The 144,179-nt window shown below is 43.2% G+C and overlaps 4 protein-coding genes across 4 annotated transcripts; 2 read left to right on the top strand and 2 right to left on the bottom strand.

Annotated features, from left to right (window-relative positions):
* Positions 1-26,715: 26,715 nt before the first annotated feature.
* Positions 26,716-58,064, bottom strand: LOC139159094 (vomeronasal type-2 receptor 26-like). Its single transcript, XM_070736456.1, has 6 exons — positions 57,964-58,064; positions 42,274-42,565; positions 41,193-41,999; positions 37,559-37,789; positions 28,955-29,081; positions 26,716-27,641 (listed from the first exon to the last, which is right to left on the bottom strand). Exons 1-6 carry the CDS (start codon positions 58,062-58,064, stop codon positions 26,716-26,718), a joined length of 2,484 nt encoding a protein of 827 aa, XP_070592557.1.
* A 14,741-nt stretch (positions 58,065-72,805) lies between these two features.
* LOC139159093 (vomeronasal type-2 receptor 26-like) lies at positions 72,806-99,579 on the top strand. Its single transcript, XM_070736455.1, has 9 exons — positions 72,806-73,019; positions 74,401-74,488; positions 74,695-74,856; positions 78,492-78,783; positions 82,497-82,724; positions 83,088-83,222; positions 88,384-88,614; positions 92,104-92,230; positions 98,654-99,579. Exons 1-9 carry the CDS (start codon positions 72,806-72,808, stop codon positions 99,577-99,579), a joined length of 2,403 nt encoding a protein of 800 aa, XP_070592556.1.
* A 7,550-nt stretch (positions 99,580-107,129) lies between these two features.
* Positions 107,130-124,327, bottom strand: LOC139159092 (vomeronasal type-2 receptor 26-like). Its single transcript, XM_070736454.1, has 6 exons — positions 124,086-124,327; positions 122,777-123,068; positions 116,704-117,426; positions 110,253-110,477; positions 108,281-108,409; positions 107,130-107,522 (listed from the first exon to the last, which is right to left on the bottom strand). Exons 1-6 carry the CDS (start codon positions 124,325-124,327, stop codon positions 107,130-107,132), a joined length of 2,004 nt encoding a protein of 667 aa, XP_070592555.1.
* Positions 124,328-128,765: 4,438 nt separating this feature from the next.
* Positions 128,766-143,830, top strand: LOC139159091 (zinc finger protein 436-like). The gene is made up of 6 exons (XM_070736453.1): positions 128,766-128,864; positions 132,862-132,959; positions 134,336-134,456; positions 135,899-135,955; positions 139,009-139,135; positions 142,297-143,830. Exons 1-6 carry the CDS (start codon positions 128,766-128,768, stop codon positions 143,541-143,543), a joined length of 1,749 nt encoding a protein of 582 aa, XP_070592554.1. The 3' UTR covers positions 143,544-143,830.
* The last annotated feature ends 349 nt before the right edge of the window (positions 143,831-144,179 follow it).

Genomic DNA, 144,179 nt, shown 5'->3' with positions numbered 1-144,179 from the left:
ATTTATAGCAGCAGCCCTAATTACTGGAGCCCCACCCAAACACAGGTGGCCGTTCTTATCTCCTGTAATATGTCCTTACTTGGTCTCTTCTACGCATAATTCTGTGCTTGCGTGGGTCCAAAACGTCTTCATGTGAATCAATGGAAGATAAGGGAGATTGACTGCCTGGGCTGTGTGCCAAGCCCTCCTCTGCCGAGTCACTCCCACCTTCATCTTCGTCCGAAGAAACTAAACTCTGAACATGCCTGTGACATGTTGAAGTTTCCCCTGCATCCACCTCCACATTCCCTGGGGCAGGAGCTGGGCCAGAGCCAACCACAACACTTTCTCTCTCTGAAAATTCCTTCAAATTTATTTATTTATTTATCTATCTATCTATCTATCTATCTATCTATCTATCTATCTATTTATTAGATTTGTATGCCGCCCCTCTCCGTAGACTCGGGGCGGCTCACAACAATAACAAAGACAACGTAAGAACAAATCTAATAATTTAAACACCACTAAAAACCCCATTATTAAAAGCAAGCATACACACAAACATATCATGTATAAACTGTATAGGCCCGGGGGAGATGTCTCAGTTCCCCCATGCCTGATGGCAGAGATGGGTCTTAAGAACTTTACGAAAGGCAAGGAGGGTGGGGGCAGTTCTGATCTCCGGGAGGAGCTGGTTCCAGAGGGTCGGGGCCGCCACAGAGAAGGCTCTTCTCCTGGGTCCTGCCAAATGACATTGTTTAATCGATGGGACCCAGAGAAGGCCAACTCTGTGGGACCAAACCGGTCACTGGGATTCGTGCGGCAGAAGGCGGTCCTGGAGATATTCTGGTCCGATGCCATGAAGGGCTTTATAGGTCATAATCAACACTTTGAATTGTGACCGGAAATTGATCGGCAACCAAATCTTAGCATCACGATCAGCTGTCTGCATACTTCCTTTCTCTAAGTCCCACACTCTTCTCTACAAAACCATTTCCTCTGGACATCCCCTCTCAACATGATTTTAGCACAATTTTGCTGAAGTAGAACTTTACAGAAGTACACTTTGATTTTTCAAAAAAATGTCATAAAAATGGCTGCACTTACACTCACATTTACATGTATACTAATGGTATACTAATGGTATACTAATAACCAAAGATTTAAGTGCCAAAGCCCACTGCAACAATATAGCCAAGAAGGCTTCAAGAGTTGTAAACCTAATCCTACGTAGCTTCTGCTCTGGCAATCTCACACTACTTACCAGAGCTTACAAAACCTTTGCCAGACCCATCCTCGACTACAGCTCATCTGTTTGGAACCCATATCGCATCTCAGACATTAACACCCTTGAAAATGTCCAAAGATACTTCACCAGAAGAGCCCTTCACTCCTCCACTCGAAATAGAATACCCTACGAGACTAGACTTTCAATCCTGGGCCTAGAAAGCTTAGAACTAAGACGCCTTAAACAAGATCTAAGTATTGCCCACAAGATCTTATGCTGCAACGTCCTGCCTGTCGGCGACTACTTCAGCTTCAACCACAACAACCACAACAACAGAAGAGCACACAACCGATTTAAACTTAATATTAACCGCTCCAAACTTGACTGTAAAAAATATGACTTCAGTAACTGAGTTGTCGAAGCATGGAACTCATTACCGGACTCCATAGTGTCATCTCCAAACCCCCAACACTTTACCCTTAGATTATCTACGGTTGACCTATCCAGATTCCTAAAAGGTCAGTAAGGGGCAAGTACAAGTGCACTAGAGTGCCTTCCGTCCCCTGTCCTATTGCTCTCCTATATCTCCTATACCTTTCTTCTATTCCTATATCTCTTCTTCTATTCTTTCATTGATATGTTCTATTACTATACCTTCTTTTATATTATTTCTTGGTCAATGTTGTGGTTAGCTCTGGCCCAGCTCCTGCCCCAAGGACTGTGGGTGTGGGGGAGACATCCACATGCTGCAGGCCTGTTTTGCCCCCAGTGGAATCTGAAGATGAAGGCTCCTCTGACCAAGAAGACATGAGTGACAGGGAGGAGGAGAGTGTGGCAGACAGCTCAGAAGGAGATCAATTATCTACCTCCTCCTTGGATTCAGAACAAGAGTTAATGATATAGCCATGCATGCGGAGAGCGATGCAACTGAGAGATTATTATCAGAGAAAATGAGGCCACCTGTGGTTGGTTGGGGCTATGGTAATTAGTGAGGCTGCTATAAATAGCAGCCTGTGGGTTTGGCCATTGTGGAGGATTATCTGATCGTTTGTTGTGTTTCATGACTGCTTTACTGCCTTTGACTTTTTGTGTGCTGATTTTTCCCTCCTTTGAAACTAAGCCAGGGCAAAGTGTGTTTCACTTTGTGAAAGAAGAAGGACTGTGAATTGCCTCCCAGCTGCAAGCTAAGTATCACAGAACTGATAAGGGACTTTTATAAATTACCAGTTTGTTTGGAGAGGAGTGCTCTTTGCTATATCAAAAGAGGGCTTAGTTTAAGTGAATTTTCATTATAAAGAACATTGTTTTGAATTTTCAAATGTGTGTGTGTCTGAAATTTGTACCTGTGAATTTTTGGGAGGATTCTACCAGAGAGCCCGACAGAACAGAGAGAGACCAAGAAGTAAGGTATGTGCAGTGCGCATAGGAATCTGTTCATAGTTTTTTTTTATAGTCTGGCCCTCCAACAGTCTGAGGGACAGTGAACTGGCCCCCTGTGTAAAAAGTTTGGGGACCCCTGCCTTAAAAGGTGAAAACCCATTTTCGGGAAAGCGGAGGAATTCGGGCCTTAGCAGGAGACAGAACCCGACAGAACATATGAGTATCTCCTCTATAACCTTCATTATGTATTTTACTATTTGTATATAGATATATACCCACTAAAATCCTCATTGTGTATTGGAGAAAATAAATAAATAAATAAATAAATAAAATGTATTTTTACAAAAATAAAATTCCCTCTTCTCACAAGAAAAGCTCCTCTTTCCATGATGGTAAAAAGAGTTAATGAGACATTTGTAATTTTTATGAGATTTGTAGATTTCTTGTACTTCCAACTAAAGGTATTTGTGAGTTAGAAAACAATAGAAGAAATGTTCAAAAGGGAATAGACCACAGACTGAAGGAGAAATCAAGTTTCCCACTTTTTAAAATTCTCAGATGTTTCTATTTTAGTTCCATTCCTTTCTGGAGAAGAATGAGTTTTGCAACCTTTCCCAGAGGAAACTATACTTGGACAAAAATGGAGATGTAGCTGCAGATCTGAATATTATGAGTGGCATGGTTCTCTCCCAGATGGATGTCACTGTGGAACAATTGGGGACTTTTGAAAGACAGAGACTTATTTTCAACCAAGATCAACTGTCACAGCCAAGATTGCTCAACAAGGTAGGGGAAAATATTGATCACTTTTTTCTTTTTTCCCCCAAAGTCTGGTTGTTATGAGAACATAATACTTATTTCCAGGTTGAATATCTCCTTGGTCAGCTTCCACCCATTGTTCTTCGTCCGGCCCTCTGGTGCTCTGGAGAATAGAGTGACCCCCTCCTCTCTATGGCAACCCTTCAAGTACCTGTAGACTGCTATCATGTCCGCTCTGGCCCTCCTTTTCTCTAGACTATCCATGCCCAGTTCCTGCAGTCTCTCTTCATATGTCTTGGTTTCAAGTCCCCTAATCATTTTGGTTGCTCTTTTCTGCACCTTCTCCAGCATTTCAATGTCTCTTTAGAGCGCTGTGTTCAGTTCTGGAGACCTCACCTACAAAAAGATATTGACAAAATTGAACGGGTCCAAAGATGGGCTACAAGAATGTTGGAAGGTCTTAAACATAAAACATATCAGGAAAGACTTAATGAACTCAATCTGTATAGTCTGGAGGACAGAAGGAAAAAGGGGGACATAACCAAAACATTTAAATATGTTAAAGGGTTAAATAAGATTCAGGAGGGAAGTGTTTTTAATAGGAAAGTGAACACAAGAACAAGGGGACACAATCTGAAGTTAGTTGGGGGAAAGATTAAAAGCAACAAGAGAAAATATTATTTCACTGAAAGAGTAGTAGATCCTTGGAACAAACTTCCAGCAGACGTGGTTGTTAAATCCACAGCAACTGAATTTAAACATGCCTGGGATAAACATAGATCCATCCTAAGATAAAATACAGAAAATAGTATAAGGGCAGACTAGATGGACCATGAGGTCTTTTTCTGCTGTCAATCTTCTATGTTTCTATGCCTGGTTAACCGTTTTTGAAGGACATGTTTTCATGACCTCACCTTGATCTCACCTTACTACAATTCTAGAAACCATACAAATAACCTTTAGACTTATTTCAGCCAGTTGGCAGCCATATAAATTAAACAAATACATATAACAATAAACAAATTACTTGTCCTTTAATATTGGTAGCCTATATTTATAAGGAATGCTCCCTTTGTATCTTAACTGGGACACTATTTTGGACTTGTTTCAAGGGAGATTAGCTTTGCAATATTTTGTGTAGTTCTTTAAAAATGTCTACGGATATTCTCAGTTATCCAGATCATGATTGTCCCAAAGATGCTTATTTTAAGGAGGCAACTGGACTTTTTTGTTTTTTTCTTTGAAGACATTTCACTTCTCATCCAAGAAACTGCATGGTGGGGACTAGGAATATAATGTTGGGATTTGCTCGCATCCTCCACAAATAGTCAAGGACTCTGAGAACACAGAGACTGTGGAGGCACAGTATAGGCGTCCTCTGTACCTGGCACCTGAGATTGACAGTGAAGACAATGAGGGGTCAGGGTCAGGACAACAACCAGGGCCTGCTGCACTTCCTGGGATGAGTGAATCAGCACTTCCTCTGAGGAATGACTTTGCATTTCCTGTTCTGAGTGACTCAGGAGAAGAGGAGAGTCCTCTTTTGGGAAGCCAGAGTGCGCAGGGCATCTAGGAGACATGAGCGGTTGGTTAAGAGGACATTTACTCATGAGTAGCACTGCTGGCTATTGGGTCACACCCTCACCCTATTTAAGGTTGAGGCATGCCCTGCCTCATTGCAGAGAACAAGGTAGTTCATCGTGGAAAGATCTTGTATCTGATATTGGATTCAGCTTGTGTTTTAAAAGAACATATTCTTGTCTTTGCTAATGAGCTTTAGTTTTTCAGTTAGCTTTTGACTTTGACACTTCTGAAATCTTGCTTCACCTAGCAATTTTAGCTATGTTTATCATCTGTCTGGGACTCTTGACAACTGACAAACTTTGCTAGAATTGAATTTTCTTTCTAAAAAGACTCTTAAAAGATTGAGACTATTGTACATATTGAATCTTTTTATTTGTTATTTCTGGTGTGCATCTGATTACTGGGGCTCAGTGCTAGATAGAAGAGATAACCCTAAAGAACCAAAGAAGTTTGCATGAGAAACAAAATGTCTTCAAAGAAAAAAAACCCAAGAAAGTTCAGTTGCCTCCTGAAAAAGCACCTTTCGGATTCTTAAAAAAAAAATCTTTGCAGATCCCACTAGTCCAAACTTTCCTTCTTTATCCTAATTTTATTCTCTTTTAATAAATATAATAGAGTAAAAATTAATAAATGTTTTAGAATAAATTTTATAGTAAATTTTAATTGTAAAATTAATAGAAATAGATCATCATATTTTTAAAATGATGGATACATGAAAAATGGAGGATGTATGTTAATAGGATTGTGTACAACCCTATTGTCATTTAATGTACAAATATTTTCTCAATTCTATTCCTGAAGCCTTTATTGCAATGTGATATGTCAGAAGTAAATGGGAGAAACTAAATGAAGAATCTGTCAGTAATTCTATCTCCTTCAATAATTTTAATAGTTAGAATAATATTTTATAGAGAGTATACATAAATGAAGCCCAAAGTCTATTTGACTGATGTTTATGCCAACCTCCATTTTTCATGGATGGTTGCTGCTGACCTACAATATTTTCTCTGGAATTCCTTTTTCTTCTTTTTAGTCTCTCCCTCAATCCCAATGTGTGAACAATTGTCATCCTGGATTTTACAAGCGGACTTGGGAAGGAGAGCCAGTTTGCTGCTATGACTGCATTCCTTGTTTGGAGAGGACCATCTCCACTCAGGAAGGTGGGTGTCACCAAAGAAAAGGACAGATCTTGTGGAAGTTGATTTATCAAAAGTTTTTTCAGAGGCAAGGATATTTTGATCAATGTGTCTGGTAAAAGAGACCCATTGAAGCTTCACTGTTTTGCTGTTTATTTTCAACCTACCCAATTACTATTATAACAGGAGAAATTAAGAAAAAAATCTGGAAGGGAGAGGTAGGAAGAGATACAATAGTAAGCCATGGGGAATTGGATAAGATTACTTCTGGTATAGAAAATCTCTCTCCTACTTATCAGTTTGGAAGTGTCTTTCCATATTAATCTTCCTTAGGAGCATTTGAATTCTTGGAAACTTGAGGAATACTTTCAGATTAATGGCTCTTGCTCATGTATACCAAATTAACCTTATAAAACAAAAGGAACATAACAGAATAACAGACTTGGAAGAGACCTTGAAAGTCTTCTGATCAAATTCCATATTCAAGCAGGAAATCCAAAACCATTTCAGACAGATGACTGTCCAATCTCTTCTTATAATCTTCCAGTGCTAGAGCACTCATAACCTCTGAAGGCAAGTCTTCCACTGATTAATTGCTCCAACAATTGGGAATCCACCCATTCGCTTAGTCTCAAAGCTCAGCACCAAGCTTGGCTCTCCCCCTCGGTCTCAGCTTTTTCTGCCCCTAAGTCACAGCAGCCCTCCTCACCTGGATTGCCGTTGCCCCCTGGATCCAGCCTTGCATCTTAATTTGGCTCACTCAGCACTTCTCTTATTCCCAGCACTCACTCGCCTCGCCTCGTTCTTCTCCTCATTGTTTGCTAGCACTCGGGTGCCATTTTTAGCACCCTCCACAATCCGCACCCCAATATCCACACTCTCAGAAATAGCAGTAGCTCACTGGGCTCCTAAATTCCACAAAAATGAGCAGATGGTAACTGGAGTACTAGGTCTTCTAGACAATTCAACCTAAACCAAATTTAACTTTGTTAAATTTGCTGGGTTTTGATGTTATACTATAGTAACCAGGCTCGAAGCTCTCTTCATCCACCTCTGCTGATCATGACCCAGAATTGGAAAACTGAGAAAACTGTTCATATGATGAAAAGTTAAGGGAACTAGATATGTCTAGCTTAATAAAGAGAAGGATTAAGGGTGACATGGTAACTGTCTTCTCTGCACAGTTACGCTATGTTGGAGACTCAAAAGAGAAATAAGGCTGGTGAAATATCTTTGGACGTTTTCAAGGGTGTTAATGTCTGAGATGTCGGCTGCTGCAATAATTGGGCTGCTGCAATAAAAAAATCTGCCAGCCTTATTTCTCTTTTGAGTCTCCAACATAGCGTAACTGTGCAGAGTCTTTTGTCTCACAAAAATGGGTGCTCACAGGCAAGAAGATTTCTAACACCCTGGTTACAAAGCCCAACAAATGCTCTTCCACTGGGGAGAGTCTGGTGGCTGTTATAACATTACGACCTAAAATATTTTTGTTGCAATAGGATATGAGGTTGGGAAGAACTGAATGCAGCAACAGAGTCGGGGTGGCGCAGCAGGTAGAGTGCTGTACTGCAGGCCACTGAAGCTGACTGTAGATCTGAAGGTCAGCGGTTCAAATCTCATCACTGGCTCAAGGTTGACTCAGCCTTCCATCCTTCCGAGGTGGGTAAAATGTTGCTTTGCTGGTTGATCCAGTTGGCTTATACCACTGTTTTCAAAAAAATCCGTTGCTTGATCCAGGTTTTCCAACTTGTATCTTCTAGAACGCCAAGTCAATGATAGTCCTTGTGGAATGAGCCAACGGAAGGTTATATTTTCTTTGATCAAAATTCTAGTTAGAAAGTGATAATCTCTTCTACTTTCTCTGACACTTCTTGGGACTTGTTTTAGTATTTTTATTTCAAATCCTTTATGTTGCAGTTTTGAGGTTCTTGGCCAGTGCAGTATGTCATCTCGCAGGGTCTTTCTTACAAACTTGATATGGATCTCTCTCGGGAGATTGTGGCGACGAATGTAGCTATTTGAAATTCTAAAAACTTCATCGATTTCTCTCAATATTTCCGTGGGGTCCACCTGGAGTATTCCTCCAATAGTTTCAGCCATAGTCATCTTTAAATCTTCATCTTTTTCTTCTATTATATTCTGAAATTGTAGTCCATACAAAGCACGTTGCATCTCCAAGTGAGTGATTGATTCGTCATGTCTTCTGTATCATGAGTCAGCTCTACCTTCAAGGTAGTCCATTCTCTTCTCAATTTTGTCAGTCTTTTCTTCAACTGTTTTAACGCGGTCTTCACTTTCTTATAGGGTTTGTTGAATCTCCTTCATCTGTGCCTTCATTTCTCCCATGTCTGCTTTTAGTTCAGCCATCTCTGTTTTAAATTCCGCCAGCTCTGATTTTATGGCTTCTCTTTGTTGTGTTGCATCGCCTTTTATAGCTTCTCATTGTTGAGTTGCATCTTCTTGAGATTTAAGCATAAAGTCCTTCATTGCATTTAAGGTTTCTTGTATTGTTGTCAGAGTAGGCTGCAGTGATTTGTCTTTGTCCTGCTCCTTAGTAGGCATAGTTACAGATAAAACCTGGTGTGTCGGGGAAGAATGGGGTGATCCTTGTGGTGATGAAGTTGTGGCAGCTACTTGTTTTTTAACTGTTTTAACATAGGTTGAAGTGCTTGACATTTTCAAATTTAAAATTACTGTTAATTTATATGTAGTAAAAAGAAGAGAATCACTATAAGTTCCAAACCTGTTCAATTTACTTTACTAACAATTTCCCTTAAAATGTAACAATGTATTATTGCCTAATAAGAACAACGAATATATCAGTCAAATTACTAGCAAAATTCACAATGTATTATCTTTTAACTTTAATTAGCAAGACCAGAAGAAAAGAAGAAAAATATAACACTTTTAGAGGAAAAGAAAAGGAGGAAAAATCCAATACAAAAGAGGAAAGTACCTGTTGGAAAATAAGAAAGAGAGAGAATGGCAATATGTCTAAGAATGAATAAGAGAAGGAAAGTGTGAGAAGAAAGAAAAAAAATTTTAAAAAAAGAAAGAAAGGACTGTCTTAAGAGAGAAAAAGGCAAAAAGGGTTTTTTAATTTCACTAAGGTAGAGCAGGGAACCAAGGTTTGTTAACAGTGCATATGTTTTAAGTCAATTTGCTTTTTAGAACAACAATACGGAAAGAAAAGAAAAAAGGATTAATTTAAAACACAGAATATAAATATTATATACTTATAGTCTTCTTATAAATCAAGTAGTCTTTGTTAATGAAGAATGTTGTAAATCCAATAGTATCAGGAAATAGGCTTCTATATCGTTATTTTCTGTGTAATCCCAATTTTCCAATTAAAAGCAAAGTCAAATTTGAGGTTTTCTTTTGTTTTAAAATGGAGTCAGTTGGTGTTTCACAGTCCAAGACAAATGCAGGCAAAGTCTCCGCTATTTAAGGCTTAAGATGGAGTCAATTTATGCTTCACAGTCCAAGACAGATGCAAGGAAATCTCCGCAAATAATCCAAAGACAAACAGCAAGTAATCCAAAGGTAATAATCCAAAAGCGAACAGTCCAAAAAAAGAAGGCTAAATGAGTTCTTTTAGCTTTAATATATCAATTCATTTTATTTTCCATTTGTTTTCAAGTTGTTAATTTATTTCATTTTATTGTTGTAAGAAAAGGACAGAGAAAAAAAAATGCAGCAAAAGTGTTCTTTATCCCTCCGCTGTCAAAATTAGAGCCCGGGATACAGTGTTTGTGACAGTTTAAAAGTTCCAAATTCTGTTCAACTTTGCGAATTAAATCTTTTCTGAAATCATGTCAAATTTGAGTTATATTGTTAGTTCTTCAATATTTTTAATAGTTCAAAAATTCAAAGTTCAAGTTCAAAGTGAGAAACGAAAGTGAGAAGAAATTAAATCCGGCTGTTACTTGCGGTTGGATACAATTTTTCCAATAACTTTCACCTTCGCCTTGTTAAAGAAAAAACTTTCACTTGTAACTTTTACTATGATCCAGTCTTCCGTTTTTACACATGAAACAATAAAATTTTACCTTGAATTTTCTTGTCTATTGTATTCTTTTTCGGTCCAATAGGCTGCAGAAATCTTTACTTTCTTTTAGCTTTTCCTTGCTTCCCGCTAGGTTTGGAGAGATCGCACTGGCCGTATCCTCTTATGAAAGAGGATCGGTTCTCCCTTCTCTGAAGCTGCAGGGCAAACCTCTGTCTCTGGAGCTTCGGCGGCGGCTCCTTGGACAGAGGGGAACCCCCTGTTCTAGGATCGGGCCATCCGGACCTGATCCGATCGCAAACCGCGACCTTCAGAGGGGTAGAAGGAGCCTCGGGGCAGAGCCCTGCCTGAGAGACTCCGCTGCAGTCTCAATCCAGACCGGTATGTTTGGTTTTTAATTAGGGTTTTTAGTTATTTTAAATATTAGATTTGTATTTTACATTGTTCTTTGTCATTGCTGTGAGCCACCCTGAGTCTACAGAGAGGGGCGGCATACAAATTTAATAAATAAATAAACAAATTTAATAGATAGATAGATAGATAGATAGATAGATAGATAGATAGATAGATAGATAGATAGATAGATAGATAAATGTTTGCTGGCAAGGACCAAGGACTAAATGTTCCTGGTGGACTTATCAGGAAAGGCATGGCACTTTTGTCAATATCCTTTTGTACTTTTCTGCACCAGACAGATTCAGGCTTAGTGTGAATTTTCTGAAAGCTTTGCAAGCTTTGCAAGTTGATGCTTAGCTTTTGTCCCCATCCCCATTTATACCTGTGGCATTTTGTAGAGGCTCGACAGGGTGGAAATCCACTCAGAAATGTCAGACTCAGCCCCTTCAATCATAGCCAGCAGCCTCTTCTCTCTTCCACATCTGTAATTTGGAACATTTGCCTGTCCAGTGGAGAGCAAATCCGCCAGGGCATCGGTGGTCATTCTTGCATCATAATAGTTCTCATAGATGTCATAACCCATGGTCACATTAGGCAAAACATGGGGATTCTGGTTGATCTCAGAAACGGCAAAAAGAAAGGAGAGAAGATATCAGTATATCTGCTCGCCTTTGCTACACAAAACAGCAAAACAACAACTCACCTTTAATATTAATTCAGCAGTTTAGCAGATATTGCATGTAAGCAGATGTTAGAACTAAATAACTTTGGAGATCCATTTTAACTCTATGCTCACAATAATGACTACTATTGGTAGTAATAATAATAATTAAAAAACGCTCTCAGGTTTATTTTTATTTTATTTCTTTTATTTGTCAAAAGCATGCACAAGATAGCAGGTTATGGTATAAACATAAACATAAGCAAAGTAGGTACAGGTAAGACGCTTTAAACAAGATCTAAGTATTGCCCACAAGATCATATCCTGCAACGTCCTGCCTGTCGGTGACTACTTCAGCTTCAACCACAACAACACAAGAGCACACAACAGATTTAAACTTAATATTAACCGCTCCAAACTTGACTGTAAAAAATATGACTTCAGTAACCGAGTTGTCGAAGCGTGGAACTCATTACCAGACTCCATAGTGGCAGCCGCAAACCCCCAACACTTTACCCTTAGATTATCTACGGTTGACCTATCCAGATTCCTAAGAGGTCAGTAAGGGGCGAGTACAAGTGCACTAGAGTGCCTTCCATCCCCTGTCCTATTGCTCTCCTATATCTCCTATACCTTCCTTCTATTCCTATATCTCTTCTTCTGTTCTTTCATTGATATGTTCTATTACTATACCTTCTTTTCTATTATTTCTTAGATATATTTTACTATGAGTATCTCCTCTATAACCTTCATCATGTATTTTACTATATGTATATAGATATATATCCACTAAAACCCTCATTGTGTATTGGACAAAATAAATAAATAAAAATAAATAAATAAAAAGTTAGGACAATAGGACAGTAAGACAGGGATAGCTCTGTCTTTACTACTGCAACTACTACTACTACTATTACTAATAATAATAATAATAATAATAATAATAATAATAATAATAATAATAATAATAATAATAATACATTCTCAAGTTTATTTTTCCAAAAGCAACAGAGGCAGAAAAATAAATTTAAAAAATATTCTAAAGATTGTTCATGCTGGAGAGGATCATTGGGTGTCTTGCATGTAAGGATCTTGCAGGTAAGCAGGATTTTGGATTAGAGATCAATTGTAACTCTATCCTCACCATAGTGACTACTATTGGTAATAATAATAATAATAATAATAATAATAATAATAATAATAATAATAATAATATGGTCTCCAGTTTATTTTTCCTAAAGCAGAAAAATAGATGAAAAACATCCCTGAAGATTGTTCATGGTGGAGAGGATCATTGAGTTCCGTGAAAGCTGATTCTATGCAAACTAATAGTACAAAAACAGCACCACAGATCTACTTACTAAGCTGGTTGATTAAAGGGAGGCATAAGGAAGATTGGTGGGAGACTGTAACCTGGTCTTAGAGACACAATCCCACCAAGAAAGAGATCTCCTGGATGATAATAATTGTACACTGTATCCCGATCCTTGCTGAAGTCGAGGGGGCATTTTCTCCCATTGGCTTTGGTGGGTAGCCGCCACAGAAGCAACAGCCAGAAGAACAGCTTTGGTCTGATGGCAAAATCTGGTAACATTTCAGGAAATAGAGCTCTCTCCAAAAAGACAGAGTTCAACCCCAGCTTTACAGGCAAGTCATGATCTTACATCTCAATGTCCTCTCTAAATCTCTAATGTCAGAATACATTGGGTCCAGAGGAAGCATTTATTTCAACATCAGGCAAGATTCAAGACAAGGTTGCATTCAGTGATGACAGTTGGGCAAAATCCCATGAGATTGATAGAAAGAGTATGATTTTCACAATAATTAGGCCTCTAGGAGCAGGTGCAAGTTTGGAAGACAGCTGATCTGGAAGTCAGACATGAGTTACTAGTGTTTTGTGAACTTTATTTGAATTTTAACAACTTCTAGGTCGGGGATTTTTATTTATTTATTCATTCATTCATTCATTCATTCATTCATTCATTCATTCATTCATTTATTCATTTGTCCAATACACAAATGCATAGGAAGAAAAATAGACATGTAGTAATATATATAAGGGCAAAAGTGAACTTAGAGGAGAGGATATATGAAAGGAAGAGAATATATAAGATAGGTGAAAGAAAGGAAAGACAATTGGACAGGGGACGAAAGGCACACCAGTGCACTTATCTACGCCTCTTACTGGCCTCTTAGGAACCTGGAGAGGTCAATCGTGGAGAGTCTAAGGGAGAAGTGTTGGGGGTTAGGGGATGACACAATTGAGTCTGGTAATGAGTTCCACGCTTCAATAACTCGATTGATGTTTACAGTCAAGTTTGGCGCGGTTCGTATTAAGTTTGAATCTGTTGCGTGCTCTTGTGTTATTGCAGTTGAAGCTGAAGTAGTCATTGACCGGTAGGACGTGGCAGCATATGATCTTGTGGGCAATACTCAAATCGTGTTTTAGGCGCCGTAGTTCTAGGCTTTCAAGGCCCAGGATTGTTAGCCTATTCTCGTAGGATATTCTGTTTCAATCTGCAACCTGCGGCTCTGGAGCCACATGCAGCTCTTTTGGACCTCTTCTGTGGCTCCCTGTCAGGTGATCCCATCACTGACAGCCCCCACCCCTCACCCTCTCCTCCCAGTCACTCCTTGCCTAGCCTTACTCTTTACTTACTTACTTACTTACTTATTTACTTACTTACTTACTTACTTACTTACTTACTTACTTACTTACTTACCTACCTACCTACCTACCTACTGTTCTGGATTCCGGTAGAACTTCGGTTAAATTGGAAATAACGCTTACTGAATGCAGGAATTCATAAACAAAAAACCTCCATTTTTATTCTCCTCTCCTTCATATTCCAAAATGTAACACAGACATTCACATACTTCTCTCTTTTATCTTTAGCAATTTGAGCACACAAACATTCCTCCATGCCTCCTCCCTTATCTTAAGATTTATGTCTATACAGCGTAGTTCAAAAGCACCAGGATTAGCTGTGAAATAACAAAGAATAAGCTAACTCACTCCGGAGCCAAAGAGACACACGTCCCATGCTGGTGCCTTAACATGATGAATACATCACTCCAGTAATTAACCCGTTCCTCCCCTTAATATCTTTTCCCTAACACTTGCTCCCTGCGCCTTTGAACTCTTCTGAAGTGAGGGTTTAACCAGCGATTGTCTGTCTCTTCTTCACTGGAGTCTAGATTCAGAGCAACATCCTGTGGCTGGTCTCCCACCTGTTCTGATGCCTGTAACTCAGGGCCTGCCACTAATTCATAAACACTATCTGTATCAGAGTCATCAACCTCTTCAGCATCCTCCAACTGACCAGGAGTATGTAAAACACTTACCTACTGACTCCTAATGACCAGCTGGGTAGGCATGGCTAGAGGAATCATGTGACTGGGTGAGAGTGAGTGATGTCAAGTTGCAGCAGCCGAAATATCACATTAATGTCCTTGTGGCAGTGAGATTTGGGTAAAAATTGCCATTTCTTTGCTTCTGTGGCAATGTAGCGTGCCTACGTGCTCCGTTGCCACTGCTGGAACGGTCCATCCCTGCTTGTGGCACACCGCTTATAACCAGGCTCTGCTCAGTACACCTGCCATTAACAACAACCCTCTGATATCTATGTTTCAGCCAGCTGCAAATCCACTGAACTATCCAGGGATTAAGTCCAATCTTCACTAACTTATCTATCAGCTCTTTATGTGGAACCGTATCAAAGGCTTTGCTGAAGTCCTTTTTTGCCACCACCACCCCAGCCTCCAGGAGCACACTGCCAGCCTCCAAAGCCCTCTGCACACCGTATTTTTGTGGAAAATGGCCCATTTTTACAAAAATGTTGTTAGTATACTGAACATAACATACTTGAGTGTTGCCATACAGTAGCTAATAATGACAGTTTGTATAAATATAAAGACTGTACTTTTAAGGAATTACTACTGTTTGGCCATAAGAGGGCGCCAACACCATTCTCTTTGGGGGGAGTTACTTTCTTAGAGATATACAGTAATCCCTCGCTACGACACGGTTCATCTTTCGTGGATTCGCTACTTCATGCGTTTTCAAAGGGGGCTTAAATCCATTAAATCCATTGAAAATTCATAAAATTCTTCTACAGTTTTTCTTTTAAAGAAACTGGTAGGATATCACATGTAGTTCCAGCTGAGAAACATTATAGAACGACTGCTTAATGCAAAGGGTGGGTTTTAAAGTTCCAAATACTTGTTAAACACATAAAAAAATATATTTTCTCTACTTCACGTAAATCCATTTTTCGCAGGTGGTCTTGGAACGCATCCCCAGCAAAAAATGAGGTGTTAGATCCTTGCTGGAAGAAGGATTGCACTCTTAGGGTGAGTAAATGGTTCTTTTATTAACAATGGATGCGGTTACAGAACTCCGATAAAAGACAATATGGCCGAACCCGGCAGCTATATATATGCCGGGCTGCCAACCAATCACAACATAGCATTTTCCCGCCCAAGGACTATGGGGCGGGTACAATGCCTAGCTGTCCTCTGGACACAACACCCCTTCCCACCTGGTTGGTGCACACAAAATCCTCTAAATAAGCGGGACGCTTGTGTGTCCTTGCTGAGTGGCGGGGTTCGGCCCCTGATGGGGCAAGGATGATTCTGTCTCTATAGACAATGGTTGTGGTTGATCTTCTGTGTGTATTTCTTGGTGTAAAGGTTGCGGTATTGGTCTTTGATATTGATTGTCCGGGGAGGAAGTGATCTCTGTATAATCGGATGGTGTGGTACAGGTTTGCGGAATGGATGGTGCTTGTGACGCCGGCGTGGAAGTTTCTAAGGTTCGGCGGCGTAATTGGTCTATGTGCCGACGCCAGGTCCTTCCGTCACTTAGGTGGACCACTATAAGGCGACACTCAATCACGCCCTAAGCTCCAACCCCTATCCGGTACCGGTGGTACAGCACTTTCTTCATTCCCTCGGCCAGGGGTCAATTTTTGCAAAGTTGGATATGGCGCAAGCGTACCAACAACTCCTGGTGGACGATGCCACTATGGAGGCTCAAACTCTGGTCACCCACCGCGGCGCTTTCCGTTGTCGCCGCCTCCAGTTTGGCGTAAGTGTGGCTCCTGGCCTGTTTCAGAACATCATCGAGAGGCTATTATACGGACTACCTGGCGTAACACCATACTTTGATGATATTTTTATATCAGCCACCTCACAACAACAATTACTCACATGTGTCAGGGGTGTCCTATCCCATTTTCAAAAGGCAGGCCTTCGCTTAAAACGTAGCAAGTGCCACATAGGAGTCCCCCGTGTTGATTTTCTAGGTTACACCATAGATGCTGCCGGCATCCCCCCCACACAGGCTAAGATATCAGCTATCAAACAGGCACCTGCACCTGTGAACAAGTCTGAATTACAGGCTTTTTAAGGCCTCCTCAATTTTTACAACACCTTTTTGCCACACAAAGCAACCATAGCTGAACCCCTGCATAGACTATTGGGAAACGACAGACCATGGGTTTGGGGAGACGTAGAACAGGCTTCATTTAAGGCAGTCAAGGACTTGCTGTCATCTGATGCAGTCCTTATCCAATATAATGATCAATGGCCATTGGTATTGGCTGCAGACGCTTCCCCTTATGGCATAGGTGCCGTTCTCAGCCACCAATTACCTAATGGTTCCCAAGCCCCTATAGCATATTTCTCACGAACATTGTCCAACACCGAGAGAAACTATAGTCAGACGGACAAGGAGGCCTTAGCCCTTGTCGCGTCAGTAAAGAAGTTTCATGACTATTTGTATGGCAGACCTTTTGTTCTGCAAACTGACCACAAACCCCTATTGGGCATAATAGCAGGCACTAAAGAGTCTCCTCAATTCACATCCCCCAGAATGACCAGGTGGTCAGAATTTTTAGCGGCCTATACATACCAGTTGCAATATCGTCCGGGAAAAGACATGGCACACGCAGATGCCCTTAGCCGCTGTCCCCTACCAGTGCCAGTTATAGACCCCTCACCTACATCGCAGGTCCTCCTTGTAGAGGAACTTCATAACTCATTGTCTGCATCTGACATAGCTACCCACTCCTCTGATAACACCATTTCTCAAGTCATAGACTGGGTTAAATGCGGATGGCCCACAGGAGTTTTGCCCAGCGGGTTTGCTCCATTTAAAACCCGACAGAGTGAGTTATCTACGCATAGAGGGTGTTTGCTGTGGGAATCACGAGTCATCGTTCCTCCTTCTCTACAGGATGTAGTGTTGCGCCTCCTCCATGAATGCCACCCAGGGATTGTTCGAATGAAGGCCTTGGCTCGCAGCTAAGTCTGGTGGCCGGGTTTAGACCAAGCCATCCAGACCTGGGTAGATCGCTGCCCGGAGTGTCAGAACTCCAGGCCCATGCCACCAGAAGCTCCTCCAAGACAGTGGGAAATACCTAGAGGGCCATGGTCCAGAATCCACCTCGACCTGGCCGGCCCTTTCCATGGTCATCAGTTTATGGTACTAGTAGACGCTTATTCATGCTGGGTAGAAGTAGACATATTACAATCCACGACATCAGAGAGCGTAATTAATGTGTTATCTCATCATTTTTCTACACACGGGTTACCCAACCAGTTGGTAACCGACAATAGACCCCAGTTCACATCCTCACAATTCCAGGTATTTTTAGCCACATTAGGAATCAGACAAACATTAACAGCTCCCTGGCACCCTAGTAGCAACGGCAGGGTAGAACGGACCGTGAGATCTACTAAAGAGGCCCTCGGCAGTCTTAAAGGTTTGGATTGGAGGAACAAAGTTAATCTTTATTTAATAACTCAGCATTCAACTCCCTGCCCCACCACAGACAGGAGCCCAGCAGAGGCACTTATGGGTCGACGCCTGCGTACTAAACTAGATAGGATTCACCCCACATATACACCTAATACAGACAGGGAGACACCAATTGTCACTAGAGCATTTGTCCAGAGAGATCTGGTGTATGCACGAAATTATGGGGGAGGAAAACGCCGTTGGGAGCCAGGTTGGGTTTCTGAAGTAACAGGAGAGACCCGTCGGGTTTGACAGGAATTACCAGCGGTGTTTCCCATTTGGAATAATCAGTGGCCTCTAGAACCCCCTGCTGGATGAGTTTGTCCAACTTTGCATCTACTTTTTTTCTGAGTGCAAAAGGAACTCATCTGGGTTTTAGCCTAATGGGGGCCACTTTGGGGTCTAGGTTAAGGGATATTGGTGTTCCCACATAACAACCCAAAGTGTTGCTAAATACATCAGAAAACTCATCAAATATACAAGAATATACATCAGGGGTCACTGAGTGAATTCCCGAGACAGACAACCCTAGTTTGGTAAACCAGTCCCGCCCCAGAAGAGATGGTAGGAGATTAGCTACAATTATTAATGGGAGGATTCCAGAGGATGCCCCTTTTTTGACATGAAATTTCCCCTCCCCCTTGGTTGGAATTAGGTTTCCCTGATAGTCCCTCAGTTTTACACTTGTTGGACCCAATTTGGCTTGGGACGGGTCTGCAACAAGGTGTGAAAATGTGTCCCAGGAAACTAAACTTCTGGCAGACCCGGTGTCTACCTCCATTTCTAGGGGTGACCCCTCAATAGTTACAACCAAAGAAATTTTTTTGGTTCCACCTCCAGCTGCTAAAAATACTTCTTCTTCCCCATCAAATAGCTCTCGATCAGGTTTTGTGGCGAAGCAGTCGCCACGGCGTTCTGGCAGGCGTTGGTTTGTGTTGCGTGACGGTGTGGCATGGTTGGCGGGATGGTTGGGAGTCGAACGGCAGACTCTTGCTAGGTGACCCGCTCTTCCGCAGCTGTAACAGGTTGCCGTGCGAAATTGGCAGGATGAGCGAGGGTGTGGATCTCCGCAACTGGGGCACGGTGGGTAGGATGGTTGTGGTGTCGGTGTGGTCCTCTGGTTGGTTCCATGGGTTGGTATGCGACAGCGGTTAGTGGTGGTACGAAGTCGAGCGACTGTTTCACCTTGGATGGTGTTGTCCGTAGGAGAGCAGGTTGTCGCGTGAATGCTCGGTTGTGGAGGAGGTTTCACTGTTTCTGGAATATGGCATTGGATGTCAGTGGACGAGTGAAAGGACGTCTCCGCAGCACAGGCGTCATCAATGGCTATGGCTAGGGTGAGCTTTGAATGGGCTAGGAGGCGGCACTGAAGTTGAAGGTCTCGCACCCCGCAAACCAGCTGTTCCAACAGGGAACCTTCCAGATTTTCGAAATCACAGTCCTGTGCTGCATCCCGGAGGGCAGCCACTTATTGAGTGATTGACTCCCCCTCTGCCTGGATGCGATGGCGGAAATGAAAACGGCATGAAATGAAAGATGGAGCAGGAGCATAATGTTTTTTAAGTTTGTCCATCAACTCATCCCAAGGAACCTCATAGACCATCTGCGGTGCTACAAGTGCGCGTGCCATGCGGAACATGGGTTTGCCACAGGCATTCAAAAATCATGCCGTACGGCGAGCTTCTGACAGTTCGGTAAGATCTTGCGCTTTGAGGTAGCATTCAAAACGGTCGAGGAAACTTTCCCAGGTGTCGTTACCGGGGTCAAATGAATCGAAGGAAGCAGGAAATGCGCCGTGGCTCGCCATAGTGGTGATGAAGGTCTTTGGTCAGTACACTTAAGGCCTGATGGTTGTTTGGCTGCCAGAGGTTCCTGTGGTTGTCCAGCAGGTGGAAACTCGGTAGTGGTGGTGGTGTTATTTATTTATTATTATTATTTTATTTTTATTTTTATTTTTATACTGGGCCGCCACCTGGCGGCGCTGCGGCAGCATGGGCGGCTGGCTTCGGTGGCCGCTAAGCCAGGTGGCAGCAGTAGATTGAGGGGACTTCCCTCGGCGGCAACGTAAGCGGCCCAAGGGATATCTTCAGGCCGCCAGCAGCACGGGCGGCAAGAGGTACTGTGGAGCCCGGCGCAGCGGCAGGCGGCAACGTGGGCGGCCCGGCCCGGCAGAGGCTTCTTCGGCCGCCAAGCAGCTGAGCTCGGCGGCAGCAACACCGGGAGTTAGAACGAGGAGCCCGCGGCGCGACGGCAACGTGGGCGGCCCGAGGGGTGGTCCCACGGAGGAGTTCTTCGGCCGCCGAACAGCTGAGCTCGGCGGCAGCACAGCAGCAGCATGGCCCGAGGAGCGGCGGCAATGTGGGCGGCCCGACAGAGTTCTTTGGCCGCCCAGCAGCTGAGCTAGGCGGCAGCGGGGCAGCAGCACGGGCAGCAAGTGAGGCCTCCTTCAGTCGCCGAGGAGCCTGGTGGTGCGGCGGTAGCGTGGGCAACCCAATTCGGCCGCCGAACAGCTGGGCTCGGCAGCAGCACGGCAGTAGCACGGGTGGCAAAACTCGAGGGGCTTCCCTCGGCGGAACAATGAGGAGTCCGGCGGTGGAGTGGCAATGTGGATGGCTCAACTCCGGTGGCCACCGAGCAGCTGAGAGGCTCGGGGGCGAAGACAAGGGGGATCCCCTAGGCTACCGAGCAGTTGATGAGCTCGGGGGTAGCGCGGCAACACGTGGCGTTGGAAAGGATCGGGGGGTTCCCTCGGTTCTGCCTGGCTTGGTGTGGTGCCCTGGAAAACGGCTGAGGGGAATTCCCTGATTACCTCATCTCTGGAGCCCGTTTCCTCGTCGTCAAATGTTAGATCCTTACTGGAAGAAGGATTGCACTCTTAGGGTGAGTAAACGGTTCTTTTATTAACAATGGATGCGGTTACAGAACTCCGATAAAAGACAACATGGCCGTGCCCGGCAGCTATATATATGCCGGGCTGCCAACCAGTCACAACATAGCATTTTCCCACCCAAGGACTATGGGGCGGGTACAATGCCTAGCTGTCCTCTGGACACAACATGAGGGATCACTGTATTTGCCCTGAGCTGTATTCTTGCTGCGTAGGTGGTTTGTAAATTATTAGTAGTAGTATTTTGTTGATTCTGTATATTTGTAAATAATAATATTGTTGTGAATACATTGATACCAAATAGAAGTCTTCTTAATTACAAAAAAGGAAAACTATTATAGATTAGATCATTTCAGAGAAATATACACATTCATAGCAAAACTCTATCATGTTATAATCCAATCTAATAAATTAAACTCTTTAACTGTTTATTTTTAGATCGTTAGGTTTTTTTTTTTATTCCACCAAATATAGACCATCTGCCAAATTTTATAAAATTCTGATTCTTCTTGATTATTCAAGAAAATTGTTATAGTAATTCAGAGACCACATTCTCTCTCTCTCTCTCTCTCCCTCTCTCTCTCTCTCTCTCTCTCTCTCTCTTGACATCCTCAGACAAGATTGTCCTTGACATTTTCTATTTGGAGGAGCTATTCTCTTCCTTTGAGGGTCAGGAACAGTGGGCGAAATGAGGAAACAGTATAGCGTAGACTTCTTCAGCTTCCAATAGCTCCTTACCAGGGGTTGTTATAAGCAGAGATTTTGTTGTCTACCTTGAATAACTGAAATATATTTTCTATAGAATAGAATGGAATAGAATAAAATAGAATAGAATAGAATAGAATAGAATAACAGAGTTGGAAGGGACCTTGGAGGTCTTCTAGTCCAATCCCCTGCTTAGGTGGGAAACCTTACACCACTTCAGACAAATGGTTACCCAACATCTCCTCCAGTGTTGGAGCATTCACAATTTCTGGAGGCAAGTTGTTCCACTGATTAATTGTTCTAACTGTCAGGAAATTTCTCCTGTGTTCTAAGTTACTTCTCTCCTTGATTTGTTTCTACCCATTGCTTCTTGTTACCCTCAGTGCTTTGGAGAATAGTTTGACTCCCTCTTCTTTGTGGCAACTCCTGAGATATTGGAACACTGCTATCATGTCTCCCGTAGTCCTTCTTTTCATTAAATTAGCCATGCCCAATTCCTGCAACCATTCTTCATATGTTTTAGCCTCCAGTCTCCTAATCATCTTTGTTGATCTTGTCTGCACTCTTTCTAGAGTCTTAACATCCTTTTTACATTGTGGAGACCAAAATTGAATGCAGAATTCTAAGTGCGGCCTTACCAAGGCATTATAAAGTATTGTTTGTTTGTTTGTTTCTTTATTCATTTATTTATTCATTCATTCATTCATTCATTTATTTATTTATTTATTGGATTTATATGTCGCCCCTCTCCGTGGACTCGGGGCGGCTAACAACAGTGATAAAAACAATATATAGCAATCCAATAATGAAACAACTAAAAACCCTTATTTATAAAACCAAACATACATACAAACATACCATGCATACACTGTAGAGGCCTAGGGGGAAAGAACATCTCAGTTCCCCCTTGCCTGATGGCAGAGGTGGGTTTTAAGGAGCTTACGAAAGGTGAGGAGGGTGGGGGCAATTCTGATCTCTGGAGGGAGTTGGTTCCAGAGGGCCGGGGCCGCCACAGAGAAGGCTCTTCCCCTGGGTCCCGCCAAACGACATTGTTTAGTTGATGGGACCCGGAGAAGGCCCACTCTGTGGGACCTAATCGGTTGCTGGGATTCGTGCGGCAGAAGGCGGTCCCGGAGATAATCTGGTCCGGTGCCAGGAAGGGCTTCATAGGTCATAACCAACACTTTGAATTGTGACCAGAAATTGATCGGCAACCAATGCAGACTGCGGAGTGTTGGTGTGACATGGGCATATTTGGGAAAGCCCATGATTGCTCTCGCAGCTGCATTCTGCACGATCTGGAGTTTCCGAACACATTTCAAAGGTAGCCCCATGTAGAGAGTGTTATAGTAGTCGAGCCTCGAGGTGATGAGGGCATGAGTGACTCTGGGCAGTGACTCCCGGTCCAGATAGGGCCGCAACTGGTGCACCACTTCACATGATCTTGATTCTATATACCTCTGTTAATGCAGCCTAGAACTGTGTTGGCTTTTTTGGCAGCTGCTGCAAACTGCTGGCTCATATTTAAATGGTTGTTAATAGGTCTCCAAGGTCCCTCTCACAGTTACTACTGTTGAGCATGGTACCACGTGTACATTTTGTTTTTCTTACCTAAATGTAGAACCTTACTTTTTTTACCATTGAAATTCATTTTGTTATATAGCGCTTGTTCTGCCGGCGTGTCCCAACCGCCTGTAATTACAGGGTAATTAGTCCAAAAAGACACGCACCACATGATAGAAGGAAAACCAAAAGTCTTTAGCAACAGAAAAGCCAAAAAAACTCCCTTTTTAAATGTCAAAGGGATTTTCTGGTACGCACAAGGCACAGGTTAAATGCAATCCAATTTCTCACCCAATAACTGGGAAATTGAGTCCAATTCTAAAGTCCAGAAAGGCCACACACAGTCTTGAACAGGGAAACAGCAAAACCACGATCTTGATGAAACTATGAATCAGATAAACTTCCACGAGGCTAAACCAGCACGTTGTTCTTTTTATCTGTAGCACTAATTACAGCAGCCCCACCCAACCACAGGTGGCCTCACTTATCTCCTGTAATAATCCTTCAGTTGTTCTCTCCCATGCATCACTCTATGCATGCATGGGTCCATCATACGTTCTTGTTCAGAATCCAGGGATGATAAGGATGATTGATCTTCTCCTGGACTGTCTACCAAACTCCCCCATTCCCTGCCACTCACGCTTCCTTCATCAGAGGAGACTTCATCGGGAGATTCTATCGGGAGCAAATCAGGCCTGTGGCATGTGGATGTTTCCCCCACATCCACATCCAAATTCCTTGGGGCAGGAGCTGCACCAGAGCCAACCACAACAACGCTCAATGTTCAAAACTGTCAAGATCCTTCTGTATCTTGAGCCTATCTTCTGGAGAGTTGGCTATTCATTGATTCATTGGTATCATTTCCCAGTTGCTCTTTTTCCCTTACAAATCCATCTTTTTGGAAATCCATCATTCTTGATCAGGAACTCCAGAAAAATGTAGTCAGTCTGACTGGTTCTATATGAAGAGTGGGATGTCAACTTCCAGGAGTATTATTCAGCATCACATTTCACCTTTTAATACTAAACTAAAACTCCATAACATAAAAATATTGAATATATCCACAGTTTTGATAATTCTTTGAAAAAAACCCTCAGCTGCCTTTCTTCATTTTCTCTGAAGCTTGCTAGCTAATGCCACAACTAGGGAGGTAGGGGCATTTGGGAGAGGAACAGTGCTGGAGGTGTGAAAGAATGTGGGAATTCAGAGAGTATGGACACTAACAGGAACCAGAGGTCATCTTCCTGCCTTCAAGAACACCAGCCCTGGGAAATGAATTTACAGCAGTGCCTGAGGCACAGGGTTCCCAAAACATAGGAACAGAACCTGATTGGACTACTCTCACAGGGAGAGGGTTTTGGACATTGCAGTGTAGCAAACTGGGAGAAAAAAGGTGGGAAAAACATGGAGGCTGATTGGAAAGATGGTTAATTGATGAAGCAGAACTGCCAGCCAGGTGTGATTTTGGGCAGCTGACAAAATGGAGTTGAGAGTGGGTGGGATTTTGTACCTTTTTTGGGCTTTGTAGTGGCGTTTCCTGTACCTATGCAAGAGCATGTCCTTTAATATTGTATTGGCTGTTGTCAGATTCCTATGGGGTTATGTAGGGGTCATAGCTAGCTCAATAGGCAAAAGAGAAAATGCATATCCTAGGTGTTCGTCTGAGCTAGTTTTGTCAGCCTTTTGTTGCTTATGTAAGTTTCTGTCTTGACCCTTGATTACCAAATTTGCATTTCTAAAAGTTTATTTTTATTTATTTATTTATTTTTATTTCTTCATTTGTCCAATACACAATACATATGGAAGAGAATAGACATGAAGTAATATATATAAAGGTAATATGTAAAAATAGAGAAGATATACGAAAGGAAGAAAATATATATGATATATGAGATAAAGGAAAGACAATTGGACAGGGGACGAAAGGCAGGCTAGTGCACTTATGTACACCCCTTACTGACCTCTTAGGAACCTGGAGAGGTCAATCGTGGAGAGTCTAAGGGAGAAATGTTGGGGGTTAGGGGTTGACACTATTGAGTCCGGTAATGAGTTCCACGCTTCAATAACTCGATTGGTAAAGTCATATTTTTTACAGTCAAGTTTGGAGCGGTTAATATTAAGTTTGAATCTGTTGCGTGCTCTTGTGTTGTTGCTGTTGAAGCTGAAGTAGTCATTGACCGGTAGGACGTTGCAGCATATGATCTTGTGGGCAATACTTAAATCGTGTTTTAGGCGCCGTAGTTCTAAGCTTTCAAGGCCCAGGATAGTTAGTCTATTTTTGTAGGGTATTCTGTTTCGAGTGGAGGAGTGAAGGGCTCTTCTGGTGAAATATCTTTGAACGTTTTCAAGGGTGTTGATGTCCGAGATGTGGTATGGGTTCCAGACAGATGAGTTGTATTCGAGGATGGGTCTGGCAAAAGTTTTGTAAGCTCTTGTGAATAGCGTGAGATTGCCGGAGCAGAAGCTACGTAGGATCAGGTTAACAACTCTAGAAACTTCTGCTTAGGGGGGGGGGTATTGGTGCTTGTTTCTGTCTTTAAGAGCATATTTCTCCTTTAGTGAAATAGAAATTCTGCCTTTTGAATATTTTCCAAAATAATTCATTCTCCCGTGTGTGTGTCCCATATTTATTTTTTATTTTTTCATTCTCCCGGGGGCATGGGCTCACACCCTTATATGATTTCTGCATAGGTTTTTCTTCAGAGATTGCCTTGCTCCTGCTGCACTCAGCACCTCTAGTAAAAATACCTTTTCTCTAACATCTATGGAGTCAAGGCCCATTCAAGGCTGCGTCCAATCTGACAAACCCAGTGAATCAGGAATTTTCTCAATGAATTAATTTTGCTAGAGTATTTCCTTTGAGTGTTATTTGAAATTTCAACATTTCCTTACTGTCTTCAAGGTTTTTATTCAAAGAGTTCTCAAGAGGACTGTCAGAAAATACTGCTCTCCCCATCAAACACTTCCCCTAAAGAGGTTAAAACACATATCATTATATACACGTTCCCCAGTAATGGAAGGTATACAGCACCATAGTTCCCTCTCAGCTGAGCAGTGAGCAATCGCTCACTTAAAAATCATCATCAACTCAGAGTTTTCCAAACCTGCCCAGAAGCCGAGAGGGAAAGAGTGAGAGGGAAGGAGAGAGAGAGGAAGAGAGGAAGAGAGAGAAACAGATAGAAAAAAGAGAGGAAGGAAGAGAGAAAGAAAAAGAATGGGAGTAAGGAAGAGAGAAAGAAAATCAAAATCTAGTTTGAAACTAGCTCAACTATTTAAGTGGCATTTTAATACTGATAGAGTTGTCCTATTATGAGCTCATTGTTATAGACACACAGTACAGTATTTTATTTTGAAATTCTCTGAGGCAAAACAGGGTGGGTTTTTTATTTGTTGTTTATTTTTTTGTTTGTTTGTTTGTTTACTTACTTACTTATTTATTTATTTATTTATTATTTCTGTGCCGCCCAGTCCCGAAGGGACTGCTGCTCAGACACTATACTTTTCCGCCCCCCCCCCCAAAAAAAAATTAGAGGGAACACTGTACAGCACTTCAAAAATCAGATTCCCTTGGAATATCTAATTAAGCTATGATGTAGCAGCATCTGAGAGGGTTATGATGATAGGAATTATTTTGCATTTATTTTCAAGTCATTTTTAGTTTTTGCTGTTAGTTGCTCCTTTGTATTCAAGTCAGGTCGTAGCAAAATAATGTAGCATTTGGGGATGAAGATGCAGCCCAGCAGTCCAGCACTGGAGGCCAAGATGGAGAAGACCTGCACAGCAACCATGTACTTCCCTTTGGTGCTCAGGTAGGTGGGGACGAAAGATACCCAAACACTGCAGAAGGCCAGCATGCTGAAGGTGATCAGCTTGGCTTCATTGAAGGCCCCAGGCAAGTTCCTGGCCAGGAAAGCCACCGTGAAGCAGATGGCAGCCAAGAAACCCATGTATGAGAGGGAACCATAAAACATTATGACAGAGCCTTCATTGCACTTCAGAACAATTTCCTCTGGCTGGGATTGCTTGTCAGACTCAGGGAATGGGGGAGAAACTCCCAGCCAGATGGAACAGATGATAGTTTGGAAGCCTGAGCAAGAAAGGACAATGGAATTGGCTAAAGTCTTTCCCAGCCATTTCCTCACAGTGTTCCCAGGCTTTGTGGCCAGGAAAGCCAGCACCACTGTGATAGTTTTTGCTAAGATGGAAGAGACGGCAATGGAAAAGATGACACTGAAAGATGTTTGCCTGAGAAGACAGGTGACTTCTCTTGGACGACCAATGAAGAGGAGGGAAGTCAAGAAGGACAACAGGAGAGAGATCAGGAGGATGTAGGAGAGGTCCCGGTTGTTGGCCTTGACTATGGGAGTTTCTAAGAATCTGATGAAGATTGCTAAGACGAAGGCTGTGACCAAAGACAAAATGAGGCTAAAGGAAGCCAGGATTATCCCCAAGTCTTCTTTGTAAGACAAGAAGCTTACTTTCTTTGGGGTGCATTTGGTTTGGTCTTTATTTGGATGCTGATCTTCTGGACATCTTGTGCATTTCTCTGCATCTGGGGAGAAGACAGGCAACACCTCAAATATCAATTTTACATGACCATAACAAAACACTTATTTTGAATAGGCATATGAGTTATTACTAGGATATTGTCCCCTAAATCCAGGGTTTGTCAAAGACAAATTTTTGTTAGAATCTCTCTAGTGTAAACAAGGAAGGAGAAAAACCAAGATCAATAAAATGGTGCTGATTCACACTAATTGAAACAAACTAGTTGGAGTGGAAAGAATGTTCCAAGGAGAAGTGTCACCTAGTGGATATGTCACCAGACATGTTACATCCAACCCGCCCCAACCCAGGTTGGCCAGAGGTCTCTGTGCTTACTTCCATCCAGCTGTGCAGGGTCTTTGCTCGCTTGTTCTCCTTCCCCGCCTACTCTCCTGCTTTGTCTCCACCCGGACACCATCGGGGCAGGGAAGCTGGGCAGCTCCTTTGCTGCAGACATCCTGCCTGTCGGCCTCTGAGCCCAAAGGAGGAGTGGAAGCCCCACCCTCTCTCTCCAGGTGTAGCTGCTCCTGGGCCAGAGCGCCTACTGAGCCCAGGGAAGGGGCTGGGTTTGTGGGGAGGAGGAGGGAGGGGAGAAGAGGAAGGAAGGGAGAGAAAGAAAGAAAGAGAGGGAGGGAAGGAAGGAAGGAGAGAGAGAGAAAAAAGAAAGGGAGAGAAAGAGAAAGAAAGAAAGAAAAAAGGAAAGAAAGAAAGAAAGAGGGAGGGAGAGAAAGATAGAAAAGAGGAAGGAATAGAGAAACAGAAAGGAAGGAAGGAAGAAAGGAAGGAAGGAAGGAAGGAAGGAAGGAAGGAAGGAAGGAAGGAAGGAAGGAATATTTTTTGCTATTTTTTTTGGCAAAACTTTTTAGCCTCCCCTCGCCTCCCGCCCCCTGCTCCCGGTCAATGGTGTCTTTCTTTCCCAATCTTAAAATCTGGTCACTTTAGTGTGGGAGGAAGTAAACCGGCAGGGTAAATTAGAACCCACCCCTGCTGGAGGCTAAACATATCAAGAACACTTGCAGGAATTGGGTGTCTAGTTCAATGAAAAAAGGATGGGGTGATATGATAGCAATTTAGGAAGATGTGCCATGCGTTAAATAAATGGATGGGAAAATATTTCTGAGCTGCTTCCAAATGTTAAATGCACTTTATTTTTATATTCTCTTCTTGAATATCTCAATCAAGGCCATTTTTCTTCCACTACAAATAGCCTTTGTCCAAGGTTTGCAAGCTTGTTTCTGATCAACCCTCGATCAATGCCATTAGTGGCTATTCTACTCAACCTTCAAGGTGTCTCTCTTTCCCCCCCATAGTATCTCCTACCTTCCTGCGTAGAAATGGTGCCTTCTGCACACAAGACACATCCATAGCAACAAAGAGGCTTTCCTTCCAGGACGGTCTTAGTTTGGCTGGGCTGACAGCTTTTGGTGCACCTAGAGTGAGGGAGGGACTGACCAAAAAGAGAAGGTGCATCAATTATTGAAGAAAAGGTGTTTTCACAGTCATAGAACTGTGAGGAAAAGAAATTCTTAGAGGAGTGGGAATGTGTTAGTAAAATAGAAACACAGAAGGAGTAGAAAACCAATAATCAAGGCTAACTGCAATATTTTTTTTATTTAACATTTGTGAGAAGATTAAACCAGGGTTTGAAATAGGTAGGCCTCAAAGAAATACCACATCTCAGACATCAATACCCTTGAAAATGTCCAAAGATATTTCACCAGAAGAGCCCTTCACTCCTCCACTCGAAACAGAATATCCTACGAAAATAGACTAACAACCCTGGGCCTAGAAAGCCTAGAACTACGACGCCTAAAACACGATCTGAGTATTGCCCACAAGATCATATGCTGCAATGTCTTACCAGTCAATGACTACTTCAGCTTCAACCGCAATAACACAAGAGCACGCAACAGATTTAAACTTAATACGAACCGCGCCAAACTTGACTGTAAAAAATATGATTTCAAGCCGATAGCCTTGGCCAAGGAGGTCTAGGAAGGCTTCCCAGCTTCTCTAAATGGGGAAAGTTTTATCTTCCCTAAACCCGATAAGGCCGCATTCTCAAGGCTTCTTGTCTCCATCTTAACAGTCAACATTTCTGGGAGAGCAGAGCAGAACAGAACAGAGCAGAGAAGAGAAGAGAAGAGAAGAGAAAAGTTCCACGAGGAAACAAGGCAAGACAAAGGCAAGACATCAAACCGTAAGTGATTGATCACTACTGCCCATTAAACACCACAAAGCCTCAATCTGCCCAGCACCCCAGGACCTCCAGCACCCTAGCACCATCAAACTTCTTGCCATTGCCCGAACCCCCTGCAGAACCAAGCTTACCCTGCCATCAGCGGAGCTATCAACCAAGGCTTGGAGCATCTGAAGCTTGTAAGCCAAGTGAATAACCAAGAGAGAAACCCTTAGTTTGAACAAGCGCTAGGAGTCCTATTAACAACAAAAGGACCTGTAAACGCTCCATTCAAAGGGAGACTGAAAAATCTTCTAAATCACCTCATCAAACACCATTTGGGTTAATAAGGCAAGCTTAAACTACTAGGTGCTGGCTGCGAAGGAAGAAGGGCGGTTACTGGGCATTCAAAAGCCATTGTTCTTGCCTGTTTCAACTATTTGCCTCTCTCTTAAAGTTACAAACTCCTAATTGCCTCTCCCTCAACAGGCTGTAAAGTCATAAAGAGGCCCACTGAGCAGGAAGCCAGAAACTCAGGCAGGGTAACCAAAAGACTTTCCTGAAGCACTAACACCCCCCCCCCCACACACACACACACACACCCTGGTAGACAGACGCTGACACAGAACAGCTCAAATCAAAGCAGAAATGCCAATCAAAAAGAATATACAACAACAAGAACAAAAAGAACAACAAGCAACAATTGATAATCACAGCTATCAATGCTTTAAATGCAAAGACATTATCAATGATCATGATGGTTTCATAAAATGCCAGACTTGCAATCAGTCTGCTCACAAAAGCTGCTTCAATATTTCTAAACATATTGACACCTTCCTAAAAGCAAACTCCTCATTTCTTTATATGTGCTCATCCTGTGCCCCCAAGCTAAATATACTTAGCAACTTGTCTGATGAGATTAATATCTTAAAAGAAGCCATCAAAACCCAAAAAACATTAATAGAAAGTATTGAACCAAGACTTCTCAAAACGCAAGAAGAATTCAAAAAAAGTATTGAATCAAGACTCTCATCCATGGAGAAAAATATCCAAACACTGAATCCACCCGACAAAATACCACTCACCACTCCACCACCCCAACCTCAACCACTTCCAATACTCCAAAAACCCACTAATTCTACCACTGATATCTCTACCCTAGTCAAGGATGCCATGGAACGTGAACAAAAACGCCAGAATGCTATCCTCTTTGGTCTTGATTAAAGTCATGAATCAGATATAACAAGAATAAGAAATATCATCCACCAACATCACTCACATGCACAAACATTCGCCCAAGAAGACATTTTGGAAGTTACCAGAATTGGACCTGAGCACAAGTATAACGATGGCTCAATAGCTCCCCGCTTCTGCAAAGTAGTATGCAAAACTGAACAAATAAAACAGCAATTCATCAACACCATTAACCACATTGCCAGAAATAACAAGTCCTTCAACAAACTCAGATCCAGACCAGATCTTTCTCTCCTCCAACGTATTCGCTCTCGCGAACTACGGGCAGAACTCAAGAGACGCTATGAACTTGGTGAAACAAACCTTTACATAGATTACCGCACAGAAAGCATCAAACCCAAAACCCATAATTCTCCCCACATCTTCCGGTCTAACTTTCAACCTACCATCTCACAACATCAAACTGACACCAGCCAGACCACCATTCCACAACAACAAATGGACAACCCTACCACCTCAAACCAAGAATAGGAAAGCGTGCCCCTTACTTCCTCTAACCACCCCAAAACCAATTCTCAACACAAGACCAATCTCAAATGTAAACTATTAAATGCTAGAAGTTTAGTCAACAAGATATCTGAATTCCTCCTTCTACTTGACACCTCCAATTTTGATATAATTTTTATATGCAAAACATGGCTAAATGCTTCCTACCCAGACTCCATTATCACATCAAAAAACTACCATGTTTTCCGATCAGACCGTGAATCCCGCAGAGGAGGCGGAGTAGCTATATTTTACAAAAAATCGCTGAACCTAAAAATCCTTAAAGTTGCACAGGATTTATTGGTACCTGAAATTATTGTCTGTGATTTATCCCTAAATACCACAATTCGCTTCTTACTCTGCTACAGAGCCCCGGACTACGACATCGAACATGCTAACAAATTATCCACATTACTAACGTGGGCAACCGACTGCCCATACCCCATTATCTTCCTCGGAGACCTCAACCTACCACACATCAACTGGTCCTTAAATGAATGCAGCATGGAACCCATCCATTCTACTATATATAATACTGTCACCCAACTGGGACTTGACCAACTAGTAACTAAAAATACCAGACTTGATAACTGTCTGGATCTCATCTTCTGTAACAGCAAAAGTACAATATATGGCTTACAAATAACAGAACCATTTTCCAACAGCGACCACAGCATGATAAACTTCAGTCTCAACTTAAGCCACACTATGAACCACCAAAATAATACAACACCAAAATTCAATTTCAAAAAAGCGAACTACGAACTCATTGAAGCCCACCTCTCAACATTAAACTAGAAAACTCTATTCTCTGAATGCTACACTACTGATGACCTCTACAACACATTCCTACTCGAAATGAAAATTATCATCAGACTTCATGTACCTCTAACATGTACCATAAACAAAAAAAATAACCTCCCCATCTCAATAAGAAAATTACAAACAAGAAAAAAATCTCTCTGGAGGAAAAACAAAAAAGGACAAGTTTCCAACTTCAAAAGCCGATATAAAAGCATTTGCAATCAAATAAAAGCAGTATGCCTTAACTACTACAGCAAACAAGAGGAAAACCTCCTACGCACCAAATCTAATAGAGCTTTCTACAACTTTGTCAACAATAAACTCAAAGACTCTAGACCAATCCCACCTCTCAAAGGACCCAACAACAAAGAATACCATGATGATTCATCCAAAGCCAACCTCTTCAACTCTTTCTTTGGCTCTGTCTTTGTTAACAGCAATGGCTCATCCCCCAATTTCATCAATCGCACCTCAAACTCCCTCAATGATTTAACCCAAGTAGACTTCACTGAAGACCAAGTTGAAAAAGCATTACGTGACCTTAAACCTTCTCTATCAGTTGGACCAGATGGTCTATGTGCATACTTTCTAAAAAAGCTCTCTTCTGCCATAGCTGAACCACTAAGCATAATTTTTGAAAAATCCTTCAGAACCAGCACACTTCCTAAGCTATGGTCGAAAGCAATGGTCATCCCCATCTTCAAAAAAGGAGATCCCTCTCTTGTAGATAACTACAGACCAATTTCACTATGCTGCGTCCCATGCAAAGTCATGGAATCAATTATAAACAAATCAATTACTCTCCATTTAGAAACTAATAATTTGCTCTGTAATAAACAATTTGGTTTCAGAAAAAAACTATCCTGCAACCTGCAGCTCCTCCACTGCAAAAATATATGGACAACTCATCTAGATCAAGGGAAATCTACAGATGCAATTTATATTGACTTCTGCAAAGCCTTTGATTCAGTGGTCCATGACAAACTACTCCTAAAACTCAAATCCTATGGCATCTCAGGATCCCTCCACAGCTGGATTACAGCATTCCTATCAAACAGACAACAAGTGGTCAAAATAGGAAGCACCATATCCACCCCCGTCCCAGTTAAAAGCGGTGTTCCCCAAGGTAGTGTACTGGGACCAACGCTCTTCATTCTCTACATCAATGACCTTTGCGATTACATCACAAGCAACTGTGTCCTCTTTGCCGATGATGTAAAACTCTTCAACACCACCGATAACACAACTACTCTCCAAAAAGACCTTGACGCTGTTTCTGAGTGGTCTAACACATGGCAACTCCAAATCTCAACTAGCAAATGCTCTGTCCTACACATTGGGAAGAAGAACCTGAACTCCAAATACGAACTGAATAATCAAATTATCACAGATAATCCCCACTCGGTTAAAGACCTTGGTATACTAATAACAAAAGATTTAAGTGCCAAAGCCCACTGCAACATTATAGCCAAGAAGGCTTCAAGAGTTGTAAACCTAATCCTACGTAGCTTCTGCTCTGGCAATCTCACACTACTTACCAGAGCTTACAAAACTTTTGCCAGACCCATCCTCGAATACAGCTCATCTGTTTGGAACCCATATCGCATCTCAGACATTAACACCCTTGAAAATGTCCAAAGATACTTCACCAGAAGAGCCCTTCACTCCTCCACTCGAAATAGAATACCCTATGAGACTAGACTTTCAATCCTGGGCCTAGAAAGTTTAGAACTAAGACGCCTTAAACAAGATCTAAGTATTGCCCACAAGATCATATGCTGCAATGTCCTGCCTGTCGGTGACTACTTCAGCTTCAACCACAACAACACAAGAGCACACAACAGATTTAAACTTAATATTAACCGCTCCAAACTTGACAGTAAAAAATATGACTTCAGTAACCGAGTTGTCGAAGCGTGGAACTCATTACCGGACTCCATAGTGTCATCCCCAAACCCCCAACACTTTACCCTTAGATTATCTACAGTTGACCTATCCAGATTCCTAAGAGGTCAGTAAGGGGCGAGTACAAGTGCACTAGAGTGCCTTCCGTCCCCTGTCCTATTGCTCTCCTATATCTCCTATATACCTTTCCTCTATTCCTATATCTCTTCTTCTATTCTTTCATTGATATATTCTATTCCTATATCTTCTTTTCTATTATTTCTTAGATATATTTTACTATGAGTATCTCCTCTATAACCTTCATCATGTATTTTACTATGTGTATATTGATATATACCCACTAAAACCCTCATTGTGTATTGGACTTTTATATCCTTTCTTTATATATAATAACTCATGTCTATCCTCTTCAATATGTATTGTGCATTGGACAAAATAAATAAATAAAATAAAAAGTGTGGAACTCATTACCAGACTCAATTGTGTCATCCCCTAACCCCCAACATTTCTCCCTTAGACCCTCCACGATTGACCTCTCCAGGTTCCTAAGAGGCCAGTAAGGGGCGTACATAAGTGCACTTGTGTGCCTTTCGTCCCCTGTCCAATTGTCTTTCCTTTCTTTCACCTATCTTATATATTCTCTTCCTTTCATATATCCTCTCCTCTAAGTTCACCTTCACCCTCTTTTATATTATCACATGTCGATTTTCTTCCTATGTATTTATGTATTGGACAAATGAATAAAATAAATGAATGAATGAATGAATGAATGAATGAATGAATGAATGAATGAATGATAAATAAATAAATAAATAAATAGTAGGCCTCAGATAAATTGCTATGCAGTGGTCCCTTGACTTTCGCAGGGGATACGTTCCAAGACCAACCGCGAAAGTCAAATTTCCAGGAAGTAGAGATGCTCCCTCCCTCCCTTCCTCCCTCCCTCTCCCCCCTCCATTCCTGGTTTTACTTACCCCCAGAACCCACAGGGGCAACTGGGTGGCAAGCAGGGGGCTTTACTGCGCTCCCTGCCAGCGTCTGCCATGGTGGCGGCGTCAGCACTGGTGCTCAGGGTCAGGGTAGGGGAAGGGGAAATTCAAGGCAAGAGGGATCCAGGCCAGGACCTCAAAGCTGGTCAGCTGGGAGGTCGGATGCTACCACTAAGGGAGATGGCTTAGGTGGGTGGGGGAAGAAGAGACGGTGGCGGTGGGCGGCAGTAAGCGACGGCGGCGAAAAAAGTGGTTCCGAGAATTAAAGGGGAGGGATTGGGAGGCTGGGGCAAAAGCAGAGCTTTTATTTAAAGAAGCAGGATGGCTGGGATGTGGGGGGTGGAGGAGAGTTAAAACGCACAATACTGTACATTGGGCGGCCACAGGAAAACCCATGGTGTTAAAAAAAACCACAGAGTATTTTTCCATTATTTTTTTTTTTTTGAAAACCCGTGGTAGAGCCTTTCCACGAAGTCAGACCTATGAAAGTCAAGGGACCACTGTATATTAAAAAGAGCAAGCTAGAATGATTAATAATAATATTTTTTTATTTTTCAAGAATAAAGTAATCCTTGCACTCTGCTGTGCAAACACAATTTTATAACAGGTATTTGTTAAGTAGATCGTTGCAGAAGCTATTTTGAACTAAGGGAATTAGAGACAAAAATAAGAAAGAAGACTCAGGTAGTACTTGAATGTAACTAATCCAAAATAGACTTCGAGAATTCATTCAGAGATTGAAGGAGCATTGCAATTTCATTGGACAAAACAGAGATTGTGAGCAATGGTTCATTCCAGCTCCACCCATTTTCAGGGATGAACTGTTTCCACTTCGCTTGTGCCTATCAGTTGTAGGAGAGCCAGTCATGAAAGGGTTTTGAGATTCCACCCACCCGCCCGGACACTGCCATTTGGGTTCTTTTACATACTATATGTTAATGCTACAGTTTAATGGCAGGTTTTACATACTGTAAATCCATTTAATCTATAATCAACAATTTATAACTGACAGCCATTTCTATTTATTACCCTGGAAATGTACCTCTGCTGTTAGATCTTTATTATGTTATTTATGCTAATGTATTTTTATTATTAGTTGAATAATAAAAATACAATAGTACAAATAGCTTTTCTGCCTGGAAAAGCAATTTACTATTAAACCATAGGATATAAATTTAGAAGGGGGGGTTTAATGGAGTATGAATAATAAGTAATAAATATTTGCCAGTATTATCTAATAGAAGAGAGAGGGAAATTGTTTTTTTTAAAATATTTTTATTATTTTCAAATTAAAAAAACAAACATTACAAACAAACATAAAAAGACCACACAAAACACAAAACGTGAAAAGGAGCTACAATTGCTCCACTCAAAATAGAAGTCTTCTTACACTTTTACACTTTGTGCATGGACTGAAGGCTTTGAGCTTGTGCAGAGGGTAAAAATACCCAAATGGCAGCATCTGGGCTGGTGGGCAGAGTCTCATGCTCCCTTTGTGAGCAGCTCTCCTACAACCAACAGGCACAAGCAAACCAGGAGTATTTCACCCCTGTCCATTTTCCACCTATTTCCCAACTGGAAAGAAGAAGTTGGAGGTTGGAGACTGTTGTGATTCAGTCTGAGGCTCCTCAGGGAACGGCTGGAATGCTGCCGGCTCCATGCTCAGAGGGGGAGGACGAGGAAGAGGAGGAGGAGGAGGACCAGGCAGACGGGGAAGAGGAATGTCAGGATGAGGAGGAGGGAGAACAGCCTGAGACCCCCGGGGGGAGCTCTCCCCAGCGAGTAGCCTGGAATCATTAGATGAGAACGCACAAGCCATCATAGATATGAGGCAGAGAAGGGCAGCACAAAGAAGGGGACAATTAGCCAGGTATTTCCATCCCTAATAGGCAACAGCTGGGTTTGGGTGTGGTTCTCCTCAGAAAGGTTGAAAAGGCAGGCCCGCCCTTCCTGTATTGTGGAGAGTTATCTTTTGGGAGTCCTGTGACCTTGCTTCGATCCTTGGCGTCTCTGATTCTGGCTTGTGGCCTCGAAGGCTGAAAACTTGGGGGAGGCGTGGGTTTTATTATCTACAATGGTGTGTGTGCCAGCAAGAAGCCTGTTGTATTGTCTGGCCGTCATGACTCTTCTGTGAAGCTTCATAGCATTCCAGTTTGTAAGAACAGTTTTTGTTATCTGTGTTTGTTTTCAAAGATATAAAATGACTTTGCTTTTTACCAGCGTGTCTGGGTGCTCTTTTTAGTTGGTGTTGACGTCTGGGGGAACCCAGACAGAACAGAGACCATCAGATGAACACTCCCAGCTCACCTGGTTAAACCTCTGGGGCCAATTTATGGCCTCCTGGTTAAGGATGAATTCCTGATCTTTAGATCCCCACGATCTATCTATCCTCCCAAATTTCACTGCCCCAAAGGACTCATTAGGAAAGAGCACCCAGTTCACAGTATCAAATTTGGCTGCGAGGTCCCCCTTCTCATCCAGAAAAACTCCCTCCATGCAAGTATTGTAGAAGTGGGAATCTCCCAGGAAAGGATGAAGCTGCAATGACAAAAAAAAAAAAAGAACAATATGAGAAAAATGAACCCAAGTTCTATAAGTAGAATTGACATCCTCCATATACCTTATTTTTCGGACTATAGCATGTGGTTGGCTCTGGGCCAGCTCCTGCCCCAAGGACTGTGGGGGTGGATGTGGGGGAATCTTCCCAGTGTCAGAGGCCAGTTTTACTGCCAACTACTTCTGGCAGCAAAGCATCTGAAGCAGATAGTGAAAGTGAAATGTGATCCTCAGAGGGGTTAATGACAGACAGCCCATTAGGTAGTCGCCCCGTGAGTGATTCATCATCGTTATCATCACTGTTCCCCTTAAGCTGGGCGCACCTACATGCGCACACACCAAAATGGGCCCCCCGTGCAACTTTTTCCAAGGGTGTGCATGGAGCCGCAGCCGCCCCCACCCTCCCGCGCCTCCTTCCCTCTCGCGCCCCTGGCTTCTCGCCGCTGCCACCCACCCACCCGATCCGCCTCTCTTTCTCCTCCACTTCCCGCCTTGGGGTGCGGCTCTTCCCACATCGGGAATGCCCGCCCCGCCGCTCTCACAGTCCCTTCGCCAAGAGCGCTTTCACCCTGGGCTCTCAGCGAGGGGGCTGCAGGAGAGGCGGGGCAGGCGTTCTCACAGCGGAGACCGACAAAGGTGATTTTCAATGTCGGGCACGAGGGTGCATGCGCTCCCCTACGTGCTCCGTTGCCACTGCTGGAACAGCCCATCCCTGCTTGTGGCACACCGCTTGTAACCAGGCTCTGCTCAGAACACCTGCCATTAACAACAACCCTCTGATATCTATGTTTCAGCCAGCTGTAAATCCACTGAACTATCCAGGGATTAAGTCCAATCTTCACTAACTTATCTATCAGCTCTTTATGTGGAACCGTATCAAAGGCTTTGCTGAAGTCCTTTTTTGCCACCACCACCCTAGCCTCCAGGAGCACTCTGCTAGCCTCCGAAGCCCTCTGCGCACCCTATTTTTGTGAAAAATGGCCCATTTTTTACAAAAATGGTGTTAGTATACTGAACATAACTTACTAGAGTGTTGCCATACAGTAGCTAATAATGAGGGGCGGCATACAAATCTAAATAATAAATAAATAAATAAAAATATAAATATAAAGACTGTACTTTTAAGGAATTGCTACTGGTTGGCCATAAGAGGGCGCCAACACCATTCTCTTTGGGAGGAGTTACTTTCTTAGAGATGTACAGTAATCCCTCGCTACGTCATGGTTCATCTTTCGTGGATTCGCTACTTCATGGGTTTTCAAAGGGGGCTTAAATCCATTAAATCCATTGAAAATTCATAAAATTCTTCTACAGTTTCTCTGTTAAAGAAACTGGTAGGATATCACATGTAGTTCCAGCTGAGAAACATTATAGAATGACTGTTTAATGCAAAGGGTGGGTTTTAAAGTTCCAAATACATGTTTTTTAAAAAAAATATACTTTATTAGATTATTTTAAAAAAAGAAAACAGGGAAAAGGGGGATGGGAATACAAAAAAGAGAAGTGGGAGGGGGAGGGGGTAAACAGTATTTTTATACAGCAGCTTATATATATTATTGTATATACATTCCAAATATTTGTCTATGTGTAAATATTTTGTATTCAATATTCTTATTTGGATAATCCTATAGCTGCAGTATTTAATAGTCCAAGAATAACGTGAAAAGAAGAGGTAATTGGAGGTGGGATAGAAAAGGAAAGAGGATGGAAAGAAAAGAAGAAGAAAGAGAGAAGAAAGAAGAAAAAGAGGAGGGGTGGTACCTGCAAACTAGCAGGCATTTGGATTGTGACGACTTAGTTTGATTATATTTATTATTTTTGTTAGTGAGAAGTAATTGTAGGTTGTGATATTAGTAAATTTCTGATAATTATAAAATGGATTGAACCCAGACAGAGATTGTATTGATTTTGGTCCGAATTTCTATTGTGTATATCTTTATTTTGATTTGTATTAAGAGATTTTAATTAGTTTTTGTTTTATTGTCCTTAAAGTTGGATAGCCATCTGAACCATTTCTCCCAGGCTTTGTAGAACTCTGAATCATCTTTGTTTTGAATTTCCATTGTTATTTTTGATAGTTCGGCGCATTCCATAATTTTGCTAATGATGATTAAATTTGTCGTAATGTCTTCTTTTTTCTAGTGCTGTGCGTATGTTAATCTGGCGGCCGTTAGTATTTGAATAATAAGGTAGCTGTCTTCTTTACTTAGTTTCTGTCTAAAAATACCCAAAAGGAATAGTTCTGGTTTAGTTATTATCTTTGTCAATATGACTTAATTTGTGTCCAAAATTTTTGGGCATATGTACAAGTCCACCACATATGATAGTATGTTCCCTGATTTTTTTTACATTTCCAGCATAAAGATGATACGTTTGGGTACATTTTAGAAAGCCTAGCAGGTGGAAGGTGCCATCTGTATGTCATTTTGTATAGATTTTCCTTGTAAGATACAGCAAGTATCATTTTATAATTAATTGTAAATATTTTTTCCCATTCTGTGAGTCTTATTGTGTATCCAAAATTTTGTGTCCATGCAATCATAGATCCTTTCACTTGCTCTTCTATAGTATCCTGCTTTAACAAATAGCTATATAGTTTAGATATTATTTTTATATTGGATCCAAATATTATTAAGTCGAGAGGATTTGTGTTTTGAAAGCCAAATGTACTTTTGTGTTGTTTATATTTTGTGTTTATTTGTATGTATGTGAACCAGTCTATTGGTACTCCGTTGTCTTTTAATTGTTGTCTGGTGAGAATATTATCATCAGAGTCTAATAATTTAGAGTAGGTTATTATTTTTGGTAGTGAAAGAGGAGTCTGGTACGTAAGAGATTCCAATACTTGTTAAATACATTAAAAAAATACCTTTCCTCTACTTCACGGAAATCCGTTTTTTACAGGTGGTCTTCGAACGCATCCCCAGCAAGAAACGAGGGATCACTGTATTTGCCGTGAGCTGTATTCTTGCTGTGTGGGTGGTTTGTAAACTATTAGTAGTAGTATTTTGTTGATTTTGTATATTTGTAAATAATAATATTGTTGTGTATACATTGATACTAAGTCAGAATCATTGTCTGGCTAACCTACATTTCCTACCCCACAACAACTCTGCTTAATCTGTGTTGAAGGTTTTGTACCGAGACATACTAACAAATGGAATGCAGGGGGTGAGACTTTGGGAGGCCAAAAATAGCTGTATTCGATGCATAAGACACACCAACATTTCCATTCTCTTTTGGGGGGGGGGGAAGGTGTACCTTATACTCCAAAAAAAATGGTAACTCAAATTCAGACGTTACTATAAAAGAGGTGGATAAAATATTTAAAATGTCTGTGATGCCCGAAGGCTCATTTTCAGGATTTTTGAAGGAAACCAAATACCTGCCATATCTGATGGGCTGGTCTGTGATCTCTTTCCTTCATTGCTCTCTGCTTGGACCTGGATAAATAAGCATTGTGTGACGCACGAGCAACTGCCCAGGCAAGGTTGTAAATACCATAGCCATCCAGAGAGAGGGTTTTTTCTACCACCTCTTCCTGTGGGATCTCCAGGTCCTCATTTTCCCGGCACCTCATCCTTCCTTTCACGGAAAAGTGGTGTCTGGAATAGGAACAACTGAATGCTATTCCGCCAAAATCTTGCATAGGGACGAAAAATGTTTCATAAACATACTGTTGTCTTGTTTGGGACTGAATTAAGAAAGAGAAGAAACCCTGGACATGCCTGGGAATCAGGATTTCAGGAGATAAGTTCATGAAGAGGTCCCACATTGCTGTGGTGATCCAAACTTTTGGCAGGATGGGCTTAACCTTGCTGTCAACATATATTTGCAATGCATGTATACAGCCGTAGAAATAGCGATATTCTCCATAGTATATGAACACATTAACCTGGTTCCACAAGTGAAATACCTCAGTGTTCAGCAACCACATTTTCCAGGGCGCTGTTGGGATGTTCACTGAGAAGGCTACACAAATTGTATTCCTGGTTAATATGAGTCTCAAAGTGCGTAGAAATCTTTGTCCGTTCTCAGTGTCTGGTGCAAGGAGACTGACCCAATTCCATCCAAAATGTTGGAGCAATTTTGTAATCCCCCAGTATAAGTAATCTTCTTTCGGAACCATTCGGTACATGAATGGGAACTGGGTTTTATCATTCAGACTTTCAGACACAAACCCATAGCTAACCTAATAAAAATGGAAATATTTTCAGGACAAAATTAGCAGGATTTGACTTTTTCATGGAAGATCATTACTCTGCACATACAAAACACACTTTCACAAAGGAATAGAATAAATAGAATAGAATAGAAATTTATTTATTTATTTATTTATTTATTGGATTTGTATGCCGCCCCTCTCCACAGACTCGGGGCGGCTAACAACAGTGATAAAAAACAGCATGTAACAACCCAAGCTTTGCAAGTTGACGCTTAGCTTTTGTCCCCATCCACATTTATACCTGTGGCATTTTGTAGAGGCTCGACAGGGTGGAAATCTGCTCAGAAATGTCAGACTCAGCCCCTTCAATCACAGCCAGCAGCCTCTTCTCTCTTCCACATCTGTAATTTGGAACATTTGCTTGTCCAGTGGAGAGCAAATCCGCCAGGGCATCGGTGGTCATTCTTGCATCAAAATAGTCCTCATAGATGTCATAACCCATGGTCACATTAGGCAAAACATGGGGATTCTGGTTGATTTCACCAATGGCAAAAAGAAAGGAGAGAAGATACCAGTATGACTGATCGCCTTTGCTACACAAAACAACAAAACAACAACTCACCTTTAATATTAATTCAGCAGTTTAGCAGATATTGCATGTAAGCAGATGTTTGCACTAAATAACTTTGGAGATCTATTTTAACTCTATCATAGAAACATAGAAACATAGAAGACTGATGGCAGAAAAAGACCTCATGGTCCATCTAGTCTGCCCTTATACTATTTTCTGTATTTTATCTTAGGATGGATATATGTTTATCCCAGGCATGTTTAAATTCAGTTCCACGTCTGCTGGAAGTTTGTTCCAAGGATCTACTACTCTTTCAGTAAAATAATATTTTCTCATGTTGCTTTTGATCTTTCCCCCAACTAACTTCAGATTGTGTCCCCTTGTTGTTGTGTTCACTTTCCTATTAAAAACACTTCCCTCCTGAACCTTATTTAACCCTTTAACATATTTAAATGTTTCGATCATGTCCCCCCTTTTCCTTCTGTCCTCCAGACTATACAGATTGAGTTCATGAAGTCTTTCCTGATACGTTTTATGCTTAAGACCTTCCACCATTCTTGTAGCCGGTCTTGGGACCTGTTCAATTTTGTCAATATCTTTTTGTAGGTGAGGTCTCCAGAACTGAACACAGTATTCCAAATGTGGTCTCACCAGCGCTCTATATAACAGGATCATAATCTCCCTCTTCCTGCTTGTTATACCTCTAGCTATGCAGCCAAGCATCCTACTTGCTTTCCCTACCGCCTGACTGCACTGTTCATCCATTTTGAGACTGTCAGAAAATTTATCCTCACTATAATGACTATTATTGGTAGTAATAATAATAATTTAAAAACGGTCTCAGGTTTATTTTTATTTTATTTATTTTATTTGTCAAAAGCATGCACAAGATAGCAGGTTATGGTATAAACATAAACATAAGCAAAGTAGGTACAGGTAAGTTAGGACAATAGGACAGTAAGACAGGGATAGCTCTGTCCTTACTACTGCAACTACTACTACTACTACTACTACTATTACTACTACTAATAATAATGATGATGATGATGATGATGATGATAATAATAATAATAATAATAATAATAATAATAATAATAATAATAATAATCCGGTCTCAAGTTTATTTTTCCAAAAGCAAAAGAGGCAGAAAAATAAATTCAAAAAAATATTCTAAAGATTGTTCATGGTGGAGAGGATCATTGGGTGTCTTGCATGTAAGGATCTTGCATGTAAGCAGGATTTTGGACTGGAGATTAATTTTAACTGTATCCTCACTATAGTGACTACTATTGGTAATAATAATAATAATAATAATGATGATGATGATGATGGTGATGGTGATGGTGATGATGATAATAATAATAATAATAATAATAATAATAATAATAATAATAATAATGTCTCCGGTTTATTTTTCCTAAAGCAGTAGAGGCAGAAAAATAGATGAAAAAACATCCCTGAAGATTGTTCATGGTGGAGAGGATCATTGGGTGTCCGTGAAAGCTGATTCCATGCAAAATATAGTACAAAAACAGCACCACAGATCTACTTACTAAGCTGGTTGATTAAAGAAAGGCTTATGGAAAGTTGGTAGGAGACTGTAACCTGGTCTTATAGACACAATCCCACCAAGAAAGAGATCTCCTGGGTGATAATAATTGTGCACTGTATCCCGATCCTTGCTGAAGTCGAGGGGGCATTTTCTCCCATTGGCTTTGGTGGGTAGCCGCCACAGAAGCAACAGCCAGAAGAACAGCTTTGGTCTGATGGCAAAATCGGGTAACATTTCAGGAAATAGAGCTCTCTCCACAAAGACAGAGTTCAACCCCAGCTTTACAGGCAAGTCATGATCTTACATCTCAATGTCATCTCTAAATCTCTAATGTCAGAATACATTGGGTCCAGAGGAAGCATTTATTTCAACATCAGGCAAGATTCAAGACAAGGTTGCATTCAGTGATGACAGTTGAGCAAAATCCCATGAGATTTATAGAAAGAGTATGATTTTCACAATAATTAGGCCTCTAGAAGCAGGTGCAAGATTGCCTTTCGTAAATTGCTTAAGACCCACCTATATCGCCAGGCATGGGGAAACTGAGACATCTCCCCCAGGCTTATATAGTTTTATATATGGTATGGTTTTTAAATGTCAGGTTTTTTAGATACTTTCTTTTATATATTAGATTTGTTACATTGCACATTGTTATTATAGAAACATAGAAGTTTGACGGCAGAAAAAGACCTCATGATACATCTAGTCTGCCCTTATACTATTTTCTGTATTTTATCTTAGGGTGGATATATGTTTATCCCAGGCATGTTTAAATTCCGTTACTGTGGATTTATCTACCACATCTGCTGGAAGTTTGTTCCAAGGATCTACTACTCTTTCAGTACAATAATATTTTCCCACGTTGCTTTTGATCTTTCCCCCAACTAACTTCAAATTGTGTCCCCTTGTTCTTGTGTTCACTTTCCTATTAAAAACACTTCCCTCCTGGACCTTATTTAACCCTTTAACAAATTTAAATGTTTCGATCATGTCCCCCCTTTTTCTTCTGTCCTCCAGACCAGTGTTTCCCAACCTTTTTTGAGCCGCGGCACATTATTCATATTTTCAAAATCCTGGGGAACACTGAACGGGGGGGTGGGGGGTGGCTAAAGAAAAGTTTTGACAAAAAAAAATCTTCCTCCATTTCACTCTATTTCTCCCTCACTCTTTCTCTCTCTTCCTTCCCTTCTTTCTCTCTCTCCATCCCTCTTTCTTTCTTCCTCTCTTTTTTGCTCTCTTTCTCTCTTCCTCCTTCCCTCCCTATATGTCTTTCTCTCTCCCTTGCTCTCTCTGCCTCTCTTGCTATCTCTCTTTCATTCTCTCTCTTTCTTTCTTTCTTTCTTTCTTTCTCTCTTTCTCTCTCTCTCTGTCTCTCTTTCTCTGTCTCTCTTTCTCTCTCTCTTGCTAGCTCTCTTTCTCTCTCTTTCTCTTTCTCTGTCTCTCTCTCTCTCTCTGCCTCTCTTGCTATGTCTCTCTTGCTCTGTCTCTCTTTCTCTCTCTTCCTTTCTTCTCTGCGGAGGCCGGCGAAGGTTTTTCTTATTTTAAATGTTCCGGGTGGCAGGGGGATGCGGAGCCCGCACGCACACACCCCCGACATTCCAAATTCTGCCTCAGCTGTGAGAAGAACGCCTGCCCCGCCTGTCCTGCAGCCCTTTCGCTGACAGCCTGGGACAAAAGCGCTCCGTCAAGGGACTGCAAGAGGGGCCGGGCGGGCATTAGCAGCCGGATGAGGAGGACGAGAAGCCGCTGCAGCCACCCCCAATCCCCCCCCTTCCCTGGGTGCCTTCCAAAGGCCCCTGGAAAAAGGCAGGAGGTAGCAACAAGGCACGAGGACAAGCAGGCAGCTTGGCGGAGGGGAAGAGCTGAGGGGCTCTCCTCCTTCCCCACCCCTGCGCTTCTCTCCCGCCCTGGCTTTTGCTTTGCCCGCAGATTTCCCCGCAGTTCAAAAGGAGGCAAGAGGTGGCCTGGATGAAATTGCGGGGAAATCATGGGGCGAAGCGAAAGCCAGGATGGGAGAGAAGCGCGGGGGTGGGGAAGGAGGAGAGCCCCTCAGCGCTTCCCCTCCGCCAAGTTGCCTGCTTGTCCTCACGCCTCGTTGCTACCTCATGCTGCTCCCACCATGGCTGCGCGCGGTTCCGGTGCCCCTGGCTGAAGGTCGTCCTGTGGCTGGTCTTGGGCTTTACGGTGGCTTCCTGGTTCCCTCTCCTCCCTCCGCCTGTGTCTACCGCCAGCGCCTCATTCCTCGGAGCTGCCGCTTCCTTCCAGGCAGCCCAGCCACGCTGCCATAGAAAGTGCAGAGGTTATTGCCGCCACCTCTGCCTCCACTCAGGGAGCCACCGTGGTTGAGCTGAGGGAGAGGAAAAGGCACGGTGACCACGGTGGCTCCCTGAGTGGAGGCAGAAGCGGTGGCAATAACCTCTGTGCTTTCTACGGCAGCGTGGCTGAGCTGGACGGAGGGAAGCGGCAGCTCCCACTCGAGGAACCCACGGCAACGGGCGACGGCTTGGTGGGAGGCGACGGCGGGAGACACAGGCGGTGGGAGGAGAGGGAACCAGGAAGCGACTGTGAAGCCCAAGACCACCCACAGGACGACACTCAGGCAGGGGCGCCGGCAGCGCCCCGCCCAGCTTGAGCTTCTCGCGGCACACCTGGCCACGTCTCGCCGCACACTACTGTGCCGCGGCACACCGGTTGGGAAACGCTGCTCCAGACTATACAGATTGAGTTCATTAAGTCTTTCCTGATACGTTTTATGCTTAAGACATTCCACCATTCTTGTAGCCCGTCTTTGGACCCGTTCAATTTTGTCAATATCTTTTTGTAGGTAAGTTCTCCAGAACTGAACACAGTATTCCAAATGTGGTCTCACCAGTGCTCTATATAAGGGGATCACAATCTCCCTCTTCCTGCTTATTATCTGTTTCGCCTCCTTCTGTCTCATTTTATACACTTCTCTATCAGCTATACTTCCAGACTCTTTATACCTCCTATAGGCAGCCTTTTTTTCATTGACTATAGCCCTTACATCATTGCTATACCATAGCGGTTTCTTCTTCCTTTTACCTTTAGTTATTTGCCTTACATACAGTCCAGTGGCTTTTAAGATGGCCTTTTTTAATACAGTCCACTGGGTGCTCGCTCCTGCCATTTTATCCCTCCCCTTTAATTCATTATTTAAATATTCCCCCATTGCATTAAAATTTGTTTTTCTGAAATCCAATACTTTGGTTGCAGTATAAGATTGCTCACAATCAGTTTTTACATCAAACCACAAACATAGATGGTCACTGCAACCTAAATTTTCTCCCACCTTGACCTCTGAAACCCAATTCCCATTCGTAAAAACTAAATCTAAAATATTCTCCCCTCTAGTTGGTGTCTTAACCAGCTGTGCCAGAGCTGCTCCTGTAAAGGCCTCTACTATATTCTTACTTTTGCATGTAATGGCACTGGGGATATTCCAGTCAACATCAGGCACGTTGAAATCACCCATAACCACAATATCTCCCTTCACTGCCATTTGGGTAATTTCATCCACCATCTTGTTGTCATATTCCTCAGATTGCCCTGGAGGCCTATAGATCACCCCAATTCTAATGACAGAACCTTCTTTATTTTGCATGCAAATCCAGAGAGTCTCCAGATCTTTACATGTATTTTGAATTAGTGTTGTTTTTAGACTTTCTTTAACATAAATGGCTATTCCACCTCCCCTTCTCTCTATTCTATCCTTCCTATACAGTGTATATCCTGGTATGGATATTTCCCATTCATTAGAATCCTTAAACCATGTCTCACTTATGGCAGCCAGGTCCAAATTATCTCTAGATATTATGGCCATTAACTCACAGAGCTTGTTGCTCAAGCTTCGAGCATTCATGCACATTACAAACATTAGTTTGCCCCTTATCATCAACAACTACATCTATTTTATTTGCAGCTCCCTTTTCATAAGCCCTCCTGCATTCCTATTTCAGGCTATTCTTTCAATTTGAAATAAAAAATGAAATTTTAATTTTTTAAAAAAATCTACCCAGGCTCGTAGGGGATATTTTACTGCATGGTATATTTAAATTTTTTTTTCAGCAGCAGCAGTTATATGATCCCATCATAGAGAAACCTCTGCATCTCCAATTTCAATTTTGCAAACAATAGCCAGCACAAACCCATTTGCCTGAGAAAAGTGCCCCAATAAGCTTTGCTTATCAATACAGTGATCTCTCGATTAGCGCGGGGGTTACGTTCCAAGACCTCCCGCGCTAATCGATTTCCGCGTTATAGTGGTGCGGAAGTAAAAAACACCATCTACGCATGCGCGCCATTTTTTTTCATGGCCGCACATGCGCAGATGGTGGAGTTTGCGTGTGGGCGGCGGGGAAGACCAAGGGAAGGTTCCTTCAGCCGCCCAACAGCTGATCTGCTCCGCAGCGCGGAAGCAGCGAGGAGCCGAAGATGGGGTAAAGGCAAAGGGGAAACCCCATCTTCGGCTCCTCGCTGCTGCCACGCTGCGGAGCGGATCAGGTGTTGGGCGGCTGAAGGAACCTTCCCTTGGTCTTCCCGCCGCCCAGGCAAAGGGGAAACCCCAAGATCGCTTGCCGCTTGCCGCTTGCCGTATTGCAGCTTGGAGCCTTGCTTCGCCTCCTTCGCTGCAATACGGCAAGCGGCAAGCGATCTTGGGGTTTCCCCTTTGCCTGGGCGGCGCTGGGGCCATGCGGAGCCGCTCATCTAGGGGGGCGTGGACCGGCAAGGTGCCCTCCGCTCTCTCTCTTTCTCTCCCTGTTACCGGTGTGGTATAAGAGAGAGAAAGAAAGAGAAAGGAGGGCGACTTGCCAGTCCACGCCCCCCTGGATGAGCGGCCCCGCATGGCCCCAGCGCCGGACTCCGCCGTTGCCTCCGCCCTTGTTCGGCTCTGCAGCTGAGAGGCCACGTCCACCCCCTCCTCGGTGTCCCCGGCACCCAGCGTCCCCACGCCGCCTCCACCTCCCGGTAATGCGCCCGACCTCTGCCTCTCTCTTTCTCTCTCATATACCACGCCGGCAACAGGGAGAGAAAGAGAGAGAGAACTAGCGCGGACTTATAGAAACATAGAAACATAGAAGACTGATTATTATTTTGATTATTTTATTATTAATTATTTTTTAATTAATATTTTTTGAAAAACCGCGTTGCAGCGTTTCGCGCTAATCGAGACCGTGCTAATCGAGGGATCACTGTATTAAGGAAAGGACTGAAAGGACCTCCCTTTACTTGCTTGGAAGAGAGCCCAGAAATGTAGCTAATTCTATAGCACAATTCTTAGCTCTCTTGACTTTGAATCTGCTGATCGGGGTTCGAATCCCAGTGGAACCACCTTTTTTTAAAAAAAAAAAAATTATTTTTTTATTTATCATCATCATCATCATCATTTATTAATTATTTCCATGGGCACAACAGGAAGGTTCCCTTTTGCCCCCCCAAGAGCTGGAGGGTCTTTTAAATGCTTTCTTTTTTTCCCACTAAGAAGGGATTAAAAGGACCCACACCCCTTTTATTATATAAAGAAGCATGATGATGATGATGATGATAAATAAATAAATAAATAAATAAATAAATAAAATGTAATTTTATTTTAAAGGTGGTTCCACCAGGATTCGAACCCCGATCTACAGATTCAAAGTCAAGAGAGCTAACAATGGCGCTATAGAATTAGCTACATTTCTGGGCTCTCTTTTAAGCTAGTAAAGGGGGGGTCCTTTCAGCAAAAGGAGCTGGGAAATCCCACAATTTTGATGTCATGGAGTGTTCGGGGTTCGGTTCGGGTTCGGGTTCGGGGTTCTGTGACGTCACCCAAATTTTTGGTAAAGTCTGCCCGAATCCACCGAACCTGAATTTTGTTGGGTTCACCCATCGCTAGTTTTAATATTAGATGGGGGAAAGTTATATTTTAAGAGGTTTTTGAATATATAAGATATTATATGTTTTTACAGTCCTTTTGTGGAAGGAAGAGATATAAGAGTCTCCATTGAATGTTTACAAAGTAAAAAGAAAAAAATTGTATATGTTTGATAATAAGCTTGATTTTGTTTTGGAAACTATGTATTGTTTTTTAATTTATGTTGGAGGAAAAAAATTAAAAACCCATATCTGATTCCTGTTGGTTTCAGACCAGTTTTCCTCCACCCCTGCAGCTGCTTCTGGGGGCCAGGTGCCATATAATTGTGAAAATCATGGTTCCTTCTTTCCTTCAAATCCTAAGGGGTTTTTGTCTAAACATCATCCCTGGATCCCTGAACATTGAAAGCAGCCTGCTGCCACATTGCCTTGAATCATGACTGGTGCACAGTGAACCAGCGTGGCTAGGCAGAGATTTAGAGAGCACATCTAGATGTAAGATCATGGGTTGCTTGTAAAGTGGTTGCTGCAATCTAACTTTTTGGGACAGAGCTCCATTTCCTGAAATGCTACTACGTTTTGCCATGAGAATAAAACTGCTCCTCTTGCTGTTGCTTCTGCTACTACTGCCCACCAGAACCAATGGGAGGAAATGCCGGCTGGACTTCACCAAGGATCGGGATACCGTGTACAATTATTATCACCCAGGAGATCTCTTGCTTGGAGGGATTGTGCCTCTAAGAGCTGGTCAGATTTATCCAGCAACCTTTCAGGAGCCTCTCTTGAACCAGCCAACTTGGTATGTTTCTAGACCTGAATTTGTACCCTTTTGCATGGATGTTTTCAAGCATATCTAATGTTCCACCCGGGGATGGGTTCCACTTATCTTCTTTACTGGATCACATTGCATCGAAAGTGCGCTTTGCTCATGCACACGCCTATGTCATATCGGGGAAATGACCTTCTGTGCATAAAACTTTACACATTTATTTATTTATTTATTTATTTTATTTTATTTTGTCCAATACACAATGAGGGTTTTCTGCCTCTTTTGCTTTCGGAAAAATAAACTTGAGACCATATTATTATTATTATTATTATTAGTAGTAGTAGTAGTAGTAGTAGTAATAGTAGTAGTAGTAGTAGTAGTTGCAGTAGTAAGGACAGAGCTATCCCTGCCTTACTGTCCTATTGTCGTAACTTTTTATTTATTTATTTTTATTTATTTATTTTGTCCAATACACAATGAGGGTTTTAGTGGATATATATTTATATACACATAGTAAAATACATGATGAAGGTTATAGAGGGGATACTCATAGTAAAATATATCTAAGAAAGAATAGAAAAGAAGATATAGGAATAGAACATATCAATGAAAGAATAGAAGAAGAGATATAGGAATAGAAGAAAGGTATAGGAGATATAGGAGAGCAATAGGACAGGGGACGGAAGGCACTCTAGTGCACTTGGACTCGCCCCTTACTGACCTCTTAGGAATCTGGAGAGGTCAACCGTAGATAATCTAAGGGTAAAGTGTTGGGGGTTTGGGGATGACACTATGGAGTCCGGTAATGAGTTCCACGCTTCAAAAACTCGGTTAATGAAGTCATATTTTTTACAGTCAAGTTTGGAGCGGTTAATATTAAGTTTAAATCTATTGTGTGCTCTTGTGTTGTTGTGGTTGAAGCTGAATTAGTCGCCGACAGGCAGGACATTGCAGCATATGATCTTGTGGGAAATACTTAGATCTTGTTTAAGGCATCTTAGTTCTAAGCTTTCTAGGCCCAGGATTGAAAGTCTAGTCTCATAGAGTATTCTGTTGGAGTTGGAAGGGACCCTGCAGGTCATCAAGTCCAACCCCCTGCCTAAGCAGGAACCCTATAGCATCCCAGCCAAATGGCAGTCCAATTTCCTCTTTAAAATGTCCAGAGTATTGAAGTTCACAACGTCCGCTGGTAGGTTGTTCCACTGGTTGATCATTCTGACCGTCAGGAACTTCTTCCTTATCTCCATGTTGAATCTCTCCTTGGTCAGCTTCCAGCCGTTGTTCCTCGTCCGGCCTTCCGGCGCCCTGGAGAATAAAGTGATCCCCTCCTCTCTGTGGCAACCCCTCGTATACCTGTAGACTGCTATCATGTCCGCTCTGGCCCTCCTTTTCTCTAAGCTATCCATGCCCAGTTCCCTCAGTCTCTCTTCGTAAGTCTTGGTTTCTAGACCCCTGATCATTTTGGTTACTCTTTTCTGCACCTTCTCCAGAGTTTCAATGTCTTTTTTGAAGTGTGGTGACCAAAACTGAACACAGTATTCCAGAACATTCTTTGTCTGCTTTAGTCTCCAGTCCCCTAATCATCTTTCCTGCTCTTCTCTGCACTCTCAACATCTCTTTTATAGTGTGGTGACCAAAACTGGATGCAATATTCTAGATACTAAGGCTTTATAGGGTGGTACTAGTACCTCGTGTGATCTTGATTGAATCCCTCTGTTAAGGCAATTTAGGATTGCATTAAATGTGTTTTGTTTTGTGGCTTTATGCAGGAAAGGCTATTGCTCATACTGGTTCCTTCTCTCCTTTCTTTTTGCGATTCGTGAGATCAACCAGAATTCCCAGGTTTTGCCCAATGTTTCCCTGGGTTATGACATTTATGAGAACTATTATCAAGCAAGAATGACTGCCGACGCCCTGGTGGATTTGCTCTCTATCGGACAGGCAAACATCCCAAACTACATTTGTGGAAGAGAGAAAAGGCTGCTGGTTGTGATTGAAGGGGCTGAGTCTGATATTTCTGTGCAGATTTCCACCATGTCAAGCCTCTACAAAATGCCACAGGCATGAATAGGGATTGGGAATGTGGTCTCACCAGCGCTCTATATAAGGGGATCATAAGGGGAAACTGCAGTTTAATGTTTCCAAATGTAAAATAATGCCCTTGTGGAAAAGGAATCCTCAATCTGATTATTGCATTGGCAGTTCTGTGTTAGCAAATACTTCAAAAGATAAGGATTTAGGGGTAGTGATTTCTGACAGTCTCAAAATGGGTGAACAGTGCAGTCAGGCGGTAGGGAAAGCAAGTAGGATGCTTGGCTGCATAGCTAGAGGTATAACAAGCAGGAAGAAGGAGATTATGATCCCGCTATTTAGAGCACTGGTGAGACCACATTTGGAATACTGTGTTCAGTTCTGGAGACCTCACCTACAAAAAGATATTGACAAAATTGAACGGGTCCAAAGACGGGCTACAAGAATGGGGGAAGGTCTTAAGCATAAAACGTATCAGGAAAGACTTAATGAACTCAATCTGTATAGTCTGGAGGACAGAAGGAAAAGGGGGGACATGATCGAAACATTTAAATATGTTAAAGGGTTAAATAAGGTTCAGGAGGGAAGTGTTTTTAATAGGAAAGTGAACACAAGAACAAGGGGACACAATCTGAAGTTAGTTGGGGGAAAGATCAAAAGCAACATGAGAAAATATTATTTTACTGAAAGAGTAGTAGATCCTTGGAACAAACTTCCAGCAGACGTGGTAGATAAATCCACAGTAACTGAATTTAAACATGCCTGGGATAAACATGTATCCATCCTAAGATAAAATACAGAAAATAGTATAAGGGCAGACTAGATGGACCATGAGGTCTTTTTCTGCCGTCAGACTTCTATGTTTCTATGTTTCTAATCTCCCTCTTCCTGCTTGTTATACCTCTAGCTATGCAGACAAGCATCCTACTTGCTTTTCCTACCACCCAACCACACTGTTCACCCATTTTGAGACTGTCAGAAATCACTACCCCTAAATCCTTCTCTTTTGAAGTTTTTGCTAACACAGAACTGCCAATGCAAGGCTCAGATTGAGGATTCCTTTTCTCCAAGTGCATTTTTTTACATTTGGAAACATTAAACTGCAGTTTCCATTGCTTTGACCATTTATCTAGTAAAGCTAAATCATTTACCATTATCCTCTGAAGGCTGTGTCTGTCTTGTTATATCTCTCCTTTTGTGTGTGTCCGTGCCTATATGTTGGTGGGTGTATGTTAACAATCTTTTACCAAAAGGTCAAATTCTCCAAGTTTTAGCATCATAATACTGTATTTCCATTATTATTATTTTTATAAGATCAGTTATGGTTTTGTGTCTGAAACTCTACATGACAAAGCCCGGTTCCCTTTCATTTATCGAATGGTCCCTAAAGAAGATTACTTGTACCAGGGAATTGCCAAACTGCTCCAGCATTTCAATTGGAACTGGGCTGGTCTCCTTGCACCAGATACTGACAATGGCAAAAGATTCCTACAGACTTTGAATCCCATATTAACTAGGAACACAATTTGTGTTGCCTTCTCAGTGAGCATCCCAACCTTGTCCTGGAAATTAAGTGTCCTGCAGAAAGAACTATTTAACTTGTGGAACCAGGTCAGTGTTTTAATATATTATGGAGAAGCTCGCTATTTCTACAGCTTGATATGGATAATTCAAGACTATGTTCAAAGACACATCAAGCCTCTCACGGTGAAAGTTTGGATCACCACAGCAATGTGGGACCTCTTCATGAATTTATCTTATGAAATTCTGGCTCCTCAATAGCTCCAAGGTTTCTTCTCTTTCTTAATTCAGACTCAAAGAAGACAACGGTATGTTGATGAAACATTTTTCTCCTCCATGGAAAATTTTGGCAAAATAGCATTCAGTTGTTCCTATTCCAGACACCTCTTTTCCGTGAGAGGAAGGATGAGGTGCCAGGAGAAGGAGGACCTGGAGATCCCGCAGGAAGATGTGGTAGAAAAAATCCTCTCTCTGGATGGCTACAGTATTTACAACCTTGCCTGGGCAGTTGCTCGAGCATCACACGCTGCCTACCTATCTAGGTCCAAGCAAAAAGTAATGAAGGGAAAAGAGCAGAGCTTGAGGCTTCAGACATGGCAGGTATTTGGTTTCCTTCCAAAATCCTGATGGTGAGCTGTCAGGCTTCAAGTATATTTTAGATGTAGGGGGTGTATAGGGTGCTCAGGTGGGGTAGATTAGATTAGATTTATTGGGTTTATATGCCGCCCCTTTCCGTAGACTCGGTGCGCCTCACAACAATGGTAAACAATACATAGTAACAAATCTAATATGTAGCAATCTCAAATCCCCCGTGCCTGACGGCAGAGGTGGGTTTTAAGGAGTTTCTGAAAGGCAAGGAGGTTGGGGGCAATCCTAATCTCTGGGGGGAGCTGGTTCCAGAGGGTCAGAGCCACCACAGAGAAGGCTCTTCCCCTGGGTCCCACCAGACAACATTGTTTAGTTGCCGGGACCCAGAGAACCCAACTCTGTGGGACATAACAGATCACTGGGATTCGTGCGGCAGAAGGCAGTCCCTGGTGTAGAGGTACGTCATGTCCTTTTAGGGCAGCTCATTTTAGGGCACCTTTTAGGGCAGCTTGTTTACCGTTGGTCCCCACTCAGCTCTCACCTGTGGCTTCTAGCAGGTTTAGCATGTACAGCGGCCACACCCTGGGCAACAGGGGCGTGCATAAGTGCACCAGTGTGCCTTCCGTCCCCTGTCCAATTGTCTCTCCTTATCTCATTTATCTTTTCTTCCTTTCATATATGATCTCCTATACTTTTATATCTTTTCTTCTATCCTTTTCTTTATTTATATTACTACACTTGGGGAAAAGGAATCCTCAATCTGAGTATTGCATTGGCAGTTCTGTGTTAGCAAAAACTTCAGAAGAAAAGGATTTAGGGGTAGTGATTTCTGACAGTCTCAAAATGGGTGAGCAGTATGATCGGGCGGTAGGAAAAGCAATTAGGATGCTTGGCTGCACAGCTAGAGGTATAACAAGCAGGAAGAGGGAGATTATGATCCCGCTATATAGAGCGCTGGCGAGACCACATTTGGAGTACTGTGTTCAGTTCTGGAGACCTCACCTACAAAAAGATATTGACAAAATTGAACGGGTCCAAAGACGGGCTACAAGAATGGGGGAAGGTCTTAAGCATAAAACATATCAGGAAAGACTTCATGAACTCAATCTGTATAGTCTGGAGGACAGAAGGAAAAAGGGGGACATGATCGAAACATTTAATTATGTTAAAGGGTTAAATAAGGTTCAGGAGGGAAGTGTTTTTAATAGGAAAGTGAACACAAGAACAAGGGGACTCAATCTGAAGTTAGTTGGGGGAAAGATCAAAAGCAACATGAGAAAATATTATTTTACTGAAAGAGTAGTAGATCCTTGGAACAAACTTCCAGCAGACGTGGTTGGTAAATCCACAGTAACTGAATTTAAACATGCCTGGGATAAACATATATCCACTGTAAGATAAAATACAGGAAATAGTATAAGGGCAGACTAGATGGACCATGTGGTCTTTTTCTGCCGTCAGTTTTCTATGTTTCTATGTTTCTACATATCTGTCCTCTTCAATGTGTATTATGAACTGGACTAAATAATAAATAAATAAATAAATAAATAAATAAATAAACAAACAAACAAACAAACAAACAAACAAACAAACAAACAAACAAACCAGCTTCAACAGGCTGGCCAAACCAGATTGAGAGTAGCCTCTTTCGGTCATTGACCTTCAGTGAGGTATGGACATGTGTATCCCAAGAATGTGAAGACAGATTCTGGTGGACTGAGTTGATGAAATCTACTAGAATAGGACAACGGTCATAAAAGCAGTCCCTGCAAGCGATGAGATACATTCAGAACAGTTTTTCTTCTTTCATGTTTTTCTTTGGCTTGCCATTGCAGCTTCATCCTTCCCTAGGAGATTCCCACTTTTACAATACTTGCATGGAAGGAATTTTTCTGGATGAGAAAGGAGACCTCTCTGCCAAATTTGATATTGTGAACTGGATACCCTTTCCTAATAAGTCTTTTGGGGCAGTGAAGTTTGGGAAGATAGATAGACCATGGGGGTCCAAAGATCTGGAATTCATCCTCGACCACGTCACCACAAACTGGTCCCAGAGGTTTAATCAGGTGAGCTGAGAGTCTTCATATAATGCTTTCCAATCTTTCAACCAATTAGGTAATGTTTGGGAAGCGAATAGAGCTGGGATGAAAGATTGCTTGGGATCATTATTTCAAATGAAATCACTAGGCTCCTTGTATGGAAGTACGTCCCCTCCTCAAGAAGCCTTCCCTGGATCTGGCTATTCTTAACAACTATTGTCCTGCCTCCAACCTTTCCTTTCTAGGGAAGGTTGTTGAGAATGTGGGAGTGCTCCAGCTCCTACGGTCCTTGGATGAAGCTGATTAGTCTTGTTTCAGGCTCAGCTACAGCACCAAAACTGCTTTGGTTGCGCTGATAGATGATCTCTAGCGGGCCCGGGATTTGGGGTTATTCCTCTATCCTGGTGCTTCTTGACATTTCAGCAGCTTTTGATACCATCACTCTTAAACTTCTTATTGTTTAATGTTAGACCTGTATTGTTAACTTTATCTTAGGTATATGTTGTTAATCTAATGCTACCTCCTTAGTCTAATTCTGTCATCTACTATGATTGATGTTCCTTCTCTTTGGGTCAGTCTCTGCCTCACTCCAGGTGTACCAAAAGCTGTCATCCTGGCCAAGCCAAGATGGTCCTGGAAGGAAGGCCTCTTTGCTGCTATAGATGTGTCATGTGTGCAAAAGGCACCATCTCCACTCTGGAAGGTAAGGAACACTAAAAGAAAGTGATGAGTGCGAGAACTGGAAGCTGAGACTTAAACAGAAGAAGGTTTCTTCTCTTCACTACCCTACCCTATCCTACCCTTCTACTCTACTTACTAACAAAATGTCTCCTTTAACAAACCAGGATTTTGAGACACAATGTCTTAACCATATCTTATTATTTGCCTATTCAAACGAAGTGCTTTGTTGTGGTCATGTAAAATTAATATTTGTGGTCTTGCCTGTCTTCTCTCCAGATGCAGAGAAGTGCATAAGATGTCCAAAAGATCAGCATCCAAATGAAGACCAAACCAAATGCACCCCAAAGAAAGTAACATTCTTGTCTTACAAAGAAGACTTGGGGATAATCCTGGCTTCCTTTAGCCTCATCTTGTCTTTGGTCACAGCCTTCGTCTTAGCAATCTTCATCAGATTCTTAGAAACTCCCATAGTCAAGGCCAACAACCGGAACCTTTCCTACATCCTCCTAGTCTCTCTCCTGTTGTCTTTCTTGACTTCCCTCCTTTTCATTGGTCATCCAAGAGAAGTCACCTGCCTTCTCAGCCAAACATCCTTCAGCATCATCTTCTCTATTGCTGTCTCTTCCATCTTAGCCAAAACAATTATAGTGGTACTGGCTTTCCTGGCCACAAAGCCTGGGAATGCTGTGAAGAGATGGCTGGGAAAGACTCTAGCCAATTGTATTGTCCTTTCTGGCTCTAGTTTCCAAGCAATCATCTGTACCATCTGGCTGGGGGTTTCTCCCCCATTCCCTGAGTCTGACAAGCAATCCCAGCCAGAGGAAATTGTTCTGAAATGCAATGAAGGCTCTGTCACCATGTTTTATGGCACCCTCTCATACATAGGCTTCTTGGCTGCCATCTCCTTTATGGTGGCTTTCCTAGCCAGGAACCTGCCTGGGGCCTTCAATGAAGCCAAGCTAATCACCTTCAGCATGCTGGTCTTCTGCAGTGTTTGGGTGTCTTTTGTCCCCACCTATCTCAGCACCAAGGGGAAGTACATGGTTGCCGTGCAGGTCTTCTCCATCTTGGCCTCCAATGCTGGTCTACTGGGCTGCATTTTCATCCCCAAATGCTATATTATTTTGATACGACCTGACTTGAATACAAAGGAGCAACTAACAGCAAAATGAGAATGGGAGGCAAAATAATACTCAAAGTTCCAATTTATCATGTTGGCCCATCTAGGATAAACCCAAATCTGTAGTCCCAGGGATTTCTCCAGTGAATTGAAAGTTCGAGCCTTTGTTCTCACACCCCCAAATCCATCACATTGACCAATCTTCATCTACCAATTTGACAGCAACTCCCATCTCCTTCCGTGCAGGTGCAGCAGTACAAAGGATGATCTTGACCATCTAGAAGTTATTGCTACATGAAAACATTCCTCATGCAATTACCTCTCCCAAATTCTCACAGCTAAGAATACATTTTAAAATAGCATAAAGTGTGGCAGGCCAAAGACCCCAACGAAAATGGCATTGGCCTGACATTGGATGAGTGAGTGGATGGATGGATGGAGAAATTGATGGACAGACAGATATGTAGATAGATAGAACAGAATAGAGATGGCATGGATGGATGGATGGATGGATGGATGGATGGAGATAGAAAATAGATAAATGGCTGGATAGATAGATAAAAAGCAATTAAAAACTTAAAACTATGCACATTAAAATTTTAAACTATGTAGAAAATCAAAACCAAGGAGATGGGTGGGACAGGGATGAGATTTTCTTACCCAGTCAACCACCCCAGTGGTGGGTGCCCCCCCTCCAATGGTCCCAAGCCAAGTGGGAAAACCAGTTTTTAATACTTTTCCAGAACGCCAAAAGAGTGGGAGCAATTCACAAGGTCTGGGTCAAAGCAAAAAGTTCCTTGACCCCACCTGCCAGAATTCCTTAGCACAGAGGTCTCCAACCCTTGGGCAACAGGCTATTAACAGGCTATGGCCCCTTGCAAACCAGCTGCCAAAGTTGCAGGCAAGCATACGAACCTTCATTTGTGCATGCGCGGGATTTAGGTTGCACACATGAAAACATTTCCCCCCATATGCATGTACTGCCAGCGTGTTTCAACCGCCCGTAATTACAGGGTAATTAGTCCAGGAAGATACACACCACATGATAAAAGGAAAACCCAAAAGTTTTTACAAACAGAAAAACAGAAATAGCTCCCTTTTTAAATGTCAAAGGGATTTTCTGGTACACACAAGGCACAGGTTAAATGCAATCCAATTGCTCACCCAATAACTGGGAAATTGAGTCCAATTCTAAAGTCCAGGGGAGTCCACACACAATCTTGAACAGCACAAAAACCACGATCTTGACGAAACAATGGATCAGATACACTGCCATGAGGCTAAAACACCAAGCTTCACTTTTATCTGTAGCACTAATTACAGCAGCCCCACCCAACCACAGGTGGCCTCAAACACCAAGCTTCACATTTATCTGTAGCACTAATTACAGCAGCCCCACCCAACCACAGGTGGCCTCATTTTCTCTTGTAATAATCCTTCAGTTGTTGTCTCCTATGCATCACTCTACGCATGCATGGATGTGTCATTAATTCTTCTTCAGAATCCAGGGATGATACAGATGATTGATCTCCTCCTGGGCTGTCTGCCAAACTCCCCTCTTCCCTTTCACTCATGCTTCCTTGGTCAGAGGAGGCTTCGTCAGCAGATTCCATCGGGAGCAAAACAGGCCTGAGGCATGTGGATGTTTCCCCCACATCCACCTGCACATTCCTTGGGGCAGGAGCTGGGACAGAGCTAACCACAACACCGCACACCGCCAAAAAATGCTGATGTCACTGGTGCCAGTCTGTGGAATCAAAAAGGTTGTGGACTGTGATCCGTAGCAGGTCTCTTCTGCTGGCACAAATGAGGTGAACTCATCCTATTGAAGTGAAATGACTCCTGAGATAACCTGAACCCCTATTATATAGGGCAGGTATGTAAAAACCAAGGCCTGGAGCCTGGATCTGCTCCCTGGGGTACTTAGGTCTGGCCTGTGGGGCTGCCCAGGAAACAGCAAAGGACTAGCACGCAGTGCTTCTGCCAGAGAAAATGGGCTCCCAAGCTCCATTTTTGGCTGTCACGGCATCCTGCAACCTTCTGCCAATAAAAATGGAGCTCAGGACCCTGTTTTTGCTGGCAAAGCACTTAAGCCAATACAGGCAATCCCAAGAGGAGGGACATTGAGCTGGCCACCCACCACCCATGAGATCAAACACAACCCTAATGCAACCCTTAGTGAAATCAAGTTTGACAGCCCGATACAGGAATTTAATGGAATAGCGAACTCATAACCAATGCAGCTTGCACCATAGCAGTGTTATGTGTGCTACCTAGTCGCCCCTCCCAAAATTGTGGCTACTGATGCATTCTGCAACAGCTGTAGCTTCTGAATATCATCAAGGGTGGTCCCATGTAGAGCACATTTTATTTTATTTTATTATTTTATTTATTCATTTGTCCAATACACAAATACATAGGAAGAAAAATAGAGAAGTAGTAATATATATAAGGGTAAAGTGAACTTAGAGGAGAGGATATATGAAAGAAAGAATATATATATGAAAAGCGGGAGAAAGGAAGACAATTGGACAGGGGACGAAAGGCACACCAGTGCACTTATGTACGTACGCCCCTTACTGGCCTCTTAGGAATCTGGAGAGGTCAATCGTGAAGAATCTAAGGGAGAAGTGTTGGGGGTTAGGGGTTGACACAATTGATTCAGGTAATGAGTTCCACGCTTCGATAACTCGATTGTTGAAATCATATTTTTTACAGTCAAGTTTGGAGCGGTTCGTATTAAGTTTGAATCTGTTGCGTGCTCTTGTGTTGTTGCGGTTGAAGCTGAAGTAGTCATTGACCAGTAGGACGTTGCAGCATATGATCTGGTGGGCAATACTCAAATCCTGTTTTAGGCGCCGTAGTTCTAGGCTTTCTAGGCCCAGGATTGTTAGTCTATTTTGGTAGGATATTCTGTTTCGAGTGGGGGAGTGAAGGGCTCTTCTGGTGAAATATCTTTGGACGTTTTCAAGGGTGTTGATGTCTGAGACGTGGTATGGGTTCCAGACAGATGAGCAGTACTTTAGGATGGGTCTGGCAAATGTTTTGTAGGCTCTTGTGAGTAGTGTGAGATTGCCTGAGCAGAAGCTGCGTAGGATCAGGTTAACAACTCTAGAAGCTTTTTTGGCGATATTGTTGCAGTGGGATTTAGCACTTAGGTCATTCGATATTAGTATTCCAAGGTCTTCTACTGTGTGGGTTAGCAATGAGAGATTGTTTATTCAGTTCGTATGTGCGGTTTGGATTCTTTTTGCCGATGTGGAGGGTAGAGCATTTGTTGGTTGATATTTGAAGTGGCCAGGTGTTAGACCAGTCTGAGAAAAAGTCCAGGTCTTTTTGGAGAGTGAATGTGTTGTCAGTGGTGTTGAAAAGTTTCACATCGTCGGCAAAAAGAACACCGTTGCTTTCGATATGATCACAGAGGTCATTGATGTAGAGTAATCCAGTGGAGAGATGACAGTCAGAAGCTACAGCTGTAGCAGACAGTCAGCATGCCTTATGATTCCGATATAGGTGTAACTGGCTCATAACATGAAATTGTGTGAAGACCCTCCTGGCCATGACTGGCATGTGTCATGAGTCTAGGAGAATCCCAAACTGGCACACCAGGACTCTCTGGGATATTGCAACTCCATCCAAAACTAAAAATGATAAAGAACTGGTCCTGAATGGCTGCACCCACAGCCATTCCGTCTTACCGAGGGTCAGGTGAAGCCTGCTGTCCTCCATCCAGAGATTTATGGCCTCTAAGTACTGAGAAAGGGCAGCTATGGCATTTTTTTATTATTTATTCATTTATTCGTTTAATCGTTTAATCGTTTATTCGTTTATTCATTTATTCATTTATTCATTTATTCATTTATTCATTTATTCATTTATTCATTTATTCATTTATTCATTTATTCATTTATTCATTTATTCATTTATTCATTTATTCATTTATTCATTTATTCATTTATTTTGTCCAATACACAAAGAGAGTTAGTAAAATACATGATGAAGATTATAGAGGAGATACTCATAGTAAAATATATCTATGAAATAATAGAAAAGAAGATATAGGAATAGAAGAAAGGAATAGGAGATATAGGAGAGCAATAGGGCAGGGGACGGAAGGCACTCTAGTGCACTTGTACTCACATCTTTTGAATCATTGAAGAGGTAAATGAAAAGTTATATACAGTGGTACCTCTACTTAAGAACTTAATTCGTTCCGTGACCAGGTTCTTAAGTAGAAAAGTTTGTAAGTAGAAGCAATTTTTCCCATAGGAATCAATGTAAAAGCAAATAATGCGTGCAAACCCATTAGGAAAGAAATAAAAGCTCGGAATTTGGGTGGGAGGAGAAGGAGGAAGAAGAGGAGGAGGACAGTCGCTGCCCAAAGCAAAGGGAGCATTTCTTTTCTCTGGGCGCTGGCAGAGGTTTATTCCCTCTCCAAGCGCCCAGGGAAAGGAAAATGCATTTATTTATTTATTTATTTATTTATTTATTTATTTATTTATTTATTTATTTAGTTAGTTAGTTAGTTAGTTAGTTAGTTAGTTAGTCCAATGCACAATACATATTGAAGAGGATAGACATGAGTTATTATATATAAAGAAAGGATATAAAAGTCCAATACACAATGAGGGTTTTAGTGGGTATATATCAATATACACATAGTAAAATACATGATGAAGGTTATAGAGGAGATACTCATAGTAAAATATATCTAAGAAATAATAGAAAAAAAGATATAGGAATAGAATATATCAATGAAAGAATAGAAGAAGAGATATAGGAATAGAGGAAAGGTATAGGAGATATAGGAGAGCAATAGGACAGGGGACGGAAGGCACTCTAGTGCACTTGTACTCGCCCCTTACTGACCTCTTAGGAATCTGGATAGGTCAACCGTAGATAATCTAAGGGCAAAGTGTTGGGGGTTTGGGGATGACACTATGGAGTCCGGTAATGAGTTCCACGCTTCAACAACTCGGTTACTGAAGTCATATTTTTTACAATCAAGTTTGGAGTGGTTAATATTAAATTTAAATCTGTTGTGTGCTCTTGTGTTGTTGTGGTTGAAGCTGAAGTAGTCGCCGACAGGCAGGACGTTGTGGGCAATACTTAGATCTTGTTTAAGGTGTCTTAGTTCTAAACTTTCTAGGCCCAGGATTGAAAGTCTAATCTCATAGGGTATTCTATTTCGAGTGGAGGAGTGAAGGGCTCTTCTGGTGAAGTATCTTTGGACATTTTCAAGGGTGTTAATGTCTGAGATGCGATATGGGTTCCAAACAGATGAGCTGTATTCGAGGATGGGTATGGCAAAAGTTTAGTAAGCTCTGGTAAGTAGTGTGAGATTGCCAGAGCAGAAGCTACGTAGGATTAGGTTTACAACTCTTGAAGCCTTCCTGGCTATATTGTTGCAGTGGGCTTTGGCACTTAAATCTTTTGTTATTAGTATACCAAGGTCTTTAACCAAGTGGGGATTATCTGTGATAATTTGATTATTCAGTTCGTATTTGGAGTTCAGATTCTTCTTCCCAATGTGTAGGACAGAGCATTTGCTAGTTGAGATTTGGAGTTGCCATGTGTTAGACCACTCAGAAACAGCGTCAAGGTCTTTTTGGAGAGTAGTTGTGTTATCGGTGGTATTGAAGAGTTTTACATCATCGGCGAAGAGGACACAGTTGCTTGTGATGTAATCGCAAAGGTCATTGATGTAGAGAATGAAGAGCGTTGGTCCCAGTACACTACCTTGGGGAACACCGCTTTTAACTGGAACGGGGGTGGATATGGTGCTTCCTATTTTGACCACTTGTTGTCTGTTTGACAGGAATGCTGTAATCCAGCTGTGGAGGGATCCTGAGATGCCATAGGATTTGAGTTTTAGGAGTAGTTTGTCGTGGACCACTGAATCAAAGGCTTTGCAGAAGTCAATATAAATTGCATCTGTAGATTTCCCTTGATCTAGATGAGTTGTCCATATATTTTTGCAGTGGAGGAGCTGCAGGTTGCAGGATAGTTTTTTTCTGAAACCAAATTGTTTATTACAGAGCAAATTATTAGTTTCTAAATGGAGAGTAATTGATTTGTTTATAATTGATTCCATGACTTTGCATGAGACGCAGCATAGTGAAATTGGTCTGTAGTTATCTACAAGAGAGGGGTCTCCTTTTTTGAAGATGGGGATGACCATTGCTTTCGACCATAGCTTAGGAAGTGTGCTGGTTCTGAAGGATTTTTCAAAAATTATGCTTAGTGGTTCAACTATGGCAGAAGAGAGCTTTTTTTAGGAAGTATGCACATAGACCATCTGGTCCGACTGATAGAGAAGGTTTAAGGTCACGTAATGCTTTTTCAACTTGGTCTTCAGTGAAGTCTACTTGAGGGAGTTTGAGGTGCGATTGATGAAATTGGGGGATGAGCCATTGCTGTTAACAAAGACAGAGCCAAAGAAAGAGTTGAAGAGGTTGGCTTTGGATGAATCATCATGGTATTCTTTGTTGTTGGGTCCTTTGAGAGGTGGGATTGGTCTAGAGTCTTTGAGTTTATTGTTGACAAAGTTGTAGAAAGCTCTATTAGATTTGGTGCGTAGGAGGTTTTCCTCTTGTTTGCTGTAGTAGTTAAGGCATTCTGCTTTTATTTGATTGCAAATGCTTTTATATCGGCTTTTGAAGTTGGAAACTTGTCCTTTTTTGTTTTTCATCCAGAGAGATTTTTTTCTTGTTTGTAATTTTCTTATTGAGATGGGGAGGTTATTTTTTTTAATTTATGGTACATGTTAGAGGTACATGAAGTCTGATGATTATTTTCATTTCAAGTAGGAATGTGTTGTAGAGGTCATCAGTAGTGTAGCATTCAGAGAATAGAGTTTTCCAGTTTAATGTTGAGAGGTGGGCTTCAATGAGTTCGCAGTTCGCTTTTTTGAAATTGAATTTTGGTGTTGTATTATTTTGGTGGTTCATAGTGTGGCTTAAGTTGAGACTGAAGTTTATCATGCTGTGGTCGCTGCTGGAAAATGGTTCTGTTATTTGTAAGCCATATATTGTACTTTTGCTGTTACAGAAGATGAGATCCAGACAGTTATCAAGTCTGGTATTTTTAGTTACTAGTTGGTCGAGTCCCAGATGGGTGACGGTACTATATATAGTAGAATGGATGGGTTCCGTGCTGCATTCATTTAAGGACCAGTTGATGTGTGGTAGGTTGAGGTCTCCGAGGAAGATAATTGGGTATGGGCAGTTGGCTTTGTTCACTCTGGGCTGCCAAAACCTCCTTAAGCACCACTGAAAGGCTCCTCTGACAGCCCAGAAAAGCCCAAGATGGCCAGGATTAAATGGGGAATGGCAGGAAACTGGCCGGGCCTTCGTGCCGCTCTCAAATTTCCTGGGAAATTTTTCCAGGCTTGGGTTCTTAAGTAGAAAATGGTTTTTAAGAAGAGGCAAAAAAATTCTTGAACACCCGTTTCTTATCTAGAAAAGTTCTTAAGTAAAGGTACCACGCTTTATAGCTCTCTCTAAGCGGTTTACAGAGACAGCACATTGCCCCCAAAATTCTGGGTCCTCATTTTATCCCCCTCAGAAGGATGGAAGGCAGAGTCAACCTTGAGCCTGGTACAATTTGAACTGCCAAATTGCAGGCAGCCGGCAGGCAGCAGAAGTCGCCTGCAGTGATGCATTCTAATCATTGCACCACCATGGCTCTGTACTAATGATATAGAATAACAGTAATCCAGGGGTCTCCAACCCTGGCAACTTTAAGACTTGTGGACTTCAACTCCCAGAATTCCTCAGCCAGCAAAGAGTTGAAGTGTACAAATCTTAAAGTTGCCAAGGTTGGAGAGCCCTGTTCTGGGCCTAGAAAGCCTAGAACTATGGCGCCTAAAACACGATTTGAGTATTGCCCACAAGATCATATGCTGCAACGTCCAACCGGTCTATGACTACTTCAGCTTCAACCGCAACAACAAAAGAGCACGCAACAGATTCAAACTTAATACAAACCGCTCCAAACTTGACTGTAAAAAATATGATTTCAACAATCGAGTTATCGAAGCGTGGAACTCATTACCGGACTCAATATTGTCAACCCCTAACCCCCAACATTTTTCCCTTAGACTCTCCACGATTGACCTCTCCAGGTTTCTAAGTGGCCAGTAAAGGGCGTACATAAGTGCACTGATGTGCCTTTCGTCCCCTGTCCAATTGTCTTTCCTTTCTCTCACTTATCATATATATTTTCTTTCTTTCATATATCCTCTCCTCTAAGTTCACTTTTACCCTTGTATATATTACTACATTTCTATTTTTCTTCCTATGTATTTGTGTATTGGACAAATGAATAAATAAATAAAATAAATAAATAAAAAATAGTCCAATTCCCTGCCTAGGCAGGAAACCCTACACCACTTCAGACTTCATATCACAGCATATTTTTCATGGTATCAAATGATATTACCCAGCAGTTTCACAGATATCTTAAAAGGGAGCAGAGCAGTCATGGGCTGCTTCCCACACGGGGATGGGGGGGCAGTAAGAGTAGCAAAAATGGAGCTGAGGGAAGGGAAGGGAAGAAGGAAAGGGGAGGTAGGAAAGGGAAGGAGGAAAGGAATGGAACAGGGGAAAAGAAAGGACAGAAGGAAACAGGAGGAGAAAGGAAGGGAGGAAAGGAGAGGAAAGGGGAGGAAGAGAGAGAGAGAGAGAGGAAAAAAGGAAGGAAGGAAGGAAAGAGGAAGGAAGGAGGAAGGAAGGAAGGAGGAAAGGAGGAAGGAAGGAGGAACGAAAGAGGAAGGAAAAAGGAAGGAGGAAGGAAGGAAGGAGGAAGGAGAAAGGGAGGAAGGAAGGAAGGAGGAAGGAAGGAGGAAGGAAGGAGGAAGGATGAAAGGAAGGAGGAAGGAAGGAGGAAGGAAGGAAGGAGGAAGGAAGGAGGAAGGAAGGAAGGAAGGAAGGAAGGAAGGAAGGAAGGAAGGAAGGAAGGAAGGAAGGAAGACTTATGACCACAATTGAGCCAAAAATTTGGTTAGCAAAAGTGAGATTCACCATGTTTTACTCAATTCATGACATTTCCTAGCTCTAACAGTGATGTGCAAGCTAGGGACGTACATCTGAAGGCATGTGTAATGTTCTAATGTACAGAGGTTAGGGTTAAATGTGTGGCACAAAGTGGACTCTAAGTATGTTTTTCCTATCGTAGTAAATGAGGTTGAATGTGTATAATTTTAGAAGAGCTGTCCATGTGTGTGTGTGTACATATAGTAGATAATGTATATTTTTGAGTGCATGTGCATAATCTGTATGTACATATATGGCATATATACATATAGGATTAAATAGTATATTTTGGATGTTGGCGGCATACAAATCTAACAAATAAATAAATAAATAGTAAGTATCTTGTGTCTCTTTGAGGCGAGGAGGGGCCAATCATCCTAACCTAAACCCTTGAGGTGAGTGACTTCAAGTTGGCCACCTTTAAGCCAGTCACTTGATTTTTAAGCCATCCCCAGTCACATGATCATCAAGCCACTCCCACCTGGTCACATGTTTGAAAAGCCACTCCCACCTGGTCATATGACCATCAAGACACACCCATAAAATAAGGGAAATACCAAACATAAAATATAAAGAGCCTGCGGGAGGTGTCTCAACTCCCCCATGCCTGGCGGTATAGGTGGGTCTTGAGTAGTTTACAAAAGACAAGGAGGGTGGGGGCAGTTCTAATCTCTGGGGGGAGTTGATTCCAGAGGGCCGGGGCCGCCACAGAGAAGGCTTTTCCCCTGGGACCCGCTGAACTACATTGTTTAGTCGACGGGACCCAGAGAAGGCCAACTCTGTGGGACCTTATCGGTCGCTGGGATTCGTGTGGTAGCAGGCGGTTCCAGAGGTATTCTGGTCCAATGCCATGTAGGGCTTTAAAAGTCATAACCAACACTTTGAATTGTGACTAGAAACTGATCGGCAGCCAATGCAGGCCATGGAGTGTTGTAGAAACGTGGGTGAATCTGGGAAGCCCCACGATGGCTCTCGCGGCCGCGTTCTGCACGATCTGAAGTTTCCGAACACTTTTCAAAGGTAGCCCCATGTAGAGAGCGTTGCAGTAGTCGAACCTCGAGGTGATGAGGGCATGAATGACTGTGAGCAATGACTCCCTGTTCAAATAGGACCGCAACTGGTGCACCAGGCGAACCTGGGCAAATGCCCCCCTCGCCACAGCCGAAAGGTGATGTTCCAATGTCAGCTGTGGATCGAGGAGGACGCCCAAGTTGCAAACCCTCTCTGAGGGGGTCAGTAGTTCCCCCCCCCTGGGGTGATGGACGGACAGATGGAATTGTCCTTGGGAGGCAAGACCCATAGCTACTCCATCTTGTCTGGGTTGAGTTTGAGTTTGTTGACACCCATCCAGGCCCCAAGAGCCTCCAGGCACCGGCTCATATCCATTCCCTATCCCCCCATGCATGTGCACCCCCCTGTGTTGACCCTGCACATGGGCACAATCCTGCCCATCCCCATGCATCTGCAAAGGCCTCACTAAAGCCTGGAATAGTTAAAAAAAACACAGCTCAATAGTCAAACAGGAAGGTCAGCAAAATGGACTTCCGGTTTGCCTGTTGTGCTGTTTATTGTACTCAGGAGCCATCAGGGAAGCTTCCTAAAGCCCTGGAGTGTGAAAAAAAGCACAACGGGCAAACCAAAAGTCCATTTCCCAAACTTCCAGTTTGCCCATTGGGCTGTTTTTTGCATTCCCTGAAGCCGACAGAAGGCGAAACGGCGTTTCCAAGGCCAAAAACCAGCTGGTTAGCACATGCATGCAGGCTGGAGCAAACACAGACCAATTCCTCACATGCCTTCTGATATGGCTATGTGCCATTGTGGCTATGTGCCATAGGTTCGCCATCATGGCCCTAGGTGAAATAGCCCAAATATGAGAGATGCTGCCACTTCTATACTCCTGATATACCATCTGATCTTTTTTTTTTAAGCTGCTAATTTTTTCCTCATTTTTCATCCTAAATAAGTATCAATCATTAGATGGCAGCAAATAGTTCATCTGTTTACACACTCTTGGCTGCCAACTGGTGGTCATATGCAAATGCAAAAATGGAAGGGAAGGAATTTGCTATGCATCACCCTTGAGTTGTGAGATCCTCTCGGGTATATAAGCACTACAAAAGAATTATAATCTCCAGATATTATATTCAGGGAAAGAATTTAGCTTCAGAGCACACCTTTGGAGCCAATGGGACCTAAGTATATCACCCAAAAAACCCCACACTTCCTGAAAATCCCTTCTCCACTCACCTTAGAATATCCACCTGTCATGTTATCACATTGTTGTATTGAGAAGATGGTCAGGAGCTATTTTTATAGTTGCTGTTATTTAGATTTTGTTTTAAATAGAAGGGAAAACTTCTTCATGATAAAAGCTAGATAACAACGGGATAAACTAGTCATGGAGGCTGTGGGTTTTACATTTGTGTGTAGTTGTAAGAAAAAGCTATTAACTGTTCTGCCGGGCTCTCTGGTAGGAGCCTCCCGAAAATTCAAGGGTACAAATTTCAGACACACACACGTTTGAAAATTCAAACAATGTTCTTTATCCCAAAAGTCAAAATAAACTAAGCACTCTTTTTGTATTGCAAAGAGCACTCATCCCAAAACAACCGGGTAGTCTGTACAATTAACCTTAAGCAGTCATTAAGTACTTAGCTAGCAGCTGTGAAGAAACTTCACACCCCTTCTTCTTTCAATGAAGTCACACACACACACACACGTTGCTCTGCTTTGTTTTCAAAGGCGTGAAAAATCAACAAGCAAAGTCCAGAAACCAGCAACCCAGGATTCCTGACAAACTGCGATCACATACTCTTTCACCACGGCCAAACCCACACGCTGCTATTTATAGCAGCAGCCCTAATTACTGGAGCCCCACCCAACCATGGGTGGCCTCATTTTTTCTTGTAATAATCCTTTAGTTGTTGTCTCCTATGCATCACTCTACACATGCGTGGATGTGTCATTAATTCTTGTTCAGAATCCAAAGATGATACAGATGATTTATCTCCTCCTGGGCTGTCTGCCAAACTCCCCTCTTCCCTGACACTCATGCTGCCTTGCTCAGAGGAGGCTTCATTGGCAGATTCCATCGGGAGCAAAACAGGCCTGCGGCATGTGGATGTCTCCCCCACATCCACCTGCACATTCCTTGGGGCAGGAGCTGGGCCAGAGAGAACCACAACATTAACCAAGGCAGCTGGCCTTGGATAAACTTCCAGAATGCCATGTGCTCCCTTGTCTGTGCATCAAATGTTGGACATGGGTCACATGACTTTGAGCCCATGCCAGAATCCACATGGTGTTCTATTTCCTGAAGGCCCTTGTATTTGGAAGAATTTATATGAGATCTAAATTCAGCTATGTAAATAAACACATGGGATGTGAATGACCTTCAAGGTCACTGTTGTGGTTAGCTCTGGCCCAGCTCCTGCCCCAAGGACTGTGGATGTGGGGGAGACATCCACATGCTGCAGGCCTGTTTTGCCCCCGGTGGAATCTGCTGATGAAGGCTCCTCTGACCAAGAAGACATGAGTGACAGGGAGGAGGAGAGTATGGCAGACAGCTCAGAAGGAGATCAATTATCTAGCTCCTCCTTGGATTCGGAACAAGAGTTAATGATACAGTCACGCATGCGGAGAGCGATGCATAGGCAACAACAACTGAGAGATTATTAGCAAAGAAAATGAGGCCACCTGTGGTTGGGTGGGGCTGTGGTGATTAGTGAGGCTGCTACAAATAGCAGACTGTGGGTTTGGCCATTGTGGAGAATTATCTGATCGTTGTGTTTCATGACTGCTTTACTGACTTTGACTTTTTGTGCACTGATTTTTCCCCGCTTTGAAACTAAACCAGGGCAAAGTGTGTTTCACTTTGTGAAAGAAGAAGGACTGTGAATTGTCTCACAGCTGCAAGCTAAGTATCACAGAACTGATAAGGGACTTGTACCAATTACCAGTTTGTTTGGAGACGAGTGCTCTTTGCTATACCAAAAGAGGGCTTAGGTTAAGGGAATTTTCATTATAAAGAACATTGTTTTGAATTTTCAAACGTGTGTGTGTCTGAAATTTGTACCTGTGAATTTTTGGGAGGAGTCTACCAGAGAGCCCAACAGAACAGTCACAAAGAAGAATTGGAAAAATTATTCACAATAAAAAAGATGGTCATTGTAAGGCTGAGGTTAAGGCACCAGAGAAATTTCTCTATAGATCAGGAGGCTTCAAAAAGGAAATGAGCTTGAGGTGGAATCACATGGATTTTTACTTGTGTTCCAAAATGCCCTCGGCTTTGGGAAATTTAACTTTGCTTTTAAGAAGATCATCTTTGCCTAAATCAGGGGGGTCAAACTAGATATCATTAAAGGAAGCATCAGGGTTGTGTTTGAACTCGACGGGGTGGGGGGGGTTAGAGGGAAGCTGTGGAAAGAGTGGGCACCGCCATCTTAACATCACTCTATTTTGAACTGTAATAGTCTCCTGCAGTCCTCTGCCAGCAAAAATACAGTGTATGGCCTCCCTGGTGTTCTGTCTGGGTCACTCCGGAAGCCAAGACCAACCCAAAAAGAGAAGCCAGACACACCGGTAAAAGACAAAGGCAGTTTATAAAATTCAAGAAAAACACAGGTAACAGAAAATGTCCTTACAAACAGGAAAACACTGTATCTTCAAATATATCCACAAAGGCAAAAGTCCAGGCAGCAATACAGGATTCTTGCTGCCAAGACGAGGCTGTAGATAGCAGAATTACACCTCCCACGGGTCTTCCAAACTGCTGGGCCACAAGCCAGGAACAGAGACGTCGAGAACAAAGCAGGTCACCGTAACTCCAACTGATAACACTCCACATGGCTTCAAGGGCTTGCCTGCCTTTAAACCCTGCTAAGGAGGACCACACCCAAGCCCAGCTGTTCCTAATTCAGTACTGATAATACTTCTTTAATTGCTCCTTTCTTTGATCTCAACGTCTCTGTCGCATGTCAATGATGGCTTGTGCTTCATCACCTAATGACTCCAAGCTACTGGCTGGGGAGAGCCCCCCCCCCCCCCGTGGCTGTCATGCTGTTCTCCTTCGTCCAATTCCTGACTTTCCTCTACCCCGTCTCACTGCTCAGCCCCCTCCTCTTCGCTGTCCTCCTCCTCCGGGCATGGAGCCAGCAGAGACGCAGCCGGTCCCTGAGCAGCCTCAGGCTGAACCACAACACCTGGGCCTCCTTTTTTGCTGGCAGAAGGCTGCAGAAGGCTGTCACGGCCAAAAATGGAGCCTGGGAAGGTGTTTTGCAGACTCCCTGAGCTCCATTTTCACTAGCAGAGGCACCATGGGTCAGTCCTTTGCTGTTTCCAGGGTGGCTCCTCAGGCCAGATCTTTTTTTATTATTTATTTATTTATTTATTATATACATTAAAAACAGGGTACAGAAAAGTAAAGGGAATATATACAATGTACATTCTAGCAATTATAGTTTACTTATATAGCATGCGTGATTGGGGAAGGAGAGGGAAAGAAAGGGAAAGGGATTTAGAAAAAAGGGAAAGAAATACAAGAGGAGGACGAATAGAAAAATAGAGCAAAAAAAGAGTAGTAAGAAGAGTGGGGGGGCCAGCGTTGGAGCTGGGGCATCTATTTTTTGCGGCCTGTGGTTTAAGCATATAGGTGGTATAGATTTTCCTGAAGTTTTATCCATATGTATTTGACGTAGTTGCTAGTGCCATCATTTATCAGTGATTTATGAGTTTGTTCATTTAGTTTCTTTGTAGTTCAAAATTTGTGTCGATCGATGTTTACATTTTATTTACTGGTTTTACACGTTGTTTTAGTTGGTCATTTTTCTTGATGTATAATTTTTAAGTAATTTCTTTTTTTTAAACCAATGGTACCATTTGTCCCAAGCTTTGTAGAAATCTGTCTCATCCTTGTTTTGCAGTTCCATTGTTAGCTTGAACATTTCTGCACATTCCATTATTTTAATCAAAAGAGATAAAAAGGTTGGGTTTTTTTCCCTGTTTCCAGTATTGTGCATATAGAACCCTTGCGGCTGTAATAATGTGAATTATTATATATCTGTTTTCTTTATTAAAATTTTGTCTTATGATTCCTAATAAAAATAGTTCATGGATGGTCTGGGAGGTGATTTGTTCTAATATAATTGATGATTTTATACCAATATTTTTGGGTGGTTTCACATGTATGTGGTAATATGTACCTGGTTTTTCCCTGCACTTCCAACATAGTGGTGATAAATTTGGATACATTTTTGCAAGTCTAGCCGGTGACAGGTGCCATCTGTAGAACATTTTGTAATGATTTTCCTTATATGAAGTTGCCATCGTTAGTTTGTAGATGACAGGCCAGATCTAAGCACCCGGTGGGCTGGCTTCAGCCCCCAGGCCTTGAGTTTGACAGCCCTGGCCTAATGGATCCAGAGATGTCCACAAGGCAGGATTTTCTATGCATGACGATTGGAAATCCATTTCATGTGATGGTGCCAAATGGTGCTCTTCAAGTTGTCAAAGTTCAAGAAAAGTTCAGAAACACCAGGGACCTATGTCTGTCTTGTGTTGATTTCAGACCAGGTCTCTTCCACCCCTGCACCTGCTTCCTGGAGACCAGGTGCTGTATAGCTGTGCAAATCATGGTCCTGTCTCTCCTCCAGATCTCACGGGATTTTGCCCAACCATCATTCCTAAATCCCTGAATGCCGAGAGCAACCTGATGCAACATCTTCTTGGCTCTTGCCTGAGGTCCAAATAAATGCTTCTTCTGGAGTCCATGTGTTTAGACGGAGATTTGGAGAGGGTGCCAAGATGTGAGGTCATGGCTTGCCTGTAAAGTTGTAGTGGCACTCACTCCGTTCTGGAGAGAACTCTGCTTCTGAAATGCTACCAGGTTTTGCCACAAAGACAAAGTTGCTCCTCCTGTTGGTGCTTCTGCTCCTTCTGCCCAGCAGAGTCAATGGGAAGAAATGTCCCCTCAACTTCACCAAGGATCAGGATTCAGTGTACAATTATGATCATCCAGGGGATTTTTTCCTTGGCGGGATCGTGCCTCCAAGAGCAGGGATACTTGGTCGAGAAAAATTTGATATGCTTTTCTATAACCAACCGCTTTTGTAAGTAGATCCGTTGGGTGGGTTTTGTACCATTTTGCATGGGAACAGCTTTCAAGAATATCCAGTCTTCCTCTCCACCAAGAATGATCCTCAGATAAATTTCTTCATCTGGAGAGGTTTCCCTTCTGGAGAGAGAAATCTGAGGCCACAATAGAAACATAGAAGACTGACGGCAGAAAAAGACCTCATGGTCCATCTAGTCTTCCCATTCAAATCCATTTTAGATGGTGTGGTGTGTTGTTCCATTTTATGAGGTTTCTGGAGCATAGGAATGTTTGTAGTGACTCCTCTACGGGAGTTAGGTGGATAGAAACATAGAAAAATAGAAGACTGACAGCAGAAAAGACCTCATGGTCCATCTAGTCTGCCCTTGTACTATTTCCTGTATTTTATCTTAGGATGGATATATGTTTATCCCAGGCATGTTTAAATTCAGTTACTGTGGATTTATCTATCACATCTGCTGGAAGTTTGTTCCAAGGATCTACTACTCTTTCAGTCAAATAATATTTTCTCATGTTGCTTTTCATCTTTCCCCAACTAACTTCAGATTATGTCCCCTTGTTCTTGTGTTCACTTTCCTATTAAAAACACTTCCCTCCTGGACCTTATTTAACCCTTTAACATATTTAAATGTTTCGATCATGTCCCCCCTTTTCCTTCTGTCCTCCAGACTATACAGATTGAGTTCATTAAGTCTTTCCTGATACGTTTTATGCTCCACCATTCTTGTAGCCCGTCTTTGGACCCGTTCAATTTTGTCAATATCTTTTTGTAGGTGAGGTCTCCAGAACTGAACACAGTATTCCCAGTGTGGTCTCACCAGCACTCTATATAGCGAGATCATAATCTCCCTCTTCCTGCTTGTTATACCTCTAGCTATGCAGCCAAGCATCCTACTTGCTTTCCCTACCGCCTGACTGTACTGTTCATCCATTTTGAGACTGTCAGAAATCACTACCCCTGAATCCTTTTCTTCTGAAGTTTTTGCTAACACAGAACTGCCAATACAATACTCAGATTGTGCATTATTTTACATTTGGAAACATTAAACTGCAGTTTCCATTGCTTTGACCATTTATCTAGTAAAGCTAAATCATTTACCATATTACAGACGCCTTCAGGAATATCAACCCTATTGCACACTTTAGAGTCATCGGCAAATAGGCAAACCTTCCCTACCAAACCTTCTTTATACCAATATTTATAGTAATAGAAGTAGTAAGGATAGAGTAAGACTAGATCTCAAACATTATGTAGCCTAACATCCTGCTAAATACAAGGTCTGCTAAAACTGGAGTACCCAATCCCCAAACTGCAGACCAGTACCCATCTGTAGCCCATTAAGAACTTTCCTAGCCAAGCGAGCAAAGCTTCATCTGCATATGTGTAGGATCTAGATAGAGTGTGAAATCATGTTCCCCCACCACTCTATGGAAAATAAAACCTATCCTGAAACAGGAAACTCACCTTAGTCACCTCATATAAGGAAAATCTTTATAAGATGCTCTACAGATGGCATTTCCCACCTACAAGGTTAGCTAAAATGGGCCCAAATCTCTCACTGAAGTGTTGGAAGTGCAAAATAATACCAGGGACATACTACCACATGTGGTGAGAATGCTCAAAAGCCCGCAAACTTTGGAATAAAATAAAACAATGGCTAGAAGAAATATTAATATTAAAGATACAGCTAAAACCCGAACTCTTTTTATTGGGTATTACCATAGATAAATACAATTGTTTCTGGTCACAATTCAAAGTGTTGGTAATGACCTTTAAAGCCCTACATGGCATTGGGCCAGAATACATCCGGAACCACCTTCTACTGCACGAATCCCAGCGACCGATAAGGTCCCACAGAGTTGGCCTTCTCCGGGTCCCATCGACCAAACAATGTCGTTTGGCGGGCCCCAGGGGAAGAGCCTTCTCTGTGGTGGCCCTGGCCCTCTGGAATCAACTCCCCCCAGAGATTAGAACGGCCCCCACCCTCCTTGTCTTTCGCAAATTACTCAAGACCCACCTTTGTCGCCAGGCATGGGGAACTGAGATATCTCCCCCAGGCCTATACAATTTATGTATAGTATGCTTGTATGTACATCTGTTTAATAATGGGGGGTTTTAAAAATATTTTAAATTGTAAATTATTAGATTTGTCATGAACTGTTTTATTGTGTTGTGAGCCGCCCCAAGTCTACGCAAAGGGGCTGCATACAAATCTAATTAATAATAATAATAATAATGATGATGATGATGATGATGATGATGTTGCATATTTTGACTATTGTTAGATTGGCTTTTGCACAAAAACAAAGAAATCCCCTCAGAGGAAGAGATATTGTATAAAATACTGTCTTATGCTAAAATGGACAGATTCATAATGAAACTGAAAGATAAAAAGGAATCAGAATACTTTGAAATCTGGGATAAATTATATTACTAGTGGGAAACGAAGAGTAATGTTGGGGTTATGATTTAGCAATAAGTTGGAGATGTATATACTTTTATCTTAGTGAATAAGGAAAAATGGATTTAGTGTTGTACACAAAATTGGGATGTATTTATATAAAGAATTGTATTTAGGAAGATAAATAACTCGATGGAAATAACTGGAATGTTAAAAATGGATTTAATGTTGTACATAAAATTGGGATATATTTATAACATAACATTCCAGTTAATTTCCATCGAGTTATTTATCTTCCTAAATACAATTCTTTATTTATTTATTTATTTTATTTATTTATTATTTGGATTTGTATGCCGCCCCTCTCCGAAGACTCGGGGCGGCTCACAACAAGTGAAAAAAACAATCCAATACATAATCCAATTAATTAAAATATTAAAAGTTTAAAAAACCCCTATACTAACATACACACACACAAGCATACCATGTATAAATTCAGCGGGCCCAGGGGGAGATGTTTAGTTTCCCCATGCCTGACGGCAAAGGTGGGTTTTGAGAAGTTTACGGAAGGCAGGAAGAGTAGGGGCAGTTCTGATCTCCGGGGGGAGTTGGCTCCAGAGAGTCGGTGCCGCCACAGAGAAGGCTCTCCCCCTGGGGCCCGCCAACCGACATTGTTTAGTTGACGGGCCCCGGAGGAGGCCCACTCTGTGGGACCTAATCGGTCGCTGAGATTTGTGCGGCAGAAGGCGGTCTCGGAGATATTCTGGTCCGATGCCATGAAGGGCTTTAAAGGTCATAACCAACACTTTGAATTGTGACCGGAAACTGATCGGCAGCCAATGCAGACTGCGGAGTGATGGTGAAACATGGGCATACCTGGGTAAGCCCATGACTGCTCTCGCAGCTGCATTCTGCACGATCTGAAGTTTCCGAACACTTTTCAAAGGTAGCCCCATGTAGAGAGCATTACAGTAGTCGAACCTCGAGGTGATGAGGGCATGAGTGACTGTGAGCAATGAGTCCCGGTCCATATCCCAATTTTTTTTAATTTTTCCAATTAAAAAATAAAAAATAAAACTTGTCCCTGGTGCCCAAAACGTTGGGGACTGTCATGCTAAAACACCGAATGAATATTAAAGTGTGTTATTGTTTCATTGCTAAACGAAGTTTTCGGAGAGGGGCGACATACAAATCTAATAAATCTTAATTATCTTAATCTTAAATGCAGGAGAGGATTTAATACGTACTGGTTCCTTCTCTCCTTTCTTTTTGCCGTCCGTGAGATCAACCAGAATCCCGAGGTTTTGCCCAATGTCACTCTGGGCTACGACATCTACGAGAACTATTTTCATGCAAGAATGACCGCCGATGCCCTGGCGGATTTGCTCTCCACCGGACAGGCAAATGTTCCAAACTACGTTTGTGGAAGAGAGAAGAGGCTGCTGGCTGTGATTGAAGGGGCCAGTTCTGACATTTCTGAGCAGATTTCCACCATGTCAAGCCTCTACAAAATGCCACAGGTATGGATGGGGATGGGGGTAAAAAAAAGTTAAGCCTGAATCTGTCCTGCCCAGGAAAATGTCATGACCGTCCAGATGTCCTTACCATAGAAACATAGAAACATAGAAGTCAGACGGCAGAAAAAGACCTCATGGTCCATCTAGTCTGCCCTTATACTATTTCCTGTATTTTATCTTAGGATGGATATATGTTTATCCCAGGCCTGTTTAAATTCAGTTACTGTGGATTTATCTACCACATCTGCTGGAAGTTTGTTCCAAGGATCTACTACTCTTTCAGTCAAATAATATTTTCTCATGTTGCTTTTGATCTTTCCCCCAACTAACTTCAGATTGTGTCCCCTTGTTCTTGTGTTCACTTTCCTATTAAAAACACTTCCCTCCTGGATCTTATTTAACCCTTTAACATATTTAAATGTTTCGATCATGTCCCCCCTTTTCCTTCTGTTCTCCAGACTAGACAGATTGAGTTCATTAAGTCTTTGCTGATACGTTTTATGCTTAAGACCTTTCACCATTCTTGTAGACCGTCTTTGGACCCATTCAATTTTGTCAATATCTTTTTGTAGGTGAGGTCTCCAGAACTGAATACATTATTCCAAATGTGGCCTCACCAGCGCTCTATATAAGGGGATCACAATCTCCCTCTTCCTGCTTGTTATACCTCTAGCTATGCAGCCAAGCATCCTACTTGCTTTTCCTACTGCCCGACCACACTGCTCACCCATTTTGAGACTGTCAGAAATCACTACCCCTAAATCCTTCTCTTCTGAAGTTTTTGCTAACACAGAATTGCCAATGCAATACTCAGATTGAGGATTCCTTTTCCCCAAGTGCATTATTTTACATTTGGAAACATTAAATTGCAGTTTCCATTGCTTTGACCACTTATCTAGTAAAGCTAAATCATTTACCATATTACAGACCCATCCACGAATATCAACCCTATTGCACACTTTAGAGTCATCGGCAAATAGGCAAACCTTCCCTACCAAACCTTCCTGTATGTCACTCACAAACATATTAAAAAGAATAGGACCCAGAACAGACCATTGTGGCACACCGCTTGTAACCTGTCTCTGCTCAGAATACTCGCCATTAACAACAACCCTCTGATGTCTATGCTTCAACCAGCTTGAAATTCACTGAACTATCCAGGGATTAAGTCCAATCTTCACTAACTTATCTATCAGCTCTTTATGTGGAACCGTATCAAAGGCTTTGCTGAAGTCCAGATAGGCAATATCCACGGCACTACCTTGATCCAACATCTTGATCTTTCCTTCCTTCCTTCCTTCCTTCCTTCCTTCCTTCTTTCCTTTCTTTTTTTACCATGAATAAGAATTTATTGAAATCAAGAACTGCAAACATAGAATTTTTACAAAATATTACAAGTTGGTTAAACAACAATTCATACTCATGGAAACTGTTGTACGTCTGTGACCTCTGGTGCAAATTTCAAGGAAAATCTTTAGTACTTGGGGAAATTATTATTACTTATTATTATTTATTGGATTTGTATGCCGCCCCTCTCCGTAGACGCGGGGCGGCTAACAACAATGATAAAAACAGCATGTGATGATCCAATACTAAAACAACTAAAAACCCTTATTTTAAAACCAAACATACACACAAACATACCATGCATAAATTGTAATGGCCTAGGGGGAAGGGATATCTCAACTCCCCCATGCCTGGCGGTATAAGTGAGTCTTGAGTAGTTTACGAAAGACAGGGAGGGTGGGGGCAGTTCTAATCTCTGGGGGGAGTTGGTTCCAAAGGGCCAGGGCCGCCACAGAGAAGGCTCTTCCCCTGGGGCCCGCCAAACGACATTGTTTAGTCGATGGGACCTGGAGAAGGCCAACTCTGTGGGACCTTATCGGTCGCTGGGATTCGTGCGGTAGCAGGCAGTTCTGGAGGTAATCTGGTCCAATTTTTTATTTTATTTATTTATTTATTACTTAGATTTGTATGCCGCCTCTCTCCGAAGACTCAGGGCGGCTCACAACACGTGGAAACAAATCATAAATAATCTGACAATTTAAAATATTTAAAGATTTAAGAAAGACCCCATATACTAACAGACATACACACAAGCATACCATATATAAATTAAACATGCCCAGGGGGAGATGTTTCAGTTCCCCCATGCCTGACGGCAAAGGTGGGTTTTAAGGAGTTTACGGAAGGCAGGAAGAGTAGGGGCAGTTCTAATCTCCGGGGGGAGTTGGTTCCAGAGGGCCGGTGCCGCCACAGAGAAGGCTCTTCCCCTGGGGCCCGCCAACCGACATTGTTTCGTTGACGGGACCCGGAGAAGGCCCACTCTGTAGGACCTAATCGGTCGCTGGGATTCGTGCAGCAGGAGGCGGTCTCGGAGATATTCTGGTCCAATGCCATGAAGGGCTTTAAAGGTCATAACCAACGCTTTGAATTGTGACCGGAAACTGATCGGCAGCCAATGCTGACTGCGGAGTGATGGTGAAACATGGGCATACCTAGGTAAGCCCATGACTGCTCTCGCAGCTGCATTCTGCACGATCTGAAGTTTCCGAACACTTTTCAGAGGTAGCCACAGCTGAGAGATGGTTTTCTAATGTGAGCTGTGGATCGAGGAGGACGCCCAAGTTGCGGACCCTCTCTGAGGGGGGCAATGATTCCCCCCCCAGGGTGATGGACGGACAGATGGGATTGTCCTTGGGAGGCAGAACCCACAGCCACTCCGTCTTATCCAGGTTGAGTTTGAGTCTGTTGACACCCATCCAGGCCCCAACAGCCTCCAGGCACCGGCACATCACTTCCACCGCTTCGTTGACTGGGCATGGGGTGGAGATGCCATGTAGGGCTTTAAAGGTCATTACCAACACTTTGAATTGTGACCGGAAACTGATCGGCAGCCAATGCAAGCCCTGGAGTGTTGAAGAAACATGGGCGAATCTTGGAAGCCCCACAATGGCTCTCGCAGTTGTGTTCTGCACGATCCGAAGTTTCCGAACACTTTTCAAAGGTAGCCCCATGTAGAGAGCGTTGCAGTAATCGAACCTCAAGGTGATGAGGGCATGAGCGACTGTGAGCAATGACTCCCTGTCCAAATAGGGCCGCAACTGGTGCACCAGGCGAACCTAGGCAAACACCCTCCTCGCCACAGCCAAAAGATGATGTTCCAATGTCAGCTGTGGATCGAGGAAGATGCCCAAGTTGCGAACCCTCTCTGAGGGGGTCAGTAGTTTCCCCCGCAGGGTAATGGATGGACAGATGGAATTGTCCTTGGGAGGCAAGACCCACAGCCACTCCATCTTGTCTAGGTTGCGTTTGAGTTTGTTGATACCTATCCAGGACCCAACAGCCTCCAGGCACCGGCACATCACTTTTAAGAAATCTCTCAGGATCTACAAAATACCTTGTTTAATTAAAACAGTTATCAGCTGTCGCAAAACAAGACTAACAGGGCAAAAGACTGCAAACCAAAACTGACAAGAAATTCATCTGAATAAACTGGTTATTAAGCTAATTTATACAGATTAATTTCCAATTGTATGAATATTCTCATGAAGATACTGCAAAGTTAGATCAGTCCTTCAAACCTTTCTATATTACATTTATATCTCTTTCTTGACTGTGGCTATGTGTCAGTATGTGCGCATTAACAATTTTCATCAACAGATCAAATTCTCCAAACTTTGGCCTCAAATTATTTTCATTCTTATTCTTAATAGATCAGTTATGGTTTTGTGTCTGAAACTCTGAATGATAAAACCCAGTTCCCGTTCATCTACCGGACTGTCCCCAAAGAAGAATACCTGTATTGGGGAATTGCCAAATTGCTCCAACATTTTGGGTGGAATTGGGTCGGTCTCCTTGCAACGGACACTGACAATGGACAAAGATTCCTGCGGACTTTTAAACCCATATTAACCAAAAATACAATTTGTGCAGCTTTCTCGGTGAGCATCCCAACATTGCCCTTGGACATATGGTTGCTGAATAAAGCACCATTTAACTTGTGGAACCATGTCAGTGTTTTAATATACTATGGTGAATCTTCTCAATATTTCTCCAGGTTAATAAGCATGTTACAGACACATGTTGAAGGGACCGTCAAGCCACTCCTGGCAAAAGTTTGGATCACTACAGCAATGTGGGACCTCTTCATGAATTTATCTCCTGAAATACTGTCTCCTCGGCATCTCCAGGGTTTCTTCTCTTTTTTAATCCACACTGAAAGAAGACCACAATATGCTTATGAAACATTTTTTGTCCCGATGCAAGATTTTGGCACAATAGCTTTCAATTGTTCTTATTTCAAGCACCTCTCTTCTGTGAAAGGAAGGATGAGGTGCCGGGAGAATGAGAACATGGAGACCCCACGGGAAGAAGTAATAGAGAAAACTCTTGCTCAGGACGGCTACAGTATTTACAACCTCGCCTGGGCAGTTGCTCAGGCGACACACACTGCCTACCTATCCAGATCCAAGCAGAAAACAAGGAAGGAAAGAGATCACAGGCAGGTTCTTCAGACATGGCAGGTATTTGGTTTCCTTTAAAAAGCCTGAAAGTGAGCCTTCAGGATTCAAATCCATTTTAGATGGTGTGGTGTGTTGTTCCATTTTATGGGGTTTCTGGAGCATAGGAATTTTATTTATTTTATTTATTTATTTATTAGATTTGTATGCCACCCCTCTCTGAAGACTCGGGGCGGCTCACAACAACAATAAAAACAGTATAACAATGGAACAAATCTAATAATAAAATTACATTAAAAAACCCCAACAATTTAAAAACCAAACAACACATACATACCAAACATAAAATATAAGAAAGCCTATTCTGGGGGGGGGGAGAGAGAGATGCTGAATGATCCTTGACTTTTGAATAACCTCTGCCCCTGAGAACTTGGCACTTTGAGAAACTTGGCACTTTTTTGAGAAACTTGGCACTTTGAAAAACTTGGCACTTTGAAAAACTTGGCACTTTGGGAAACTCAGCACGTTGAGAACTTTAGCACTTTTATTAGTTGCTGCTGACCGGATTCCCTAAATGAATTGAATTATTCACTATTACCTATATTTGTATTTTCTGTATTTTTATTGTTATTTTTATTCAGTTTTATATTTATAGGTTTTTAAAAATTTGATAAATTTAGATATTTTTCTTATTGTATTTTAATAATCAAGTTAATCTATTTTAATTATTACTAATTTAATCTTAATATTATTGGGGGGTTTCTTAATGAATGGATGACTGGGGTGTATGTAATATTGTGCATAGGATGAATGATTGGTGTGACTGTGATGGTTGGAGTGGGTGGAGTTGTGGTATGCATGAGATGAATGAAAATAGTATGAACGACAGATTTGGCCCACCTGACGCTCGGGAGACAGGAGAGGAAGGGGCACTGATCTCTGGGGTGGCAGAGGGTCGGAATATTCCAGTGTTGCTGGGGAGAGGCAGATATGGCGGGGGCCACAGAGTTAGCCGTTCCAGGGGAACGGGGGATCGTTGCTTAATAACGATCCCTTGTTCTGGCTCTGTGAGCCCAATCTTGGGTACTGGTGATGAATGTAACTCTGGCCCTGGGCTCAGGTTGCTGCTACTCAATGCCAGGTCGGTGGTAAATAAAGCTCTCCTCATCCGGGATTTGATCCTGGATGAGGAGGCCGACCTGGCATGTATTACTGAAGCCTGGCTGCGCCCAGAGGGGGGTGTTCCTCTCTCTGAAATCTGCCCAGCTGGGTTTCAGATATGGCATCAACCTCGACCCCAGGGAAGGGGGGGAGGAGTGGCTATTATAGCCAGGGAGAGCCTTTGCCTACGTAGACTCATTGCTCCGGAAATTGCGGGTTGCGAGTCTCTCTTGATGAAGTTGGACTTAGGGGTTCAGGTGGGCTTATTTCTCACGTACCTGCCTCCCAGCTGCGTGTTAAAAGCCCTGCCTGTGCTACTCGAGGAGGTAGCCGGGTTGGCGGTGGAGTTCCCCGGACTCATTGTCCTTGGGGACTTCAACCTGCCGTCACTCGGCGAAACCTCTGGGTTGGCACAGGAGTTCATGGCCACCATGACAGCCATGGACCTGACTCAAGTAGTACAGGGTCCGACTCACGAGGGAGGACATGCACCTGACATGGTATTCCTTTCCGAGCAATTGAGTAATGGTCTGAGACTAAGGGGCTTAGAAACATTGCCTTTGTCATGGTCAGACCATTTCCTACTACGGCTTGACTTCCTGGCTCCAATCCTTCCCCGCAGGGAGGCGGAACCAATTAAGATGTTCCGCCCCAGACGCCTGATGGACCCAGAGGGCTTCCAGACGGCGCTTGGGGTTATTCCAGAGGCATTCGTCCACAGTTCGGCGGAGTCTCTTGCGGAGGCCTGGAATACGGCTGCTGCGGAGGCTCTCGACCGGATTGCGCCCTTGCGACCTCTCCGCGGCGCTAGACCCCGTAGAGCCCCATGGTTCAACGAGGAGCTCCAGGAGTTGAAACGCCAAAAGAGACGTCTAGAGAAGCGATGGAGGAAGAGTAGGTCTGAATCCGATCGAACACTTGTAAGAGCTTTTATTAAGACTTACAAAGTGGCGCTCAAGGCGGCAAGATGCGCGTACCATGCCGCCTTGATTGCATCAGCGGAATCCCGCCCGGCCGCTCTGTTTAGGGTGACCCGCTCCCTTCTTAACCAGGGGGGAGTTGGGGAGCCCTTGCAGAGTAGTGCCGAGGATTTTAACACGTTTTTCGCTGATAAAGTCGCTCAGATCCGGGCCAATCTCGACTCCAATTGTAAGACAGAGTCAACTGACAATGAGTCAGTCGAGGTGACTGGGGCACATACTTGTCCACCTGTCTGGGAAGAGTTTGATCTGGTGACACCTGATGAAGTGGACAAGGCCATTGGAGCTGTGAGTTCCGCCACCTGTTTACTGGATCCGTGTCCCTCCTGGTTGGTTTCGGCCAGCAGGGAGGTGACACGGAGCTGGGCCCAGGAGATTACCAACGCTTCCTTGGGGAGGGGAGTTTTTCCATCACTCTATAAAGAAGCGCTCGTGCGCCCCCTCCTCAAGAAGCCCTCCCTGGACCCAGCCGTACTTAATAACTATCGTCCAGTCTCCAACCTTCCCTTTATGGGGAAGGTTGTTGAGAAGGTGGTGGCACTCCAGCTCCAGCGGTCCTTGGAAGAAGCCGATTATCTAGGTCCCCAGCAGTCGGGTTTCAGGCCCGGTTACAGCACAGAAACCGCTTTGGTCGCGTTGATGGATGATCTCTGGCGGGCCCGGGACAGGGGTTTATCCTCTGTCCTGGTGCTCCTTGACCTCTCAGCGGCTTTCGATACCATCGACCACGGTATCCTTCTGCACCGGCTGGAGGGGTTGGGGGTGGGAGGCACTGTTCTCCAGTGGTTCTCCTCCTACCTCTCTGGCCGGTCGCAGTCGGTGTTAGTGGGGGGTCAGAGGTCGGCTCCAAGGTTTCTCCCTTGTGGGGTGCCTCAGGGGTCGGTCCTCTCCCCCCCTGCTATTCAACATCTACATGAAACCGCTGGGCGAGATCATCCAAGGACATGGGGTGAGGTATCATCAATATGCGGATGATACCCAGCTTTACATCTCCACCCCATGCCCAGTCAACGAAGCGGTGGAAGTGATGTGCCGGTGCCTGGAGGCTGTTGGGGCCTGGATGGGTGTCAACAGACTCAAGCTCAACCCGGATAAGACGGAGTGGCTGTGGGTTTTGCCTCCCAAGGACAATTCCATCTGTCCATCCATTACCCTGGGGGGGGAATTATTGACCCCCTCAGAGAGGGTCCACAACTTGGGCGTCCTCCTCGATCCACAGCTCACATTAGAAAACCATCTCTCAGCTGTGGCGAGGGGGGCGTTTGCCCAGGTTCGCCTGGTGCACCAGTTGCGGCCCTATCTGGACCGGGACTCATTGCTCACAGTCACTCATACCCTCATCACCTCGAGGTTCGACTACTGTAATGCTCTCTACATGGGGCTACCTTTGAAAAGTGTTCGGAAACTTCAGATCGTGCAGAATGCAGCTGCGAGAGCAGTCATGGGCTTACCCAGGTATGCCCATGTTTCACCATCACTCCGCAGTCTGCATTGGCTGCCGATCAGTTTCCGGTCACAATTCAAAGTGTTGGTTATGACCTTTAAAGCCCTTCATGGCATCGGACCAGAATATCTCCGAGACCGCCTTCTGCCGCACGAATCCCAGCGACCGATTAGGTCCCACAGAGTGGGCCTCCTCCGGGTCCCGTCAACTAAACAATGTCGGTTGGCGGGCCCCAGGGGGAGAGCCTTCTCTGTGGCGGCACCGACTCTCTGGAACCAACTCCCCCCGGAGATCAGAACTGCCCCTACTCTTCCTGCCTTCCGTAAACTTCTCAAAACCCACCTTTGCCGTCAGGCATGGGGAAACTGAACATCTCCCCCTGGGCCCGCTGAATTTATGCATGGTATGCTTGTGTGTGTATATGTTAGTATAGGGTTTTTTTAAAACTTTTCATATTTTAATTAATTGGATTATGTATTGGATTGTTTTTTCACTTGTTGTGAGCCGCCCCGAGTCTTCGGAGAGGGGCGGCATACAAATCCAAATAATAAATAAATAAATAAATAAATAAATTCCCCCATGCCTGGCGATATAGGTGGGTCTTGAGTAACTTGCGAAAGACAAGGAGGGTGGGGGCCGTTCTAATCTCCAGGGGGGGTTGATTCCAGAGGACTGGGGCTGCCACAGAGAAGGCTCTTCCCCTGGGGCCCGCCAAACGACATTGTTTGGTCAACGGGACCCGGAGAAGGCCAACTCTGTGGGACCTTATCGGCCGCTGGGATTCATGCGGTAGAAGGCGGTTCCAGAGGTATTCTTGTCCAATGCCATGAAGGGCTTTAAAGGTCATTACCAACACTTTGAATTGTGACCGGAAACCGATCGGCAGCCAATGCAGGCCACAGAGTGTTGTAGAAACGTGGGCGAATCTAAGAAACCCCGCAATGACTCTCGCGGCTACATTCTGCACGATCTGAAGTTTCCGAACACTTTTCAAAGGTAATCCCATGTAGAGAGCGTTGCAGTAGTCGAACCTTGAGGTGATAACGGCATGAGCAACTGTGAGCAATGACTCCCTGTCCAAATAGGGCCACAACTAGTGCACCAGGCGAACCTGGGCAAACACCCTCCTCGCCACAGCCAAAAGATGGTGTTCCAATGATAGCTGTGGATCGAGGAGGACGCCCAAGTTGTGAACCCTCTCTGAGGGGGTCAATAATCCCCCCCAGGATAATGGACGGACAGATGGAATTGTCCTTGGGAGGCAAAACCCACAGCCACTCCATCTTGTCTGGATTGAGTTTGAGCTTGTTGACACCCATCCAGACCCCAACAGCCTCCAGGCACCAGCACATCACTTCCACTGCTTCGTTGACTGGACATGGGGTGGAGATGTACAACTGGGTATCATCCGCATACTTATGATACCTCACCCCATGCCCTTGGATGATCTCACCCAATGTTTGTAGTGAGTCCTCGATGGGAGTTAGGTGGATGATGTTAACTCTCCTTGCACCTTTGATCTCTTCCCATATTGTTCTTTTCTTTGTCATCATAGCTTTATCCTTTCCTAGGAGATTCCCACTTCTACAATACTTGTATGGAGGGAGTTTTTCTGGATGAGAAAGGAGACCTCGCTGCCAAATTTGATGCCATGAACTGGGTGACCTTTCCTAATGAGTCCTTCACGGCCGTGAAGTTTGGGAGGATAGATAGGCCATGGAGGTCTAAAGACCTGGAATTCATCCTTGACCAGGAGGCTATGAATTGGTCACAAAGATTTAACCAGGTGAGCTGAGATTGTTAGTCTAATGTTCCCCATGCTCTGTTTCATTTTTTCCAACCAGTTGGCAAATATATGGGAAGTAGATGGATCTGGGTTGAAAGATTGCTTGGAGTCACTGTTGTTTCTGAAATAGCCAGGTTTTTTGGATCACTCATTGGGGATTCCATGATCAAGAGATCTATTGTGAATAAGCCAGGTTCAAAATGGCCGTTGGTTCATAGAAACATAGAAACATAGAAGACTGTCGGCAGAAAAAGACCTCATGGTCCATCTAGTCTGCCCTTATACTATTTCCTTTATTTTATCTTACAATGGATATATGTTTATCCCAGGCATCTTTAAATTCAGTTACTGTGGATTTATCTACCAAGTCTGCTGGAAGTTTGTTCCAAGGATCTACTACTCTTTCAGAGAAATAATATTTTCTCACGTTGCTTTTGATCTTTCCCCAACTAACTTCAGATTGTGTCCCCTTGTTCTTGTGTTCACTTTCCTATTAAAAACACTTCCCTCCTGATCCTTATTTAACCCTTTAACATATTTAAATGCTTTGATCATGTCCCCCCTTTTCCTTCTGTCCTCCAGACTATACAGATTGAGTTCATGAAGTCTTTCCTGATACGTTTTATGCTTCAGACCTTCCACCATTCTTGTAGCCTGTCTTTGGACCCGTTCAATTTTGTCAATATCTTTTTGTAGGTGAGGTCTCCAGAACTGAACACAGTATTCCAAATGTGGTCCCACCAGCGCTCTATATAAGGGGATCACAATCTCCCTATTCCTGCTTGTTATACCTCTAGCTATGCAGCCAAGCATCCTACTTGCTTTCCCTACTGCCCGACCACACTGCTCACCCATTTTGAGACTGTCAGAGATCACTACCCCTAAATCCTTCTCTTCTGAAGTTTTTGATAACACAGAACTGCCAATGAAATACTCAGATTGAGGATTCCTTTTCCCCAAGTGCATTATTTTACATTTGGAAACATTAAACTGCAGTTTCCATTGCTTTGACCATTTATCTAATAAAGCTAAATCATTTACCATATTACAGACCCCTCCAGGAATATCAACCCTATTGCACACTTTAGAGTCATCAGCAAATAGGCAAACCTTCCCTACTAAACCTTCCCCCTTGTTCTATATTTCTTTTTTTACTCTATAAAATAATTGTACAAATGCTATCTTATAAGAAAACTTCCCTACACTTCTTCCCTACTTGCAGCCAAAATTATAAAACCAGGTTAAGTTAATCCAAAGGTGAGGAAATAGACAAGAGAATCCTAGAAATCCTAGGTTCTATATTTCTGTTTGTACTCTATAAAGTAGGCTGTGATTATACAAATGCTACCTTATTTGGAAACTCCCCTTTCCTTCATGGTAGACCTGCAGCCAAAAGAGTAAAACCAGGTTAGGTTAGTCCAAAGGTCAGAAAATAGAGAAAAGAATCCTAGAAAAGAAACCATAAAAAGGTTCATTTGTTTACTGTCCGCTTATTGGTAAACTTGCTATTTTGTAATTTATCAGTTAGTTACTTTTTATTTGGTTTTAATCCAGAAGTTCTCTTGTTGGAGTAGAATTCAACCTCTCATTCCCCAAACGTAGCAAGTGTATTGACCACAGTAGCAAATATTGATCAATGTGGTTTATTCAACCAAACAATTAAGAATACAGTGGTCCCTCGACTTTCGCGGGTTCGACTTTGGCGAAAAGCCTATACCACGGGTTTTCAAAAAATAAATAAATCAATAAAATTTTTGAAAACCCGTGGTATTTTGTTATTTTTAAAATGTATTTAAAGGAGCTGTCTTTAAATAAAAGCTCAGCTTCCGCCCCAGCCTCCCGATCCTTCCCCGTTAATTCTCAGAGCATTGGTACGCTCCACTTGAAGAGCCTTACTGCTACCCACTGCCGCCAATTTTGCTGCTGCCGATATTGCTGCCGCAGAACCCCTCAGCTGTTTGGCGGCCCACATGTCTTCTGTTGACTGCGGCGGCCAAGGCTCAGCCCCCTCGCTGCACCCGTCTTCTTTCGGCGCCGGCCCCACTCGGGGAGGAGCCCTTGGTGGCCATGGGCAAGCCTCCGGATTTGGAGGCACAAGGCAGCCCAACGGATGGGCGGGTACCCGCCTGCAGCAGCAAAGGGGGGCAATGGTTTGGGCTGGTCAGCGTCTTAAGAAGGCAGCTGCGAGAAACATCAGCTTGGTGTGAATGGGCGGGATTGATGCCCTTTAAATTTAGGGCTTTTCCGGCTCGCATCTTCCAAAGTGACCGGTGGGATTTCCCCCCCTCAACCCCTCTCATAAGGCTTAAAGCCAAGCCTTACTGCTGCCCGCCACCACCACCGCCAATTTCACTGCCGCCGATTTCGCCACCGGTGGGCCTCTTAGCTGTTTGGCGGCCCATGTGTCAGCCGCTGCTGCCCAGATTGCCCCTCCTGCTGCCACCACGACCAACAGAAGACACGTGGGACGCCAGACAGCTGAGAGGCCCGGCGGTGACAAGGTCTGTGGCGGCAGAGGTCCCTTGAGCTGCCAAACAGCTGAGGGGCCCGGCAGCAGCAAAATCGGTGGCGACAGCAGTAGCAGGTAAGTGTGGGCCGCTGAGCAGCTGACATGCGCGGCCTCCACTCCAGCCTCTGCCGCCACCACCTGCACCCTAGAGCACAGCAAAGCCCCCAGATTGCCACTCCGTTGCCCCTGTGGGTTCTGGGGTTAAGTAAAAGCAGGAATGGAGGAGGGAGGGGGAGGAAGAAAGGAAGCATCTCTACTTCACGGAAATTCGACTTTTGTGGGCGGTCTGGGAACACAGCTACTTAAAACCCACCTCTGCTGCCAGGCATGGGGGAACTGAGATACTCTTTCCCCCTAGGCTGTTACAATTTTATGCATGGTATGTCTGTATGTCTGTTTGGTTTTTATTATAATGGGTTTTAAATTGTTTTTAGTATTGGATTATTATTATATGCTGTCTTATTATTGCTGTTAGCTGCCTGAGTATTCGGAGAGGGGCGGCATACAAATCCAATAAATAAATAAACGCAACCCCCGCAAATATCGAGGGAATACTGTACTTGGTTTCATATAATGAGTCAATCCAACCATAGTCATAGCTGCTAAAAGTTATGTCACTAATATCTTCTTCCCCTGAAAACAACCTAACCTTTGCCCATCCACCCAACATGTCGCCCATGAGCATGGCGACACCGTGGTTAGAGTGCAATACTGCAGGATACTTCTGCTGCCTGCCGTCTGCCTGCAATTTGGCAGTTCAAATCTCACCAAGCTCAAGGTTGACTCAGCCTTTCATCCTTCTGAGTTGGGTAAAATGAGGACCCAGATTGTTGGGGCAATATGCTGACTCTGTAAACTGCTTAGAGAGGGCTGCAAAGCACTGTAAAGTGATATATAAATCTAAGCGCTATTGCTATCAGTACATCTCCTGGGAGAACGTTTTACATCTATAATCAATACTCCTTTTCTTTTTTGGTCAGTCCCTGCCTCGCTCCAGGTGTACTGAAAGCTGTCTTCCTGGCCAAGCCAAGATGGTCCTAGAAGGAAGACCCCTTTGCTGCTATGGTTGTGCTTCATGTGCAGAAGGCACCATTTCCACTCATGAAGGTAGGAGACATAGGGGAAGGGAGAGGACTTGAACTATGGGCAAAAGAGACAATGAAGCATTTCCGTTCAGGACTGCTGAGAACAGTGTTCCCTCTAATTTTTTTTTGAGGTGGGCGGAAAAGTATAGTGTCTGAGCGGCAGTCCCTTCGGGACTGGGCGGCACAGAAATAATAAATAGATAGATAGATAGATAGATAGTTAGATAGATAGATAGATAGATAGATAGATAGATAGATAGATAGATAGATAGCAAGCAAGCAAGCAAGCAAGCAAGCAAATAAATAAATAAATAAATAAATAAATAAAAAACCCACCCTGTTTTGCCTCAGAGAATTTCAAAATAAAATACTGTACTGTGTGTCTATAACAGTGAGCTCATAATAGGGCAACTCTATCAATATCAAAATGCCACTTAAATAGTTGAGCTAGTTTCAAACTAGATTTTGATTTTCTTTCTCTCTTCCTTACTCCCATTCTTTTTCTTTCTCTTTTCCTTCCTCTCTTTTTTCTATCTGTTTCTCCCTCTTCCTCTCTTCCTCTCTCACTCCTTCCCTCTCACTCTTTCCCTCTCGGCTTCTGGGCAGGTTTGGAAAACTCTGAGTATGATTTTTAAGTGAGCGATTGCTCACTGCTCAGCTTAGAGGGAACTATGGCTTAGAAGCAAGCTTAGCGACTCTGGGCAACAGGTCTGTACAGAGGAAGAAAAATGACTTTGAGGGAGATAGGCAGGCAGAGAAAAAGAATTAAATAATTTGTTTAGAATATGCAGTTAATATTTGGTAGCCACTCAGAGACATTTCCCTAATTCACTGAACTATAGGAAGAACTTTGGGGTGGATGCCATCTGGACCCATTGCCTTATTTATCTTTAATCGTTCTTCTAAGACATCGGCCTCTAAGATCACTGGAGATGAATCCCTACGGCTGGAAGCAATGCTATATCCATCTATAGTAGAAACATAGAAACATAGAAGACTGACGGCAGAAAAAGACCCCATGGTCCATCTAGTCTGCCCTTTTACTATTTCCTGTATTTTATCTTACAATGGATATATGTTTATCCCAGGCATGTTTAAATTCGGTTACTGTGGATTTACCAACCACGTCTGCTGGAAGTTTGTTCCAAGTTTATATTGTAAAGTGAATTATATTATATTTCATCGCCTTTTCTATGAATTTCCTGATGTTTTCATTGACTCCAATGACTTCCAGGCATTTTACGATCCAGCTGTGTGGCAATGAGTCAAAGGCTTTCTTATAGTCAATCCAGGTCATATATAGGTTTGTTTTCCTGTTCTTACAGTTCTCCAAAATCATTTTATCAATTAGGAGCTGGTCTTTTGTACCTCTGCTTCATCTTTTATTGCCCTTTTGCTCCACTGGCATTTTCTGTCCTGAATTCTGTCAGCTATGATATCTCTCAGCAGTTTGAGCATGGTCGGCAGACATGTTATTGGCCTGTAGTTTCCTGGTATGTCTCCTTTGGCTGCGTCTTTCAGTATTAAATATGTTCTGCCAGTTGTAAGCTATTCACTGATATTTCCTGTCGGCAACATTTTGTTGAACAATTTGGCCATTTTTGCATGCAGGCTGGTCAGGTATTTCAGCCAAAAACCACGCACCTGATCAGTGCCAGGGGATGTCCAGTTCTTTACCCTCTTCACTCTTTTTGCAATAATTTCAGGTGTTATTTCCAGCTGCTGCATATTGCTCTTTGAGAATTTTTTCTCAAACTTCTTTATCCACCCAGCAGTTTTGTTATAGTCTTTTCAACCTCCCAGAGATCTTTCCAGAACTTTGTTGTTGCTGCTGTTGTTATTATTTCTATTATTATTATTATTGTTGTTGTTGTTGTTGTTGTTGACAAAACCTATGTGAGTTATCGCTACCCTTCCAGCTTTCTTTTCAAGACCCTTTCTGTTGATAATCAGCCCAACTCAACACCCATCTATATCTTCAGGGTTGAGAATAGACTTCCGATTTTAATCACACAGTATTAAAATAATGAATCATGCAATACAGTGCCACAATTCCAATCTTATTTTTGCATTTTTGTTTTGAAATTATAAAGCAGTGCAAAGGACACAGTGTATGTCTTACAGTGTCACATTGTGAACTATGATGGGTGTGGAAACTGAGATTCAAACAGGGAAGGATCTGCTCTCTTCTGATGTCCCTTCCTCTCTCCCCTCCCCTCCCCCACCCTTTCCCAAGCTTTTTAACAGGAATTTGCCATATTGAGATGTTTTGGAGAAAGGAAAATGGCCTAGAACAATGAGGGTGAACCTTTTGGGGTTCATGTGCCAAAGGGGGGTAGCGTGGGGGGTCATGCACATGCCCACACCAGAGTTCCCCGTGAGCTGCGTGCGTGCGCACACGTGCACCCCAAAATACCCCCCCGCGCACCATTTTCCACGGGCACGCGCTCCCCACCCCCCTGCCAGCCTGCGGGGGGGCGGGGAGGTGCTGGCAGTAGAAGGGAAGGGAGCCAGGCCACCCCTGCCTCCCCACGGTGCCTCCGGCCCCCTCGCGCCCTTGGCCTCTCTGCGATGCCCCCCGCCCACCCGATCCGCCCCCTCTGCTCCTCCGCCAGCTCCTGCCTTGGGGCGTGACTTCTCTCATGGCGGGGGGTGCGAGAGAGGGTTCTCCACTTCTCCTTCTCCACTTCTGCGCTCCCAGCCAGGGAGCTGCAAGAGAGGGTTTTCTCCACGCGCTTCAGGAATGCCCGCCTCGCCCCTCTCGCAGTTCCTTTGCTGGGAGCGCTTTCGTCCAGAGCTTTCAGCAAGGGGGCTGCAGTAGAGGCAGTGCAGGCATTCCCGAAGCGCTCAGAGAAAGCGCTCTCGCAGCCCCCTCGCTGACAAGAGAGAGGGAGAGAGAAAGTAAGTGAGAAAGAGAGAGAGAGAGAAAGGGGGGAGAGATAGCAAGAGAGAGAAGAGAAAGAAAGCAAGAGAGATAGAAAGAAAGAGGGAGAGAGAAAGAAAACAAGAGAGAGAGAGCAAGAGGGGGAGAGAGAGAGCAAGAGGGGGAGAGAGAGAGCAAGAGGGGGAGAGAGATAGAAAGAGAGGGAGAAAGTGAGAAAAAGAGAAAGAGAGAAAAATGACTCTTGATTTAAAGCATATGGTAAAAAGCACCCAAATAATAACAGAGAAAAAAAAACCCAGCCATTTGTGTGTGTGTGTGTGTGTGTGTGTGAACTCTTGAACCATTTCCAATAGCTCACCTGTTATTGGAAATGGTTCACACACACACACACACACACACACAAGGGGGGGAGGCAGGGATGGAAAAAGAGGAGAAGATAGTAATAATAGTAATAGATTTTGGTTTTGTTTTATTATTAATTTCTTTTAATAAAAAAGAAGGGAATTTTTATTTATTTATTTATTCATTCATTCATTCATTCATTTATTTATACTTCTATGCCGCCCAGTCCCAAAGGGACTGCCGCTCAGACACTATACTTTTCTGCCCACACAGAAAAAAAATTAGAGGGAACATTGGCCCACACCCTTTATTCCATTTGGGGAGCCTCTGTGCATGTGCATGTGACCCCCTGATCCCAGCACACTATAGCACACCCATTTTTCACTCTCCCCAAGGCCCAGAGCATTTCTAGAAGTCTGGGGAGGGCAAAAATGGCCTTCCCAACCTGCCTGAAGGCCTCTGGAGGCAGAAAATGGCCCATTTGACAACTTCTGCTTAGACACAAGGCCTATTTTTTTGCCGTCCCCAAGATCTAGAGCCTGGGGAGGGCGAAGATGACCTCCCCCTCCAGAGATCCTCCAGAGCCTGGAAATGTTCCTTTGCTGACTTCCTGTTTTATTTATTTTTATTTATTTATTTATTCATTTGTCCAATACACAAATACATAGGAAGAAAAATAGACATGTAGTAATATATATAAGGGTAAAAGTGAACTTAGAGGAGAGGATACATGAAAGAAAGAGAATATATATGATAAGTGAGAGAAAGGAAAGACAATTGGACAGAGGACGAAAGGCACACCAGTGCACTTATGCACATCCCTTACTGGCCTCTTAGGAACCTGGAGAGGTCAATCATGGAGAGTCTAAGGGAGAAATGTTGGGGGTTAGAGGTTGACACAATTGAGTCCGGTAATGAGTTCCATGCTTCGATAACTCGATTGTTGAAATCATATTTTTTACAGTCAAGTTTGGAGCGGTTCGTATTAAGTTTGAATCTGTTGCGTGCTCTTGTGTTGTTGCGGTTGAAGCTGAAGTAGTCATTGACCGGTAGGACGTTGCAGCATATGATCTTGTGAGCAATACTTAGATCGTGTTTTAGGCGCCGTAGTTCTAGACTTTCTAGGCCCAGGATTGTTAGTCTATTTTCATAGGATATTCTGTTTCGAGTGGAGGAGTGAAGGAGTGACTGGAAGTCCCACTTTTTTGCTCTCCCCTGGTTTCAGAGCTTTTCTAGGAGCCTGGGGAGGTTGAAAACAGCCTTCCCCATTCACCCAGAGGGCAGAAATGGCCCATTTCAAGTTGGGAATGGGCCAATTCTGGCTTCTGGGAGATGTTTCTACCCTCCCCAGGCTCCTAGAAAGGGTCTGGATATTCGGGAGAGCCAAAAACAAAACTTCCCCACCCCCTTTGGAGACTGGAAATGGCCTGTTTCTCAACTCCCAGTGGACCCAGAAGGCCTCAAAATCAGCTGGCCAATGTGTGCATGCATACAAGACTGAGCTCACATGTCCACCAATATGGCTCTGCATGCCACTTGTGGCACACGTGCCATAGATTCGCTATCCCAAGCATAGAAGGAAATACTCAAGTGGGACCAGAATGTTAGACATGGGGAAGCTTCCACCTGGCCGTTGTAGAGAGCAGGGACAGAAGGAAGTCTAAGTTGGTGTTTACAATTTATTGTAAAAGGAACATATAAACATCCTTGTCACTTGGAGTTCTACAACATTCATGTCTTCTTAAATAACCATTTGTACCATCTTCCAGAAATGCTTGTATTGTCAGACTATTTTATTGCAACTTTCATAACAAATTCCCATCTGGGTGATCCCATTGGCTGAATCAAGTAGATCAATTATTTTTTGTTGTGTTCAAATCCTCTATAAAGGAACCCCAGTAGCACACCAGTCAACTCATTAAGAAAACAGTACATTTAAACAATGGAGTCCTAAGTGACCAGGCTCTGGATTCATATACAGTGGTACCTCGTGATACGAACCCCTCGTGATACGAACCCGGGGTTTGGAAATTTTTTGCCTCTTCTTACGAACTTTTTTCGGCTTACGAACCCACTGCAGATCGCAAAATGGCGCTCCACTGAGCACTGCCACCCGGCTGTCACCTTTTAAAACAGCCGGGGGGCTTCTCGGCGTTCTCCCGAATGCTGAACCCGGAAGTTCGGGTTCCAGAGGCCGCCGAGAAGTGCCCGGCTGTTTCAGAAGGTTAAAGCCGGGCGGCAGTGCCCAGCAGAGCGCCGTTTTTACGATCGGCGGCGGCGTTTTCAGCCGATCTGGAGGCTGGAAAGGAGGTGGGTAATCCCAATAGGGAATTTCATGCGCGGAACTTTGATGTCATGAAGACGTCCTTCCTGGAGGCCGAAACATGACCTCCAGGAAGGACATCTTCGTGACGTCAAAGCTCCGCCCATGGAATTCCCTATTGGGATTCCCCACCTCCTTTCCAGCCTCCAGATCGACTAAAAACGCCGCCACTGATCGCAAAAACGGTGCTCTGCCGGGCGGCGGCGCCCGACTGTAACCTTCTGAAACAGCCGGGCGCTTCTCGGCGGCCTCCGGAACCAGAACCCGAACCTGAACTTTCGGGTTCGGCATTCGGAAGAACGCCGAGAAGCCCCCCCGGCTGTTTCAGAAGGTGACAGCCAGGCGGCGGCACTTCTCGGCAGCCTCCCGAACCCAAACCCGAAAAGTTCGGGTTCACGTTCGGGTTCGGGAGAACGCTGAGAAGCCCCCGGCTGTTTTAAAAGGTGACAGCCAGGCAGCGGCACCCAGCGGAGCACCATTTTGTGATTTTTTTTCCCTTTGCACGCATTAATTGCTTTTCCTATGGGAAACAATGTTTCGTCTTACTAACGTTTCGCCTTACGAACCTACTTCCGGAACCAATTAAGTTCGCAAGACGAGGTATTACTGTATTATCTTGAAATTTAAACTATTTGGTAACATAGGAGGCTCTTCCCTTAATTAAGACCTATTCTCTACTGCAACCAACCTCTACGCATGGCTTCACCAAAGCCATTCTTTTTGTTGACCTTGGTGTTTTTCCTTCTTCTTTTCTACTAAGGAGTTTTCAACAAAACGTCTCCTTTAACAGACCAGGATTTTGAGGCACAATATTTTAGTATATGCCTATTCAAAAGGAGTGTCTTGTTATGGTCATGTAAAATTAACATTTGAGGTCTTGCCTGTCTTCTCCCCAGATGCAGAGAAGTGCATAAGATGTCCAGAAGATCAGCATCCAAATAAAGACCAAACCAAATGCATCCCAAAGAAAGTAACCTTCTTGTCTTACAAAGAAGACTTGGGGATAATCCTGGCTTCCTTTAGCCTCACCTTGTCTTTGGTCACAGCCTTCGTCTTAGCAATCTTCATCAGATTCTTAGAAACTCCCATAGTCAAGGCCAACAACCGGGACCTTTCCTACATCCTACTGGTATCTCTTCTGTTGTCCTTCTTGACTTCCCTCCTCTTCATTGGTCATCCAAGAGAAGTCACTTGCCTTCTCAGACAAACTTCCTTCAGCATCATCTTCTCTATTGCAGTATCTTCCATCTTAGCAAAAACAATTACAGTGGTACTGGCTTTCCTGGCCACAAGACCTGGGAATGCTGTGAAGAGATGGCTGGGAAAGACTCTGGCTAACTCCATTGTCATTAATTGCTCTGGTCTCCAAGTTGTCATCTGCACCATCTGGCTGGGAGTTTCTCCCCCATTTCCTGAGTCTGACATGCATTCCCAACTAGAAGAGATTGTCCTAAAGTGCAACGAAGGTTCTGTCACCATATTTTATAGTGCCCTCTCATACATGGGTTTCTTGGCTGCCATCTGTTTCATGGTGGCTTTTCTGGCCAGGAACTTGCCTGGGGCCTTCAATGAAGCCAAGCTGATCACCTTCAGCATGCTGGTCTTCTGCAGTGTTTGGGTGTCTTTCGTCCCCACCTACTTGAGTACCAAAGGGAAGTACATGGTGGCCGTGCAGGTCTTCTCCATCCTGGCCTCTAGTGCTGGACTGCTGGGCTGCATTTTCATTCCCAAATGCTACATTGTTTTGCTACGACCTGAGCTGAATACAAAGGAGCAGCTAACAGCAAAAAGTAGAGATGGTTTGAGAGTGAATGCAAAGTAATCTTAATTGTCATAACATTCTCAGATGCTGCTACATCATAGCTTGGATTCAATTTCAGGGGAACTTAATGTACATATTTGAAGACCTCCATATATTCCATTACTGTTGAAGATGTTAAGGATGCTGATTCTTAGGGAGAAAAACAAGAGCTGAATTTCCTGATTCCTAATCCTCCAAATTAGGAGTCACCACCAGGGGACTCCCAGGGAGGGAGGGAATGGCTGTAGCTAATAAATAGGCAGGCAATCTAAGTGCTTGAAGGACCCCATCCCATAAGTGAGCAGGAGTAATTGCTTCAGTAGGTCATATTCAATTCAATTCAATTTATTAGATTTGTATGCCACCCCTCTCCGTAGACTTGGGGTGGCTCACAACAATAATAACACAATATATAACAAATCTAATAATTAAAAGTCATTAAAAACCCCTTATTTAAAAGAAAACATATACACAAGCATACCATGCATAAACTGTATAGGCCCGGGGGAGATGTCTCAGTTCTCCCATGCCTGGCGGCAGAGGTGGGTTTTAAGAAGTTTATGAAAGTTTACGAAAGACAAGGAGGGTGGTCCAAGGGCCATAATTTGAGCATCCCTGATTTAGTGCAATATTTTAAAAATGCAAAAATGCATAGGAAGAGTTGGCAAAACAATGCATAAAGGTTGACTGGTAGCCCTAGCTTTAATTACAATCAAGATACAAAAAGGACATAGAAGGGATTGGCATTGACATGGAAATTCAACAATTGGACAAGCTTCTGATGGACCCAGAAGAAAAAAATATCTACAAATTATATAACTACCTATTAGAATTTGATAAAATGGAGGATATAGTAAAGGGACTGATGATTGCATGGGCAAAGAACATCCTGAGTTTGGCTGCTTCTTCCTCCTATCCCCTGGAGTTTGGGTCCTCCTCTAATTTGAGTCTGTCATCTGCACCTCTATAACTACAATCCAACAAGACAGACACAGAGTTCAGAGGATCATCAGAACTGCAGAAAAAACAATAGCTACCAACCTGCCTTCCATTGAGGACATGTATACTGCACTAGTCAAAAAGCAGGCTGTGAAAATATTTTGTGGGAGGCAGTGTGAGGGAGTCACCACAGTGAAGTGGTTTATTCCCTCTCAAGCACCCAGAGAAAGGAAAACGCTCCGTTCACTCTGGGCTGCCCAGAGCGAAGGGAGCATTTCTTTTCTCTGGGTGCTGGCAGAGGTTTATTCCCTCTCCAAGCACACAGAGAAAGGAAAATGCTTTGTTCATTCTAGACTGCCAAAGCCTCCTTAAGCGTCACCGAAAGGCTCCTCTGGCAGCCCAGAAAAGCCCAAGATTGCCGGGATTAAAGAGGGAATGGCAAGAAACTGGCCAGGCCTTCATGCCAAATTTCCTGGGAAACTTTTCCAGGCATGGGTTCTTAAGTAGAAAATGGTTCTTAAGAAGAGGCAAAAAAATCTTGAACACCCGGTTCTTATCTGGAAAAGTTCGTAAGTAGAGGCGTTCTTAAGTAGAGGTACCACTGTATTGCTATTTCTTGGTTGCTTATTTGTATCCTATGACAATCATTGTTGTACCTTATTATTCTTGATGAACTTTTCTTTTTAAAGAATTCTATTCTATTCTATTCTATTTTATTCCATTCCATTCTCTAATTTCAGATGCTTCCTGCCTTGTTGTTTTATAGCCCTCTAATTTCCCATTGACTGGCTACCGAATGCAGCTCCTGAACCTGCAATAGAACAGAACAGAATAAAGCTGGAAGGGACCTTGATGATCTTCTAGTCCAAACCCCTTCTCAAGCAGAAGAACCTATACTATTTCAGACAAGACAACTAGTCACAGGAACAGTTTTTCCCCAAACGCCATCACTCTACCAAACAAATAATTCCCTCAACACTGTCAAACTTCTTACTAAGTCTGCACTTCTATTTCTACTAGTTTTTTTCTCATCATTCCTATCACCCATTTCCTCCCACTTAGGACTGTATGACTGTAACTTGTTGCTTGTATCCTAAGATTTTTATTAATATTGATTGTTTCTTCATTGCTTATTTGACCCTTATGACAATCATTAAGTGTTGTACTATATGATTCTTGACAAATCTATATTTTCTTTTATGTACACTGAGCGTATATGCACCAAGACAATTTCCTTGTGTGTCCAATCACACTTGGCCAATAAGGAATTCTATTCTATTCTATTCTATTCTATTCTATTCTATTCTATTCTATTCTACAAGTGGCTGTCTAGTCTTTTCTTGAAAACCTCCAGTGATGGAGCACCAACAATTTCTGGAGCACCCACAAGCTGTTCCACTGGTTAATGGTCCTCACTGTTAGTAAGCTTCTCCTTAATTCCAGGTTGCTTCTCGCCTTGATCAGTTTCCAACCATTATTTCTTATCCTGCCTGTTGTGAGTGGTCCACATCCAGCTCAGTGGGTCACGGATTTCGAGGACCGGGAGATGGGTGTATATTGGTATCTTAGGCCCGGGCTTTTGGCACCTGAGTGTGAGAGTGAGGGAGAGTTAGAGACTGGGGACCCACCAGAGACTGTAGCACCCCCAGTTATGGCATTGAGTGAGTCAGAAGAGTAATCAAATGGAGAATCAGAGGAGGCCCCCCCCCTGTTAGATGCCAGAGTTAGGAGGACAGTTTCTAGACATGAGTATCTGAAAAGAAGGGGTTCTTGGCATTAGTGGGACACTTGGCCATGCCTTGCCAGTATATAAGGGACAGTCTGAGGGAAAGTGGGCATGGTGAACAACATTTGTATCATGGCGGTTGGAGAACCGAAACTGAGAGGACTTTCTGTTTCCAGATCTTTCTCATCCCTGCCAGTTTCATGTTTTTAAAGCTTACTGAATTGTAAGTTTTGGTCAAACTGCCAAAAACATTTCAATGACTGAGATTAATGACTCTCTGGCTCGCAGCCCAGACTTCTCTTAACTCTGTCTCATTAGCCAGGAACACTGTCAGCATGGAATTCTTTAGAATTAACCAGTTTATTGCATAATCTTGTTTTATCAATAGACTTTTGCTATGATCAATTTCTGAAAGCACGTGTGGCTTTTTAATTTCTGATCTTTGACCCATCCAGACAGAACACCACCCTCTGGTGCTTTGGAGAATAATTTGACCCCTCTTCTTTGTGGCATCTCCTCAAATAATGGAACACTGCTATCATGTTTTCCCTAATTATTCTTTTCTCTATACAGTAGTACCTCTAGATACGAGCTGCTCCACATGCGAGTATTCCAAGATACAAGCCACGAGGGGAGAGAAATTTCTTTTTGAGACCCGAGCTCAAATTCGGGATACGAGCCGAGCGTCCACTAGGTGGCACAAGAATCCTTGCTTCTGGTTATCTCAGAGGGGAAAAACAAAGTCTAAAGCCATTTGTTCCAGATACGAGTTGTTCGACATACAAGCTCCCTTCTGGAACGAATTAAACTCGTATCTAGAGGTACTACTGTACTAGGCAAAACCAAAGCCTGCAGCTGTTCTTCATATGTTTCAGTCTCCAGGTCTTCAATCATCTCAGTTGCTCTTCTCTGAACTTTTTCTTTTTGGCTGTTGTTGCACACTACTGGCTCATATTCAATAGATCATCCACTAGGACTCCAAGATCCCTCTTACATTTACTGTTTTTGAGCCAGGTCTCACTTAACCTTTGGTTTTTCCTGCCTAAATGTAAAACTTTGCTTTTCTCATACTCAACCTCCTGTGTACAAAATACTGTATTTTTCAGAGTATAAGACACACCTTCCCTAGCCCAAAAGAGGCTAAAAATTTGGGTGCACCTTATACTCCAAATGTAGCTTTTACTAAGCTTCAAATCTCAAAACCTAAAATGGTCACTTAACAACAGAAACGTCATCAATAAAGCACAACAAAGGATGTTCTTTCTGCGCCAACTCAGGAAGCTCAAACTGCCCAAGGAGCTGCTGATACAGTTCTACAGGTGAATCACCGAGTCTGTCATCTGCACCTCTATAATGTCTGGTTTATTTTTGCAACCCAACAAGACCAACACAGACTTCAGAGGATAATCAGAACTGCAGAAAAAACAATTGCTGCCAACCCACCTTCCATTGAGGACCTGTATACTACATGAGTCAAAAAGAGGGCCATGAAAATATTTACTGAGCCCTCAAATCCTGGACATAAACTGTTTCAACTTCTACCCTCAAAACGTCGCTACAGAGCACTGTACACCAGAACAACTAGACACAAGTACAGCTTTCTCCCAAACATCATCACTCTGCTAAACAAATAATTCCCTCAACACTGTCAAACTATTTACTAAATCTGCACTACTATTACTACTAGTTTTTTCTCATCATTCCTATCAGCCATTTCCTCCCATTAATGACGGTATGACTTTAACTTGTTTATATCCTTAAGATTTTATTAATATTGATTGTTTCTTCATTGCTTATTTGATCCCTATGACAATCATTAAGTGTTGTACCACATGATTCTTGACAAATGTATATTTTCTTTTATGTACACTAAGAGCATATGCACCAAAGACAAATTCCTTCTGTGTCCAATCACACTTGGCCAATAAAAAATTCTATTCTATTCTATTCTATTCTATTCTATTCTTTTTTTCAGCCCTAACAAGGTGCTAATAAGTGAAGCAATCTGCCATTCAATTCAATTCAATTCAATTTATTAGATTTGTATGCCACCCCTCTCTGAAGACTCGGGGCGGCTCACAACAACAATAAAAACAGTATAACAATGGAACAAATCTAATAATAAAATTACATTAAAAAACCCCAACAATTTTAAAAACCATACAACACATACATACCAAACATAAAATATAAGAAAGCCTGGCGGAGATATCTTAATTCCCCCATGCCTGGCGATATAGGTGGGTCTTGAGTAACTTGCGAAAGACAAGGAGGGTGGGGCCGTTCTAATCTCCAGGGGGAGTTGATTCCAGAGGGCCGGTGCCGCCACAGAGAAGGCTCTTCCCCTGGGGCCCGCCAAATGACATTGTTTGGTCGACAGGACGCAGAGAAGGCCAACTCTGTGGGACCTAATTGGCTGCTGGGATTCATGCGGTAGAAGGCGGTTCCAGAGGTATTCTGGTCCAATGCCATGAAGGGCTTTAAAGGTCATTACCAACACTTTGAATTGTGACCGAAAACCGATCGGCAGTCAGTGCAGGCCAGGGAGTGTTGTAGAAACGTGGGCGAATCTAGGAAGCCTCACAATAGCTCTCGCGGCCGCATTCTGCACAATCTGAAGTTTTCGAACACTTTTCAAAGGTAGCCCCTTTGCTTTGCTAGCTAAGCAATCTTCCCTTTGCCTGTTTTTACTGCTGCTCTCTCCGACAATCAACTGGGCTTCTGGACTTTAGAAGCCTTTTCTCAGTCCTAACAAGGTATTAATCAGTGGAGCGATCTTCCTTGCTTTGCTAGCAAGCAACCTTCCCCTTTTTTCATCCCCAACAAGATGCTAATAAGTTAGGCAATCTTCCCTGCTTTGCTAGTGAAGTGATCTTCCCTATGCCTGCTTTTCTTATTGTTTCTGTCTCTGAAGAGAGAGAGAAGTGAAGTGTTTTAGAAACTGATTTTATCCCCAACCAGTGGATAAAAAGCAAGCATGGGTGCTCAAAACCAGCAAATTAATGTGCTGAAGCTGACCAGACTAAATTCTAGCCAGATGAATATCTGGTAGACAGATTATTTTTTCCCTATTTTCCTCCCCAAAAATGAAGGTGAGCCTTATACTCTGGTGCATCTTGTACTCTGAAAAATATAGTAGTTTACAGCAGTGGTCTCCAATCTTTCCAGCTTGGTGGATTACACACATACCACTACTATGGCACAGTTCCCCGGACCAACACTGAACTGCAGAACGGGGGGGGGGGGGGGGAGATAGCTATGGTTTACATTACAGAGATGTTGTCCACCACCAAATGTCATGTAATTTGGGCAATATAAAACTATTTTCAATTAAAATCAAACAAAGTGTCTTAGTCCTGTGTTGTGGTTAGCTCTGGCCCAGCTCCTGCCCCAAGGACTGTGGATGTGGGGGAGACATCCACATGCTGCAGGCCGGTTTTGCCCCTGGTGGAATCTGCTGATGAAGGCTCCTCTGACCAAGAAGACATGAGTGACAGGGAGGAGGAGAGTGTGGCAGACAGCTCAGAAGGAGATCAATTATCTAGCTCCTCCTTGAATTCAGAACAAAAGTTAATGATACAGCCACGCCTGAGGAGAGCGATGCATAGGCAACAACAACTGACAGATTATTATCAAAGAAAATGAGGCCACCTGTGGTTGGGTGGGGCTGTGGTAATTAGTGAGGCTGCTATAAATAGCAGCCTGTGGGTTTGGCCATTGTGGAGGATTATCTGATCGTTGTGTTTCATGACTGCGTTACTGACTTTGACCTTTGTGTGCTGATTTTTCCCTGCTTTGAAACAAAACCAGAGCAAAGTGTGTTTCACTTTGTGAAAGAAGGACTTCGAATTGCCTCACAGCTGCAAGCTAAGTATCACAGGACTGATAAGGGACTTGTACAAATTACCAGTTTGTTTGGAGATGAGTGCTCTTTGCTATACCAAAAGAGGGCTTAGTTTAAGTGAATTTTCATTATAAAGAACATTGTTTTGAATTTTCAAACGTGTGTGTGTCTGAAATTTGTACCTGTGAATTTTTGGGAGGAGTCTACCAGAGAGCTCAACAGAACAGTCCTGTATATTGTTTTAATGTCAGGAAAATTTCAGATTTGGAAGGGAAGTTTAAAGCAATTTATCTATTTATTTAAAACATTTATATGGCCATCCATCTTTCAGACAACTTTAGGTGACTCCCAATATCATCATTTTAAAAACTGTAAAACACACTGAATTAAAACGTTACAAACAATAAAAAGAAAAATCTGGCAGCAATCCATGCAAGCACATCATTGTCTAATCTCCCATATTTTTAAGGCTTTATGAAAGGTTTAAAGGGTAAAGTCTGCTGAACCTCAGAAAGCAAGATATTTATTATATATTTATATTGTACATTTATTGGATTTATACGCCGCCCCTCTCTGGAGACTTGGGGTGGCTTACAATATATAAAAAATAACAATAAAATACAATGCACTAAATCCAATTAAGTAAAATTAAATAAACTACTCTAAAATCATTACCTCTATCAATCATACCCATTTGAACAACAACCTTACATAACATTTTGTCAGCCAGGTGGTAAGATCTAATCACCCCAAACCTGGCAACATAAGTGAGTCTTAAGACTCTTACAGAAGGCGAGGAGTGTAGGGGCAGTACGAATCTCCAGGGGGAGCTGGTTCCAGAGGGCCGGTCCCCCCACAGAGAGGCTCTTCTCCTAGGTCCTGCCAAAAGACATTGTCTAGTTGACAGGACCTGGAGAAGGCCGACTCTGTGGGACCTAACCGGTTGCTGGAACTCATGCGGCACCATAGTGCCTGGGGCTGTCAGAGAAAAGACATACTTTCTAGCTCCCATTAGATGACAATATTTTAGAGGGAAAATATCAAGAAGCAAGGCCACTGAAATTATTTAGCCTTTGCTTTCAAGCCAACATCAGTTCTTGCAGTTAGCTGCTCTTTTGTATTCAGGTCTGGTCTTAAAACAATAATGTAGCATTTGGGAATGAAGATGCAGCCCAATAAACCAGCACTGGAGGACAAGATGGAGAAGACCTGCACGGCCACCATGTATTTCCCCTTAGTGCTCAGGTAGGTGGGCACGAAGGAGATCCAGACACTACAGAAGACCAGCATGCTGAAAGTGATCAGCTTGGCTTCGTTGAAAGCCCCAGGGAGGTTCCTGGCCAGAAAAGCCACTAGAAAGCAAATAGCAGCTTGGAAGCCCATGTAGCTAAGGGCACCATAAAACATGGTGACGGAGCCTTCATTGCATTGCAGGATGATCTCTTCAGACATGGACTGCATATCAGACTCAGGAAATGGAGGAGAGACTCCTAGCCAGAATGTGCAGATGACCATTTGAATGCCAGAACAAGAAATAATAATGGAGTTGGCCAAATTCTTCCCCAGCCACTTCCTTGCCTTGCTCCCTGGCTTTGTTGCCAAGAAGGCTAGAACCACTGTGACTGTTTTGGCCGAAACAGAAGAGACAACAACTGAGAAGATGATGCTAAAGACAGTTTGTCGGAGGAGGCAAGTAGTAGTCCTTGGCTGACCAATGAATAAGAAGGAGGACAAGAAAGAAATCAGGAGGGAGATGAGGAGGATGAAAGAGAGGTCTTGATTGTTGGCTTTGACCAAAGGAGTTTCCAGGAATTTAATGAAGATGATTAACACAACGGCTGTGATTAAGCAGAAGAAGAGAGCAAGGGAAGTTAGGATGATCCCCAGATAGTCTTTGTAGGATAGGAAGGTTTGAATCTTGGGGAGGCATTTAACTTGGGCCTTATTTGGATACTGTTCAGCAGGACATTTGCTGCAATAATCTGCATCTGAAAAGAAAATAGATGTAGCAGGTAGCATGATTAATGCCTTCCTTCTGGAATGAATATTTGCATTATACTATCTTCAATCTGTGAGTTCTGATCAGGAGTGCTTTCTTACTGTTGCAGTTCAGTGCAGGCACTCTGGTATATATCTATTTACATATTATAAAGTAATTCCAATTTATTCCTTGTAGCTTGGTCTAGGATTCTACTAACCATATATCGTCTTACCTTGCTCCATCGTCCCATCAGTTGTCGCAAATCCGTTTCATTAACCAAGTTCATCCTCTTGTCCATAATCTCAAATTGAATATAATCCACCATGTACAGGTACCAATTTTGTATTGTATTCATCACATCCTTCCAACCCAAGACTATTACCGCCTGAGAGCTTTCTATCGCTGCTTGTTTTATTTCTCTAAATTCTCCCATCACATTGCTTTTAAATAATACTGCAATTTCCTTTGTAATTGTCCATCATATATTTAACATCCTATTAATACCCTCTTGCACTTTTTTCCAAAAGTTTTGCACTACCGGGCAATCCCAAAGCATTTGCACAAACACTCCTTTATCTTGACACCCATGCCAACAAATATTTTTAACATTCTGCTGGAGATATGCAATTTGAACGGGTGTGTGATGCAAGTTTGGCATATCCAGTTTTATATAATGGTTAAGGCTTCAAGCTAGAAACCAGGAGACCATGAATTCTACCGCTGCCTTAGACACAAAGCCAGCTCGCTTTTTATTCTGATTATTCTAAATCCATTTCCTTTTGCCACATTTTTCAATGGAACAATGGGATAGAATTTTTTAATTGTAAATCTCTTGGAGCACATGTTTCAAAAGCTAAAGACAGCAGTTCTTTATTTCAGAATGCATCTTAGCCATTCCTAGTCCAGTTCACAAGTCCAGCTTTTTCTTCAACAGACACCTACCTTCCTGAGTTGAGATGGTCCCTGCTGCACACAACGAACACCCATAGCAGCAAAGCGGTTTTTCCTCCAATACCATTTTGGCTTCTCCAGGATGACACCTTCTAGTACACCGGGAATGATGAAATGTCTAACAACAACAAATAATAATAATAATTTATTAGATTTGTATGCTGCCCCTCTCCGAAGACTCGGGGCAGCTCACAACAATAATAAAAAAACAATATTATAGCGAAACAAATCTAATATTAAAAAAGAAGCATATAAAACCCTATTATATTTAAAAACCAAACAACACATACATACCAAACATAAAATATAAAGAACCTGGGGGAAAGGTGTCTCAACTCCCCCATGCCTGGTGGTATAGGTGGGTCTTGAGTAGTTTACGAAAGACAAGGAGGGTGGGGGCAGTTCTAATCTCCGGGGGGAGTTGGTTCCAGAGGGCCGGGGTCACCACAGAGAAGGCTCTTCCCGTGGGGCCCGCCAAATGACATTGTTTAGTCGCCGGGACCCGGAGAAGGCCAACTCTGTGGGACCTTATCGGTCCCTGGGATTTGTGCAGTAGCAGGCGGTTCTGGAGGTATTCTGGTCCAATGCCATGTAGGGCAAAAACGAAAGGCATTACCACCACATGTGATGTGCTGTCCATGAAAATGAGCTCTTGAGAAGGAAAAGATTCAGTAGGTTGGCAAACCATTTTTGTAGAATGCTTCTTATAATCTCGATGGAAGGTCACAAAACCTATTGTTAATTATCATCTTTGTACATACAAAAAATGTTATTATTGTTCTTCTTCTTATTATTATTAATAATAATAAAAGTATCTGCCTTGGAATGGACCCTGCATAGGACCGATGCAAAAGGAGAGCAAAGTTTGTATGTGTATGTGTGTCTGTGTGTTTATTTGTGTGTGTGTGTGTATAGAGAGAGTTACATATTTTTGCTTATAAGTGAAAAGGAAGGGAGCCTGTTATACATATATTTCGAGCTTTTTATCATGGTCTCATGAGACAGACATATCTTACTGGGATTTGAACCTGCAGTGTGCTGCATGCAAGGCAGGATATTAACCTCTATGCTACAGGCTCAACTCCAAATCAGCTTTTACTAGGGAAGAGCCATATGGTTGATTTTCTATCAAAATAACCCGACAGAAATATAAATACTATTTTTAAACTGACATTCTAGTGTTTTTGAACTTTCACAAATTAAAGAAAGGCTATTAGAATTTCACCCAAATGAGATGAATGGATTGCATCTACCTGGCCAAAATGCTGGGACCACCTATCCTGATCTAGGATGAAATTGGTCTCTGAGGAGCTCCAATGTCTGTGTATTTCTCCAAACTTGGTGGCACGGGTAGAGTCGTTCGAGAAGGTCTCCCATTTCACAATATCAAATCTGGCACTCAATTCCCCTTGATCATCCAAATACACCCCTTCCAGGGAGGAGTTGTAGAACTGGGTGTTTCCCAGAAAAGGGTGAAGCTAAAAGAGAAGACAAACCAACCAGGTTCAGAGAACAGGAAACCAAGCCTTAGTTAGTATGGCATCCAGTTTTGGTCACCACGCTACAAAAAAAGACATTGAAACTCTAGAAAAAGTGTGGGAACTGAATAGTCAATCTGACAAAGAGAAGGACCAGGGCAGTGGTGGGCTGCTGCCAGTGTGGGCCACTCTATAGAGAGGTAATAAAATTGAGGATGCGTGCACAGCTGTATGTGACCGGCACATCCAAATCCACATGGAAGAACATAGGCAGTGGGGTACCACAGGGTTCAGTCCTGGGCCCTGTGCTCTTCAACATTTTCATCAACGACTTGGACGAGGGAATAGAAGGGCAACTGATCAAATTCGCAGACGACACCAAGCTGGCGGGGGTAGCCAATACCCTAGAAGACAGGCTCAAATTACAGAAAGACCTGGACAGACTAACACAATGGGCCCTCACCAACAAAATAATAATAATAATAATAATAATAATAATAATAATAATAATAATAATTTATTAGATTTGTATGCCGCCCCTCTCCGAAGACTCGGAGCGGCTCACAACAACAATAAAAACAATATTATACTGGCACAAATCTAATATTAAAAAAAATAAAAACCATATCATAATTAAAAACCAAACAGCACATACATACCAAACATAAATTATAATAAGCCTGGGGGAAAGGTGTCTCAAATCCCCCATGCCTGGCGGTATAGGTGGGTCTTAAGTAGATTACGGAAGACAAGGAGGGTGGGAGCAGTTCTAATCTCTGGGGGGAGTTGATTCCAGAGGGCCGGGCCGCCACAGAGAAGGCTCTTCCCCTGGGGCCCGCCGGACGACATTGTTTAGTCGACGGAACCCGGAGAAGGCCAACTCTGTGGGACCTTATCGGCCACTGGGATTCGTGCGATAGCAGGCGGTTCCGGAAGTACTCTGGTCCAATGCCATGTAGGGCTATAAAGGTCATGACCAACACTTTGAATTGTGACCAGAAACTGTTCGGCAGCCAGTGCAGGCCACAAAGTGTTGTAGATGATGTTTAACATCGACAAGAGCAAAGTCCTTCACATAGGCAGAAAAAACCCAGGACACACATACAACCTGGGAGAAACCCCTCTTAGCAGTAGTGACTGCGAAAGAGACCTTGGAGTCTTGGTGGACAATCAACTAAACATGAGCCAACAATGTGCAGCAGCAGCTAAGAAAGCCAACACAATCCTAAGCTGCATCAACAGGGGAATACACTCCAAGACCAGGGAAGTCTTAATACCACTCTACTACGCCCTGGTCCGACCACACCCTGGAGTACTGTATTCAGTTCTGGTCACCACACTGCAAAAGAGACATTGAAACTCTGGAGAAGGTGTAAAAAAGAGCAACCAAGATTATTAGGGGATTGGCAACCAAGACTTACGAAGAGAAACTGAGGGAACTGGGCAGGGATAGCCTAGAGAAAAGGAGGGCCAGAGCGGACATGATAGCAGTCTACAAGTATACGAGGGGATGTCGATACCATCGACCATGGTATCCTTCTGCACCGGCTGGAGGGGTTGGGGGTAGGAGGCACTGTTCTCCAGTGGTTCTCCTCCTACCTCTCCGGTCGGTCACAGTCGGTGTTAGTGGGAGGTCAGAGGTCGACCCCAAGGTCTCTCCCTTGTGGGGTGCCTCAGGGGTCGGTCCTCTCCCCCCGGCTATTTAATATCTACCTGAAACTGCTGGGTGAGATCATCCAAGGGCATGGGGTGAGGTATCATCAGTACGCTGAAGATACCCAGCTTTACATCTCCACCCCATGTCCAATCAATGAAGCAGTGGAAGTGATGTGCCGGTGTCTGGAGGCTGTTGGGACCTGAATGGGTGTCAACAGACTCAAACTCAACCTGGATAAGATGGAGTGGCTGTGGGTTTTGCCTCCCAAGGACAATCCCATCTGTCCGTCCATCACCCTGGGGGGGGGGAGTATTGACCCCCTCAGAGAGGGTCCACAACTTGGGCATCCTCCTCAATCCACAGCTCACATTAGAGAACCATCTTTCAGCTGTGGCGAGGGGGGCGTTTGCCCAGGTTCGCCTGGTGCACCAGTTGCGGCCCTATCTGGACCGGGACTCACTGCTCACAGTCACTCATGCCCTCATCACCTCGAGGTTTGACTACTGTAATGCTCTCTACATGGGGCTACCTTTGAAAAGTGTTCGGAAACTTCAGATCGTGCAGAATGCAGCTGCGAGAGCAGTCATGTGCTTACCTAGGTATGCCCATGTTTCACCAACACTCCGCAGTCTGCATTGGTTGCCGATCAATTTCCGGTCACAATTCAAAGTGTTGGTTATGACCTTTAAAGCCCTTCATGGCACTGGACCAGAATATCTCCGAGACCGCCTTCTGCCGCACAAATCCCAGCGACCGATTAGGTCCCACAGAGTGGGCCTTCTCCGGGTCCCGTCAACTAAACAATGTCGGTTGGCGGGCCCCAGGGGAAGAGCCTTCTCTGTGGTGGCCCCAACTCTCTGGAACCAACTCCCCCCAGAGATTAGAACTGCCCCTACTCTCCTTGCCTTTCGTAAGCTCCTTAAAACCCACCTTTGTCGTCAGGCATGGGGGAACTGAGACATCTCCCCCGGGCATATACAATTTATGCATGGTATGTTTGTGTGTATGTTTGCTTAGTAAATGGGTTTTTTTTAATATTTTAAACTATAATTAGATTTGTCATGAATTGTTGCATTCTGTTGTGAGCCGCCCCGAGTCTGCGGAGAGGGGCGGCATACAAATCCAAATAATAAATAAATAATAATAAATAAATGTCACAGAGAGGAGGGGATCACTTTATTCTCCAGGGCACCAGAGGGCCGGACGAGGAACAACAGCTGGAAGCTGACCAAGGAGAGATTCAACATGGAGATAAGGAGGAACTTCCTGACGGTCAGAGCGATCAACCAATGGAACAACCTACCAGCGGACGTTGTGAACTCCAACACTCTGGACATTTTTAAGAGAAGATTGAACTGACACTTGACTGGTGTGCTATAGGGTTACTGCTTGGGCAGGGGCTTGAACTCGATGGCCTTCATGGTCCCTTTCAACTTTAACAATCAATAAATAAATAAATAAATAAATAAGTAAGTAAGTAAGTAAGTAAGTAAATAAATAAATAAACAAACAAGGAAACAAGGAAACAAAGAAACAAAGAAACAAAGAAACAAAGAAATGTCCTTGCCAAGATTTGGCTACTGCACATGTGCAGGAAGCCAAATCTCATGGCCAGATGTGCCTGCACCTGCAGCACTGGCAGCGGGCAGCCCTCTGCCGGACCAGGGGTGACATGATAATACTGTTCCAATACTTGACGGACTACCACAGAGAGGAGGGGGATCAGGCTGTTTTCCAAAGCACCAGAAGGCCATACAAGGAATAACGGAGGGAAACTGACCAAGGAGAGACTCAACATGGAAATAAGGAGGAACTTTCTGATGGTGAGAGTGATCCTTCAGGAGAACAGCTTTCCTGCAAAGATTGCGAGAGCTCCAACACTTGAGACTTTGAAAGGGAGATTGGACTGCCATTTGTCTGAAATGGTGTAGGGACTCCTGCTTGAATGGGGGGGGGTTGGACTAGATGATCTACAAGATCCCTTCCAACTCTAATAAATAATCTAATGATCTAAAATCTAATAATTCCATCTGCCTATAAAATCTTCGGTCTAATAGAAACATAGAAGACTGATGGCAGAAAAAGACCTTATGGTCCATCTAGTCTGCCCTTATACTATTTCCGGTATTTTATCTTAGGATGGATATATGTTTATCCCAGGCATGTTTAAATTCAGTTGGATTTATCTATCAGGTCTGCTGGAAGTTTGTTCCAAGGATCTACTACTCTTTCAGTAAAATAATATTTTCTCATGTTGCTTTTGATCTTTCGCCCAACTAATTTCACTCTTTCTTTTGAAGGCAGGACGGAACAAACAGAGCAGAACAGAACAACAGAGTTGAAAAAGATCTTGGAGGTCTTCTAGTCCTACCACTCCTGCTCCCTGAAATGCTTCTGAGGGCTGCCCTGCCAGCTAAGCTGCTCCTTCTCCTATTGCTTTTGCTTCTATTGCCCAGTGCAGCTAGTAGGAGAAAATGCTCCCGTGATTTCACCAAGGATCGGAATGGGGTATATAATTTTCACCACCTAGGAGACATCTATATTGGTGGAATTGTTTCCCTGTCATCAATCTGGATGGGGAGAGCAACCTTCCAGCAGCCTCTCTTTAGCCAACCAGTTTTGTAAGTAGATCTCAGGGGGTGGGTTTTGTATTATTTTGCATGGAAGCTGTTGTTAGACGTTCCCAATTTCCCCTCTGCCATGAACAATCAAGGAAAATTATTCATTTGTTTTAGAAACATAGAAACATAGAAGACTGATGGCAGAAAAAGACCTCATGGTCCATCTAGTCTGCCCTTATAATATTTCCTGTATTTTATCTTAGGATGGATATATGTTTATTCCAGGCATGTTTAAATTCAGTTCCTGTGGATTTATCAACCACGTCTACTGGAAGTTTGTTCCAAGCATCTACTACTCTTTCAGTAAAATAATATTTTCTCACGTTGCTTTTGATCTTTTCCCCAACTAACTTCAGATTATGTCCCCTTGTTCTTGTGTTCACTTTCCTATTAAAAACACTTTCCTCCTGATCCTTATTTAACCCTTTAACATATTTAAATGTTTCGATCATGTCCCCTCTTTTCCTTCTGTCCTCCAGACTATACAGATTGAGTTCATGAAGTCTTTCCTGATACGTTTGATGCTTAAGACCTTCCAGCATTCTTGTAGCCCGTCTTTGGACCCCTTCAATTTTGTCAATATCTTTTTGTAGGTGAGGTCTCCAGAACTGAACATAGTATTCCAAATGTGGTCTCACCAGCACTCTATATAGCGGGATCATAATCTCCCTCTTCCTGCTTGTTATACCTCTAGATATCTGCAGCTCTAACTAGCCCACGGCTTGCCGGGAGGAATTGCTGCTGAATTCCTTACTGAATTCAGCGTGGGTCTCTTTTTTTTATATCCCTGGGGAGAGGAGCCTGAAAGCAGGTCCAGGGGTCTCTAATAAGGGGTTGCAGAGAGGCAGTTTGCCATCTCCGGACTACGGGAAAGCTGCTACCGTCATTCCTGACTGCTGAGATAAGCTGCTTCCTGTAGTCTGGTGGTGGCGGCTTCTCCCATACTCAAGTGGCGGCGGTCAGCAGCTAGTCCGGTAGTGGTGGCTTCTTGCACAGTTTGGCAGCGGTGCCCGGCACCAGCCCCAAAATCACGTGAAAAGCCACCACTGCAGAACTATGGGAGGGCTGCTGCTGCCGCCGCTGACCACCCCCCAACTCCCCCCAAAGCCATATTCGATGTATAAGATGCACCCACTTTTTGCCCCACTTTTTTGAGGTTAAAAGGTGCATCTTATACACTGAAAAATATGGTATTTAAATGTTTCAATCATGTCCTCCCCCTTTTCCTTCTGTCCTCCAGACTATACAGATTGAGTTCATTAAGTCTTTCCTGATACGTTTTATGCTTAAGACCTTCCAGCATTTTTGTAGCCCGTCTTTCGATCCATTCAATTTTGTCAATATCTTTTTGTAGGTGAGGTCTCCGGAACTGAACACAGTATTCCAAATGTGGTCTCACCAGTGCTCTATACAGCGGGATCACAATCTTCTTCTTCCTGCTTGCCTCCCTATTGCCTGACTGCACTGTTCACCCATTTTGAAACTGTCAGAAATCACTACCCCTAAAGCCTTCTCTTCTGAAGTTTTTGCTAACACATAACTGCCAATATAATACTCAGACTGATTATTCATTTTCCCCAAGTGCATTATTTTACATTTGGAAACATTAAGCTGCAGTTTCCATTGCTTTGACCACTTATCTAGTAAAGCTAAATACTTTGCCATATTACAGATGCCCCCAGGAATATCAATCTTATTGCACACTTTGGAGTCATCGGCAAATAGGCAAACTTCCCTACCAAACCTTTGAAACCTCCTAAAATACAGCCCACCACAACACCTCAGCTGTTCTTAACCTTGGATGACAGCTCAAGAAAGCCAGTTGACCTCTCATTGGAAAAAAAAAATCTACCTTCCATGCTGGAATATTATGTGATCTCAGCCCGTCTTCACTTCCAGTTCTTATCTTATGGGTTCTCCTAGACAGGGCCCTATCAATGGCCCTTACCACAGTCTGCACCAGACTGGAAATGCGGTAGCTGTCCATGGAAAAAATTTTGTCCACAAACTCTTTGCTTGGAACCTCCAGAATCTCCTGCTTCTTGCATCTTCTCCTCCATTTGATGGACAATGCAGGCTTTGAAAGCAAGCATTCAAAGGCTGCCAGTCCAAACTTGTTCATGTTATCATAAAACGTTTGAAAATTGTCATTGTTAACCTTTTTCTCCTGATGACATACGAAAGAGAAAAAGCCATGGATTTGCTTGTCGGCGAAAATGTCATAAGCGAAATTCAATGTCAGGTTCCACAAAGCTGTTGTGATCCAGATTTTCCCCACAATGGGGATCCTATATAGCTTAGAGACCATGAGCTGTAAAGATTTTATGATGCCATAAAAGAAACGCTCCTCCCCATAATAAACGAAGACGGTGACATTGTTCCACATGAATAATGTTTCAAGAGGCAATATTGGGACGGCCACCTGCAGCCCTGGGATCGTCAATGAGAAGGCAACACAAATCTCATTCCTGGTCAAGATTGGGCTCAAAATCCTCATGAACCTTTCTCCGTTATACGTGTCTGGAGAAACAAGACTGATCCAGTTCCACCCAAAATGCCAGAGTAATTTGGCAATTATATGGTACAGGTATTCTTCTTTGGGGACCATCCGATAGACAAATGGGAACTGGATTTTATCACTCAGAGCTTCAGAAACAAAACCATAGCTGACCTAATGTAGGATACAAGAAAATTCAAAAATAAAATAGTATATAGAAATTTATATACTGTATCTTTTGGTGCATGAGACACACCGATGTTTATTTATTTATTTATTTATTTATTTATTTATTTATTTATTTATTTATTTTATTTATTGTTAGAGTTGAAAGGGACCATGAAGGCCATCGAGTTCAACCCCCTGCCCAAGCAGGAACCCTATAGTAAGTACACCAGTCAAATGTATAAGACACACCTAGATTTTAGAGGAGGAAAACAAGGAAAAAAAGGAATTCTGAACCAAATTATGTATTATTATATTGTTTACTAAAATACCAGTGAAGCAGAATACTTTTTAAAACCATGTACACTTTTTACAAACTTCTAACTTTAAGGACTTCAAGGTTGTGGACTTCAATTCCCAGAATTCCTCCACCAGTCATGCTATCTTAGGAGTGGGAGCTGAAGTCCACAAGCCTTAATCTTGCCAGCTTTGAAGACCCTTGCACTTCTAACCCTAACTCAGAGGTCTTTAAACTTGACAGTTTTAAGACTAGTGGACTTCAACTCCCAGAATCCCTCCACCAGTCATGCTACCTTAGGAGTGGGAGTTGACGTCCACAAGCCTTAATCTTGCCAGGTTCGAAGACCCTTGCACTTCTAACCCTAACTCAGAGGTCTTTAAACTTGACAGTTTTAAGACTAGAGGACTTCAACTCCCAGAATTCCTCCACCAGTCATGCTATCTTAGGAGTGGGAGTTGAAACCCACAAGCCTTAATCTTGCCAGGTTCGAAGACCCTTGCACTTCTAACCCCTAACCAAAGGGTCTTTAAACTTGACAGTTTTAAGACTAGTGGACTTCAACTCCCAGAATTCCTCCACCAGTCATGCTACCTTAGGAGTGGGAGCTGAAGTCCACAAGCCTTCATCTTGCCAGCTTTGAATACCCTTGCACTCCTAACCTCTAACTCAGGGGTCTTTAAACTTGACAGTTTTAAGACTAGTGGACTTCAACTCCCAGAATTCCTCCACCAGTCATGCTACCTTAGGAGTGAGTGTTGAAGTCCACAAACCTTAATCTTGCCAGGTTTGAAGACCCTTGCATTTCTAACCCTAATTCACTTGGGTAGGTAGCAATAAAATTAGAGTAGGGTATGATGATTCCACTGGGTATTCAGTGATATAAATGGAGCAGGAAATGATGAGTTTATCATTTCACTGGGTTTATAGTGATATGGAATAGAGTAGGTTGGAGGAATTTATTGGTTTACTTTTGAACGATAAAATTCTGCAGCGTATGATAACCATATTGGGTTCTACATGGAATGTATGCAAGAAAAAGGAGAAAGATTTTTTTCTCTTTCTCTTTTCTATCCTTTTTTCCTTTTCTTTTTCTTTTTTCCCCTCTCTTTCCTTTACTCCCTTTTTAATTTTTTAAACATTTTTATGTTTTATTTTTTAGTTTACCTTTAAAAGGAATTATTATTAATTTGGTTTATTAATTTGGTTTATGGCGACATTGCTGACACATTATTTGGACTTTTTTCCCCTTCAACCGCAATAACACAAGAGCACGCAACAGGTTCAAACTTAATATCAACCGCTCCAAACTTGACTGTAAAAAATATGACTTTAGCAATCGAGTTGTTGAAGCATGGAACTCATTACCAGACTCCGTGTTGTCAACCCCCAACCCCCAACATTTTTCCCTTAGACTTTCCACAGTTGACTTCTCCAGATTCCTTAGAGGTCAGTAAGGGGCGAGCATAAGTGCACTAGTGTGCCTTCCGTCCCCTGTCCAATTGTCTCTCCTATATTTTATATATCTTTTCTCCCATCCATATATCCTTTCCTCTACTCTTCATTGATGTATTCTATTCTCATATCTCTTCTTCTATCCCTTCCCTGATATTTACTACTACGCGTTTTTATTCTCTGTAACTTTCAATTTGTATTGGACTAAATAAATAACCAAACAAACAAACAAATAAAATAAATAAATAAAACTGGGAAATGGCTTGCCCTCACACAGAAGGAGCTACAAAAGGCTCTACAAAAAAAAAAAATAACAAGACTCCGGGGCTGGATGGACTCTCATCAGAAATATTTAACAAATTTATTAAAATTTATGAGATTAAAATCCTGGAATTGTTTAATAAAATTCTGAAGGAAAGCAAAATGCCTAAGTCTTGGGGTGAAGATTACATTACACTACTGCCAAAAGAGGGGCTAGAGGATCATCAAATTCAAAATTACAGACCTATCTCTCTGCTTAACGCCGACTATAAAATCTTTGCCTCGATTATAGCAGAGAGATTGAAAACAGTTTTAAATTTACTGATTCAGACAGGTCAAAATGGCTTCCTCCCCAATCGCTACATCAGAAATAACACAAGAACAATTATAGATGTCCTGGAGTATTATGAGGCAAGACCGGACAAGTATTTAGCATTTCTATTTATCGATGCCCAGAAAGAATTTGGCAGTGTAAATTGGGACTTCCTATTGATGCAAATCAAATTTATGCAATTCAGTGATACATTTAGCAAAACAATAGAAAAAAATTATTCCCAACAATCACAGTTATTTTGGTTAATGACAACAGGACTGAAAAATAAACAAAAAATAAACATTGGCTGCCCTATCTCACTGTACATAGAAACATAGAAGACTGACGGCAGAAAAAGACCTCATGATCCATCTAGTCTGCCCTTATACTATTTCCTGTATTTTTATCTTAGGATGGATATATGTTTATCCCAGGCATGTTTAAATTCAGTTACTGTGGATTTACCAACCACGTCTGCTGGAAGTTTGTTCCAAGGATCTACTACTCTTTCAGTAAAATACTTATACTCGGGTGCGTCTTATCATCCAAAAATGTGGTAAGGAGCACAAGAAGATCATTTACTGGAACAATTTCAAGAAATAAAACTCAGTGCAGGAAGACACTGGGCTTCTCAAAGATCCATAAGTGTAGCTCTGTTACATACTGACAGTTTGTACATGGTTTCACTGGGTCCAGTGATTGAGCGGGAGAATGCTCAAATGCTATTAGTTGTTGTATTTGACAGTTCCCTATAAAAGGGCTAGCTGTCAGGACTGCAACTTGCTGGTTGTCTTGATCAGTTGCTGAGTGACGAGCTATTCTGTCTCCTGTCATCATTCCCACTCCTTAACAATTCCTGTCTTGTCTGGTTGCAGCACTGACCTTCTTTAGGCAGAAGGGGAGATCAACTATCTCTATGCTCTCCTTGGCATCTCTAGGCCAACCAGACAACTGAATTCCACCCTACTTTGATTCATACTAGTGGTGGGTTCCAACCGGTGCGTTCCATTAGACTTAAATGGCATTTCTGAATCCTCCCACGTACCCTTGCATTAATGCTGTTCTGCCGGCTCTCTCCATGAGCTTCTAATTAAATGCAAAGGTAGCCAAAACAGACGCACACACGTGAAAAGTCAAGAATACTTTCTTTAGCCACAGAAAAATAGAAGCAAACCCCCCTTTTTGTAGTCAAAGGGCTCACTTTCAAAGCAACCAGACTTGAATGCAGTGAAATAACAAAAACAAACAAACTCAAACCAATTAATAAGTAGCTGTGAAGTCGTCACAGCTACTCTCCTTCAGACATTGTCCAAACTCACATGTTTAACTATGATTTATGTTCAGAGTCCTGATATCAAAGCACATAGTCCTCGGAGAATCCGGAGAGTCAAGCCACATCCACTATCACAAACAGATAATCTTCCAGGCTGAGAGGCCGGCACGCGGCCCTTTTAACAGCAGCCCTAATTGGTTGAACCACACCCAACCACAGGTGAACTCTCTTATCTCTTAAGTCTTCGGAGAGGGGCGGCATACAAATCTAATAAATTGAATTGAATTGAAATTGAATACCTACATAGCTGCTCTCTTCTATTCATGGCCCTTTGCACGTGTGCGTCTATAATTGCTTCTTCATCAGAGTCCAGTGAAGATAAGGAGGAGGATGAATTGCTTCCTAATCGGCTATCTGCCATGACCCCCTCTGAGGGTCCCATTTCACAGTCACATAGAAACATAGAAACATAGAAGACTGACGGCAGAAAAAGACCTCATGGTCCATCTAGTCTGCCCTTATACTATTTCCTGTATTTTATGTTAAAATGGATATATGTTTATCCCAGGCATGTTTAAATTCAGTTACTGTGGATTTACCAAACACGTCTGCTGGAAGTTTGTTCCAAGGATCTACTACTCTTTCAGTGAAATAATATTTTCTCACGTTGCTTTTGATCTTTCCCCCAACTAACTTCAGATTGTGTCCCCTTATTCTTGTGTTCACTTTCCTATTAAAAACACTTCCCTCCTGAACCTTATTTAACCCTTTAACATATTTAAATGTTTCGATCCTGTCTCCCATTTTCCTTCTGTCCTCCAGACTATACAGATTGAGTTCATTAAGTCTTTCCTGATACGTTTTATGCTTCAGACCTTCCACCATTCCTGTAGCCCGTCTTTGGACCCGTTCAATTTTGTCAATATCTTTTTGTAACTGAGGTCTCCAGAACTGAACACAGTATTCCAAATGTGGTCTCACCAGCGCTGTATATAAGGGGATCACAATCTCCCTCTTCCTGCTTGTTATACCTCTAGCTATGCAGCCAAGCATCCTACTTGCCTTTCCTACCGCCCAACCACACTGCTCACCCATTTTGAGACTGTCAGAAATCACTACCCCTAAATCCTTCTCTTCTGAAGTTTTTGCTAACACAGAACTGCCAATGCAATACTCAGATTGAGGATTCCTTTTCCCCAAGTGCATTATTTTACATTTGGAAACATTAAACTGCAGTTTCCATTGCTTTGACCATTTATCTAGTAAAGCTAAATCATTTACCATATTACAGACCCCTCCAGGAATATCAACCCTATTGCACACTTTAGAGTCATCGGCAAATAGGCAAACCTTCCCTACCAAACCTTCCCCTATGTCACTCACAAACATATTAAAAAGAATAGGACCCAGAACAGACCCTTGTGGCACACCGCTTGTAAGCTGTCTCTGTTCAGAATACTCGCCATTAACAATAACTCTCAGATGTCTACGCTTCAGCCAGCTTGAAATCCACTGAACTATCCAGGGATTAAGTCCAATCTTCACTAATTTATCTATCAGCTCTTTATGTGGAGCCGTATCAAAGTCTTTGCTGAAGTCCAGATAGGCAACATCCATGGCACCATCTTGATCCAACACCTTTGTGACATAGTCAAAGAAATCAATGAGCATAAAAGTGAAATCATGCAGTGGAATGAATGTATATGCAAGGATGCGTACCAGTAGTGAAATTCAACTGGAACCCACCCCTGATTCATACCTGTGGGATTTTGTAGATGCTGGACATGATTGAAATCTGACTGGAAGCATCCGTCTCCATTCCTTCAATCATCACCAAGAGATTACTTGCTCTTCCACAGCTGTAGTTAGGAACCTTTGCTTCCCCGGTTGAGAGGAGGTCTACCATGGCATCGTAGGTCAATCCAGCCTCATAATAATTATCATAGAAATTGTAGCCCAGAGTGAGGTTGGATAGGAGCTTGGGGTTTTGGTTGATCTCCTCGGTGGCGAAGAAAAAGGATAGGAGAAACCAGAAGATAAATGGTCCCACCCTAAAGAAAAAACACAGGTGTCATCCAATCATTTTCACCACAAACCAATTTAGGACATCTGTAACAGCATCTCTTTTTAATGCATAATCCCATATACCTATACAGTGTTTTTGCATTGTAAATTACAGTGAGTAACCTCAGCTGTACATATACGAAGAGGGTGATAATACCAACACCGCAAGACCCCAAGACAGCCCCTCTTAGCAAAACAGCACATGTGGTTTTGGGTTACTTTAGGGACACAAGTGCTGGTTCTTTGTGGTTAAATGGAAACCAAAATCTCCAAAATCCCCTTGGCAGGTACTGGGGAAAATAGTCCTTAGAAACATAGAAACATAGAAGACTGATGGCAGAAAAAGACCTCATGGTCCATCTAGTCTGCCCTTATACTATTTCCTGTATTTTATCTTACAATGGATATATGTTTATCCCAGGCATGTTTAAATTCAGTTACTGTGGATTTGCCAACCACGTCTGCTGGAAGTTTGTTCCAAGGATCTACTTCTCTTTCAGTAAAATAATATTTTCTCATGTTGCCTTTGAGCTTTCCCCCAACTAACTTCAGATTGTGTCTCCTTGTTCTTGTGTTCACTTTCCTATTAAAAACACTTCCCTCCTGAACCTTATTTAACCCTTTAACATATTTAAATGTTTCGATCATGTTCCCCCTTTTCCTTCTGTCCTCCAGACTCTACAGATTGAGTTCATGAAGTCTTTCCTCATACGATTTATGCTTAAGACCTTCCACCATTCTTGTAGCCCGTCTTTGGACCCGTTCAATTTTGTCAATATCTTTTTGTAGGTGAGGTCCCCAGAACTGAACACAGTATTCCAAATGTGGTCTCACCAGCGCTCTATATAGCGGGATCACAATCTCCCTCTTCCTGCTTGTTATACCTCTAGCTATGCAGCCAAGCATCCTACTTGCTTTTCCTACCGCCCGACCACACTGCTCACCCATTTTGAGACTCTCAGAAATCACTACCCTATGATGGACAAGGTGGAAAAATAACCTACAGAGAAAGCCTGGTGATGGGAGGCTTAAAGAAGACTGATGGCTTGAACTTAAGAGATGTGGCAGAACTAATTCCACCAATATTGAGATCTCCTGACTGATAGTAGGTGTACATAGCATTATTGTCCTTGATGAAATTAAGGAGACATTTTCTGCCACTGGTTGCACTGGACAGCAGGACTACAAGCAACAACAGCAGAAATTTCTGGGAGTTGATCATGTCCACCAGAATCCCTTTCTTCATTGTAACCCTTGATGACATTTCACAAAGCAGGGTTTTCTCAGCAGCACAGAATGAGTCCAACAGCAGGAAGCTCAAGGAGGACGCAATGAAATTTTAATTTTGCACGAGGAAAGCATCACCTGCTCAAGTCTATTTAAGAACTGCTTTGGTTGAAGCTTCACTTTGGTTCCTGATGTTTGTCTTCTTGGATCCCAAGAGGATTAACTTCAGGGGGGGAAATCCCTCATGCTCCAGCAGGAAGCACAATGGCAATTATTTTTGATAATTGTAACAGGGAAGCTGAATGTCTCCCGTGATATCCTAGTCTTTCTGTCTGTCTCCAAGGATGGAGGAAGAAGAAAGTTCACCAAGAAGGCTCAGGGAGTTTTGGTCCAAACTAACTTTTAGAGACTTTCATGTAGGACTGGGCTTTCTCAAAGAAATAAAAAGAGATATGAAGGCCACCCCTGAAGCCTCCCTACAGATATAGTTGGGAAACCTGTTCTACATAAAACAAATATTATTTTGCACATTTTGAGAAGGGTGTGTCCTACCTGGTCAACATTTTCCAAGACACTTTTCATAGACAAAGGAAGGTTGACAGGGGCTTGTCCTCTGTCCTGGTGCTTCTTGACCTCTCAGCGGCTTTCGATACCATCGACCATGGTATCCTTCTGCGCCGGCTGGAGGGGTTGGGAGTGGGATGCACTGTTTTCCAGTGGTTCTCCTCCTACCTATCTGGTTGGTCGCATTCGGTGTTAGTGGGGGGTCAGAGGTCGACCTCGAGGTTATTCCCTTGTAGGGTGCCTCAGGGGTCAGTCATCTTCCCCCTGCTGTTCAATATCTACATGAAACCGCTGGGTGAGATCATCCAGGGGCATGGGGTGAGGTATCATCAGTATGCGGATGATACCCAGTTATACATCTCCACCCCATGTCCAGTCAACGAAGCAGTGGAAGTGATGTGCCGGTGCCTGGAGGCTGATGGGGTCTGGATGGGTGTCAACAGACTCAAACTCAACCCTGATAAGACGGAGTGGCTGTGGGTTTTGCCTCCTAAGGACAATCCCATCTGTCCGTCCATCACCCTGGGGGGGGGAATCACTAACCCCCTCAGAGAGGGTCCGCAACTTGGGCGTCCTCCTCGATCCACAGCTCACATTAGAGAACCATCTTTCAGCTGTGGCAAGGGGGGCGTTTGCCCAGGTTCGCCTGGTGCACCAGTTGCGGCCTATCTGGACCGGGACTCACTGCTCACAGTCACTCATGCCCTCATCACCTCAAGGTTCGACTACTGTAATGCTCTCTACATGGGGCTACCTTTGAAAAGTGTTCGGAAACTTCAGATCGTGCAGAATGCAGCTGCGAGAGCAATCATGGGCTTCCCAAGATATGCCCATGTTATACCAACACTCCGCAGTCTGCATTGGTTGCCGATCAATTTCCGGTCACAATTCAAAGTGTTGGTTATGACCTATAAAGCCCTTCATGGCATCGGACCAGAATATCTCCAGGACCGCCTTCTGCCACACGAATCCCAGCGACCAGTTAGGTCCCACAGAGTTGGCCTTCTCCGGGGCCCATCGACTAAGCAATGTCGTTTGGCGGGACCCAGGAGAAGAGCCTTCTCTGTGGCGGCCCCGACCCTCTGGAACCAGCTCCCCCCAGATATCAGAGTTGCCCCCACCCTCCTTGCCTTTCGCAAGCTCCTTAAAACCCACCTCTGTTGTCAAGCATGAGGGAATTGAAATTTCCCTACCCCCTAGGCTTATAGAATTTATATGCTTGTATGTATGAGTGGTTCTTTAAATTGGGGTTTTTTAGATTATTTTTAATATTAGATTTGTTTTCATTGTCTTTTTATATTGTTGTTAGCCGCCCCGAGTCTTCGGAGAGGGCCAGCATACAAATCTAATAAATAGATAGATAGATAGATAGATAGATAGATAGATAGATAGATAGATAGATAGATAGATAAATAAATATTCTTTTGCACATTTTGAGAAGGGTGTGTCCTACCTGGTCAACATTTTCCAAGACACATTTTATAGACCAAGGAAGGTTACAAATATGTCATGGGCAAAGACGCCTAAAAAAGAACATGGGAAAATTAGCAGAGTGGTATCATTTATTTATTTTATTTTATTTGTCCAATACACAATAAGGGTTTTAGTGGGTATATACCTATATACACATAGTAAAATATATGATGAAGGTTATAGAGGAGATACTCATAGTAAAATATATCTAAGAAATAATAGAAAAGAAGATATAGGCATAGAACACATCAATGAAAAAATAGAAGAGATATAGGAATAGAAGAAAGGTATAGGAGATATAGGAGAGCAATAGGACAGGGGACGGAAGGCACTCTAGTGCACTTGTACTCACCCCTTACTGACCTCTTAGGAATCTGGAGAGGTCAACTGTAGATAATCTAAGGGTAAAGTGTAGGGGGTTTGGGGATGACACTATGGAGTTCGGTAATGAGTTCCATGCTTCGACAACTTGGTTACTGAAGTCATATTTTTTTACAGTCAAGTTTGGAGCGGTTAATATTAAGTTTAAATCTGTTGTGTGCTCTTGTGTTGTTGTGGTTGAAGCTGAAAGAGTAGTAGATCCTTGGAACAAACTTCCAGCAGACGTTGTTGGTAAATCCACAGTAACTGAATTTAAACATGCCTGGGATAAACATATATCCATCCTAAGATAAAATAGTATAAGGGCAGACTAGATGGACCCTGAGGTCTTTTTCTGCCATCAGTCTTCTATATTTCTATAGTTCTGTCTGTTCCTGCAGCACCCGCATGATCATGTCCGCAATCAGAGACAGTGGCGGGAAGGGGTAAAGGACACCTCTGTGTCAGCATCCACTCCCTCTGCCCCCAGTGACGGAACCCTCCAGAAGTATCGGGGCATCTGGATATTGTCCGGAGATGCAAATAGGTGAACCAGAGATCAGCTGAACCTCTGAGACAACTCCTTGAACAAACCGGGGGGAGGGGGTCAAGATGCCACTCCGATTTGTCCACCTGAGACCAACTCAGCCGGTCCACCATGATGTTCAATGACCCCACAATATGTTCTGCAAACAGCAACAGCAGGTGACCCTCTACCCACTGACACGCATTGTCCCACTCCTTCAAGAGTGGTCGGCAATATGTCCCCCCGAATAATTGACATGGGACTTCATGGCCATGTTGTCCATCAAGAGGAGGACATGCTGACCCTGCAAACCCCCTTGAAAGAATTTGAGGGCCAACAGGACTGTCCTGAACTCCAGCAGAGCCTGCCACTCATATGAGTGGAGCTTCATGCATGAGCGAGACATCCTCCTTCACATACCAAACTTCATTCATACAACTGGAGGGTGGGCATATGTGTGCCTGCCCCACCACCCCAGGCATCTCCAAGCTGTAAAGATTGGGGACCACTGGCCTAGACCTTACTGGATTGATCCAGTGTCAAACGCTGGAGAAATCAGGAGATTCAGGCAGTTCAAATGAGTATAAGAATTTATTGCAAGCTTAGCTCTTTACAAGAATCTGGTCAAGTGACTGTTGTGGCCAATCCATATCACTGATCCTGGGCAATGGAAACTGCAGTTTAATGTTTCCAAATGTAAAATGATGCACTTGGGGAAAAGGAATCCTCAATCTGAGTATTGTATTGGCAGTTCTGTGTTAGCAAAAACTTAAGAAGAGAAGGATTTAGGGGTAGTGATTTCTGACAGTCTCAAAATGGGTGAGCAGTGTGGTTGGGCGGTAGGAAAAGCAAGTAGGATGCTTGGCTGCATAGCTAGAGGTATAACAAGCAGGAAGAGGGAGATTATGATCCCGCGGTATAGAGCGCTGGTGAGACCACGTTTGGAATACTGTGTTCAGTTCTGGAGACCTCAGCTACAAAAAGATATTGACAAAATTGAACGGGTCCAAAGACGGGCTACAAGAATGGTGGAAGGTCTTAAGCATAAAACATATCAGGAAAGACTTAATGAACTCAATCTGTATAGTCTGGAGGACAGAAGGAAAAGGGGGGACCTGATTGAAACATTTAAATATGTTAAAGGGTTAAATAAGATCCAGGAGGGAAGTGTTTTTAATAGGAAAGTGAACACAAGAACAAGGGGACACAATCTGAAGTTAGTTGGGGGAAAGATCAAAAGCAACATAAGAAAATATTATTTTACTGAAAGAGTAGTAGATCCTTGGAACAAACTTCCAGCAGACGTGGTTAGTACATCCACAGTAACTGAATTTAAACATGCCTGGGATAAACATATATCCATTGTAAGATAAAATACAGGAAATAGTATAAGGGCAGACTCGATAGACCATGAGGTCTTTTTCTGCCGTCAGTCTTCTATGTTTCTATGTTGCTATCGAGAGATGGTTGTGGCCAGGTATCCTACTCCCGTGTACCTGGCACCCCAAGTCTAATGGTGAAGAGGTCAGAGAGGATGTGGTATCAGAGGCTGAAAGCCAACCAGGACCTCCTGCACCTCCCAAAGTGCACGAGTGACTCAGAAGAAGAAGAGGAGCCTCTTCTTGATGCCAGGGTACGCAGAGTTGTCTGAAGGCACAAGTGGCTAAGCAAGATGAGGTCTCTGCATGAATAGATCTCTAGAACAATTGCCCACGTCCTTAGGCTATTTGAGGTTGATCCATGTGACGCTCCAGTGCAGACGTCAACATTTGTTATGTTCCAGATGTCCACTAGATTTTCTCTCTTGGGATATTATTATTTTAATGATGAATTATGAACCAGGGAGTTGGGATAATTACCTCTTGGCTTCTTGCCAACTCAGAGTGAGTCAGTTTTTTTAATTAATTAATTAATTTATTGTTAGAGTTGGAAGGGACCATGCAGGTCATCAAGTCCAACCCCCTGCCTAAGCAGGAACCCTATAGCATCCCAGCCAAATGGCAGTCCAATTTCCTCTTAAAAATGTCCAGAGTATTGGAGTTCACAACGTCTGCTGGTAGGTTGTTCCACTGGTTGATCGTTCTGACCGTCAGGAAGTTCTTCCTTACTTCTAGGTTGAATCTCTCCTTGGTCCGCTTCCAGACGTTGTTCTTCGTCCGGCCCTCCGGTGCCCTGGAGAATAAAGTGATCCCCTCCTCTCTGTGGCAACCCCTCGTATACCTGTAGACATAGTTCCCTCTAAGCTGAGCAGTGAGCAATCGCTCATTTAAAAATCATCATCAACTCAGAGTTTTTCAAACCTGCCCAGAAGCCGAGAGGGAAGGAGAGAGAGAGGAAGAGAGAGAAACAGATAGGAAAAAGAGAGGAAGGAAAAGAGAAAGAAAAAGAATGGGAGTAAGGAAGAGAGAAAGAAAATCAAAATCTAGTTTGAAACTAGCTCAACTATTTAAGTGGCATTTTGATATTGATAGAGTTGCCCTATTATGAGCTCACTGTTATAAACACACAGTACAGTATTTTATTTTGAAATTCTCTGAGGCAAAACAGGGTGGGTTTTTTGTTTGTTTGTTTGTTTCTTTGTTTATTTATTTAATATTTCTGTGCTGCCCAGTCCCGAAGGGACTGCCGCTCAGACACTATACTTTTCCGCCCACCCCAAAAAAAAATTAGAGGGAACACTGCCTGTAGATTGCTATCATGTCCACTCTGGCCCTCCTTTTCTCTAGGCTATCCATGCCCAGTTCCCGCAGTCTCTCTTCGTAAGTCTTGGTTTCTAGTCCCCTGATCATTTTGGTTGCTCTTTTCTGCACCTTCTCCAGAGTTTCAATGTCTCTTTTGAAGTGTGGTGACCAGAACTGAACACAGTACTCCAGGTGTGGTCTGACCAGGGCGCAGTAGAGTGGTATTAAGACTTACCTGGTCTTGGAGTGTATTCCCCTGTTGATGCAGCTTAGGATTGTATTGGCTTTTTTGGCTGCTGCTGCACATTGTTGGCTCATGTTTAGTTGATCATCCACCAAGACTCCGATAATCAACTAAACATGAGCCAACAATGTGCAGCAGCAGCCAAAAAAGCCAATACAATCCTAAGCTGCATCAGTTAATGAGTTAATGAGAGCTGTGTGATCAAATAAAATATCTGTGAGTTTTGGTTTCTGTTTTGGACTCTAATTAGCAGCTGGCACCAGACTTATTTCTTATTTTATTGCTGGATTTCTAAATCCGCCCCCCCCCTCCCAAAACATTAGAATTACATGTTTAAATCTTCTAAAATCAGTGTGTGGGGGCCTATTTCTTGGAGGGCTCATTGCTGGGCCAGAACAGTGACCGTTAAGGAAAAATGTGAGAGTGTAGAAAATAATTCAAGGTGGGCTGAGTTTAGATTTCCCGAGGGCATGCAGGGAGTCATGACTTATGATCATTTGATGTCTCCCTTGGACTTGGTCATTTCCTATATCCAGACTTTACTGGATGGCAGAAATGGTGCATTTAACATGATAAACCCTAAAATCAAGGTTTTACGAAGCCGGTATCAGGCCCAACCCAAAAGAAGAGAAGGATTTAGGGGTAGTGAGCAGTGTGGTCGGCCAGTAGGGAAAGCAAGTAGGATGCTTGGCTGCATAGCTAGAGGTATAACAAGTAGGAAGAGGGAGATTGTGATCCCCTTATATAGAGCGCTGGTGAGACCACATTTGGAATACTGTGTTCAGTTCTGGAGACCTCACCTACAAAAAGATATTGACAAAATTGAACGGGTCCAAAGACGGGCTACAAGAATGGTGGAAGGTCTTAAGCATAAAACGTATCAGGAAAGACTTAATGAAGTCAATCTGTATAGTCTGGAGGACAGAAGGAAAAGGGGGGACATGATCGAAACATTTAAATATGTTAAAGGGTTAAATAAGGTTCAGGAGGGAAGTGTTTTTAATAGGAAAGTGAACACAAGAACAAGGGGACACAATCTGTAGTTGGGGGAAAGATCAAAAGCAACGTGAGGAAATATTATTTTACTGAAATAGTAGTAGATCCTTGGAACAAACTTCCAGCAGACGTGGTTGGTAAATCCACAATAACTGAATTTAAACATGCCTGGGATAAACATATATCCATGTAAGATAAAATACAGGAAATAGTATAAGCGCAGACTAGATGGACCATGAGGTCTTTTTCTGCCGTCAGTCTTCTATGTTTCTATGTTTCTAACAGGGGTGTCAAACTCGATTTCATTGAGGGATGCATCAGGTTGTGTTTGACCTCAAGGAGCCAGGGTGGGCATGACCATGGTGGATGTGGCCAACTTGACATCACTCATGTCAGGGGCACCGGTGGTGGCCAAGTGCTAAGGCAGGTTTTCCATCAGATCCTCCCTCATATTATAATATTCTTCCGTTTCTCCTTTTTCTTTCCCTCTTCCTTCTTGTTTCTTCTTCCTTCCACTCTTTCCTTATTTTTTTTTTCTTTCCTTGATCTCTTCCCATCTTTCCTTCCCTTTTGGCTCTCAGGCCTTGAGTTTGATTCCCCTGATATAGAACAATCCAGCCAAAGTTTTCTTTATTTGCTCACACCTAATAGACAGAATCTTGCCGGACTAAACTCACATTAGTCTCACTCTAACAAATACACCCTGAGAGCTTCTACAGAGTGGCTGTCTTAACTCCCTTCCTCTGTCTTCTTTCCAGGTCTTGGCTGTGCTGCCTCTTCTCTCTCTCTCTCACACACACACACACTCTTTTGGGAGTCTGGGAAACTGCTACTTCACTGTGGTAGGTTGGGTAGAAACATTGTAATGTGCTTGACACAAAAATTACTCTGCTACCTCCAGGATCAAATTGGAACTCAAACCTGGATCTCCGACTACTCCATTGCTTTTAGGACACATCTTTGTAAGAGCAAGATATCTCAAACGATCCATATTTATTATTTATTTTATTTTATTTGTTTATTTAGCCCAATACATAATACACATTGAAGAGAATAGATATGTAGTAATATAACTAAAGAAACGAATAGAAGAAAAGATATAAAAGTATAGGTGGACAAATTTGAAAGGAAGAAAAGATAAATGAGATAAGGAGAGACAATTGGACAGGGGACGGAAGGCACACTGGTGCACTTATGCACGCCCCTTACTGACCTCTAAGGAACCTAGAGAGGTCAATCGTGGATAGTCTAAGGGAAAAATGTTGGGGGTTAAACTACTGAAGTTTGCAGATGATACAACAGTGATCAGACTCATTCGAGTCAGTGATGAATCCACATACAGACGGGAGGTTGAACAACTATCCTTGTGGTGTGACCGGAGCAATCTAGAACTGGGCACACTCAAAACTATAGAAATGGTGGTAGACTTTAGGAGAAACCCTTCCACCCTTCCACCTCTCACAATACTAGACAACACAGTATCAACAGTAGAGACCTTCAAATTTCTAGGTTCTATCATATCTGAAGACCTAAAATGGTCACCTAACATCAAAAACATCATCAAAAAAGCACAACAAAGAATGTTCTTTCTGCACCAGCTCAGAAAGCTCAAACTGTCCAAGGAGCTGCTGATGAAGTTCTACAGAAGAATAATTGAGTCTGTCATCTGCACCTCTATAACTGTCTGGTTTGGTGCTGCAACCCAACAGGACCGACACAGCCTTCAGAGGAGAATCGGAACTGCGGAAAAAATAATTGCTGCTAACCTGCCTTCCATTGAGGACCTGTACAAGTCAAAAGGAGGGCGGTGAAAATATTTATTGACCCATCGCATCCTGGACATAAACTGTTTCAACTCCCACTCTCAAAACGTTGCTACAGAGCACTGCACACCAAGACAACTAGACACAAGAACACTTTTTTCCCATCACTCTACTAAACAAATAATTCCCTCAACACTGTCAAACTTTTTACTAAGTCTGCACTTCTAGTTCTACTAGTTTTTTCTCATCATTCCTATCATCCTTTTCCTCTCACTTAGGACTGTATGACTTTAACTTGTTGCTTGTATCCTAAGATTTTTATTAATATTATGTCTTCATTGCTTATTTGACCCCTGTAACAATCATTGTGTTGTACCACATGATTCTTGACAAATGTATCTTTTTCTTTTATGTACACTGAGAGCATATGCACCAAGACAAATTCCTTGTATGTCCAATCACACTTTGCCAATAAAGAATTCTGTTCTATTCTATTCCATTCCATTCCATTCCATTCTATTTGATTCGATATAAAAATGTTTCATCAGGGGGAAAAAAGGTTAAGGAGATATCATACTATTTAGGCAAAACATCCAATAGAATCAAGCGATTTATTTTTTGAAAGATGGGAGTGGCTGGCAAGTCCTATTGATTCTACCCACCATGAACTATGTGAGGGCTGAACATCACTGCAGGAGGAAAACTAAGGTAGATAATAGTTTGCCTTAGGTGGAGGCAGTTGGCTGTTTGTGATGTCACAAAGGGAAGGAGCAGCTGATTGGCTGTGAAAACAGGCAAGCCCAGGAGGTTTTTAGTTCTTGTAAAGAGATGAGGGATGGGAGGTAAGTGAAGGAAACTAGTAGCCTCAAAGAAGAACTTCTGGCTGATGTCCATGGGTTTCTCCAAAAGAAGGAACATGGATGGAAGATAGATAGATAGATAGATAGATAGATAGATAGATAGATAGATAGATAGATAGATAGATAGATAGATAGATAGATAGATAGATGATAGATAGATAGATAGATAGATGATTGATAGACAGACAGATAGATGGATAGATAGATAGATAGATAGATAGATAGATAGATAGATAGATAGATAGATAGATAGATGATAGATAGATGATTGATAGACAGATAGATAGATAGATATATAGATAGATAGATAGATAGATAGATAGATAGATAGATAGATAGATAGATAGATAGATAGATAGATAGATAGATAGATAGATAGATGATAGAGATAGATAGATAGATGAGAGAGAGAGAGAGAGAGAGGGAGGGAGGGAGGGAGGGAGAGAGAGAGAGAGAGATCCCTTTCCTGCCCAACCCCCCTTTTCCTACCCTCTTGGATCTGCCAATCGTCCTGCGGGGTGGGAATAATCCTCCTCCCACTGACCCTGCGATCATTGCAGCGGGCGACACTTCGGGTTCCCCAGCGACGGCGGCGCCCCCATCGCGTCGAAGAAGAGCCAGAAGTGGCTACTTCCCAGAGCCTGCGCGGCCTCTGCTCGCGCTGGGATCGCTGGAACGAAGGTGGGCGCAGCGGCGGGAGGGTCTCGACGCCCCCACCTCCTCTTCCCCACCCCCCGCGTTAAAGGATGACAGTCCCATTCCTTAGCCCCATTTTGCGAGGCACCGCAGGCTCTCTGGACGGCAGGGGAGCACGGGCAGCCCCCTAGCTCTGCCCCCACCCCTTGCAAAGCCTTGCTAGGCTCGGTGCAAGAGGGGGGGTCCGTTTAGGCCCTGGGGATGGACTGCAGTCCCATCATCCCCAGCCTGCAGGATGCGGATCGGGGAGGCGGAGGAGCGAAGGGAAGAAGAGGAGAGAAAAGCGGCCCAGTTGCAACCCGCAATTCGGGGACGGCATCCTCCCTGCCAAACAGAATTTACAGCAGTGTTTCTCAACCTTGGCGGTTTGAAGATGGGTGGACTTCAACTCCCAGAATTCCCCAGCCAGCGTTGCTGGCTGGGGTATTCTGGGAGTTAAAGTCCACCCATCTTCAAACCGCCAAGGTTGAGAAACATTGATCTAGATTCTAGAGACTAAGCACCCTGCATCTAAACCCCTATAAACAAGGATCTCTGTTTTGGTCTTAGGGTTTCCTTTGGGGGGGTTGAACAGCTTTGAAGCCCCTTCAGGGTTAACAAATGACCTATAAAGCCCTTCATGGCACCGGACCAGATTATCTCAGGGACTGTCTTCTACCGCACCAATCCCAGCAGCTGCTTAGGTCCCACAGAGTTGGCCTTCTCCGGATCCCGTCAACTAAACAATGTCGGCTGGCGGGCCCCAGGGGAAGAGCCTTCCCTGTGGCGGCCCCGACCCTCTGGAACCAGCTCCCCCCATTGATTAGGATTGCCCCCACCCACCTTTGCCTTTCATAAACTTCTTAAAACCCTCCTGTGCCGTCAGGCATGGGGGAACTGAGACATCTCCCCTTGCCTATGTAGTTTTATGTATGGTATGTTTGTGTATATGCTTTTTAAATAATGGGGTTTTTAGGCTTTTAATGTTAAATTGCTATTTTAGACTTTTAATATTAGATTTGTTGTTGTACATTGTTTTATCACTGTTGTGAACCGCCCCGAGTCTGCGGACAGGGGTGGCATAGAAATCTAATTAATTAATAAGAAAGAAAGTAAGAAGGAAGGAAGGAAGGAAGGAAGGGAGGGAGGGAGGGAGGGAGGGAAGGGAGGGAAGGAAGGAAAGGGAAGGAAGGAAAGGGAAGGAAGGAGGGAGCGAAGGAAGGAAGTAAAGAAAGAAAGAAAAGACAGAAAGAAGGAAAGAAAGAAAGAAAGAAAGAAAGAGATGCCGAGGTGGTTCTGCCACTCCCATGCCCTTAATCCATGTGCAAACCCCAAATACGGGCATGTTTAGACCTCTGCAGCTAGAGATTCTGTCCGTCATATGCTGGATTCAGAAAATGCAAACCCACTCAAGAGGTTCTGTTTGAATCTCTTCTCTTCCTTTGCAGGGGACACAATCTGGATTGTCTTTTCTGTGGGCCGCAGCGGAAACTATGGCATGGAAGGTAAGCCATATGGCAGGGGTGAAATTAATTTTTTTTCCCCGACAGGCTCTGTGGGCATGGCTTAGTGGGTGTGCCAGGGGAAGGATTCTGCAAAACCTCCAGTCCCCCCACCCACTCCAGGGGAAAGGGTATTGCAAAATCTCCATTCCTATCTATCTATCTATCTATCTATCTATCTATCTATCTATCTATCTATCTAGATTATCTATATAGATGATCTATCGTTTATCTTTTAACGCTCTCTACATAGGGCTACCTTTGAAAAGTGTTCGGAAACTTCAGATCGTGCAGAACGCCGCCGCGGGAGCCTTCGTGGGACTTCCCAGATTCGCCCACGTTTCTACAACACTCTGTGGCCTGCACTGGCTGCTGATCAGTTTCCGGTCACAATTCAAAGTGTTGGTTATGACCTTTAAAGCCCTACATGGCATTGGACAAGAGTACCTCTGGAACCGCCTGCTACCGCACAAATCCCAGCGACTGATAAGGTCCCACAGAGTTGGCCTTCTCCGGGTCCCATCGACTAAACAATGTTGTTTGGCGGGCCCCAGGGGAAGAGCCTTCTCTGTGGCGGCCCCGGCCCTCTGGAATCAACTGCCCCCCAGAGATTAGAACTTGCAAATTACTCAAGACCCACCTATAACTCCAGGCATGGGGGAATTGAGACACCTCCCCCAGGCTTTTATATTTTATGCTTGGTATGTATGTATTGTTTGGTTTTAAATGATGGGGTTTTATATGTTTTTTCTCTTTTAATATTAGATTTGTTCCACTGTAACATTGTTTTTATTATTGTTGTGAGCCGCCCCGAGTCTTCGGAGCGGGGCAGCATACAAATCTAATAAATTATTATTATTATTATTATTATCATCATCATCTATATATCTATATCTATATCTTTATATCTAATCTAATGTCTGCCTGCCTGTCTGTCTGTTTGTTTATCTATCTATCTGTCTGTCTGTCTATCTATCTCTTTCTATCTATCATCTACCCATCATCTGTCTATCCTCTACCATCTACCCATCATTTACCCACTACTGATGCGATGGGTTTGTAGATATTTTCACAGCCCTCTTTTTGGCTTGTGCACTATAAAGATCCTCAATGGAACGGAGGTTGGAAGCAATTACTTTTTCTGAAGTTCTAATTATCCCTTGAAGTCTATATCTGTCTTGTTTGGTTGCAGAGCCAAATCAGACAATTATAGAGGCGCAGATGACAGATGGAACACCTACAGTTTCTGGAAGCAATTCATTCCACTGGTTAATTGTTCTCACTGTTTGGAATTTCCTTGAGGTGGGCCTGAGAAAGAGCATGGGGCCCAAAGTCTCTTTGGACCTTTTCTGGCTGAAGATGGACATGGATTGGTTTCCCTGGTCTTAATCCTCCAGCATGATGCTTACTTCCTGCTTTTTAATTTTGTTGTCAGGCCAAAGCCATCATTGTCTTGGACATTTTGGCCTGCCATGTTAGTACATGGTACATGGTTGTTTGGGATTGCCATGTTAAACTGCCTATTGTAGTTTCTTGTGTTTAAGTAGTAATATCACTTTAAGAGTTTTGACCGGTTCGCCATAAGAGGGCACCAGTACTCTCTCCTACAATGATGCTGAATTGCTCATTCACTTTTGTCTTTACCTTGAGGGGGGAGTGTGTATTGCTTAGTGCTTGTTATATGCAGTTTATATTGCATTGCTTAGTGCTTGCTATGTGCAGTTTATGGATTGTTTCTGTTTTAAGTATGTATGTAAATAGTACTTAATCAGCATAACTAAGCCTGTGTTATTATTGGCTATAACACACACACATCCACACTCTTCTTAATCTCTGCTCGGTGTATGTCGAAGGTCTCATAGCCTAGCTATACTGAGACATACCAACATTGGTTATGGGCCCAGTGGCAAAGTATTGTGGTTTGTTAATGTGTGGTTTACTTTAGCCAGCATTGTATCACAGTTAGTATTTACACTTTAGAGTGTTTCGTGCTGTGGGAATTTAGAAGAGCCTGCTTCATGAGGGATGTAGAGATATAGTCATAACAAATTCTTTCTAGATTCTCAAGGTCATCCTTTGTTCGGCACCTGCCCAGAATCTGATGGGAGTAACGGATGTGTTTGGCAGAAGGAGATTGGTCAACGTGATGAACTTGTGGGTGTGGGAGCAAGGGAATGAACTTTAAATTGGGTGGAGAAACCCTGCAGTTTTACATTCGGGTTTCTCACAGATGTGCCAACATGGCTCTGCTAATAAATTGGAACTTTGAGGAATGCTTTGCCTCAGACTCAGATTTAATTTTGGATGCTATTTGGAAACCTGACACTTAGAAACATAGAAACATAGAAGACTGACGGCAGAAAAAGACCTCATGGTCCATCTAGTCTGCCCTTATACTATTTCCTGTATTTTATCTTACATGGATATATGTTTATCCCAGGCATGTTTAAATTCAGTTACTGTGGATTTACCAACCACGTCTGCTGGAAGTTTGTTCCAAGCATCTACTACTCTTTCAGTAAAATAATATTTTCTCATGTTACTTTTGATCTTTCCCCCAACTAACTTCAGATTGTGTCCCCTTGTTCTTGTGTTCACTTTCCTATTAAAAACACTTCCCTCCTGAACCTTATTTAACCCTTTAACATATTTAAATGTTTCGATCATGTCCCCCCTTTTCCTTCTGTCCTCCAGACTATACAGATGGAGTTCATTGAGTCTTTCCTGATACGTTTTATGCTTAAGACCTTCCACCATTCTTGCAGCCCATCTTTGGACCCATTCAATTTTGTCAATATCTTTTTGTAGATGAGGTCCCCAGAACTGAGACACAGTATTCCAAATGTGGTCTCACCAGCGCTCTATATAGCGGGATCACAATCTCCCTCTTCCTGCTTCTTATACCTCTAGCTATGCAGCCAAGCATCATACTTGCTTTCCCTACCGCCCGACCACACTTGTTTCAACTGCCAAGGCCTAATGAAGTTTTTCTGGAAAAGGTGCTAGGGTCCCTCCAGCACTTCCTTCCAGATTCTGACTTGGACTTTCTCTTTCAGGCTGCTGTGTCTTTCAAAGAAGTGGCTGTGTATTTCACAGAGGAGGAATGGGCCCTGCTGGATCGGGACCAGAGGACCTTGTACAGGGAAGTCATGCTGGAGATGTATGGGATCGTGGCCTCGCTCAGTGAGTCTCTCTTAATGTGCTCTCGATTCCTGTGTCTGTCCTTTGTACAGGTAGAGATCATCCAAGGGCATGGGGTGAGGTATCATCAATATACCGATGATACCCAGTTATACATCTCCACCCCATGTCCAGTCAATGAAGCAGTGGAAGTGATGTGCTGGTGGTGCCTGGAGGCTGTTGGGGTCTGAATGGGTGTCAACAAGCTCAAACTCAATCCAGACAAGACATAGTGTCAGTGGGTTTTGCCTCCCAAGGACAATTCCATCTGTCCGTCCATTACCCTAGGAGGGGGGTATTATTGACCCCCTCACAAAGGGTTCGCAACTTGGGCGTCCTCCTTGATCCACAGCTAACATTGGAACACCATATTTTGGCTGTGGCGAGGAGGGCGTTTGCCCAGGTTCGCCTGGTGCATCAATTGCGGTCCTATTTGGACAGGGAGTCATTGCTCACAGTCGCTCATGCCCTTATCTCCTCGAGGTTCGATTACTGCAACGCTCTCTACATGGGGCTACCTTTGAAAAGTGTTCAGAAACTTCAGATCGTGCAGAACGCGGCCACGAGAGCTATCGTGGGGCTTCGTAGATTCGCCCACGTTTCTACAACACTCCGTGGCCTGCACTGGCTGCCGATCGGTTTCCGGTCACAATTCAAAGTGTTGGTAATGACCTTTAAAGCCCTTCATGGCATCAGACCAGAATATCTCTGAGACCGCCTTCTGCCGCACGAATCCCAGCGACCGTTTAGGTCCCACAGAGTGGGCCTTCTCCAGGTCCCGTCAACTAAACAATGTCGGTTGGCGGGCCCCAGGGGAAGAGCCTTCTCTGTGGTGGCCCCAACTCTCTGGAACCAGCTCCCCCCAGAGATTAGAACTACCCCTACCCTCCTTGCCTTTCGTAAACTCCTCAAAACCCACCTTTGTCATCAGGCATGGGGGAACTGAGATATCTCCCCCGGGCCTATACAATTTATGTATGGTATGTTTGTATGTATGTATGCTTAATAATGGGGTTTTTAAAAATATTTTAAATTGTAAATTATTAGATTTGTCATGAACTGTTTTTATTGTATTGTGAGCCGCCCCACGTCTACGGAGACGGGCGGCATACAAATCTAATTAATAATAATAATAATAATAATAATAATAATAATAATAATAAGCCTTTCCCTCCCGTTTTTGCCCACCTCTCTCTCTTCATCTCCCCCACACCTTTCTTCTCCCTTGACCTCCATGAGCCTTTCCCTCCCATTTTTGTCCACCTCTCCTCATCTCCCCCATACCTTTCTCCTCCCTTGAGCTCCATGAGTCTTTTCTTCCCGTTTTTGTCCACCCCACTCTGCTCATCTCCCCCACACCTTTCTCCTCCCTTGAGCTCCATGAGCCTTTCCCTCCCATTTTTGTCCACCTCTCTCTCCTCATCTCCCCCACACCTTTCTCCTCCCTTGAGCTCCATGAGTCTTTTCTTCCCGTTTTTGTCCACCCCACTCTCCTCATCTCCCCCACACCTTTCTCCTCCCTTGAGCTCCATGAGCCTTTCCCTCCCATTTTTGTCCACCTCTCTCTCCTCATCTCCCCCACACCTTTCTCCTCCCTTGAGCTCCATGAGTCTTTTCTTCCCGTTTTTGTCCACCCCACTCTCCTCATCTCCCCCACACCTTTCTCCTCCCTTGAGCTCCATGAGCCTTTCCCTCCCATTTTTGCCCACCTCTCTCTCCTCATCTCCCCCACACCTTTCTCCTCCCTTGAGCTCCATGAGCCTTTCCCTCCCGTTTTTGTCCACCCCACTCTGCTCATCTCCCCCACACCTTTCTCCTCCCTTGAGCTCCATGAGCCTTTCCCTCCCATTTTTGCCCACCTCTCTCTCCTCATCTCCCCCACACCTTTCTCCTCCCTTGAGCTCCATGAGCCTTTCCCTCCCATTTTTGTCCACCCCACTCTGCTCATCTCCCCCACACCTTTCTCCTCCCTTGAGCTCCATGAGCCTTTCCCTCCCGTTTTTGCCCACCTCTCTCTCCTCATCTCCCTCACACCTTTCTCCTCCCTTGAGCTCCATGAGCCTTTCCCTCCCGTTTTTGCCCACCTCTCTCTCCTCATCTCCCCCACACCTTTCTCCTCCCTTGAGCTCCATGACCCTTTCCCATTTTTGCCCACCTCTCTCCTCATCTCCCCCACACCTTTCTCCTCCCTTGAGCTCCATGAGTCCTTTCTTCCTGTTTTTGTCCCCCCCCCCTACTCTGCCCAGCAGAGCGCCCGTTTTTGCGATCCTGGGATTCCCCTCCTGGGATTTCCCTACAGCATTGCAAAAACGTGGAAGTCGGGAGGTGGGGTTTCCCATGGAGGGGAGCCTCAGGGGATCCCAGGATCACAAAAACTTGTGCTTGGCTTGCAACAGTCCGGAGGCAGGACATCTCAGTGGCGCCTTGGCAGGTTTGTAAGGTGAAAAAAAGTTCGTAAGAAGAGGCAAAAAAATTCCGAACCCTGGGTTCGTATCTCGAAAAGTTCGTATGATGAGGGGTTCGTATCATCAGGTACCACTGTATTCACAATTCAAAGTGGTCACAATTCAAAGTGTTGGTAATGATCTTTAAAGCCCTACATGGCATTGGACCAGAATACCTCCGGAACCACCTTCTACCACACGAATCCCAGCGGGTGATAAGGTGCCACAGAGTTGGCCTTCTCCGGGTCTCGTCAACCAAACAATGTCGTTTGGCGGGCCCCAGGGGAAGAGCCTTCTCTGTGGCGGCCCCGGCCCTCTGGAATCAACTCCCCCCAGAGATTAGAACAGCCCCCACCCTCCTTGTCTTTCGCAAATTACTCAAGACCCACCTTTATCGCCAGGCATGGGGGAACTGAGACATCCTCCCCAAGGCTTTTATATTTTATGTTTGGTATGTATGTGTTGTATGGTTTTAATTGCTGGGGTTTTAGATATGTTTTATTTTTAATATTAGATTTGTTTCACTGTTATATTGTTTCTATTATTGTTGTGAGCCGCCCCAAGTCTTTGGAGAGGGGCGGCATACAAATCTAATTAATAATAATAATAATAATAATATTCATAATTTCCTAACAATTTGCTTGAATGACTAAGTACATTTGTTCTACTTTTCTGCTTCATTTGTGATCTGTTCTTTTCTCTCTCTTTCTGTCCGAGCAGATTTGGTGATGGAAGATTTCCCTGCGCAAAAGCTGAGGTGTATCTCCTCAAGAATTGCCAAAGTCGAAGAGCAGGAAGAGATCGCTGATAATCTCAAGGGATCATTCGGACAGGAAGGGCAAAAAGCAGAGACTAGGAGGAATCTGTCTGCCTTCCGGGCAGAAGATCCTTGTCAAAACCTAATCCAGAAAGAGGAGGAAAAGAACAAAAATCCTTCAGGTAGCAAGAGATTAATCTCTAAATTCAAACTTGAATTGCCCCACAGAATTTATACAGGGGAGAAACTCTCTCAACATTCAGGAGGGACAAAGAGTTCAAACTTTCTTTTGCATCAAACAATCCATCCAAGTGAGAAATCAGATCATTGTTCGGTGCGTGGAAAGAACTTCCTTCAGATAGCTGATCTTTTGCCACATCAAAGAATTTACAGAGAAGAGAAATTATGCAAATGCTCAGATTGCAGAAGGCAATTCAATCAGAGTGCTGATTTGGCCCGACGTCAGCAATTACACACAGAAGAAGGACCCTACCTAGGCTTGGACTGTGGACAGAGTTTCGCTAGGAGCACTTCCCTTATTTCACACAGGAGAATTCACACAGGGGGGAAACGGTACAAATGCTCGGAGTGCGGAAAGAGCTTTAGCCACACCACGCTCTTAAGTCAGCATAAAAAAATCCACTTGGGAGAGAAGCCGTACCTGTGCTCGGAATGTCCGAAGACGTTCAACACGAACGCTGGTCTGGTTTCTCACAAGAGAATTCACACGGGGGAAAAACCGTACATGTGTTTTGAGTGTGGAAGATGCTTTCGGCAGAGAACACACCTTACGACCCATCGAAGGACCCATACCGGGGAGAAGCCGTACAAATGCTTCGAGTGCGGAAAGAACTTCAGTCAGAGTTCGCACCTAACTTTGCACCAACGCACTCACACGGGAGAGAAACCCTACCGGTGCTTTACGTGCAAGAAGACGTTCAGCAACAGGACTTACCTCAATTGCCACGAAAGGACCCACACGGGAGAGAAACCCTACAAATGCCTGGAATGTGGAAGGAGCTTCAGTCAGAGTACCAGCCTTAGCATCCATAAAAAGATTCATGGAGGGGTGAAACCGTACACGTGTTTTGTGTGCCGAAAAAACTATTCGTGTAAGAAAAACCTCACTTCTCATCAGAGAATCCACAGAGAGAGAAACCCTCTCAGTCCTTGCAGCTCAGAAGAGCTTTTGAAGAAATGCACCTTCTGAATCCCGCTGGTGTAAAACGATTCAGGCATTATAAACTTCGAAAGAGTTCAGAAACGGCAATGGAAATTGTTCTGCCTGACTGGGCTCAGGCGATTAGTAACAGTCCAAGGAAAAGAAATCAAACACACACGTGCTCTTCTAATCAGCAAACTTGTATTAAACAAACAAAAAAGGGTTAACCAAAACAGTCCTTAGTGTCCTCAGTGTCAGGAATAAAGGATAGTGCAAGGCGTAATTCAGCCAAATACAAAACACAGGAAAAAGCAAACAAAGACAACCTGCATGGAGCAGAAACATTTCAGGAGTCCTTTGAATCTTAGAGCAAACAGCAAATCCCAGAGGTTTCACTTTCCACGTGCCTGAAAAGGCTGGGTTGAAAACTCCAAAGGCACGGAACAGAAACTTCAGAGCAGGAACCACAAAGTAACACAGATAAACAGCCACAGTTTGCCTTGTGCCTCTGTTCCCTTTTATACCTTTAGCCCTCATTAAGGGAACCACACCCAGCCCTCAGTATAAGAACCACACCCAGCCCAGGTGCTACTCTGCTCACTAATAATAGTCCTTTAATTGAGCCCTCCTTTGCATAGCTCTTCAGCTACGGATGTCTATGAATTGGTCTGCAGAGGAATCCAA

Source organism: Erythrolamprus reginae, chromosome 2 (genome assembly GCF_031021105.1).
Source record: "Erythrolamprus reginae isolate rEryReg1 chromosome 2, rEryReg1.hap1, whole genome shotgun sequence".
Classification (NCBI taxonomy): Eukaryota; Metazoa; Chordata; class Lepidosauria; order Squamata; family Dipsadidae; genus Erythrolamprus; species Erythrolamprus reginae.
This window is presented reverse-complemented; position numbering and strand designations above follow the sequence as displayed.

What these genes read in the sequence shown, in the direction of transcription:
- LOC139159094 (XM_070736456.1), bottom strand. Translation starts at nt 58,064, where the DNA reads ATGGGAGTTTCTAAGAATCTGATGAAGATTGCTAAGACGAAGGCTGTG. An exon ending in GGCCCCAGAGGTTTAACCAG is followed by an intron (nt 29,082 to 37,558) that starts GTGAGCTGGGAG and finishes CTTTTTGGTCAG; the next exon opens with TCCCTCCCTCACTCTAGGTG. An exon ending in CACCATTTCTACGCAGGAAG is followed by an intron (nt 27,642 to 28,954) that starts GTAGGAGATACT and finishes TCTTCTCCCCAG; the next exon opens with ATGCAGAGAAATGCACAAGA.
- LOC139159093 (XM_070736455.1), top strand. Translation starts at nt 72,806, where the DNA reads ATGCTGTTCTCCTTCGTCCAATTCCTGACTTTCCTCTACCCCGTCTCA. An exon ending in TTCTATAACCAACCGCTTTT is followed by an intron (nt 74,857 to 78,491) that starts GTAAGTAGATCC and finishes TCTTAAATGCAG; the next exon opens with GAGAGGATTTAATACGTACT. An exon ending in GGTCACAAAGATTTAACCAG is followed by an intron (nt 88,615 to 92,103) that starts GTGAGCTGAGAT and finishes TTTTTTGGTCAG; the next exon opens with TCCCTGCCTCGCTCCAGGTG.
- LOC139159092 (XM_070736454.1), bottom strand. Translation starts at nt 124,327, where the DNA reads ATGAAGAAAGGGATTCTGGTGGACATGATCAACTCCCAGAAATTTCTG. An exon ending in CCCATCACCAGGCTTTCTCT is followed by an intron (nt 123,069 to 124,085) that starts GTAGGTTATTTT and finishes TTTTTTCTTTAG; the next exon opens with GGTGGGACCATTTATCTTCT. An exon ending in CCAGTCTGGTGCAGACTGTG is followed by an intron (nt 110,478 to 116,703) that starts GTAAGGGCCATT and finishes CTTCTCTTTTAG; the next exon opens with CTTCACCCTTTTCTGGGAAA.
- LOC139159091 (XM_070736453.1), top strand. Translation starts at nt 128,766, where the DNA reads ATGTGGTATCAGAGGCTGAAAGCCAACCAGGACCTCCTGCACCTCCCA. An exon ending in AGCCTCTTCTTGATGCCAGG is followed by an intron (nt 128,865 to 132,861) that starts GTACGCAGAGTT and finishes GCAACCCAACAG; the next exon opens with GACCGACACAGCCTTCAGAG. An exon ending in CTGGGATCGCTGGAACGAAG is followed by an intron (nt 134,457 to 135,898) that starts GTGGGCGCAGCG and finishes CTTCCTTTGCAG; the next exon opens with GGGACACAATCTGGATTGTC.